Raw genomic sequence first — 128,656 nt, forward strand, 5'->3', positions numbered from 1 at the left:
AGTAGTTAACGATAAGGACATATATTATGTTTGTAATTATCTAGGAAGTCCTTTTCCTTATCTAGCTAGGATGTTCTCTTGTATATATACTCTCATCGTTTGTCAATAATAAACACACTTCATATTCATTACACAAACAATTTTTTTTATTGGACTCTATCCCCATCAGCTGAGATTTTAAAGAAAATCAATATCTTTTTTTACTTCAATTGCATCGTTTTGAGGAGAAATGAATAAACCACCGAAAAAATATACCAAAAAAATAATCTGGTTTGGAGTCTTGTTTTCCTGAGAGACCTTAAAAACTCTTTTTAAGTATTTAATATTCGAAAAATCGAAGTTTTAAATTCTGAATCTGAAAATTTACAAGATTCATATTTATCAGAACATTAACATGAATGATGCAAACATTTGTATTTTTTACTATATACTCTCTCTGTTTTATTTTATTTGGTGTTTAATATATTAATGCACATAGATTAAAAAATATAAACATTTATACTATTTATCTTGATTGCATAAAAATACTATTAAACTAAACTAATTATATCAATATGAAATAATGTAGTATTATGAAATTCATAAATATTAAACAACATTAATGAGAATTTCGCTTATTTGCAACAAAAAAATTATCAAATAAACTGAAACATAAAATTATTATAAAATAAGTCATTATGTACATATATTGCTCACTAGTGAGTTTTCAGATTATTTTTCATAGTTCATGGTCACTATACCTTTTTATGCTAATAAATTGTAATCAAGACATGTGTTACCAATAGTTAATGGTCGTTATATCTTTTGATGCTAATAAATTGTAAACAAGGCATTGGTTACCCTCTGCAGATCTAGCAGAAATGTTGGCGGTAGCCATGTAGCATCTGCCATACCAAGAGCAACATCATTCAAGGAAGCAACAGCCAAAGACAATCTTTTTTTAGCTCCAGAATCAAGGTCAGTATCCACATGTTGTTGTTTTGTTGAAACCTATTGTCTTTTAATGAATGATTGGTTTTCATCATTTATTGATTCGATGGTTAAAGCTCGTTTAGTCTTTGTTCCATGATATGTCAATTTGTTATTGTTAATCGTTATGTGTAAATTTATTGTGGTTAATCGTTATGATATGTGAATTTCAAGTTTAACATTTTAGGAAAGCTTCACTAGCTCCCCGAGCCACTTTGCATCGTCAAGGAAAGTTGTGCAACATGTTTCTTTTCCTAAAATCGTAGGATAATCTTTCAGCTAAGCAAAGACATGTATTGTCCGAGGATACAATTGGTCAAATCAGAGAAGCTAAAATACATTGCCAGTATGCATCAGATCTTGTCCCTAGAGCAGTCAAGTTGATGTAGCGGAAGCTATGATAACACAAGGATCTTATTTAGTCTAGGAATTCCTAAGATCAATGTCTTTTTAAATTCGTTGAGATCACCAATGATCTACCGAAAACAAAGGAAGAAAACTTTCAATTTTATTAATCAAATCATAAACTGAATACAACTTTAATTCTAGACGGTTATATATAAGAAATCATAAAAACCCTAAAACATTAAAGATAATTATCCAAATAATATATAAAACACTAAATACTGCATCACAAGCCAATGCAGGTTGCCATAGCTTCTGCTGAGGTTGCAAAGGCTGCAGCGGCTGCCTCCAAGGTCGCAGCTAATGTTGCACTGCAGGCAAAAATAGTGGCTGCAGAAGCATTTTCGAGCTCTAGTTTGGGACCTCCTCTGTCTACTAAAAACAGGTTTGATCTGTTATCATCTACGGATGAGCGAGATGTCTCAATGACCTACCATGTTCTTGAAGGCTTCTTGATTTGTGCTTTTGTTGTTCTAAACTCAAATCTTTCTCTACGGTTTGTAGTTATTTTATCTCTTCCATGTTCCTAAACAGTAGCGCCAAGGTAATATCGTGAGAGAGAGATCCGCAATCAAACAATAATCACGAAGCAAATGTGTGTCGAATGACACAAAAAAAGATGCATAACGTTACCTTTTTGAGTTGACATCATCAGTGTCGGCTCTTGACCATGGCAGTAGGGGCAATGACCATGGGTCTTTGGGCTCAGAATTTTATTTAGTGTGATTTTCGTAGTAATAAAAGGCCCACATTAATTTGTTAAAGAGAAAATAGCTAGTAACTTTATAACAAAAAACCCCAAGGTTCACATTTTTTTTTTTAGTGTGTATTGTCTTTCGTATTTAAAGGAACTCATACCTATTTTTTATTTGTTGTGGATTATTGAAATTCTTTAGTTGAACTTAAATACAGTGAAAAAATGTTTAAAATATGGCCTTTTTTTTTTTATGTTTGCCCAAGGCTATTAGATTGTTTAATACGGGTCTGGCCATCATCACCAAGCTGATCTGATTAAGCTATAGCTGCAGCAGTGATCAACTAAAGCGAGAACGAGACAATGATTGGGAATCGAGAGAGAGAGAGAGAGAGCTCAATGAGAGTGGCGTAACATTCAAGGAAGCTTTTAGGAAGTGAAACATTCAAAGAAGCATGTAATGAAAGTCATTGGATTACAAAAGTTAAAAACAAAAGTAAACTGAGTTATAAATCCGCTAGAGGCACACCTTTCTTAGGTGAAATTGTCAAATACAGAAAAGAAAAAAAGAATGTTCCGACTGGAAAATGAGTTAAACAAAGAAAAGTCTGTTTCTTTTTTTCTTCTTTTCTTCCGAGGTGTGGGGGGGGGGGGGGGGGGGGGGGGGGGGTGGTTATGTCCTCTTCATAATGTATCCCAAAATTAGACCAATTAGTCCGACCAGGAGAACGTACATCAAAGGGATACCACTTTGGCTTCTCTTGCTGTCACGCCTTAACTGGTCCTGCACATCAACCAAATCCTTTTCAGACGAAGGAAGCCTTTGGAACATGTTTTGGTTTGATACTCTTTAAGGTTAGATAGATCAACTATCTTCATTCAAAGGGTTCAAGAGAAAGTTGTTTACCAGTTCTCTTTGAAGTTTGTTGTTAAGTTGAATGGCAGACTGTTTTTCCTCGGTTAGCTTTGTGATGAGAGCCCTTGCCTGCAATCACACAAAACTCAGCTCTTACTAGATAACATTGTAGAACAACTTGACTTTCCTAGTACCTGGTGTCAAGTTAGAGCTAGTGGATTGAATGCAGATTAAAAATATGCAGAAAACATCAACAAAGTAATAAATAAGTAATGGGCAGCTTAATGATTTGGCTGGATTCTAAAAGTGAAATGAACCTTTTAAGTAATCAAGAAAAAAAAATTAAAGATTCTCAACCTAATACATCAACTGTTAAAGATAACTTTCCAAAAAAAGTAGTTCCCAAGTTCTAACTAATGGCCATTTTTAACAGAGCAAAGACAAGAACACTAACATTGATGGTTGAAAAGAGCTTATAAGAATTGTAAAAAAATACCTCAGGTGTGTTTTCTTGAGGTTCAACCTTGTCCGCGCTAGATCTCTGAAACTAAAACCAAACACACATGAGAATCCATCTACACTAAACTAAAAGAAGAAATGTTATATCTTAGCACTGAAAAAGATGTACTACTGACAGAAAATTCAGAAGCCTGTCCTCCGTTATCAGAAACAGAAGCCCTTGGTGAAGAACCCTCTTCAGAACCTTCGTGAACAGGTGATGGTGGTTGCGGTGGAGCAACATAAGTAACTCTCAGCTTAGTCTCCTCAACCAGATACCCAGCCTCTTTGCTAAACTGCAAATTTTCATTATAGATTAATCAATTATCCTTACAAAAAATAAATTAAAAAAAGGGAAATGAAGTAGTAGTACCATCTCAGGAGTAACATCCTTGGCCGTGACACCAGGACTAGCAGTTACACCCTGGAGCAGAAACTTGTCCTTGCACTGCATATCCGAAGGAGCTTCCTTTTGAGCTTGCATTGTCACTACACAAAACACCAAAACAAAAGAATAAATATATCGAAAGGAGCTTTATTCTTCTTCACGAGAGAGAGAACAACGAACCAAGAACTTCACAAGTGGACCGTGGAAGAACAACTCCAGTGTTAGGCCTAACGCAATACTTCTTCGGATTCGTTGTCTTAACCTTTAAAAAAAAAACGAGAAGCGAAACACGAGATCAAAAACAACACAAACCACAATCTGGAAATGTTAGTAATATAATATAATCACACCTTAAAGGCGACATGATTGTCGGTCTTGTTGGTCAAGTACAGAGAGCATGAGATCTGCTTCCTCAATTCAACTACATCATAGAAGAACAAGATCACGATTAATCATCATTAACACCGTAACTCAGAGAGGAAAGATCTAGATCTGGTCCCGACAAGAAGAGAGACATGTCCGAAAAGAAGCTTACATGGGAATTGAAGGTCGAGAGGCTCGACGGAGAGAAGCTCGCTGTTACTCATCCCGATCAAGATCGCCGGAGATTCTTCCCGTGACCGGTTCAGAGAGAGAGAGAGAGAGAGAGAGACCACCAGTCCGTCGATCAAGAGAGAGAGAGGGACATCGCTATTTGTCTTGTTCTGTCTCAAGGGTATTATTGTCTTTTCCATAGATGTTTTTTTTTTAAATAAGGAGCGTTTGTCACGTGGCTCTCACGTGTCAAAGCCAGTCGCATCTTCGGTACGTTTGCTGTTATGTTCGTTTTTCTTTTTTCTTTTTTCCTTCCCGCTTCTTCTCCTAAACACAAGGGATGGTCCAAAGAGCATATTAATAATTTAACTACGGCAATGAAATAACTATCTATCTTTACATAGAAGCAATAGATTCTGCTTGATGCATACAGATGAATATAAAAAATATGTTTTTGCTATTATCACCAACAATAAAAACTATATAATAAAATAGTTACATATCCTTTTGGAAGAAACATAACTATCTATCTTTACTTAGAAGTAACAGATGATTCTGGTTGCTGATTAGTTGCTGTTGTTCGAGATGTATACCCAGCAAACCAAGCAACTCTCATGAGCTGCATCCCCAATATCAACACCCACCAAGACACAAGCCCACGTATCATATGAACCACCCAAACCGGCGCGTTCACCTCCGCGCTTAGCTTCAACCCTCTCATCAGCTGCAAAACCCGGTACGCCTCGTAGACAACCGGCGTCACTAGCCACACCGGTGACTGCCAACTCCACGTGAGGATCTCCGTCAACGTCTGCACCGCGAGGAGGATGAAGTACGGCAAGAGGAGAACAGCTGAGGAGATAAAAGGAAGCTCCGGTTGAAGCGAACCGAGTAAACCGGTTTGGGATCCGAAGAGGAGTAGCGTTGGGACGAGAAACCCGGTTAAGAGCGCGAAAACATTCCAGAACTTGTAGCTAAACGGTGGTTTGCTCTTGCAGGACAGTGACGGATCCTTAGGACGGGCGCAAGAGTCAGCCATTAGCAAGAAAAGGGTTGCTCCGAGGTTGAAAATGCAGTCCAAACCGATCAATGAAAGCACGCTAACCACGTTGGAACCGACGAAAACCGATGATAATGGTAGCCACAGTGTAGGTGCCATGCCGCTTGTGAGTAGAACAGATGGACCTAAAAGCCATATCGGCCATTTAAAAACCTGAGCTTGCTGGTGAGAGTTAGTAGTAGTCTGCTCCTCCTCTGCAGATTCTGATACAATAGAATCGAACACATTTGAGGTTTTCTCTAATACTATGTTACCAGCTTCTTGTGCAGAGGAACGGATGAAAGGAGATGGTTCCCACTGAGACATCTTTGTGCATAAGACACGGAGATGATGAGAAGAGCCGGTCTTTAGGTTGTGTATCATCTTGGGGTTCTTGAGGCGGATTCTTGGAGTTGTAATGCATAGAGACTTGGTGAGAGACACCATTCCTTGGCTCACCATTGAAGTCTCAACTATCTGCTTAACATAAACCCACTGAACATTTCAAAATCACACAAAGCAAACAACTTTACGATAATTAAAGTCAACTCAATATAAGTAAGAATCACAACCTGTAAGTAAAATAGTTATATCACTTTAAGTATTCAATTAACGAGTAAGGATCTTGAATAAGTTTCATTGGATTAGATTAAAGACACGAATTTTAGGTTTCTTACTAGTGGCTTTCAGCATAAAGGAGAAGGATTGATCAAATTGAAACCGGTTATCAAATCTATACCGATCCTCAGGAAGAGCAAACCGGAAACATTTAAGGAAATCAAAGAAGAGGTCGGATAAATTAAAACTCACCGGCGAATCGAAGAACGGTAAAGATCCCTAGATTGTTTGGTAGCTATTTTTCTTTTTCGTCTCCGGGGAGAAGTTCTGGAAACAGACAGTAACAGAGGTGTCTGGATGCAAAATGTCGGAACAGAAACACAAAGTGTCGGCCCATCTTGTTATACTTGACGTGTGTAGACAGACAGCTTGCATAATGGGCCCATCTTGTTATAAAGCCCAATACATATCTATAGAGAGCCTAGTAACCCATTTCAATCTATTTTTTAGTATATGGTTTCCCTTTCTAATATAATGTTGTTAACTGGAACTTGTTATAGGTTATGGAGATAGATATGTGGTAAGTAAAAGTCACTTTTTGAAGTTCTTTTCTCTAGAATCTAAATAAAACAATTGAAGTTAGGAAAAGCACAAGAGGGAGCACTGAAAGCACATTAACTACAGAAGAAAATTAAATGCAGTAGACTTGAGCTCTCAAGCCTGGTGCATTGAGTCAGAAAGTCACTTTAATCACGCCCAACCACACATCTTTTCTTTGTGCTTCTCTGTTTTAAACCACACCCAATGTCAATGTGATTTGTCCTCTTTGTTTGCTTCTATTGTTATCAATTTTTTAAAAAATATTTATAACAAAAAAAGTATATATATATATATATATATATATATTTATATAAACTGAGTTATCAGATAAATAAAATAAGAAGAATAGGGTTTAGTCTTACCTGAGCATGAGTGCTTGTCCAATCAATAGCAACAAAATTGTGAAGTAAGCCATAAGTTGAGTAGACCAAGCTAGTTCTTCAACTTTATAATCGTGTTTACTTTACATATTTCTTGTTGAATGTTTGGGTTTGCTTTTGCTTTATTCTTTTCACAGGCGAATATTAGTGAAGGTTAGTGTCAGTCTCAGGATCTTTCTTACCAACGGCTGGCATCAAATGGGCTCACAGGTTTAGACATAGAAGATGCAGCTATTAAAAAAAGTGGTTTTTATTTACTACTACTATTTAACTCTACGGTTTTTTTCAAATCCATTCACTATATTTTTCAACTTCAAACACTTTAATGCCTCCAAATTTTGAAAAATGATCATATCAGATTGAATGGTTTCAGGAGACTAATTTAACCAAATCCCAAGTCATTAGTCTTACCAAAGAAAATTAGTGTGAGATTAGTCAAGCTTGCAATAACTTGGATACAACCACTCTTGATCACAATGTGTTGGATTCTATTGGGCGGTGAAAGTTAGTGGGGGGGGGGGGGGGGGGGGGGGGGGGGTTTCGCTTCAAGTCCTAAGTAAAGAATAAAGTATACTCAAGGAATAATTCTACATTTGTGGTAGACCAAACGCAACTCTACCCATGCAACCAAGTCTTTTATACCACTTTGAACTAAATAATTATAAAATGTACTAAAACTTTTCAAGAGCCTTGGCTAACTCTAATTCAAAGCTAAACGGTATAAGTCAAGTGGGCACAATTAGAAGTAGTAGCTTTCATTAACTGAGTAGAAGCAAGAAGTTATATAATTCAACATACATGTACATAAAAAGTCTATAAAGTAAACTACTAATTTGAATGTTCTTCGATTGATATGGTCAGGCGAACAAGACGTGAGGCCAATACGAAACAAGAACCGGCGTTAGAACATGTGAAACTAGCCTCCCTTGCAGTTAACTTAAAACAAACATTTTTATATAACAATAATAATAATAGTTTTTAAAATTTTTTTTTTAAAGATTCAAACTTTATGAAAATTTGGACGACCCGAATCACGCAAAGTCTGCTACCTTTTATCTTCCTCGGTTGGTGCAGGAAAATTAAGATCTAGCATCCTCTGTTTCACTGACTCTGTTCGACGTACTTGATGATGATTTACAGACAAGTTCCCTAGTCCGTGTGATCTCTTATGACCACCAAGTGCTTGTCCTGACGCGAAAACTCTTAAACAAATCGGACATTCATGGATCCTCTTCTCTTCAACAACAACTACACTATCGTACTCTATTTTGTTTGAAACTCTGTTCTTCTTGTGGCTTGCTCTATGCCCACCTAATGCTTGATAAGATTTAAACACTTTCCCACATGTCTCGCACGTGAATCTCCCTTTCGTCGTCGTTGCTCGATTCATCTTGCTCGAGTTGTTGTCGATCTCTTCCGCTACTTCTTTAGTACTACTACTAGTTTTGTTGTTCTTCTTCTTCTTCTTCCATTTGTCTCTTGAGAGCATCATGAGACAAAAGGCGAGATCTTCCTCCGTCGTTGTATCAGAAGCTGAGCTGTGACGAGGCTCGGGCTCGGTCTTGTAACCGAGTTGACTCGTTTTCATCTTCTTTGAAGCGAACGAGTCTAGCTTCCGAGTTCGCTTGGATCGTTTCCGTGTCAGGTTAGTAACATTCCTCTGGTCGTCATCCATGGTTGGATGCTTCTCCTCTCTCAACCCATTTCTCTTTCTCTCTACTTCGTGAGAGGAAGAAGAAGAAGAAGAAACATCGGACTCAGAATCATCACTGAGTTGACTCGGCCTTGCCTCTTCCTCAATGCAAAAGTTGTGAAGACTTAGCATGTGACCACCTAAAGCTCTTTCGTTGACGAAGCTCTTAAAGCAAAACTTGCACTTGTAGCTCTCCATCTTCAATAGCGAATACAGAGTTCAAGAAGTAGAAGGAGAACAAAAGGTGGAATCTACAAGCATTCCTCTCCACCAATAAGATTAATGTATTTGTAAGAATATTATAAATAAAAACTAAAAACAACTAAATTAAATTTTACTGTTTAACAAAACTTAATTAAATTTCGATCTGGAAAAACGGAAAGTGTAAGAAAATAAATCTAATTAAAGCTTATGCATGAAGTTGAAGAAGCGACAATGTAACATTGCGAGCCTTGCCCGTTTCTGCTAATATTTTTCTTGAATATTCCGGTCTAACTTTCTTTTCAAAATTTGTCATTATAAAATTTTCTGCTCACCAGAAATAGCTGCTTTTAACTATTTTTAAGTTCGTTAAAAAAAACTTTTATATTTTCGCTTAAAATAAATTAGTTTACGTCAAACTCTAGTAAGGATATATTCGGAGTTTAAAAAATTGCTGTTTGTACAAAAGTCTTGAGGAAGGTTTGGTTGTAACGACGAACCAGCAAAAACAAAAACGTTGTCGAGATAAATGACGAGAGAATGTTAACATCATTTGCCTGTGAGTTTGCAGTACGTGACATCCACGTAGTACTCTAACGACGATTGTTAAAATTACCCTCACCGATCAAAGGTTGAATAAAGCAAAACAACCTGGTTAAATTCAATGTGAGTTGACCTTCTTACAAGTTATTCATAACAGATTCAGTATACTTTTGTAACGGATGAATTAAGCTTAAATGCAAAGAATCATTATAGATAACCAAAGTAACATGCAACGTGTGATTAATATTTCCTTTTAGTTTGGATCTTTCTTGGTTAAAAGAAAATATAAGAAAGGTACGGTTGTGTTAGGAAGAAGAACAAGTCAAGATGCCATAAGTTGAGCAAATACATTACCAATTTAGAGTTTTTTTTTCTTTTCTTGTAACAAAATAAAACCGTTGTATATATTTTCCATTCATATTTGTATTTTTTTTTAACAAAAACGTTTTAAACATTTAACCTCAACGATCTTCATATAGTTAGGTGATTTACAACAAGACTTTGAGTAATCTTTATTTACCAAACTTGTGAAAAGGTAGTTTTGCGCCAATTGTGCTATGTGCATCAGCATCAGTCACCTTTTCTTTCACGTGAAAACCATTTAACGCCTCTCCTAAATCGGTCCGATCTGGTCTAAAGACTTTACGTTGCATATTCAAAGCAAAACTCTTAGCAAAAAAAAAAATTCAAAGCAAAACCCTAAGTTGTTACAAAAAAAAAGAAAAGCAAAGCCCTAAGCCAATAATAGCACATGTGTTCCATATTTATAACTAGGGATGAGCATTACTCGTTACTCGCCTTAAATTTGTTACTTGACTCGTAACCGCCCTGAAAATTCAAGTACTCGGCGTTGTCAAGACAAGTAACAAGTCGATAATTTATATTACTTGCATCATTATTATTTTTAGTACTTGACTCGTCACTTGACATGTTTCTTATCCATTACTTGCTATTTGTTAAATAATTTATTAAATACTTGTTCATATTTGTCTTTTCTTTTACTTGTATTTAGGATGGACACAAATACTTATTACTCTTCTTATACTTGTTACTTGTTTTGTGTTAGTCTTAATTTTTAAATATTCGACTAATATTAAATAGTAACAAATATTAAAAATTTGGCTATACGGCTTGTTATCACCTGTTATTTATTTAAAGAAGATATTTTCGTCATCATGAAAATTATACAATGCTTATATATCAAAATATTCATTTTTTTTTTGTCTTTTTTAAAATATGAACAAATATTTTGTTTAAAGTAATTCACATGTTAATTTTAGTAGAATAAACAAAACAAACTTTCATGTCTATTTTTATAGAGTATTATTTAGTAAGTAGTTTTTAAATATTCAGAAAAACTCGTAAATAATTCACAAGTACTCGTAAATAGTTCACAAGTACTCGTAAATAACAAGTAATAAAACATGACAAGTAACTTGCAAGTAATTCATTTTTGATCAAGTATTCGTTTTTAACAAGTCAAATACAACTCGAAAATTTTATTATTATACAAGGCAAGCTAAGTAGCAAGTAGCCCACCCCTTTTTATAATATCGTGGGCTTCTGAGGCCGAGCGACTACAACACTAAACCCACATGACCTTAACTAGTGTATACAATGTTGTAATTTTAAAATAATTACTATCATTTGCAAAATTTGCAACCCCATGTTTTTCTTCTTTCAAACATTACAATTTGTTTGAAGGGGAAAAATGTTATCATTTGTGTGTCTTGTGAGGGGGTTAGTGGTGGCAGGGTTTACGGTGGATTGGTTTACGGTGGATGGGTTTACGGTGAATGGGTTTACGGTGGTGGATGGGTTTACGGAGGATGGGTTTGCGGTGGATGGGTTTGCGGTGGATGGGTTTACGGTGGTGGATGGGTTTGCGGTGGATGGGTTTCCGGTGAATGGGTTTACGGTGGATGGGTTTGTGATGGATGGGTTTATGGTGGTGGATGGGTTTGTGGTGGTGGATGGGTTTGTGGTGAATGGGTTTACGGTGAATGGGTTTGTGGTGAACAGGTTTCTTGTGAACGGGTTTCTTATGAACGAACTTGGGCACGGCGAAGTTAACATGGGAATGGTAAATAGCACCGGGATTCCATTTTTCCGGGATAACACTTTTAGCCACTAGCACTGTTTTGGTTACAGCGGAGGTAAGCCGAACGTCGAAAGGACCTTTTAATGCACGACCGGCGTTAAGTTTCCAAACGGCGGATCTCATCGCCTCCATTTTTATGTATGTTTCGCCGGCCGGTTTGACCTCCACACATTCAAAGTTTCCGTCACCATTTACAAATTTAACAGCGAACGACATGTAGTATGGATTTGCTCCGGGGTCAATATGTATAGCTATTTTACTATTAGGGTGTTCGCAAAATACACTGCATAACATTACTATAATAAATTAATAAGATTATAATGTTTAACCATGAAACATCAATGAAAAATGAAGGGAAAAAAACATCAATGAAAAATTTGTTAATCCAATATAGTTTATTGTACTATCGCTAGTCTTATATATATATTCAGCTAAAAGAATGTTTAAGTATAACAAATTAAATAATGTCAGTTGGAGATGACAATTTTTTTTTTTGTTAATTATTTCCTATCCAAAGATCCAAATTAAATTGAACAAATTTTTGAAAAACGGAATTAACAATACGTACCGCTTGTATTTGACCTTTAATTCTCCAAGGTTACGTAATTGATCGCCTTGGCCAGGTTTGGCCAATGCACCAAAGGCCCTACCGCTAAGATCAAAATGGACCGCCGACTTCGTGCAGCCGGGACACTCATCCGATATCATCACCTTGACCGGCCTTTTCGTGCAAAACGGATGGTGGCATACGACCTACAACGTATATATATATATATAGGAAACATTGATGTTAGTAAAAAAAAACACTAATTTTAGTATAATTATACATTACACTATGAGACAATTTAAGTTATATATAAATACCTCATAACATGTCCCACAACCCTTGCCATCTTGGTAGATTGAAGGTCCTCCGGCTGAAATCATACAGTTGTATGGTGGTTTTGCAACTGCATCACCGTATCCACAAGCTCCTCCTATATATATATATATATTTAGAACCGGTTTTAAATATGTAGAATAAAAAAAAAAATTCAAAATTTTTAAGTGCTATAGAACAAGAAATGATCTAGTTAATTACCTGAACTACCAAAACCTTCTCGTTCACCATACCAAGTTATGCCGGCGTCGTTCCAGTGGGTTTTATTATGGCAATAACATAGTTTCAATGAGATTGCAAAGAGAGCCACGATAAAACAAAAATATTTGCATGTAAACAATGCCATCTCTTTTGAAACAATGAAGTTTTTTTGGTTGGCGGAAAACCAGAGTTAAATAGCTTTCAGATTTTCTACAAAAAAAGATGACAATTATAGTTATCCTAGATTTTAGGAAAACAACATCTTAAAAAGGTTATTTGAGCATATAATGAGGTTTTGTTCACAATAACAAAACCATTACCATTCAATCAAAGGTTTTTATTTATTTATTGGTGGAGGTAATTAACGTCAATTACATGCTCAAGGAGTAGATAAAATAGTCTATTTTGTTAATTTTAGTGTGCACACGAATACTATCAACTGCCATCATATTTACAATAGCGGTTTTATGTGAATTTTAAAAGTTTCTAAGTTTTCTATATTGAGGATCAAGTGGAGCCCTTGAATTGTATATTTGGTTAATGGTTTTCCTCAACATAATGCAATTTCTAACTCTAATTTTTAAACTTTATCCCTAGAAAAACCGTTACAACTCTGAATAAACTAGATTACAAAACACGAGAGAGTTTTGGAGGAGGAAGCAAAGCAACTCTAATAATCTTTGTTGTAGCAGCAGCTCTTTGTTAAGCTGTAAGTAGCACCAGCTGATGATGTGGAAGAACATAGAAGGAAGCTAAGACTCTGACTGAGAGAGACATAGAGGCTTTGACAGTTACAGTGACGCTGGAGTATAAATAAAGAGAAAGAGTGAAGGATAGACTTTATCGATCTATTAGCTTAAGAGTTCCAATTGATACATTGTATTGTGAGAGAGTGAGATCTTGAGGAGAGATTCACTAGAGATACATTGTATTGTGTGTGTTATGGATCAATAGAGAGTTGGTTCATAACACTCTTGAAAAAGCAAGACGCAGACAAATGAAGGATAACACTCTGGTTCACGCCCTTGTTCCAGACTTAATAGTAAGCTTGCGGTAATCGTAAAGGCCCACGACCATCGACTCTGAGTTCAGACTGCAAGGCAGTTTCCACAAACTTACTTTCGTTAACCGTCAACCTCCACATATTATTAGTTAATCTCCCCTCCATGTGTTATTACATATCTATGGAGCTCTGTAATTCTTTGTTTGAAACTGCCCCATAACGTAGCTCACGTAGTCATCTGGTAAAGGTTTGTATGATCTAATCAATCTTACAGAGATTTTACACACTAGCCTTGCTGCGTTTGAAATCATATGTGAAGATGACGACGTTAAAAAAAAAATATCATCTATATATGTTCGTATTTGTTTGTAATTTAATAGCTCATGTGGTAAAAGGTCGTATGATTTTAGTGTATCTTTGTTTTTATTTTGAGCATGCGCTACAGATAAACTATCTTAAAAGAGAGCTAGAAAAGACAGGAAGAGAAATTGTTTATCTGAATTTAGAAGGGGAAGTACGTAGCAAAGAGTTTTACATAATAAGAAAACAAAAAAGAAGGCAGTAAAGAGAGAGATGATTGAGAAGTACATAGTAAAGAGAGAGAGAGAGAGAGATAGAGATGCAACAGGATCTCTAAGATTTGTGCTGATTAATCTGAGTGACCATTGCCCAAGTCCGGATAAGTGTCATCACCAATAATAAGGTAATTACGATGGTGGCTGTCCCTGACAAGATGTTACCAAAAAAAGCACGCTTCAGGACGGCCTTTGACCTGTTCACCCGGTTTTCAGAGTACTTGTTGACTTCATTTGCTATATCAGAATAGTAAGAGCCAGTCTCAGGGATTCCCGACCTGAGCTTGTACACCATTTGCTTGACTGGATGGCGTTCCCCAGTCCGATTCTTTATAATTTCTTTCTCGACAAGCAAGTCAGCGGCTTTTGTGGTGTGAATGAGGTGCTCTATGAAGAAGATGTAGCTACATACGTGGGCGTTGAAAGGGTAATGGCATTGCTCAAGAGCCATTATGTTTCTCAGTCTCCTCTCAAGTCTATCATCAACCATAAGACGAGGCATCTTCAAACAACCATTCTCGAACCTCACATTCAATGAGAACTCTTCTCCTACGGCCTCAAATTGTACTCCCCCGCTTTCTAGCTTATCCGCATGTTGTATGTGTTGTTTGTGAATACAATCCGCATTATAAGCATGTTGTATGTGTTGTTTGTGAATACAAACATCATGGTTGGGAAGTGTCTCCACGCGAACACACCTCTGCAGGTCAGTGAAATGTCTAAATTTGGAATCATCTCCAATTTTACCTTGGAGGTTGAAGAAACTGATGATTAGGTCACGAAGCGTTTTTTGCGGCAAGATTCTTTGGACGATTGGATCGAAGAGTTTCTCAAGGATGAAGTAAGGAAGCTGGTTCTCGAGCAAGATGAGATCATCAAAGAGTGTGTATGTAAGACATCCCCAGTCCATGAGACGATCTCCTGTCTTCTTTCTTCCTTTTATGAGAAACCTCAGTATCGACTCTATTATGAAAACAGAGTCGTGCAGGACCATCTCCACAAACTCTGAAGATTTAATCCAGGCCGTTGATTCTGAATAGCTTTCCCTGATGTTCTCTTCCTCTTCTTCAATGATTCTTTTGAATCTATCGATGATGTTCTCTTCCTCTTCTTCAAAGATTCTGTTGAATCTATCGATGGTCTTTTTGCCTTCAAACCTTGCTGCGAATGCCGCCAAGTAAATCTTCTTATGTTCTTCCATGTATAAGTACTTCATTGACGTTGTGTATGTAATATCATCTCCACGATCAAGAGCCTTGAGATCTTGAAATTTCAGTGGACGATGAAGAGGTCCAATAAGGACTAGTTGAGGCGTGTATGCTTCTGGTTTTACTTCGCGTATACAGTCCGGGACTCTGTAGATACAGCAACTGTCGAGGTTTCTAGGATACCGCCACATCTCTCTGGGTTGGAAATAACTGAGGAAGCTATGAGAAGCTATGAGAATAGCAAACGATTGACTCACACTTTGTGATTTGTGAATACTTTTTTATTGAACAAGTTTGCACAATACACCTATATATATATACATGTTAACCTCCGTAAACCTTAAAAGAAAAAAAGGAAAATATCCTAAATAAATATGGACACATAACAACACTGGTAAGTTTCCTTTTTTTTTTGTGTACGAGATAATTGGTAATTATCCTATTCTCCTAGTATCACTCTTTGGAGAAAGACGAAGGAGGTTTAGGTAAGCTTGGAACGCAGCTTGTTCTCTTAAACTATTTTGGCAATACGATCATCCCCTTTCATATCTCTTGAAATTAATAGTTAATATATTCTCCCTTTTTTTGTGTTCATCCTCAGACTCTTCCTTGCTCATCACGCCAAGTTGATGAAGCCGTAAGGTTGCCGGAATCCTTTTTTCTATGATATCCACGGACCTGCTGAGCCCTTGTTCGCTCTTACTCGGCCGTTTTTTGAGCCGTCACCAGCAGCTAGAAGATGCAGACTTGTTTCAAAAGATGATGAAGAAGCTGATGTTTCCTCAGATGATTTTCCTTCTGACATGTTTGATCAAGTTGATGATCCAAGTAAGGAGTCCTTAGATTGTTCTCGTTCATGTTTCTATTAGATTTTTTTTCCACTTCCTGTGTGTGTTTAGGTCTAATGTGAAACAGACTCTAACTAGTTTTGTTTTCTTCTAACTACATTCTTATGTAATGACAGTTCTTGTTTCTCTGTTTAATATGAAAGTTGTTTTCTTTTTCTTGGCAGAAGTGCATAAGTCTTATTTGATTTGAATGGAAATTTTGAAACCGTGATTCATAACACACAGAAACATTTCAAATACAACCAAAAGTACAGAAACAGAGAGGCACTTCAGAGCATTGACTAAACCGGTGTTCGGCTTATGACAGGATCATCACTAAAATAATCATGACTAAACCTGATTCCAGCTTGACCATGACTCAAAACCACCTCATACTCCCCATTTACAACAGACCCATCTTTACTCGAGACCTCTCTTCTCAACTCAACATAAGCACAATAGTCGACTTCGTACACAGTTGTATCTTTATAGAAAGTCGAAAATGTAGTTCCTACTCCTTCCCCTAAAAACACCATCAAATAGGCTTCGAATTAGAATGTAACTTCACACAGTAAATTAGTAAAAAAGTTAGGGACTTTCTTACCGTGGGTGACTAGGAGCAAGTTCTCTGTAGGATACTTATCAGCAAGAGCCTTTACAATTTTAACATAACGTTCTCTGCAACCTTCCACAGACTCTTCCCATTTTGGCATCTGAACAAAAAAAAAAGAGTTTATATTAAATTACAAAACGAAAAATGGAAAAAAAGATAGAAACTTTTGAAAGGTTCTAAAAGAGATTCACCTCTTTATAAACCATATCCACATTATGATCAACCATTCCCTCAGGAAAGAAAGCTTCAAGATCTGATAACCTGAAGTCAAAGTTTCCATCTTTAGGAGCAAGCTCACGCCTTATAGCCACCGAGTTCAACATCTCACACAAACCATACTCAATAGCAACCTGTACAACACGACAAGTAGTAACTACAATCAACATCTGATCAGCACACTACTCTATTAGAAAGTCTTCTAAAAATCGGTGTAGGCGGAACTAAAGCTAAATCGGACCTAAACAAAACAACTTTTCTATAAAATAAATTAAAAAATCAGACTTCAACAAAACAATTTTTTTTAAACAAAAATTTAAAAATCGGTCTATACTATAAAGTGTCTAATTGACGTCCAGTGATTTTTTTGAAAATTGCTATTTAGGAACAGAACACTAGTCAGTTAGGAACAGAACATGCTTAAATGTTCAAATTCCGACAAAACAGGGGATGATCTGTTGACCTTGAGCTTAGATGTATCAATGGAAGGGACGTCTTTGGAAGACATGGCGTTAGGGTCAACATTGACCGCGGAAAGTGCTGAGACAACCTCGGAAGCTGTCTGAATACATCGGAGGAAAGGGGAGACGAAGACGCGGTGAATCGGGATCTGAGATCGGATCCTTTGACCGGTTCTGAAAGCTCGAATCATGCCGTCTTGAACTAGAGGCGGATCCCAGGGTCTCGCAGCTGTTGAGACCCAAAGTGGCTCGAAGTTGTCGATTCGATCGCCGTGGCGCATCACGAAGACGTGTTGGTAGGCATCGTTGTTGGGTTTTGGAGATGAGTCCATATTGTTTCTTTTGTCTCTCTCTTCGATGTCGCTTTTGCTGGTGTGTGTGTGTCGTTTCTTTGCGACTCGGTTTATATATATAAGAAACGTTTTTTTTTTTAACTTTTCTTAACGTCATTATCAGAGCACAGTGGAACTGTAAAAACAAATTTACTATTTAGAACTTGATAGGTTTTGTTATTACCAACTATAGAACATTGTGTTTCCAGGTGATAAGTTGTTAGCTTTTGATAACGATTACAATTTTTTTTAAAAAAAATTTCGTATTGATCTGAATTACTCGAAATTAAAATCTTGTTTTCTAGAACATTTACGGTTGAGAACACTACTTGTAAATAAATAATAAAATGTATTTTTAGAAATAAATTCATTTTAAAATATCTAATAAATTTTTAATTCAGATTTAGACACTATAATTATAAATAAATTTAATATATTTAATATTTATAGTTTGTATTCACTAATCCCTATTATAATTTATATTTATAAGAATTTTGTACTGAAATATATTTAAAATATAATATTAAATTTTATAAAAAAAAACTTCCAAAAAAATTTCATATAGACAAAATATCATATAAACATTATTAGTTGCATTAATTTAATTAATTACTATAATACTATAAAACTAAAAAAATTATTATTAATTATATATTTTTATTTTTTTTTCATAACTATATAATAATATTATTAATTTATTATTAAATAATTGTTGCACAACTATTCAACCAATTATAAATATTTCATAAATACATATTTCTAAATGTTACATTTATAAATCGCTTAATAATAGTTAAAAAATTTAATCATTTTAATCTGTAAATTTTAGTAATAGTGATTACTATATTTAAATTGGAAGCTATTTAATTTTTGAATAGTGACAGTTGATTACGTAGTTTGGGATGAGCATATTTGATATAACATACCGTTTAAATACAATTTGTTATAGAAAATGCATAATGCGGAAAAATACGGTTCATCTGAAATAAGAGGTTTAAAACTAAATTTGAATAATAACATGTATAATTAACAGTGTTACAAAATAAATATTATTTAAAAGATAGTTTTCATTTTTTTTGTAAAACTTACCATATATTTATATCATAGATTTGTATCGTAAAACCTATCCATAAATATTGTCTCTTTAAATTAGTATTAATAAAATTGAGTAAATATTTTATATTTACATAGAAAAGTAAAATTGAATAAGGTCAATATTTTATACTTATATCAATACATATCATATATAAATATAATGCATAAATAACATGTTATTTCATACATTAAAATTTAACGAAATACATGTCACTGCAATTTTAACGAAATACATGTTACTACTCTAAAATTATGTTACTGTGGTTTTGAAATCAATAAATACATTACAATTTCACAAAATACATCTCTCTTCCACTAATATACATATTTAAACTATATTACTATATACTTGCATAATACATATTTTATAGTTAAAACATGCATTATTAAATATAATAATTTAACTAAATATAAAAATTATATGATGAAAATAAAAAGAAAATAAATAGACAATGATAAATTTTGCATTGTTAAATTTGTAAGTAAAATATAATGAAAATATTATATTTATAAACACAGATAAATAAATTTTAAAATTAAATATTTGTAACAAAATTATTTATTGACCAACAAAAAAAAAGAAAAAATGAACAACATCAAATATATAGCGGATGAGATCTACATGCATATCTCCCGTTTTTTTTAGAAATATTTTTCTAGAAAAACAAAAAATATTAAACTGCGTACAAATCTTCTGCTAACTGCATTTTAGAAACAGAAAGTTGCAAATGATGATTTTAATGCGAAAGAACTGCATGTAGGGCATAACTAAACTTCTTCCACTACACCATTCAAAATTTTAGTTTAAATGTAATTACACCACATGTCGACGATCGACATCTATTTTAGCGAGTCATGACAACATTAACACTGTCTTTGAAAAGGATAACAATGTTTTGGCTTTTGTATTATAAAGAAGAGGTTGAGTGGAGAGAAAAAGGAGAGACACATGGAGATGGTGATGAATAAAGTGTCGTAAGAAAGCTATGGTCTTTCTATTAATCATATGGGATAATTCAATGGATTACTTAAATCCAATTTGGATGTTAACAAGTCCATATCTCATCATTTTACTTGTTTATTCTAAGAATTTAGATAAAGAACTATTCCTTAATGGAGTGGTTGAATGCAAACCCACCACGCCAACACTAATGAAATTTTCTACAAATAAGATTCCCATTTGACCAATATTTTACCTTGTTTAAACTTTTAATAGCCGTTGAGGTGACAAAGTCGGTCGATTAAACGATTCAGCAATCTTTTTATAAACATCTTTTCTAATAAAAATGAAAGAAATAAGAATTTGAGTTAAAAAAAAAGTAGAAGAAGTATAAAGAGTTAAGGTTAGAGTTGCACAATAACGTTTTGGATTTAGTGTTGCTCTAGCCAGCGTATATCAGCTTGTATATATGGTCAATTTATCTTTGATTACTCGTTCAGCGAAAGCTCTGAAGGCAGTTAATATATCTTTTATTAATTTTCTTGTACTGACTACAATATAGTTGTTGTTATATATTTCCTTTTGTAATGAAGTGCAAGGCAGGTTAACCGGAAAATTCTAGATATCCGGTATCCGGTTAAGTTTCCAAAGACATGATGATCTTCCGAATACATTTTACTAAACCGGAGTTTGTCTAAGGACATGATCATTGATGATACTTGATTCCAGATTGACCAAGACTTGTAATGACCTCAAAGTGTCCAGCTTTAGTAGACCCGTCTTGACTCGAGACCTGTCTTCTCAGTTCAGCACAGGCACAGTACTCAATATCGTACACATCTACTTCTTTATAGGTTGCAAATGTAGTCCTTACTCCTTCCCCTGCATTATTCACAACAGAAAACAATTTTACATTGACCGGGTGTGTGTGCAAGAGCCAAATGACCAAGAATGTGTTGCTTACCGTGAGTGACTAAGAGCAAGTTCTCTGAAGGATACTGATCAGCAAGAGTGGTCACCACACTAAGAAATCGATCAGTGCATCCTTGTACAGTCTCTCCCCATAGTGGCATCTGAACATAACCAAGAAAGAGATACTTTTTTTTTAGAAACAAGAATCAAGCTGATACTCAAACTGCTTCGAATAATCAAATCAATAGCTAGAGAGATTACCTCTTTATAAGCTGGAACCGCATTATGATCCACCATTCCCTCAGGAAACATAGATTCAAGATCTGAAATCGAGAACTCGAATTTTCTATCTTTGGGGACAATCTCAGGCTTGATAGATATTGTGTTCAGCATCTCGCTCAAACCAAACTCAATAGAAACCTGAACCAGACAAGAACAGAACACACAAGAGTTATGACCATATGTAATACTGATTCTGAACACATATATTATACGGTTAAATCCGTTAGATAGCACAAAAGAAATTATGATAAAATAACACACAAAAGAATCTTTTAAATAACATTAATTTCAGGTAAAATAACTAACTTACTCTAAACTCTAAATTTTTCTCATCTCTTGAATATAAATCTATCTTTTTAATTTTTTTTAAATTAATGCTATTTTAGAAAACAAAATATTCGTATTGTGTTTGAAAATAAATTGTTTTAAAGGTATGTGAGACCATTTCTCTGTTATATATCTAAGACCATTTGATACTGACCTTGAGCTTGGATTTGTCGATGGAGAGGACGTCTTTAGACGTTGTAGCGTTAGGGTCCAAATCAACGGCTGAGAGAGCGTTGACTACTTCTGAAGCAGTCTGGACGCAGCGGATGAAGGGAGAGACGAAGACCCTGTGGATAGGAAACCGTATCTGAGATCGAAGCCGTTGACCAGTTCGAAACGCTCGAACCATACCGTCGTGAACGAGCGGAGGGTCCCAAGGTCTAGCAGCTGTGTCGAGCCAGAGTGGGTGGACTTGGTCAATGCGGTCACCATGACGCATCATCAAGATGTTTTGGTAGCCATCCGTGGTATTGGACTTAGCAGACGACTCCATTGTTGCTCTGATGATTGTTGGTCGTGTGACCTTTGGGAGTATGTTGCAAGTAAGAGTAAACATGGAGTTCTGTGTTTTTTTTTTTCAGTTAGAAAAATGAATCTTTATTTCTTTATTTTTGTAGAATGGAAGCCGAAAGGAATATACTTATCTAATTATATATTTTAATAAATAAAATTTATTTTCAAGGACCACAAAAAGCGAATATGTCCAAATGATATTATGTAATAGACAAAACATGCTAAACCGGAAATTGAGTGATAACATGATTTATGGATTGGGATTTTGTGGTCGTTGGGAGATGTATCTTCTTTGTAATTTCCCAGAAATGAAACTACATCATATAATCATTATTATTTTTTGTTAGGCCAGTTTAAAAAAAAACATAATTTAATTATATACTTTGCTTTAGATACATTTATAGTAGAACTGGCAACATTTAAAACGTTTTCTTTCGGGAAGTACTTACCTTAGAATATATAACCCAACTATAAATAAAAATGATAATTAATTAAACTATTATTTCATAATATTAAGATACTCATCTAGAAATATCTAAAAATGTTTATTTAAATATTTTAAAATAGTTATTTTGACATTTTGAGATTTTCATATAATTAATTCTTATTTTATCCTTCTAGCTGAACTAGCAACACTTGGTTTCTTGAAAGATATTCCATGACTTTTTTTTTTGAGCAACAGATATTACATGACTAGTAAACCATTTAGCATCGATAAAAAGTGGGATAGAAACAAAAGTGGTAGGCCTTTTTGTTCTATTAATGAAAGAAAACAAAAACAAAAGTAGTGGTGAATGGATCCACGAACAAGATCAACTCGCCTAGTTTGTTACGTCAGCTCCAAAAGGTTAGTGCTTTCTTTAATTTATAGTTTTTTTTCTTAGTAAAATGTTAAGTTTATTATACCAAATTTTCATTTTTTACAGAAAAAAAAAATATCTATTACACTGAAAATGCACTTTCTATTACAAAGAAGAATAGCCTAAGAGATGAACAGGAGGTAATGTAGCATTGATGACCCAAAAAAACGTATGAGGGGACTAAGCTCTCAGTTGCCGCGAGCGGCTCAAACCTTGAAGCAACGGGTAAAGATCTACAGCTTCCAAAAGACTCAGTCATCAACACAACCACAAAGATATACATCACGATGCTGCAAAACCATTCAATATCGTCCCACCAGCAGCACGAGGAGGAATCCACAGATAGGCAGTACCATCGTTCGGGACGGTGAACTGGAGGTTGCTGTCTCCAACCTACAGCTTCCAAGAGACTCAAATATTTTATAGTTTATGGGCCAGGCCAAAATCCTATATACATTTATATACTTTTGTCAAAATGTCATGGTCTTTGTTAAGTATACATGGGTACTAAATATAAATAAAGTTGATAGGGAGTACTACTAATTTATATCTAGATACGTACGTGTCACAGCTATGCTCAAAGATCACGTTTCCGACAAAAAAAAAATCTCTTCAAAGAGTTACATAAACATGGAACGTGATTTGAAATGTGGAATTTTTTTAAAAGACTGAGATATCAGATATATGTATACCACTAAATCACAAGTTTCTTGTCTAATGACAATGCTCGTGCTTACATTACAAATACAACCCTTTCATGTGTTTACATTTTTACGTGTTTGTGTAATGTTATTTTATTGAATCAAACCTATGAAACCAAATATTCATATACAAAACCGGGTAAATAAGAGATTAGGTTATAACAGAACCATGAATTGGGGCTTTGTTGTCCTTGAAAGCTACACCATGACTAGTAACCACCTCAAATTCCTCAGATTCATCATTATTCGAAACCTGCCTTCTCAGTTCAACACAACCACAGTAATCTACTAAGTACTTAGTTGCGTCATTGAAGTATTTGTAAAGTATAGTACCTACTCCTCCCCCTGCAAGATTTCCAAAACCCCCAAAATAAAAAAAAGGTTTCAAGATTAGAGAAATGTTGTTTTTGAGTTAAAACTAAAAGCCCTATATAATTTATTGCTTACAATGAGTGACTAATAACAAATTTTCAGATGGATACTTGTCTGCAAGAACCTTCAGTGTACTAACATATCGTTCTTTAAAGCCTGCCGCAGATTCTTCCCATTGTGGCAACTAAACACAAGAATCGAGGAAAAAAATATAATATCAAGATTATACTCAAAGAAGATGACGAAGGATCTTCCAAAACATGTCGTAGAGAGAGCACCTCTTTACAAGCCATATCCACATTAATGTCAACTGTTCCCTCAGGAAACATAGCTTGTAGATCTGAAATCTTGAAATCAAACTTCCCATCTTTGGGAGCAACGTCACTCTTAATAGCCACTGTATTCAGTATCTCGCACAATCCAAATTCAATAGCTACCTGAAGCAGAGGAGACAAGGCATAAAGCAAATGCTTCAATAAAAATGATCATACTATACATTGGTTTTTGAATTATGTTAGTAAAAAATAAAAGTATATATTATGATACATCGCCAACATTAGTAAAAACTAAAAATTACCAGGTACGTTCGTTCCAAAAAAAAATTTGTTTTAGAAACAAAATTGTTTCATAAAAAAAAATATTATATGTTTTCATAACATTTATATTATATAATAATCTATACTATACTAAAAGGGAGATATAAGCCATGGAGAGGGTGTCCACATAGGATAGAAAAATCAACCAATCAGAGAACCCGAAATTGCCATGTCATCTCATTTATTTTTCGTAAAAAATAAAAAAACAATGCGAAGGTGAGAATCGAACCCGGGTTAGTATGATATATATATATATAAGACAGTTACCACTAAGCCATTGAAACTTTCTTGGACACATATACAAGAACCACTAAGTATATAATCACAAACTCTTATGTACATTTACAATAATAAGAATTCAACTTTCAAAACTCCGATACTTTATTTTGTAAAAAAAAAAAAGTGACTAAGCTAATATATTCTTAGAAAGTGTGAGAACGTTGACAAATATGAAAAATCATAGATTTTTGTTTTCGTGACAAAGTTAAGAATTTTGTAAAAGTAAGTTTAACATATAAATTTTTGTGACAAATATGAAAAAGCATAGATTTTTGTAAAATTTTGACAAAACAACTCAAAACATACTTCTCTAATGTTTTAATAAAATATTATTTAAAGGTGCAATAATTAAATATATTAATTCAATAAATTTTGTAATTTATAGACAAAACAATAACACAAGAAATTTTGAAACATTTGTTTAACCTATCGATTTTTTTTCATGAGAATCCAACTAAACAAGATAAAAAAATAATTAGATTTAAAATATTTAATTACCATTTTATTCAATTTTGATTAATTTCAAATTGTCATAATGTATCTTTTTGAAGTTACAAATATGAAAAAGCATAGATTTTTGTACAATTTGACAAAACAACTCAAAACATATTTTTATAATGTCTTAATAAAATATTATTTAAGGATGCAATAATTAAATATATTAATTCAATAAATTTTATAATTTATAGACAAAACAATACCACAACAAATTTTGAAACATTTGTTTAACTAATCGATTTTTTTTTCATGAGAATCCAACTAAACAATTAGATTTACAAATATTTAATTACCATTTTATTCAATTTTGATTCATTTCAAATTGTAATAATGTATCATTTTGAAGTTACAAAAAAATAATGTTCTTTCTTTATTACACTAGCATTATATATAGATTCCATATACACAAAATAAATATAATATAACAACATAAGCTTGCTTTCCCCGATTCATATGAAAACTTTTTAAGTTATCCACCAAAGCAAATTAATTAAATCAATGAAATTGTTAAAATACAGCAAATTAATATATAATTTTATTTTAAATTAAATTATTTAAAAAGTGTATTTTCGTTAAAACAAAATAATAAATAAGTAAAACTGATTTGGTGGTAATTTTTAAGATATATATATCAATTCTATGAAAGAAATAGAAGCTTAATATGGAAAAAAATCTTAAATACAAAAACCTCTAAAAATTAACAAAAAAACCAATAAATTAAACTATGATATCACTTAAAAGCTTCTTAGACCATATTAATAAAATATTTAAGCGATAATTAGACAAATTTGATTTTTTTTCAGCAAAAAGTTTATTATTAATTAGCATCAGTTATTTCAAGATGTTTAAGAAATGGTGGACAAAAAAATAGGATGGACATTAATGATATATGAACTATGAATAGTACTTTGTGAAGTAGACTTAGATAACATATCTGCACATCTATTTCCAGTCTTTTTTGATGTCTAAATTCAATTTCTTCAGAGTAGTTATTCCACAAATAGATCGTATGAGATATTGTTTTGATATGTAGATTTGTTTTTTCAATGTTAAGAAGATTGATAACTGTAAAAATGTCTCCTTCGAATATGATATGTCTATAACCGAGTCCCCAACATGAGACAAGTTAGTTTAAAAAGTAAATAATTTTATTTTTTTATATTATATAATCAATATATATTATTTACTGATAATAAAAATAGTTATTCATCTATCACAAATATCTATGCAAATATGTGAATCAAGTACAACAATCAAACAACATAATGATTTCCACAAAGAAAATTTTAAAAATATATTTATGTTATGTAGTCATATTTTATATTCTTTAAATAATGTAATACAATATTATACATTATTTTTTTAGAATTGAGAAATACATATATCAGTTAGACAAATTAAGCGATAATTAGACAAATTTGATTTTTATTTTGTGAGCAAAAAGTTTATTATTAATTAGCATTACTTATTTCATGATGTTTAAGAAATGATGGACAAAAAATAGGATGGACACAAATGATATATGAACTATATATAGTTTTTTGTAAAGCTGACTTAGATAATACATATGCACATCCATTTCCAGTCCTTTTTGATGCATAAATTCAATTTCTTCATAGCAGTTATTCCACAAAGAGATCGTATGAGATATTGCTTTGATATTCAGATTTGTTTCTTGATTGTTAAGAAGATTGATAAGTGTAAAAATGTTTCATTTGAATATTATATGTCTAAAACCGAGTCCCCAACATGAGACAAGTTTGTTAAAAAGTAAATAATTCAATTTTGCTTATATTATATAATAAATATATATTATTTACTGTTAATAAAAATATAGTTATTCATCTATCACAAATATCTATGCAAATATGTGAATTAAGTACAACAATCAAACAACATAATGATTTCCACAAAGAAAATATAAAAAATATATTTATGTTATGTAGTTTTATTTTATATTCTTTAAATAATATAATACAATATTATACATTATTTTTTAGAATTGAGAAATACATATAATATTAAAAAATCTAGTAAATTATAAATTTGAAAAAATAACTAAGCTCATTAAATTCTAATTAATTTTATTTTATTATAAATTAAATTAGTAATCATATAAAATGATGTATTTGTAATATAAATTTACTGTGTTTTTTTCTAATACGTGTGAACAAATGAATATAGAGTGTTATATATTGTCTAACCTTGAGCTTAGAGTTATCGATGGAAGGCACATCTTTAGAAGACATAGCGTTGTCATCGAGACTGACGGCTGAGAGAGCAGCGACGACTTCAGCAGCGGTCTGGATGCAGCGGAGGAAAGGAGAAACAATGACACGGTGAATCGGAAACCCAACCTGGGATCGGATTCTTTGACCGGTTTGAAAGGCTCGAACCTTACCGTCGTGAACGAGCGGAGGATCCCACGGTCTCACAGCGTTTGAAACCCAAAGTGGCTCGCAACGATCGGCTCGATCACCGTGACGCATCACAATGACATTTTGGTGGCCATTGATTTTTGCTTTAGCAAACTCCATTGCTCTTTTTCTTTGTGGTTTTTGGCAGTAGCAATTGGATGTATTTATACATGCAACGATCTTTTGTTTTTGTTTTTGATGTAATAAAGTTTATTCCACAACAGGAAATTGCATGGAAGAGCATCATTACACAATAAGTTATTGTTTTTGCATGACTAATTGAAATAACTACGAAGTTTACACTAATATAATCCAACACTATAAGAAAGTACCAAGCATGAACCGATTAAAACGGTATTCGAATTAACAGATTTCATTGTTGCTCTGGTTGTTAGCCGTGGTGTGACCTTTGGAGTACGTTAGACGTTGATCATTGCACAATAAGTCATTTAGTATATTTTTTTAGAAGAATCAGTGAAATTACAACGAAGTTTATATCTTATATAATCCAGCATTCATATACAGAAACCACCAAGAATGAACTGATTAAATAAATAAATCGTTAATTCATAATTGAACTGCATTCTCCATTTCTGGTCAACTAGTACATCTTTTAACTTTCTACAATATATAAAATTAAATAATTAATGCATAATAGCATACTGTAAAATCAGTTGCACAAAAAAGAAACATCTGTAAAATAATATTGTAGTAAGATGTGACCTGCTATTAAGTAGTCCAAGTAAACGCATAGACGAAAATGAAATGCATAGAGGTAATAAACATATAAACATTGTTATTAGTCCGCAGATATTTGGATCTACTGGCTGGATAACAGAGCAACCTCAGTAGAGAGATTCTCAAATTGAGTTTCCAAGCCACAAAATATTGTTATTTAATATGTTTTATTATTTTATTAATTATATTTTAAAATATCTAAAAGATGACATGGATGACTAAAGTTATTCATATGATAATTTGTATCTATGTCTCTCTGTTTTTATATTTTTAATGTACTTTTAGCTATCAAGTGAGAACTCACATTCGAATTGTTTTAAGAGACATTACGAAAAGTGGATGTGATGAACCGATGGTAATAGAGTTAAGAACACCACCACCACGCCATGCGCTTTGCTCTTGCGCTTCTCTCATGCTCTTATCCTCGAGCCCGGATCTCCCTCTTTAACACCGCCTCAACCCCCACAACAACAAGTACTCTGTACTCAGCTCATTCTCGACAAGACTCACCTGAATCACGACGACAGCTCCCACCGATGATGCCTCGTGCTCCGACGGCGTCTTGGGTGCGTTGATGTGCCAAAAGAAAATCCCAATCTTAGTGGGCCTTATGGGCTTGAGCCTTGCAACCGGTTCACTTAGACGACATCCCTCTCTTGTGTATCCTCCTTCCCATAACCCGAAGGTACTTTCTTGTGGTCTCGTACCACAATTCCTTCTGTCTGTGTCCATATCAAGCTTTGTAATGTCAAATTTATTGGAGAGAAGATCCCACATCGAATATATGAAAGGGACTTGAGTAATATATAAGTGACTTGGATCAATCCACTAATTGCCAATTGGTTTTAAGTTGGAAGCCCAAGAAACTTATCATGGTATCAGAGCGGGCCCAATACCCTGACCCATTAATCCGGCCCGGACAGTGGCCCGATCATCCCATTAGCTGATGGCCCATAGAAGGCTCAGTTCCGCCGAGATCGCTAGAAAATAAAAGCATGATTTCGGAGGGGGTATGATGGATTCTGCGAGATTAATGGTTATACGCACCATTATCTCGAGGGAGGGTATTGGAGAGAAGATCCCACATCGAATATATGAAAGGGACTTGAGTAATATATAAGTGACTTGGATCAATCCACTAATTGCCAATTGGTTTTAAGTTGGAAGCCCAAGAAACTTATCATGGTATCAGAGCGGGCCCAATACCCTGACCCATTAATCCGGCCCGGACAGTGGCCCGATCATCCCATTAGCTGATGGCCCATAGAAGGCTCAGTTCCGCCGAGATCGCTAGAAAATAAAAGCATGATTTCGGAGGGGGTATGATGGATTCTGCGAGATTAATGGTTATACGCACCATTATCTCGAGGGAGGGTATTGGAGAGAAGATCCCACATCGAATATATGAAAGGGACTTGAGTAATATATAAGTGACTTGGATCAATCCACTAATTCCCAATTGGTTTTAAGTTGGAAGCCCAAGAAACTTATCAAAATTCTATAATGGAATGGGATATGATGTTAGGTTCAGCCGGCTTATCCTACTTATCACTGAGTATTTTCTCTGATGTATATGAGATTCACATAGTCTTTTCAGACAATGTTGGAAATAGAGCTGTTTGTTTGCTGGACTATTTAGCTAGTTCTAGCTTTTCTTGGGGCTTTGCAGCCTCGTCTCAAACCCATTAGCTTGGGTGTATCAACGTCGTTTACGTGCTTGTTGGAGCTTTCGTTCCTTTAGGGATACAAGTGAAGATTATTCAAGGACCTCTTCACATTGAGCAAGTCTCTCCTGCCAACATTCCTATCTTATGTTTTAGTGTACTATCTTTGTTGTTCAGTTTACCGTTGAGATTAATTCTGATTTTTATCGTCTTACCGTCGAGCATGGCTCTGGTTGTAACCATTTAAACATTTGAGTTTTAATATATTCCATTGACAAAAAAAGAGCATCCCAATAGAAAGTTCTAGGTTATAGGTTCTAAAAGTACATATAATATATATATTACATTTACATCCATTAAAAATATCTTTTATATATAAGCCAAGTCTAATAAGTATTGACTGGAAACAATTAAGAAGTTAATATATTCTCCTTGATAAGTCATGTTTTTTCCACTACATCCAAAAACGTAAAGTTTGATGAAACCAAGTGCAAAGCCTTGAAAGAAATCGTATTTTAAATGGCCAGCAAACTGCCAGAAGATTGTGGAGGCAATGAATATATATTGCAAGTCTAAGAAAGAGCTTATGCGTTTGGTATCGATCCTTGATGAGAAGTGCAAGTGCCCCTCCTACGTGAAGGACGCACGTAAGGTTTATCATTGCTCCCAGATAATAGCAACGAGAAATGATAGCTATGCTTTTAATCTCCTTAAAATTTCATTTCATGTTATTGTCGTTGTTGTTGTTTCTACTCTGCTTATAGTATTCCCCTTCAATAATTAAAGTAGTACAACATTTCAATTTATATTTTAATATGATATCTCTTATTGATTAAAATGAAACATAGATTACATGAGTGGAAAAGGGGAAAATGAAAAAAAAAACCAAAAATAAAATAAAGAAAATGAACCATAAATATGTGTGTTATCGAAAATTTGTGGAAGAGAATGAAAAATTATTGAATCATGTTTCACTGAATCTAACCGTCACAAAAATATTCATATAAAAGCCATCTATATGGGAGATTGGATTATAAGAGGACCATGAATCGGGGCTTTGTTGTCCTTGAAAGCTACACCATGACTTGTAACCACCTCAAAGTCCACAGATTCACCAAATCCATCATTATCCATAAGCTGCCTTCTCAACTCAACACAACCACAGTAATCTACTAAGTACTTAGTTGCGTCTTTGAAGTATTTGTAAAGCATAGAACTTACACCTCCCCCTGAAAATTTCAAACAATAAACGGTCTCAAGATTAGACAAATGTCGGTTTTGAGATAAAACTAAAAAAAGCCATAATGTTTTTGCTTACAGTGGGTGACTAGCAACAAATTCTCTGAAGGATACTTCTCTGCAAGAATCTTCAATGTATTAACATATCTTTCTTTAAAGGCTTCCACAGATTCTCCCCACTGTGGAAACTAGACACAACCAGCATAGAATCGTGGAAAATATAGTCAAAGAAATGAAGAAGATCGATTAAGTAGGAATCTTCTATAAGAATGTTGTAGAGAGAGTACCTCTTTATAAGCCATTTCCACATTGTGATCAAATGTTCCCTCAGGAAACATAGCTTCAAGATCTGAAAACTTGAAATCAAACTTCCCATCTTTGGGAACAACGTCACTCTTAATAGCCATTGTGTTCAGTGTCTCGCACAATCCAAATTCGATAGCCACCTGAAGCACAATAGACAAGGCATAAAGCATCCCTAATGCTTCAATAAAAATGATCAACAGACTTTTTGAAGTTTCAGCTTACAAAATTAGTAAATTTATCATACAATTCAATATATATATATACGTACTTTGTGAATTAATACGATCTATCACAACTCAGATATACGTACTTTGTAGGTATATATTCACAGACACACACTATTAGGCTTTCACCAACATTAGTAAAAAAGTAATTATGATATTGATACATCACTAACATTAGTAAAAAGTAAAAAACTACTAAGTCTACTATATTACACTCTAAAGAATTAGTGTTATTGTCTAACCTTGAGCTTAGAGATATCGATGGAAGGCATAGCGTTGTCACCGAGATCGTCGGCTGAGAGAGCGGCGACGACTTCGGCAGCGGTCTGGATGCAGCGGAGGAAAGGAGAAACAAAGACACGGTGAATCGGAAACCCAATCTGAGATCGGATTCTTTGACCGGTTTGAAAGGCTCGAACCTTACCATCGTGTACGAGCGGAGGATCCCACGGTCTCTCAGCGGTTGAAACCCATATTGGCTCACAATGGTCGAGCCGGTCACCGTGGCGCATCACGATGGGCATTCATGTTTGATTTAGCAGACTCCATCAATGCTCTTTTTCTGTGTGGTCTTTGCTACTAGACATGGGAGAGGTATATTTATACACATGCAAGTGACCTTTTTTTTTGGTGTAATAAAGTTATAACGAAAGTGGTGTCTTTATGTGGAATAAAATTCTACATAAAGGAAATTGCGTGGAAGATCATTAGATTCTTGTTTTTACATGACTCACTGAAATTACTAAGAAACTTGCATCTACATGAATCCAAAATTAGTAGAAACCACCAAGAATTAACCAGTTAAAATAAAATAAATAAATCGTTAACTGAACTGCATTAAACGCTTATAGCATTAAACATGGAAGGAGTAGTACAATCTAAAGGACATTAATCTTTAACTACGTGCGAATGTAGTCTCTTTTATGTGAAAACTAGGGTCGGTGTCCGCGCTAGCGCGGATTACATGTTTAATAAAAGTCAGCTCAATTTAAATTTGGAGTTTTGAAGTTTCTGAAAGGGTAAGTTAAATTTTGTTTATTTTATAATGCAAAGATGTTGGAAGCGGTGATCATTTTAAAAAAAAAAAAACAGTAAGTTTGAATAATAAATTGTTTTGAGGAATTTAATATTCGTAAGAGAAAATAGTATTTGTGTGTGCCTATTTAATTGACGTAGGAAGTGGTAACGTAAGTGTTTTAAAAGTTGACTGGTGTCGTTTGCTATGAGGCTTAGGATAGCAGTTTATTCTTCTTTTCGAAGCATTGTATGATATCAATATCGTTGTCAAAGTAGAAGTGCGATCCAGGTGTGGTTGTGAGTGATAGTTTTCCTGAGAAAGTCAAATATTTGTAAGCATCTAGTTTGTCGTAAACTTTATGTTTAGTTTATTACCTTCATGTAATCGTGGAATGATACTTGTGATGATTACGATTTGGTTCTTCCTGGTAGATATGTGATTTAACTCTCTGAAATTAGATGCCTCCTTGTCCCATAAAGTTAGACGTACCAATTTCGAACTAAAAATAATTATAGTATTATATTTTGTTTAGTTGTAAAGTTAGTACCTGTCTAAACGCAATCCAATGATGATTTTTGAATCTGTGTAGTGATTATATAAATCACTTCCTTGGATGAGGCATATGCGGCCAACAACATCTGGTTTTTGGTTTTTTTTTACCTGGGAGGAAGTTGGTTGCACTTGCTAACCTGATCAACTGAGAGTAGCGTTGGGGCCGGAATATGTATGAAGGAATCAGTGAAATGTTTTCTTGAATCAGTGTAATAATTGTTGTCTCATTGATATTGATTATGTATGGTTGAACGGTAAGCCTGAACGTTGGTTATTGGGAAGAAGATTAAAATATCAAATGTGATAAATTTTCCCTTCCTCGAAGCGTTGGTACATTGTGTCAGACGTAGAAATAGGCACCCTCCCTTCTATTTTTTGTTCATGTTTAGTGGTTAATAGCCATCATTTAAAATGTAGTTGGAATAATTAAAAGTAAGTATTTTAAGACAAACCTGGATGTCAAAACAAATGAAAGTTGTTCCTAGGAAAGCATTTTTCTTTTTGTGACTTGTGATGGGTCAGATCCTAATGATCCTAACGATTATTGGATGAGGTCCGAGGGTATCGCCCCAATTGTTTTGATCTCCTGTTGCATGTTCTACACAGATAAGAATGAGAATTATTTTGTATTGCCCATTTTTATTAATTTCATATTTTTTTGGAAGTGAACATAGTTATGGTTTTGTTTGTTTTTAAAAATTATTGACATGTTTATTTAAAAATTAAAGTAGGCCGGGTCATAATTAGAACTGGTAGTAGTAAATTTGTTGGATGGGTTTGATAGTAGAATTTAGCTTTTTTTTAGAAATTTATAGTGGCTGTGTGTGAAATGAGAGGTTGTATTATCTTGGGCGGACTATTTTAAGATTAAAGGAAACTTAGCCGGTTCATATATTGTTAAAGAAAACAGTAGAAATAATAAATTGTCTGAAAAAATAGAAAATTCAAAAGAAAATAGTTTGACAGTTGAAATAAGTAATTGTCCAAAGTAAATAATATTTGGTAGGTAACGAAGAAGAATTACAATAAGATAAGACGTAGACGATGTCTACTAGGTTTATTGTGAGTGGTCTTGTAGAGCGGCCACTTTCTATTGCGGGATGAGGCTATTGACTGGGCCGTGAAGATTTCCTTTTTTTAATTGCAAGCCCACTTCGTGATGACCTGGCATATTGATTGGTCCTCATTATTTGTGCACATGTGGATAGGCTTAGGAAGCTATGATTTAGCTCCTTTTATATGAGGCATATGCGGCCAACAACATCTGGTTTTTGTTTTTTTTTACCTGGGAGGAAGTTGGTTGCACTTGCTAACCTGATCAACTGAGAGTAGCGTTGGGGCCGGAATATGTATGAAGGAATCGGTGAAATGTTTTCTTGAATCGGTGTAATAATTGTTGTCTCATTGATATTGATTATGTATGGTTGAACGGTAAGCCTGAACGTTGGTTATTGGGAAGAAGATTAAAATATCAAATGTGATAAATTTTCCCTTCCTCGAAGCGTTGGTACATTGTGTCAGACGTAGAAATAGGCACCCTCCCTTCTATTTTTTGTTCATGTTTAGTGGTTAATAGCCATCATTTAAAATGTAGTTGGAATAATTAAGAGTAAGTATTTTAAGACAAATCTGGATGTCAAAACAAATGAAAGTTGTTCTTAGGAAAGCATTTTTCTTTTTGTGATTTGTGATGGGTCAGATCCTAATGATCCTAACGATTATTGGATGAGGTCCGAGGGTATCGCCCCAATTGTTTTGATCTCCTGTTGCATGTTCTACACAGATAAGAATGAGAATTATTTTGTATTGCCCATTTTTATTAATTTCATATTTTTTGGAAGTGAACATAGTTATGGTTTTGTTTGTTTTTAAAAATTATTGACATGTTTATTTAAAAATTAAAGTAGGCCGGGTCATAATTAGAACTGGTAGTAGTAAATTTGTTGGATGGGTTTGATAGTAGAATTTAGTTTTTTTTTAGAAATTTATAGTGGCTGTATGTGAAATGAGAGGTTGTATTATCTTGGGCGGACTATTTTAAGATTAAAGGAAACTTAGCCGGTTCATATCCCACTATATAAAATGGACTATTTTTAAGCTTCCTAAAGCTAGCCACATGCTCAAAATAATCAGGACCAATCAAATTGCCACGTCACTGCCAGATTAGGCTTCAAATTAAAATCACGATCGGGCTTCCTGTGCGCTAACTCATTCTCTGACTCCGTATTTTTGTTTTGCGCCATCAGCCGAAGTGAAGCCAAACTCAGATAATTTACTTTCACCCAGCCCAGCCCATTAATCCCATCAATCTGATAATTCACTTTATCCCAACCCAGCCCATTAACCCTAATCTACGTATTGTTGAAACTCAAGCCAAAACGCACACAGCTTTCTCATCCTCTGAATAACCTAATCGCCGTCTCCCCCATTTACCTTTCTCTCATGACGACCCATCTCGAAGCCCATTCCCGAGCCACTCTCTCATAAGCATAATCCCGTGTTCTAAACATCCCGTGTTAAATTTTTTAAAACACTCATATCTTAGAAATAGTTTAGAAAATATCTTTATATAAATGTTTTTTTCTTGAATAATATTTAATTATAATTTTTTGTATCTTTTTAACTTTTATAATAAAATTATTGTTTTCAGATAGCTACAAAATATAAATAAGAATTATCTTATTTTAAATTTTTTTGATAATTTTATTATATTATTTTAAAATCATTTATTTAATATTAATATAACATATAAATTTTATATGATTAAAATAAAATTCGTTTTTAATTATATATAAAATTCATTAAGGGTATTCTTTTAATTAACACATTAGCGAATCAGTTAGAAATTAATAATAAATCAATAACCTATCTAAAAGTCTAAAACCTAACAAAATATGACAAATAAGAAAAACTAACTAAATTTTAATATAAAATAGAAATTTAATATTACTAATAAAAAATTCATTTTTAATATATATATAATATTAATTAAGGGTATTTTTAAATTAATAAATTAGTGACTTAGCTAAAAATAAATAATAAAACAGTAAGAAATAATAAATTGTCTGAAAAAATAGAAAATTCAAAAGAAAATAGTTTGACAGTTGAAATAAGTAATTGTCCAAAGTAAATAGTATTTGGTAGGTAACGAAGAAGAATTACAATAAGATAAGACGTAGACGATGTCTGCTAGGTTTATTGTGAGTGGTCTTGTAGAGCGGCCACTTTCTATTGCGGGATGAGGCTATTGACTGGGCCGTGAAGATTTCATTTTTTTAATTGCAAGCCCACTTCGTGATGACCTGGCATATTGATTGGTCCTGATTATTTGTGCACATGTGGATAGGCTTAGGAAGCTATGATTTAGCTCCTTTTATATAGTAGGATTCACAAACGAAATTGCGAGGAAGATCATTACATGAAAATGATTTTTTCTTTCACATGGCCCATTAAATTTTTTTAAAAAAAAAAATTTTAACGGCAATTACTGCGAAATTCAGATTTATATGATCCACCATTTTTCAAAAACCACCAAGAATCAACATCAAATAATCTATGCTTGGGCCTAGCTTGAAATAATCGGCCCAGTAGTTTTCCTAATCAAAATAAAACTGTATAGGCCCATGTACGTGACGTAACATAAACATTTGGACATTAACTGGGTCCACATAAGACGGAAGTCAGACCAATCTAGAATCTCTTGCAGGACACTGAACTGAAAGATACGATCTTCCCTTCTTTTGTTCTAATGTTAAAAAAATATCAACCGACGTCGAATGCTTCGCGTAGCAGATAACGCCAAGGGTCAATTCCGTAAATCCCGACAACAGACTTTCCGACAAGCAGCTTCTTTAATCTCTCTCTCTCTCTCTGTTGCAAGATAGTTTGCATTCTCACTCTTTGTCTGAACAAAACACAACTTTAATGTTAGATCTGTCTTTTACGTCGCTACGAAGTCTTCTTTCCTTCCTCCACATACCTTACCACAACCCCAATAAAGCCCTAAACAACACTCCTTCTTCCTTCTTCTCCCACTCGAGATCTCAAAATCAAATGGCGTCTCCGAGTTCATACACCAAGCATCCTTCTCCTCCGCGAAGCACCACCGCCGCCGCTACGCCGCCGTCTGCCTCCCCAACCGGTGGAGGATTCTTCTCTAAGCCTATCCTACTCGGTATGTTCCTCCTCGCCTTGCCATTGTTCCCTTCTCAGGCTCCCGACTTCGTCGGAGAGACGGTTCTCACCAAGCTCTGGGAGCTGATTCACCTCCTCTTTGTCGGCATTGCCGTCGCTTACGGTTTGTTCAGCCGCAGGAACGTCGGAGAATCAAACGTTGAGTCGAGGGTGAGTTGTGTAGATGAGTCTTCCTTGTCTTACGTGTCTGGAATCCTCCAGGCTTCCTCTGTTTTCGACGAGGAGGAGGAAGAGGAGACGAATAAGTCTGAGTACGCTGAGATCAATCAAGTGCAAGCCTGGAACTCGCGGTATTCGCAAGGGAGGTCTAAGGTTGTTGTGGTTGCGAGACCAGCTTATGGTCTTGATGGTCACGTTGTGCACCAGTCGCTAGGCTTGCCGGTTAGGAGTTTAAGGTCGGCTCTTGAGGAGGAGAAGGAGAAAGCTGAGGAGGAGTCATTGGCTGATGATGATGATGAGGTCGTGGCTGAGATGATGGCAATGGGAGACGATGAAACCCGGTTTACGACCCGGTCTAGTGTTTCTTCTTCTTCATCACGGACTAGCTTTGAGTCCAATGATCAGAAGAACAGATACTCGCCTTCTCGTTCTGTCTCTGGGGAGTCTTTAAACTCTAATGTGGAGGAGAAGAGTCTTCAAGGGTCATCACGGTGTAGTTCGCCATCATTGCCACCGTCTCCATCGCCAGAGATAGTGACCGATGAGACTCACAGGCGTGTGTTACACTCTCAGCATTATAGTGATGGTTCTTTGTTAGAGGAAGGTGTGAGAAGAGGGTTTGTAGATGAACTAGAGGGACCAGGATCTAAATCACTTAAACTGCTGAGTGATGAAAGTTCTTTGAAAGGGAAGAGCAAGTCTCGCAGATCTTATCCTCCTGATCTAACCTTATCACCACCCGTTGATGGTGCTGATCGTTCCACTACTAGAAGACGGTATCTTCAGCAGAAGAGTGATAGCCATTTGTTTGAGAAAGGGTTAGAGTCTGAGCATCACAAGATGAGTGTCAAGAAGGTACGGAGCCACGACTCTTTGGAGTTCAAACCAAGGAATGATAAAGCTTCAAGGCGTTCTTCACGAGGTGGCAGTGAAACTTTGGTGGTGAAAGACAACAAAAGAAACTCAGAGGATGATGATGACTCTGAGGATTATGATGATAACAAGGAAGTAATATCAAACCGTCCAAGATGTGAACCACAATCTTGGAGAGGTTCTAGTAAAGTTTCATCAATAGGAAAGTCTGTGAGGACTATAAGATCTGATTCATCTGATGATAGGGCAGGAAGAAGAAAACCAAGAAGACAATGGCAACAAGAACTAGCAATAGTACTACACCAGGAGAAGCATTCAGAAACTCTCACTACATCAGAGCCAGAAGATGATGATGATGATGATGTTATGGAAGAGAGTGAGGCAGAGCAACCTGATGTTACTTTGGAGGAGGAAGAGGAAGAAGTTGCTGCTGTTTGGGAAAGCCAGAGCAATGCAAGCAATGAGCATTACGAAGTTGATAAAAAGGCTGATGAGTTCATAGCAAAGTTCAGAGAACAGATTAGGTTGCAGAAACTTCATTCTGGTGAGCAACGAAGAGGAGGTGGCACTGGCGTTATCAGAAACATACACTTCAGATGATACTACACTACACTCACCATTGCTTCATTTTTACTTGTATTATTTTGATGTAATAATTTATTTGTCTGCATTTGTTGATGAGAATCTTGTTGAATCATCACTCTCTTTGTTTGAGGTTTATACTGTTGAGTAAAATGAAAATTTATTAATGAATAATTATGCTCTTTGACTGTATTTGACTTATGACTAGAGGTAGGGCTGGGATTTTGAACCGAAATTTCGGTTAGAAAATCCTCTTTGATTCAATAGTTTTTTTTTTTTTAGGATCAGTTTTCGGCTTGGTTTGCTTTGTTTTTTGTTTTTAATTTAAAATATTATACCAGCCATTTCAAAATTTTAAAGCGAACTAAGTGAATTAACTAAATTTCGAATTGAATTTACAAAATTTAACTGAAATTAACCGAATTCATCCAAAATTTAACAAAATTAAACTAAAATTAAACTGGAATCAAAAACTTTAGTAAGATTCTCACAATTCGAACTAATCGAGTACCTAACTGAACCAAACTTTATTTCAGATTAATTCGATAAAAAAATATGTTGAACCAAACCAACCGAACCTGCATAGTTAACTAGAGGATGGTTTTGTTTGAAAAGCCAAGTCAACTGTCTTTGACTAAAGGACTAGAGGAAAGGATTTGTCCGAAAAAAAAATCTGGGGACTAAATTGTAATAAACTGAAAGCAGAGGAGGTAAGGCGAAATTATCCATGAAATGAAATGCAGAAGAAGAAGTTAGGATAACATTGGATGTTGCAGAAAGCTATGGTGACGATTTTATCAAATCCTCTCTCTCCGAAGCTTACGTTTCTATGTGAGTTCTTGTCTCTATCATCAGACAGAGTAAGCTGGTTCTTGAGTAAAGTAAGCTTAAGCGTGTGAGTTTTTGTAGGTGAAAGCCTCGGGATCTTGAAATGTCGGAGCAAAAGCACGACGTGTTGTTCATTGAGTCAAGAACCAAAGTACCAAAGGTAAATTACTTTTGGTCTGTTCTTTGGTTGTGCCATTGTTGATGACGATAAGGTTTTTAAAAAACTGCAGCTTGAGTAGGAGGAATCTTGTTTACGTTTTGGTTACTTCACCGTGTTTGTTTGCAACGTTACCATCGTCTGCCAAGACTAAATCAAAGAGCCCTTATGACGAGAGAAGGTTACTAGAACAGAACAAGAGGATACAGAGAGAGAACAATGCTCCTGATGAGTTTCCCAACTTTGTTAGAGAAGGTTTAAACGCTTCTTATTATTGCATCTCTAAACAAAACTATTTTCTCATTTTGAGTTAATATTCTTACTGAATATAATACTTATTATTGTGTTTGCTGGTGATAGTGCAGGTTTTGAGGTTAAGGTAGTAGCTTCAGATAATTACGTAAAGGCAGATTCAGGACTTATATATCGAGATTTCGATGTTGGTCAAGGTGATTGCCCTAAAGATGGTCAGCAGGTACATTATCCCATCCTAGACTCAAATCACAAAAAGGGACTAGAGTTTTGGTTATGATACTATTATGGTGTTTGTTTGATAGGTGACTTTTCATTATATTGGATATAATGAGTCCGGAAGACGAATAGACAGTACTTACATTCAAGGCTCACCTGCTAAGATCCGCATGGGAACCAATGCACTTGTTCCAGGCAAGTTAAAAATATATGATGCAGTCTAATGTGTATGATTGTTAACGAAGAATCTAACATGTTGAAGATTGTTTTTTTTCTGCTAATGCAGGATTTGAAATGGGCATTCGCGACATGAAGCCTGGTGGACGAAGAAGGATCATCATCCCTCCAGAACTGGGACCTCCGGTTAGTTCCTACTTCTTATACTTTACACCGTTCTTCTTGACTGTCAATGCTAGACGGTGGTTAGACGCTATATAGAGGATTATTGTTTAGGCACATGCCTAAACCGATTTTTTTTAAAATGTGTGGAAAATCGTTTCGTTTAGATCCGAGTTGCCGTTTAGGCGGGTCCACTTGCCTAGACCGTTTATAGAACAGTGTTGGATGTTCATTATTCTAGACAACAAACTTGGTTACTAGTGAATACACATTCACCTGACATCAACACTATTTTTTTGTTAAATGGAACTTCTAGATTGAGTCTGCTCGTTTAGGACATAAGTAAACTAATGTAGATGAATCTTTTACCTGTCTTTATCTATAAGATTGATCATATTTTTGACTAATAATATGTTGCTGTCTACATCATTTGGATGTAACCAGGTGGGACCTTCGACCTTCTTCAGCTCGAAGCAATTTGAAGTTTTCGATGTGGAGCTGGTTAGTATCCAGAACTGTGAGAGGAGGACAATAGTAGGATTCTACTCGGATGTCACTTGCAGTTAACTTATTGAGTAATGTAGCTTCATTGAATCTCTGTACTCTTGGTTATTCTCTCAAACTCTAAAACTGCAAAAAGAAAGAAAGAAACAATATACATTTTTTTTCTGCTTAGGCTTTGATCATGTATAGTCTTGGCATTTTCATAAGCATAGTTATCGTTTATTGCTTGGTTGAATCACGTTTTAACCGTTTTGGGCTCGTCAAATCAAAGCCCATCGATCCCTCAGGCCCAGATTTATCCTATCTTCTTTTCATTTCCTTGTTTTATATCTTTTAACCCTAACTTTTGGCACTCTTTACGATTCACCCCCAAACAATTAATTAACTCTACAAAGATGCATTGTAATTTGAAACGGTAGATGTTCAATGCTCCTCACATTTTGATTTTTGAAAACTCCAATTTTGTGATTTCATATAAAGACCAGGTGAAAACTGTCATTATTTGTGTTGACAAAAAAAAAACTTTGTAAACAGACAGCAAAATAGTTTGAAAGGGTAAACTAGTAATTGTTGCAACGAGACTCAGACGACACTAAACCTTTAGTATAAGCCAGAAGGTTCGACATTCTTCTATTCCCATAAACCCTAAAGTCTTATCTCGCCGTCTTCTCCTCTCTTTTTTTGCAAAAAACAGAGTTGCGAGTCATCGGAAAATCGTCGTTAAAGCCATCTAAACATGTCGTCGCTACGTAATGCCGTTCCACGGCCAGCTCACAAGGAACGATCTCAACCGTAAGCTTTGCTCTTTTCTTTCTTCTTCTTTCGTTCGTTTCCTCTGTTTCTCTGCTTAAAGTATCGATTTTTAATTAACGTATCAGGCAAGCGAGGAAGAAGTTTGGTCTCCTCGAGAAGCACAAGGACTATGTCATCCGAGCTAAGGCTTACCACCAAAAGGAAGACATTAAAAAGGTACAATCTTTATGCTTATTATAGATATGTTTATTGAAAGCTCGTGCCTTTGACAGTATATGTTCATGAAGTGTTTCAATTTTTATTGTTGTTCTTGATTTTTTTTTGTGCAGAAACTTAAGCAGAAGGCGGCTTTCAAGAATCCAGATGAGTTCTATTACAAGATGATCAATAGTAAAACAGTTGATGGAGTTCATAGACCAAAGTAGTAACCTTATTTGAAGCCTCTCACATTTTTTTGCTAAGCTCATGGTTTCTCCTACTCTTTTGATTGGTTTCAGGGAAGAGGTAAACAAGTACAGTGCAGAAGAGCTTATGATAATGAAGACCCAAGATATTGGATATGTCTTCCAGAAATGGCAGAGTGAGAAGAACGTAAGTCTATCTTTCTCTCTTCAGTGCAATAGCTTTATGTTTAGACATCAGAAACTCAAGAGTCATATTTATCCTTTTTTTTTTCCTCTTTTGTAGAAAATTGATAAGCTTACTGCATCACTGCAATGTACGGAGGACCAGCCTAGCCGGAGACATGTCTACTTTGCAGAAGACAGGTTTCTTTTTTCTTCACTTTGTATGAAGTGTTCTGTTATGCTTAGTAGTAAGTTAGTACCATAGTGTATGCGTTACCTTGTGATCTGTAACTCTTGTTTTTTTTTTCTTTATCAGAGAGGAAGCTAGAGAGCTGGAGTTACAAGCTAGAAGCAAAAGTGATGTCACCACAATAGCCATTCCTAAAGATATTAAAAAGTATGCATCTGATCTGAAACATAGAGAGGTATCAAACTAGAAAGCAATACTCAGCATCTTCTTCCATCTCTTGAATCAGGAAAATGGACAGATCATACAGAGACCTCGAGGCAAGGAAGAGCAGGGCAAAAGACTTGGAGAAGCTATACATGGATATGTCAATGCAGAAGGAGCTACAGGTAAATATTATCTATGACTTTATCTTGCTAACATAATGGTGAACATCTCTGACTAAAACTTTTTTTATTGTTTAGAAAAAGGGTCGCAAACGTAAGCTGCGTGAGGACGAGATACTCAACCCAAATGGCAAACCGGTTTACAAATGGAAAGCAGATCGAAAACGCTGAAGTTAAAAAAAAAGCTTTCATGGTTGTGTAGTATCTTCTTCACAACATGTTTTTGATCTCAGTTTTACTATATAGTTTCTTCATCTCCAGAACTTGAAATGAGAATTTCTGATGGGACATTGTTGCTAAGCTAATTAGTTAATGTGATTGATACACACATGGGAGCTAAAGCAGTTGTGAAACATCCAAAGATTCAGACCATTAATGATGTATTCCTTTAAATAGAAAGTAGGGGGTTGGAAAAGAAGGTTGTTATTTATAGCAACCAGCAAGGGGGGTTTCTTTCTCTTGTGTTTTGTTTTTGCTTTAAATATGCAAATCTTACTCAAAAGGGAAAGTGCAATTTGATTTGTTATTTTTGGTTTCTTCTCGATTTGTGTTTCTTTTACTTACAAAGTAACGGAGAGATTACATGATTTCTTAAGTAAAGAAGATATTGTCCCTTTGGCATAAATCACATGTCTGGCGCACATGGTTTATGATTATTTGCCATTTTTACTAGAGAAAACGTTAAATATTCTTAAATTACTATTTAAGAAACATCATAAAAGCGATTAATTAACTATGAGAAAATCGTAACTATTAAAGGCGTAAGACCCATGTTATGATATGCGTTATTACGACTAAAACATCGAATCTATCTTAAAAATCACCTCTGACAAATAGGAAAATCTCTAATATCAGAAAACTATTAATTATTTACAAACCAAATTTTATACAAATGATGTATTCATTAAATAGATTATATACGTATAGAAATTTTGAAGTTAATACCAAGAAATGTAATTACTAATTTAAAAAGGAAGATATGACAAGCTATTTTATATATCATTCTGAATATGCCAGATACTCGATGGTTTAAATATTAAAAAAAAAATCTGTAAAAATAGTGTTAACTTAGTTATATTTTATAATTGAACACATACAAAATATACGTGCAAAAACTTTATTAATACTAATCAATATTAAAATTTTAATATAATTTGTAAATTGCGCAAAAATTTCATTGGTTATATTACATACATAATAAATCATTTTCTCAGATATGATTTGAAGTTTTTTTTTTTGGTCAATTGAAGCTACATATACTAATTTATCATAAAAATAAAACTTCAAAATATTCAAAGAACATTTGTAATATTATGGAAAAAAAATTATTTACTTTACAAAAATTGGGAAGAAAAGAGGAGTGGTAATTGGTAATATATAATGTACCGTGCAAAGGAGGTGATTGATGCTCTTTTACAATCTCAATTTTGCCTATATGAGCTTTCTCTCTTCTCGTTTCAACACCGTCTCTCTCTCTCTCTCTCTCTCTCTCTCTCTCTCTCTCTCTCTCCTTCATTCCCCAATTCCTCAGATTCTTCCTTCTCCGCCGCTGAGAATAAATTAACACAAAGTTCCTCTCTTTTGCCCCAAAGGTGATTACTTTAACGTGTTTTGATTATACCCTTTTGCGTATTTGATGTGTTGGGGAGTTTTTCTCTGCGCTCTTTGCTTGAATTCTCTCCGACCCTCATCACTCTTTCACCTTTTGAATCCATTGGAGTTTCTGTGTATTGAATTGGAACCGAAAGGCCAGAGCTTTTGCTTGTCTTAGTCCTTATCTCTTCGAGGGTTTTTGTCGAGCATTGGTTTGGTTTCTATTTGGGATCTAAATTTGAGTCCTTTTGATCTCTTCCTTGACAGGTCTTGTAGGATCTCTATGATGATGATGCTTTGATGCTTGTAGCTTCAATAGGATCCGGTCAAGACATGAGTCGCAGGGTGCGTCAGAGAGTGGAGGAGAACGGATTAGTTTCACCAAGTTGTTGTCCTGTGATTGGAGATGAGGATTTAGCACCAAAGGCTCAACACTATGTTGATTGGACTAGTCTGTCTTACGACACTGTGCTTCTTCTGTTCACTCGGTTGAACTACCGAGACCGAGCTAGCTTAGCATCCACCTGCAGGACATGGAGAAGCCTTGGCGCTTCCTCTTGTCTCTGGAGTTCATTAGATCTCCGTCCCCACAAGTTTGATCTCTCAATGGCCTCTTCTCTCGCAGCTAGGTGTGTTAACCTTCACAAGGTTCGCTTCAGGGGCCTTGACTCTGCTGACGCAATAGTCAACCTCAGAGCGAGGAACCTGAAGGAGATAAGCGGAGACTATTGCAGGAAGATAACTGATGCTACATTGTCTATGATCGCTGCGCGCCATGAGGCTCTTGAGAGCCTCCAGCTTGGACCAGACTTCTGCGAGAGGATCACTAGCGACGCTGTTAAAGTCATTGCCTTCTGCTGTCCGAAGCTTAGAAAGCTCAGGCTTTCTGGTATGAGAGATGTTAACTCCGAGGCTATTGAGTCTTTGGCTAAACACTGTCCTCAGCTCAGTGATGTTGGATTCTTGGATTGTCTGAACATTAATGAGGAAGCATTGGGGAAAGTGGTCTCTCTTCGCTACCTCTCTGTTGCAGGGACGATAAGCATGAACTGGAGAGTTGCAGCAGAGAGCTGGGAGAAGCTTCCGAGGCTAACAGCTCTGGATGCTTCTAGAACTAGCGTTGACCATGTAGCGGTTTCAAGGCTGTTTAAATCGTCTCAGAGCTTGAGAGTTGTGTGTGCTTTGAACTGCCCTTTGCTTGAACACGATGTGAACTTCAAAGGAAAGCTCCTGATTGCTAAATTCGACGATAACTCAAAGACGCCAAAGGATATGTTCTCTCACTGGAGAGATCTGATAAGCAATGAGGAAACAATGCGTTGGATTGAATGGATCATCTCTCATTCCCTTCTACGAATGGCAGAGAGCAACTCTCAAGCATTAAACAACTTCTGGCTTAACCATGGAGCTAAGCTGCTTCTCAGGCTAATGGAAAGCTCGCAAGAAGATGTACAAGAGAGAGCAGCCACAGGACTCGCCACTTTCATCGTTGTGGACGATGAGAACGCGAGCATAGACTGCGGAAGAGCAGAAGCGGTTATGAGAGACGGAGGCATCAAGCTTCTTCTGAAACTAGCCAAGTCTTGGCGAGAAGGTCTTCAGTCAGAAGCTGCGAAGGCTATTGCGAACTTGTCGGTGAACGCTAACGTTGCAAAGGCTGTTGCTGAGGAAGGAGGGATCGATGTGCTCGCTGGTTTGGCGAAGTCTATGAATAGACTTGTGGCTGAGGAAGCTGCTGGTGGACTGTGGAATCTCTCTGTTGGAGAAGAGCACAAGGTACTAATAAAGAGTTGTTTAAAACACACACATGAATGAACTTTTTGACTCTCTAACTAACATTGTTGTTTATTTATTTTTTTATAATTTAGAATCAAATTGCTAAAGCTGGAGGTGTGAATGCATTAGTGAAGCTTATATTTAGATGGCCAAATGGCTGTGATGGAGTTCTGGTACGCTCTTGCCACCTTAATGGCCTCACAACTTTTGGCTAAGTACTATCAAAACTAGTACTTGGTTGGTTACACACATATTTATATTCTACTCTTCTTTGTCTTGATTAGGAGCGTGCTGCTGGGGCATTAGCTAACTTAGCAGCAGATGATAAATGTAGCACGGAAGTTGCAAGAGCAGGAGGTGTGCATGCGTTAGTGATGTTGGCTCGAAACTGCAAGTATGAAGGAGCACAAGAACAGGTACTTCCTTGTTCTGAAATGCACATGTTATTGTCTGAGTAATGGATGCTAGTGATTGTCTGAATTGGGTTTGTGACAAATTGTCTTTTTGTTTCAGGCGGCTCGTGCTTTGGCTAACTTGGCTGCTCATGGTGATAGCAACAACAACAATGCTGCTGTGGGACAAGAGGCTGGTGCCTTAGAAGCTCTTGTTCAGCTGACGAAATCGCCTCATGAAGGTGTTCAACAAGAAGCTGCTGGTGCTCTGTGGAATTTGTCATTTGATGACAAGAATAGAGAATCCATTGCTGCATTTGGTGGTGTTGAAGCCTTGGTAACATGTTTCCTTTTATTTTCATTAATGTGTGTTCACCTAACATCTTCAGGAAACTTATCACTTTGTTTATTGATTATATATATTAGGTGGCACTCGCCAAGTCCTGTTCAGATGCATCCACAGGTCTGCAAGAGAGAGCAGCTGGCGCTCTTTGGGGTCTCTCAGTCTCAGAAGCAAACAGGTTCAACCATTTGAAATTTTTTATTAATTTAAAAGTGATTTACCTAACACCTTAATGATAACTCTTTCGTCTTTCTATCAGCATTGCAATTGGACAAGAAGGTGGTATACCACCTCTAATTGCTCTTGCAGGATCTGAAGCTGAGGTAAAAAAAAACATTTTTGTTTCCTCATAAGCTTGTCATGTCCTCTGGTCTTTTGTGTTATAATCTAATCCATCTTTTTACCTTTTTTTTCCAAGGATGTACATGAAACTGCTGCAGGAGCTCTCTGGAACCTTGCTTTCAACCCTGGTAATGCTCTCCGCATTGTGGCTGAAGGAGGAGTTACAGCGCTTGTTCACCTCTGTTCCTCTTCTGTTTCCAAAATGGCTCGTTTCATGGCAGCATTGGCATTAGCATACATGTTTGATGGAAGGTACTCAAAAGCTTCATATCCACATTCAAGATTACATTTCTCTCTTTTGGTGCCTAAGCCTTATCTTATCTACACAGGATGGATGAATATGCGATGATAGGGACTTCATCTGAAAGTGCATCTAAAAGTGTTAGCTTAGCTGGTGCCAGAATAAAGGCTCTTAAACACATTGAGAGCTTCGTTACAACTTTCATGGAACCTCAAGTCTTTGCAGCTGCTGCTTTATCATCAGCTCCGTCTATGTTAGCACAAGTCTCAGAGAAAGTTAGAATCCCGGAAGCTGGCCACTTGAGATGCAGCGGCTCCGAGATTGGAAGGTTTGTTACAATGCTGCGGAACCCTTCTCCTATACTCAAAGCATGTGCAGCTTTTGCGCTTGTCCAGGTACTTATATAAGTGTGTGGTTTTAAAACCAGTTGCAGTTTGGTACTAACTTGTGAAAGTGCAGTTTACTATACCTGGAGGTAGACATGCAATGCATCATGCCAGCTTGATGCAGAACGCTGGAGAAGCGAGGATCTTGCGTTCTGCAGCTGCGGCTGCGAACATGCCTCGTGAGGCTAAGATATTTGCGAAGATTGTGCTTAGGAATCTGGAGCATCATCACCAGGCAGAATGTTCAAAAGGAAAGAAAAGTGTCATCTTATAATAGGATTTGATGAGGCTTTTGTTTTATTAGCATATTTGTTTTAGTGAATAGAAGAATGTATCTCTCCAAAACATATACATGTCAAGAGAAAGGCTTATCGCTGCAAAACACAAAAAAACCATCAAAGACTTTTGGGTCTCAGAAGATGTGTTTGGACAAAGGAAGGTGTTGTGATACTATATAGTCTGTGGACTTATTATGTTTATTTATCTCCTTCTGAGGTATTTTTCTGTAATAAAAGACCTTAGGGATTGTTATGATTGGTGTTCTTTTTCCCATTTGTGTGGCTCTGTTCATTTCTTGTGACAAATTTTAGCTTTTTTATTCATAAAATACAAACTAATCATTTGTATTTCTTCTTATGTCAGATACTGTGAGATGATTAAGTAAAATCTCATCAATCTCCTTATATGATAGACTCAGCATGCCTTAGTATCCTTCTTGTTACTAGGAAGCTCTGCTTCTCTTTTGGTGTTGGTGGTGATAGGCTCTCCTCCACCTAATAGGCTAGTCCAACTGTCCAAGCCCATTCTTGGGTGATAAGATGGCTCAGTATGCACTTGTAAGGTCTCCTTGGTGCGACTTCAGGCTGTGCTACAAGAAGAATGTTGCAATCTCTGGCTTTCCAATCCTTGAGAAAAGATGCATAAGATACTCAACCAAAAACAGTGCAGCTTCATCCGCATACTTATCCCCTGAAACCTATTAATACGGACATATAATAATAAGATACAGTGAAAAGAACAGAGTGTTAAGGAGAGGGTTACTTGTAAGTCAAGGCACTTCCCACTTTGGGATGAGAGTCTGCCCTAACTATTTTGGCTAAACAGGCTCTTTATGTAATGGCAAATTAAGATCAAACAAAGTAAGACAGAGATATTGTAATGGCAAGAGCTACCATTTAATGTGTGTTCTTTTTATCAAGAGCCGAACAAACCCAATCACGTATGAATTTTTCATCAAATAAGAATAACAAGGTCACAAGCATCAAATGGAACACATAACAGCTACACTAGACATCTTGCACCAAGATATCAAAATACATGTTAATATCAAGAATAAATAGAAATAAAAAAATGAAGATATAAAATGTGTAATAATTAAGCAGAAAATAAAGACTCTTAGATTGTGTAATTGTTGTTATTAAAATCATCAAGATGCATATCCTTTCAGCTTTCAGCTTGCAGCATATTCAACTTTCCCCTTCAGTGTCTGCAGCTCTCTCATTCTGCAAAATTCATCAGAAAGGTCAAACATGAAAAGATCATCATCTCTGAAACATGTCAGAGACTAACACTCTCTAGTAATATTACAAAAACTTAACCACAAAAAAATATTCCAACCTTGCAAGTTCTGTACGCCTTTTAGCTTCATCAGCCAAACTCTGAAGTTCCGTTGCACCATTTCTCTCATACATTGGCTTTTGACTTGTCTCTAAACCATGCCGTGTACGCTTCTAGTGGCTCCCCACCATCCGACTAAAGACTGATTGTTCAGATTTAATGGATATAATTGAGAATCGAATCCGATGGACTGGTAGCATAGTTTGAGATAGTTAAGCATAGTTCATATTCATAATGTCTGCGCCGACTCCTAAGTAAACCAGAGGATGAAGTGTATTATTTTCCCATGTAAACAATAAAGAGTGTTAAAAGGAGAGGGTTGGTGTTACCTTCGGGTTTGATCTGGATTCCGGCGGATTCGTAGTAACCTGGGATCTGATCCGTCAATATGGTTAACAAAGTTTGATTAATACTTACCAGGCCCAGTTCAGTTACATACCCTTTTGCACTCTTGCATTGGTGACAAATGCGTATATGTTATGTTTCACATTAAAGACAGAAAACATGTTGTGATGTACAGATAGAAACTCAACTTCTGAAGTTGGAATAGAAGAAGATAGAGCTGAGTTGTTGTTCTGATAAACTGACTCAGGTTCTAGTTCTTCAGGGTTCGAACAAAAAACAATCAAATATGAATTTTTCATCAAATAAGAGTAACAAAGTTACAAGCATAAAGTGAAAGATAACAACAACCATTAGACATTTTGATCATCCACCAAGATATCATAATGAATGTCAATATCAAGAAGATTAATAATACAAAAATAGAAAGAAAAAGATGAAGATATACAAATGAATTAAGCAAAACAATTAAAAGACTATTAGATGAGCAGCTGTGACAGTTTCTGATGCAGTCTCTTATGATTATTATAATAAAATAAACTAATAAAAAAAAGAGACAAATAATTGATGAGAACCATTTGTTTCTCAATTTGTTGAGATACTCAACCACCATTTGCTTTATTTCCATTGGTTAATCTTTTTCTTTATTTTAAACTTCAACTACAAAACAAAACTCTACTAATATTATATTTGTGAGATGCTTTGAATGGGTATCTATCTACCAATACTGCTGCTATTAGATTGTATAGTTGTTGTTGTTAACATCATCAGGATCATATCCTTTCAACTTTGCAGCTGATTCAACTTTCCCTTTCAATGTCTGAAGCTCTCTCATTCTGAAAAGTTCATCAAGAAATCCAACATAAGAGATCATCATCTCTGAAACATAACATGTCAGAGACTAACACTCTCTAGTAACATATACATATTAGAGAATGTTATCACAAAAAATATTCCAACCTTGCAAGTTCTGCTCGCCTTTTAGCTTCAATCAGCCAAACTGCTAAGTTTCGTTGCACCATTTCTCTCATGCATTGGCTTTTGACCTGTCTCTAAACCATGCTGTGTACGCGTCTCGCTGGCCCAAGCAGCCATACGTTCGTCTTTCCCAAAATTATTCTTGCCATTGAGTGCAGTCTGACAACAAATCACAGTTCGTGTTAGACCATTGTCATTGTGAAGTAACAAGTTTCAAAGTGACTGCGAGATGTATACAAACCCTTTGCTCGACCATTCGGTTCCATGATTTGCCACTTAGTGCATAGCGGACTAAGAACTTGATAGGATCAAGTAACATGTATGTTACTATGTTGAACACCCATATAACTCCAGTCCAACCCCATCCAATGCTTCTTATTCCAGCAAAAGGCCATGTTGCCATTGCTGCTATCACCGATGCAACCTTGTAAAAGTAGTACACATATACTATTAACAGTTCTAAAGAAAAATACCATATGATATATCACTAAAACAATTTTTGTTCAAGAAATAGCACACAAGAGAAATTTTTTCTTCTTAAAATAGCATTAATTCAAAGTTTTTGTTTAGTTAGAGTTTAGTGATTAGGGTATAGGGTCTGGAATAGTTTAGTTATTTTACTTTAAAAGTAGTGCTATTTTGGCACAAAACTTTTTGTGTTATCTAAAGGGTTTGCTCTTACTATAAAAGAAGAAGGTATTTGTAATTAAGGGAATGAGATAGAAGAGTAAAATCTCCCTTACCAGCTGAGCAATGAGGAAAGCAATCACAAGAAGGAAACCAGGACGTTCAACAAATGACCAGCTTCTTGAACGTGTCACAAAGATCAACGCTTGACTGATGGTACTGACTTGAAGGTACACAGCAGAAGCCATCTGTTCATTCAAATTTGTAGCTACTGCCTTGTCTCTCATGTTGAAATTATGCTGGTTGAAGTTTCTCACATCGAAAATATTCTACCACAAAAAAGAAGCTACTATTGTGATGTACAGTTAAAGAGTCAAGATCAATAAAAGAGATAATGTATATAAGCTTACAGGGAAGAAGTTAGTTTCATATGCTGCCCAGAAAAACACAACGGTCATGATAGCCAAGTAAGCTCCAAGGACAACACCAGTTGCAAAAATCTCCTTCAGTTTCCAACAATCTGGAGTTGGAGATGGCTTGACTCTGTCCTTTGATATGGTCATTATAGTACCTTTTCAACAAGAGTGTAAACTTAGCAGAAAATAACCTTAATTAAGCTGAATCATAGTAAAGTTTAGCAGTCACTAACCATCATTAAGGATTGCAATAACAAGAACCATGAATGGAGGGAAATCAAACTCCCAGAACACACACAGAAGCATGAAACACATCTGTAACACAAAGACATTTTTAAAATGTGTTATCAGATGGTGAATAAGACTTTAGTATACGGTGTAGAAACTTACCACAATACGTATAGTGATAGAAACAGCATATATCTGTAGAATGAATCAAACAAAGGATTCATTTCAAACTTTATCACGTTACAAGTCAATGAAGCTGAAGCATTTTATGGTACCGTGTAATTTTTCATTCTCTGGAAGATGGCACGGCTAGTCAAGACAGCACTGACGATAACACTTAGACCAGGTTCTGTTAAGACAATATCAGAAGCACTACGAGCAGCATCAGTAGCATCATCTACAGCTATTCCAATATCAGCTTTCTTCAGTGCAGGTGCATCATTCACTCCATCACCAGTCATACCACATATGTGTTTTCTGGACTGTAATCTCTTCACAATCTCGTACTTGTGCTCTAAAAAACAGGACAAAAGAGTGTTTTGTCAGATATTTTTTGAAGATATAAGTACTAGCCCTGCTGATTTGAACCGAACCAGCCGAAATGAACCAAAATTTTGGTTTTTGGTTTAGTTCCTGATTGAGTTTGGAGGGCTTTTGAAAATGATTTTGGTTTTTGGTTAGTTCGTTTAAACAAAACAATGATCAAATTATCTGACTTAACCGAAATAACCAAACTGGTTTAACCGAACTAACCAAAAAATATCCGAGTTTTAAATAAATAAATCGCAATCTAATTCAAACCCAAAAATTTGGTTAGTTCTGGAATTTAACCGAAACACCGAAACAAACCAAACCAAATTTTTGGTTTAACTTTGGTGGAATTGTTGCCGGATAGAACTAACCGAAACCAAAAATACCCAACCCGGTTAGACCGAAGTATCCGAAACTGCAGGGCTAATATTACAAATGTTGTAAAGCGTACCAGGAAAGACTCCTGCAAAGCCATCTGCGTTCTCAATAAGTTCATCGATGGATATTGTTTCTGTGTGGTTATCAGAGAGTAAAGATGAAGATGGGTACATGTTTGTTCCCATTCCAAGCCTTCTTCCTGTTTCTTTGGCTATCGCAAGCTGGTCACCTGAAAGTATTATGATGTTTTGAATCCAAATTCATCGAGTATGAGTTAAAGACAAGACATGCTTTGTACCTGTGATCATTTTAACACTGACTCCAAGATGAAGTGCTCGCTCAATAGTTTGTGCACTGTCATGACGAGGAGGATCAAACAGAGGAAGAAGAGCTACAAAGTCCCAAGGACCACCTTCACCTTTAACATCACCATCTGGGACTTGCTATTATGGAATGTGAAGACATCCTATTAAAAGCAAGTTTACACATTACTTGTAAAACAAGTTAGGTATGTCTAACCTGATATGCCAATCCTAGGGATCTTAAGCCACGTTCTGCGAATTTGTCTATTTTAGCATGTACCTTCTCCTTGATCTCTAACTTGTTGTGTGCCATATCCAAAATCTTGAGAACAAGAAGAAGAAACAAAATCCTTGATTTCAGCAAACAATAAGTGAATCTAAGGTATCTATTTATGGAAAGTTTATAATTACCTCTTCAGGCGCTCCTTTGCTCACTCGATGCATTTTGCCTTCTCCATCAAGGTAGGTTAGTGCAGTTCTTCTATTAGCTGGACTAAAAGGAAGAAAATGGAGTTCTTTGATTCCAGCACGTGCCTAAATACAAACTATCAGATCAATGCATCATCACAGCTTAGTGGAAGTTGAGTCTTTAGTCCATACCTCTTTAGGATCTGACAACATGGAAACGATTGCAGTATCAATAGCATCTTGATTCTCTAAACGTGCAGCTCTTGCAGCCATAAGCACAGCCATATCTTTGTCAATCCCTTTCTTGAAAATCTGTAACACAAGAGATGAAAGTGCTATAGTGACATCAAGATAAGTAGAATGTGAGAAAAGATGCAAACCTCGATGAGATTCTTGTCCACGGTGAGCTTGTTAAGCGTGAGAGTACCGGTTTTGTCACTGCACAGAACATCCATTCCAGCCATTTCTTCAATGGCTGTCATTCTCTTTGTTATGGCACCCTGACGTGGATTACAAGTAAGGTCATTATCCAAAGACAACAAAAGTTAAGTGACTCTTGTCTTAAAGAGTTGTGTTTGACCTGTTGAGACAAGCGATGAGCACCAATAGCCATTGTGACAGAGAGAACAGTAGGCATTGCAATTGGGATTCCACCAATCAGTAAGACAAGAAGATTATCGATACCAACACGGTATGCTCTCTTTTGGAGACCGTATATAACAACGATTTCAATGGCCATTCCTACTGCAATGGTGCAGATACAGAAGTTTCCTATTGATGTCAAAACCTGGAGATCAAATACACAAAATTTTTACCAACGTTCTAAAAATCGGCTATAGCCGGGATAACTTTCTTAAAATTCTATTTATGAAACTCAAATCAGTTTAAATCGTTTTAAATTGGTGATCCAAATTGGTCTAAATCAATCTAAATTGTTATGAATCTGTTAACAATTTCTTGAACGTTATATTATAGTTCTTTAACTCTCAAAACCTTTGAAAAGTTTGAAGAAACAAACCTTCTGGAAGTGACCAACATGGGTAGTACTGTCAACAAGATGAGCAGCCTTTCCAAAGAAAGTGTGGACACCAGTGGCTATAACAACTGCTTCAATTTCACCTTGCTTGCAAGTTGAACCAGAGAATACTGAAGAACCAGGGTTTTTGGTTACTGGAAGAGATTCACCTGTAAGTGCTGACTGGAGAAAAGATAAACCTATTCCAAGATTAGTGGCAAGAAAGCTACTTAGCTATGACATTATCCAGAAGCAGAACTTGCCTGGTCAATCTTTAAAGGGTCTCCTTCAAGTAGACGAGCATCAGCAGGAATAATATCTCCAAGTTTGATACTAACTATATCTCCTGGAACCAACTCAGATGCATCTATCTCGTTCCATTTCTTGTCACGGATGGCCTAAAACAATTTGATTAATAAGATAAGCTACTACCATCACATTTCTATATGAAAGCAACCAAAAAAAGGAGAAAAATACCTTGGCTTTAGGGGCTAGTTGAGCCATGAGAGCAGCTGCTGCATTTCCTGCATTGTTTTCTTCTACAAAACTGATGGTTGAGTTTATCAAAAGTAAGACCACAATACCCACAAAGTCATGATAATCCGGTGGCTTCCCCTGAACATGTGAGACAAATTAGTTTCATCAGAATCTTGAAGAACATGAATGATGAGAGGGAAGAAAAGACGTACTCCTCCATGTGCAAGACCAATAGCCATGAGGGCTGCAACTTCCATGACCCATGAAAGTGGATTCCACATGAACCCCAAGAACTTGAGTATCTTACTCTCCTGCATAACCAAAGAAAATGAGCCATCAACATAACTGAAAGAAAGAGAGAGAGATTGTTGTAAACCTTTTTCTCCTCAAGTTTGTTGTAACCAAACAAGGTAAGACGCTCCTGCACTTCCTTGGAGGTCAAGCCTTCTTTAGTGCATTTGAGATGTTGAAAAACTTCTTCAACGGGTACATTTTCCTGCAAGGCATTGATCCATATAAAAAGCTATCAGAACCAAAAAAAAAATGGCGAGGAACAAAAAATACATACAAGATCAATGCTCTCTGTGGTAATAGACTTGAGAGCTTCTATATCCGTCATTTCTAACTTCCTTTTTGCTTGAACCGGAAAGTTACTAAAACTCAGTTAAGGAATCTGCAATGGCAAGTTTTTATATTCATCAGTAAGGGAATACCACACTTTCCTTGTTCCTCAAGACATTACATGGCAACCTTTTTTAAATCAATAAGCATCTCTTCTACATGTATATTCATGCAGACGTGAATCACGTACGAGAAATGTACAATAAACACATACCTAAAATCGAAAAACCTTTACCAAAACATCACCTTCAATAGATTTGACCTTCGCAAAAGGAAAGAGGACAAGCTTTGAAAACCAAGGGAAAACGTGTAATGCAAGCAACAACAAAAAAGAGAAGACAAGAGGGTTCTATATAATAACAAGTTCAAAGAATTGCCGGGCAGATTAACCAAATGCAGAATAAAGCTGAATAATTCAACTCGTTTATTCATCTTGACATCATATATTTACCAGAAATTAATAAAAATAATATTGAAAGAGATATGTGAGAATGAATATTCATTTTCCAATATAGAAAGGATATACAAAGAGTCGTAGCCTCTCTACCGGCGTTACGGTAGTAACAATTCTAAACTAAACCTATTATTTCTTCTATTTTATCAACATGTTACCTCCTTAAGAATCCTAGATGGTAACTCGTGCTCCTAGCAATCAGGAGAAGAATGTTTCTCAAAAGTCAATAGAATCTCATGACTAAGATGTTGATTTCACCGATGTTTAAGGTCATTGACACTGCTTTTGCCTATTGAAAATGTTAAGAGGGACACACAAAAACACACACACACGTCAAAAAATTCAATCAAAATTCCTTATTTTGCCCTCCTCAAGGTTGCCTTATTCGCAATTATTTAGCACACACAAAGGGTTCTATTCTTAGAACGTGTAAGAAAAAAAATCTCTATAATAAACAATGCAGGATAGTGGTAATCCATAATGTTGGGATTGTTTCTTGACGATAATCAGGATATTACGAGATCATTAAGAGCTTAAACACCGTCCATTACAGCAAAATCAATAATTAAAATAAATAAGAAGTTTTAACCATATATAAATCTTCAGGTAAGAACCATTTAGTGGACACCAACAATTTAGCCGGACGTCCTTTCGAAAAGTTTCTTATTGTCTACTTAGGTTTTTTAGATCAAGAATTCATGGCCTTCTTAACTAAGAAAGGTATTAGAGTTAGAGTGAAATTGTGTTGCACCAACCGGGGCTTCTAGCTCTAGTGGTAAAGAGCTTACAGCTGTGAGTACCGCCAGAGTTCGAATCCTGGCCACTGGAGAATTAACATTTCGGCATCGCCAGGGACAGAGAACCGACACGTGGCAACACATGACTAGTCTGGATCACTTCTGTGAGGCCAGGATACCTCTGTATAATTCAAAAAAAAAAAAAAAAACTGTGTTGCACCTTGTTGGAGTGACATCATGCAGATTAGCCAAGAAGTATCTACATGCATCAATAATCTCAAAATCTTTATAAAAACAAAGCCTTGCATGGTCTTGTAGTTTCTTTCCCACTGAAATCTTCAGCTTCTGATTTTGGAGCTATAGATTCTAGTCTCAACCCAAGTGTGATTGTTCGGTACCAGTCGTGAACTGGTCAGTGGAGCAAACTTCTTTAGCCCTTCAATGTAAATGATACATGCACGCATATCGTTAGAAATAAAGAAAAGGGTAATTAAGCCAATCATGAGGTTTATATTTTCAAGTAGACAAGTAGTACATCCGTACGCTCTGTAGAGAGACTTACTGTACGCTACTTGAAGAGGCTTTGTCTAAGAAATAAAAACCAAGTACAAGTTAGCCTAGATTGGTCTGAAGACTCTGAACTTAGAAAAAAAACATAAAAGAAGAATTCTACAATTCTGTGCATGAATTTTCTAACTAGAATCATTTCTCCCTTTTGTAAAAGAAGTTGTATTCGTATTTTGTTATGATTCAATTTCCTTAATTATAAGAAAAGTCACATATAGTGAATTGAAATGAGCGCGCATAAGTGTTATCTTCTATAATTTGGTAGTTCTGCCGACCAAGTAACTTTGCAAAACAAGAGTTTGGCAGATTCGAAGAAGCATTCAAAAATCCATTTAAAGAGCAGAAGAATTACTCTTTGGATTTTGTTGTGGGGTCAGTTGTACAGGCGATGATGATGGGACTTTTGGCCTTTAGGACAAAGTTTATCGGTAAAGAAAATAGAAAGCTAAAAAGAGAAACAAAAGGAAAAAAATGCATGTGGTTTGGTTCTGTTCGAAAAAGACTTGTTCAAAGAAAGGAAAGTAACACTTTTCACCGTTTTCAGCTTCAGTTTTTCACCATCCTGCCGTTTCAGTTTCCACTTTCGGTGATGCCTTCCTTTTCCTCCTGGTCTTTGACCTTAGCTCAGAAGCCTCAGATCCACGACCCTTTTGTTTCTTTGCTGCTTCCCAACAATTTTAAAAATAATTATCATTGAAATAGCTATCTCCTTATTAAATTATTTAATCACACGTTCAAAGTGTCTTTTAGTGTTAGCGAGTAGTATAATACAAGCTCATCAGTGAATTATCTTATAAACCGTAGTATTGTAATGTAGGTTCTTCTGGTAACGGTTAATATTTGTGTCAGAAAATGTCGAATTATTTTTTTAATCTAAGGTTTTAACAAATAAACCGAAAGGTAATGACAGTCACTAACTCGTTTTTATCAGTCGAGGAAAACAATATTTTAATATATTTTTGTCGGTTATGTTTTTTTAATTTTCCGATAAATATGAGAAAAATGAGTACAGTGTTTAGTGTCGAATGGAAAAATATACGCACACTCTCTCTCTCTTTCTCTTTTGAATAATGCAGTGCCGACTTGAGCTCCACGCGCCACCGTAACGAAGATAACTGAAGTGAGAGAAAAAAACATGGGATGCGCGGCGTCGAAACTCGACAGCGAGGACACTGTACGGCGGTGCAAAGATCGCCGCCGTCTGATGAAAGAAGCCGTCTACGCTCGCCACCACCTCGCCGCCGCTCACGCCGATTACTGCCGATCGCTTCGTCTAACCGGATCCGCTCTCTCCTCGTTCGCCGCCGGCGAGCCTCTCTCCGTATCCGATCAAACTCCCTCAGTATTCCTCAATCCTCCTCCTCAAGAACAGTCTCCGGCCAATCATACCCCTCCACGTGTCCCTCCTCTTCTAAAGCTGAAGCAGGCTCCTCCGATCACCTCCAACCGACGGAGGAAACAGCAACACAGGCCCAAGGTGCCTCATATACTCTCGGACTCGAGCCCTCCTTCGTCTTCTCCGATGAGTCAGAGATCCAATTTCTACCAGAACTCGACTTACTCCGCTACTCCCTCCCACGCCTCCTCCGTCTGGAACTGGGAGAACTTCTACCCTCCGTCTCCTCCTGACTCCGAGTTCTTCGATAAGAAGGCTCAAGAGAGGAGACAGAAACATAATAATCCGTTTAGCCATGATACCGAGTCGGAGAAGTCAGAGTATGACTTCTTCGACTCGAGTATGAAGAAGAATAAGAAGCAGTTTGAATCAGTGAACAGTACTGTAGATGAAGAGGAGGCTGAGGAGGAGGAGACGGAGACGGAAAGAGAGGAAGTGCATTGTAGTGAATGGGACGTTCACGATCACTACAGCACTACTAGCTCCTCTGAGGAGGAGGAGGACGAAGAGGGAGATGACAATATGGAGTCAGTTTCAGAGGTAGGGACACGTAATTTGATGAGTCATCGCCATTACCATCACCAAGAACCTTCACCAATGCCGCAAGAATACGGCATTGGTGTTGGAAAAGAAAGATATCATGATAAAGCTGATGATGCCACCTCCGGTGGAGGAGAGATGGAGATGGTGGTTAGGCATAGAGATTTGAAAGAGATTGCTGATTCCATCAAGGAGAATTTCGACAAGGCGGCGGCGGCTGGTGATCAAGTGTCTAAGATGCTTGAGTTAGGTAGAGCTCAGCTTGATCGGAGTTTCGGACAGTTGAAGAGTGAGTTTATTGTTCTGTTTCTTTGATAAATTATGAGTTAAAGTTTGATTTGGTTTTTGTTTTTCCATTTTAGAAACTGTGATTCATTCGAGTAGCTTACTAAGCAGCCTGAGCTCGACATGGACCTCGAAGCCGCCGTTGGCAGTTAAGTACAGGATAGACACGACGGCTTTGGATCAACCAAACAGTGTCAAGTCTCTTTGTTCCACCCTTGACCGTCTCTTGGCATGGGAGAAGAAGCTCTACGAAGAAATCAAGGTTCTAAATCAAAGCCTACTTGTGATGAATTTTTTTACCAATTGATAAGTGATTGGATTATTTCCTTTTCAGGCTAGAGAAGGTGTGAAGATTGAGCATGAGAAGAAGTTATCACAGCTTCAAAGCCAAGAGTATAAAGGAGAGGATGCAGCTAAGCTAGACAAGACAAAGGCCTCTATAACGAGGCTACAGTCACTCATCATCGTTACATCTCAAGCTGTTACAACCACGTCTACTGCTATAATCCGTCTTCGTGATACCGACCTTGTTCCTCAACTCGTTGAGCTATGTCATGGGTAAGCTTCCTCTGCTGCTTGATCAAAAAGGTTTTCTTGAATTTGACGTTTTTGGCAAGGAATCTTTATTTACCCCATTTGGTTTCTTAAAGTCAGTGTTGCATTCACTTCCACCTACTTTCCATATCTTTCAAAGAATCTTGTGGACTCAATAAGTAGGTGAACAGTTATGAAGCCATGCTTTTTAGAATTTTGTGGTCCTTGGTAATGATATATGCATATGGTAGGGTCCCTTACCTTTCTTATCTAGTGCTACAGTTTAGTTTTTGGATCCTTTTATAAAGTTTTATAGCTTATCCTGTCAAAGTAACTACTAAACTGCTCAAATTGGTAACTATGTCTCAAAGCTAAGTGGCAATGATCGTATAATATATAGTTTCATCAGATGTAAATATCTTTTGGTTACTAAAAGCTGAGAGGCATTATTAATCTGTGTGTTTTATTCACATGATGCAGCTTTATGTACATGTGGAAAGCCATGCACCAATACCACGAGACACAGAACAGCATCGTAGAGCAAGTTCGAGGGCTCATCAACAGATCAAGCAAAGGCGAGTCAACCTCTGAGCTACACCGACAAGCGACACGCGACTTAGAATCAGCCGTCTCTTCTTGGCACTCAAGTTTCACTCACGTGATCAAGTTCCAGCGTGACTTCATACACTCGGTTCACGCGTGGTTCAAACTAACACTTCTCCCCGTTTGCCACGAAGACGCTGCAGTTAAAGAGCCAACGGATGCTTACGCCTTCTGCGACGAGTGGAAACTCGCTCTCGACCGTGTTCCCGACACGGTCGCATCAGAAGCCATCAAAAGCTTCATCAACGTGGTCCACGTGATATCCGCGAAGCAAGCGGATGAACACAAGATTAAGAAGAGAACCGATTCAGCATCAAAGGAGCTGGAGAAGAAAGCTTCATCTCTCAGAAACCTAGAGAGGAAGTACTACCAGTCCTACTCAATGGTCGGTGTCGGTATACCAGATTCAGGACCTGAGCACATGTTAGACGCTAGAGACCCGCTAAGCGATAAGAAATCGGAGCTTGAGGTTTGCAGAAGAAGAGTGGAGGAAGAGATGGTGAAGCATTCGAAGGCAATAGAAGTGACGAGAGCGATGACTTTGAATAACTTGCAGACAGGGTTGCCTGGTGTGTTCCAAGCTTTAACAAGTTTCTCTGCTTTGTTCATGGAGTCTCTTCAAACGGTTTGCACTCGCTCATACTCTATCAAATAGGACATTATATTGTATAATGTATACATAGCAGCTTCTTCAATTCTTATAATTTTTTAAGTACTTTGTGAGGGAAGGGTAATAATAATCTATGTTGTAGTTGTCTCTACTTAATTTAAGCTCCCAAGTGGGTTGTTGTGGGGGTCCCTCTCCATCGGATTCTTACGAGTCTGACAACTCTTCACTTCTTGTCTGAAAGTGAAACATGATTTGGTGTTGTCAACCCGAATCTTCATGTGTGCCCCTTCCAAAACTCAATAGACAGGATCTCTCTCCCATGTCATTAATGATCTTTAATTCTTAATTCAATATTATCATTACAAAACATGTTATTGCCTGGTGTTATCCCAGTGGTTCTTTGTCCAAAACTGAAGGGTGAGTTGGTGACAGCTACACAGGTGAGAATATGAAGGCTAGTTTAGCAGCAATGGTATCAAGATCTTCCTTGAGCTGCGGATCTTCTGGTCCTTTCATCGACCATTGTTCCAGTCTGATGTTTATGTCGTTTAGTATCAGATCTCCATCTTCTTCGCAGTGAAGTTGAATCATGCGGTCGATGCATTTGACCAAGTACTTGCTGGACCTTAGCTTAAACTGGTTGATAAACTCATGTGCGTCCTCTTCAGCTTCAAAGCTCGATGCACACATACTCTCCAGAGTGTCGGTTAAGTTGAAAACAAGGCGTGTGCCTTCAACAGCCTCCTCCTTGGTTATTTCATTTGACTGCAACATGGATGTTTTAGAGCTTCCCTTTGCTTGTTTGAATCCGTTAAACCGCAACTTCTTGACGGCTAGATGCTTCCCAGTTGCAGCATAGTGCAGTACCAGCTCATACTCTTCGTCTGTTACTGTATATGGAGAGCATATCAGTACACCAACCACCACTCTTCTTACCAACAGATTGTTTTGCATGTTATCTAGTTCACAAGAAAATGAATTGGTGATCTTGTTGTGAAACTCTCTGACCAGGTCATCCACAATACTGGAAGCTGGTTTCTTTCTCTTGCCAGTTGTAGTCTCACTACGACGTAACATCTCTGAGACTCTGATGAGAGACTTAGTTAGTGATTCTTGAATGGTTCCACTCGCAGGGTTCAGGATCCAAGCAATGTATGTTGCCGCAGCAACGGAGAGGCCTTCCACACCACATGGCGGTATAATGTTACTCACTTGTGAATGTGAGGCGTATCTATGGTGAATGTTCTCTAACGAACTTCCTCCAGAGAAGAGCATAGCTGAAGCAAAGTAAAACCAATCTGGGAAGTTAATAGCCAAAGCCCTGCAAGAAGACACAACATAAAAATCACACACACATCAAACATGTGGGAATCAATTTGCATTGTCATGTTAAGTTACCATTCGGTTTTGTCATCTAATGCTTGGACTTTTATTGGAGTAGGCTTGCAACTATGAGCTAACGTTACTAGGGAGTTGGAGGTGAGAGGACCAGCCAAGATTCTCAGAAACTGACACTGGTGAGGAAAGTATGCGTCAGAGAATGGTAACATGGAAGCTAGTTCCATAGGTATACCCCACAACGTTGGTCTTGAAACTGTATCCACCACTGCAGAGACCAAAGCGGCGAGTAAGTCAAACACTGAAGCAAGTCCCCTGCCGTTAAGAACGAAAGCGCAATTAGTAAGAAATAAAGACAGAAAGCTAGAGATGTGACACGAATTTGATAGGAACACTCACGTAAGCAAAAACCACTTATGTAAGAGAGCTCTGGCGTTAATGAACATAGAAGGAGAAAGCGCTAAGCAGACGACGACATCGCGCCACTCTCCCCTCTCGAAGAGCTCCTTGTTTAGACAAAGGAAAGGCCTCTCCACCAAATCTTTCAAGATTCTTGAAACGTCTTCCTTCAACGACAATGGATCTTGATACCAGAACAGGATCCTGGTCATCAAAAAAGTGTCAGACCGGTCTACCATTTTTGTCTGAAACAAGAGAGCAACAACATGCTTCAGTTTCACAAATGCTAGGGACAAGAGGTTAAACCTCAGAGGTATCTTGTCATTCTCTATAGATGATTCTCTCGGTAAGTAAGCAAGAAGCTTAGACACACCCATGTTTCTTCCATCGGCTAACTTTCTAGCTCTGAATGATGTTGAAGCTGCTGATCTCACTACAGCTTGGAACAGCAAAGTAGCTAGTCTTCCTACAAACAGTTCCAAGTAAGTAAACAAAAATAATAAACTTAAAGATAAAAAGCTAAAATCAAACCCACCATTTACCCCCAACTTATCAATAATGTCCTTAGAGATTTCAATCAGTTCCTCAGAGCAACAAGGTAAACTCAAGCTCCCAAACTGTAAAGCTTCATCATTGTGATACCTTATCACCTTACAACTACTTGAAGATGATAAAACGGATACAATAGTCTTCACCAGAAACTCAACCACCGAATCAAAAACCTGAGAGACGACGCACAACGGCACAAGTAAAGAAACAACGAAACAAACAGTGTAAAGATCGAGACTTTAAGAGACAATGCACTAACCTGAGGTGCCTTGAAGCACATTAGAGACACCGTCGCGTCCAAAACGCTAAACCCAGAATCCTCGCCGTTGGTGTCGAGAGTTAGCGATCGGTTAAGCTCCGAGATAGCTCGTCCTATAGATGAAGAAGACTCGTTTAGTTCTTCTTCGAGGACTCGGTTTCCGTTCTCGAGGCGGTAAGAAAGCGCGGCTAAGAGGTCGCCGACGGCAGACGGAGAGGACATCGGAGAAGTGAGAAGAGTCGCCGGCGGTTACACGATCACTACAAGATCGGTAATAGTAATGTCTCTACTCCAGATAATATAACCGGTTAAGCAATTTGCTATGGCCCATTAATAGGCAATAAGCCCAAGCCCAATTAACATTGCTTAATCTTGTGACAATAAGTAGGTCTCTCCATTTCATAGTAACTAGAGCTTGACCCGGGTATTCATTTTTGGCTGCAAAAAAAAAAAATTTTATCTTATATAAATAGTAATATATTTTTTTTAAATGAGAAAAAAACTAGAATAGCACCAAACCAAGTTTTTGTTCCCAAAGTAGCACTTAAGGCTCAAAGTCACAAAAATAGGTTTCATTAAAGAGATAAATATACACTTATACCCCTTGAATTAATTAATCCAAATCTTAGGGTTTAGAGTTAAGGGGTGGAACTTTGGAATTAGGGTTTAAAATTTTATAAAAAATAAATACTAAAATAAAAAATAAAAATTTTAAAAACAGTTTCAAAAAGTATTTTTAAATTATAAAAAGAAAATTTCAAAAAAAAATAAAAAAAAAATTTCAAAAAAAAAATTATAAAAATTTCGAATCTGAAAACATATAATCTGAATCTATAAAAAAATTCATTTTTTTTATTTTTTTATTTATTTTTGTTTATTTAATTTTAAACCAAGGGTATTAGAGATATTTTACCCTTTAATGAATGTCATTTTTGTGACTTTCTCCTTCTAGTGCTATTTTTGAGACATAAATTTCAAAATGTGCTATTATTAACAATTGCCCTTTTAAAATATATATATATATATATATCTATATTAAATAATTATTTAATATATTTTTAAATATAATTATTTTAAAATTTATAATGAATAATTTTATTTTATTTTTTGATCCGTCAACTGTTACAACCCTATTTTTAAAATATAACTCGTGTGTTCGTGCAAATGTATTTTTTATGGATCAAAATTTTAATGTAAAATAAAATGGTTATCTATTTTTATCTTTGATTTATACGATTAAATAATTCAATATATTATTTAAAATTTTGTGGTTTATATTATGTATTTTTATAACACTTTTATGTTTTTTAGACGTAGTTAATATACCAAAATAAAAAATAATCACCCTGTAATAATAAAATCTTGTTACATTTTTGACATTGATTAAGTATAATTTATTGTTTACCCAGATTATAGGAAACATTTTTTAAATAAATAAACATAATTTATTATACTTTATTTTAGAAAAATGCATTAATTAAACTATAAAAGACAAGAATACTAAAATGTAGGTAAATTTATTACTTCAGTGGCATTCAAATATAAATAACTTTGAAAACTAAGGGTCAATTTATATTGGTACTTCTCTTTTAATAATAGAGATGAATTTTCTCCTCTTTCTTGCTGATTCATAAATAATTTTTAAATATTTTATTAACTAATAAATACATATTGTAGATATCAAAAATATAAAAAGAAATTTACCCACACATTTTGTTGACAGTAATTACACTTTTGGATTGTTTTGTTTAAGGCTTATTTGTGAAATAACCATTAAAAAAAGAAAAATTAGTTTTGTAGAAAGAAGGTAGAGAGAGATAGAAAGAAAAAATAGGAAAAAGGGTGTGAATTTGATTACTTAGTGAATTATGGTATTTTTCCTAGCTATCTCACCTAATTTCCCTTTGTTTTTATTGTGTGAAAATTTTTTTTAAAAAATTATCCTTGTAAGAATTCTTGTAAAAATTATCCTTGGAAAACATAGGATTTTATTTTTGTATTTGTAGTCAGTTTTTGAGTCTGAGTTTGATCCGTCTCTCTCTCTCTCGATATATATAAATAATACATAAGTTTTGTCAACTCCTCTGCACCCACTGCTTCGTAGGTTTTCTTGGATCTTGAGGATTCTGCTTCCTCCTGTTGACGTTACTATGTCCCCGACCTCCTCGGCCTCTGCCTCTCCCTCTCCTGTTGTTGGAGCTGCTGGAGTTTGTCTCTGATTCAGCTTCTTTGTGTTGTTCCATTTGTTGTCCTTGTTCTTGAGCTTCTTCTTGGTTTGATGAAGATGATGCAGGAGCTGGTGGAGGAGGAAGATACATACCGGGCACAACCGATATGTTTTTCTTTGGTTGAACCAGACCACCCTTCTCTTCCTGCGTCTTTAGAATAGCCTCAAACCGCTCTCTTCTCATGTTCTCTGACTCTGACTGGAGCACTGGGTCTTGGACCTCACCAGAATCCTGTTTGGTCATAAAGCATGATAGCTAGAATCAATACAAAAAAAATTATCAGAAGTTAATGGCTGACTCACCTGTTGAGATGACTGAGTTGCACCGACTAAGCCGAGAACATGTTCAATATCACTCGCATGAACAACTTTCCGGCACACTGGACAGTTCCCCAAGCTTTTATCTGAAGATCCAGAATCAGCTTCTTTCTCTGTGTGAAGCCAATTCCACCACCTAATGATGCACTCACTGATCACTTGAAACCAATAAAGAACCATTAGACACCTTAAAACATTGGTAAATAATCATGTAACAAAGGTCAATGATTCTTTTACCAGTGGAAACAATGAAAGCAAGACATGAGCTTCATAAAGGGCATTTGATTACTCTCACCATCCTCAGGGAATAACGGATACAAACACAGTGGACAGTCACCATCCGGATGATTCATTATCGTCAGCCTCTCTACTGCTTCCTACAAACATACATATGTTTGTTATCCTAACATGAGAGCCTAATCTTACATATACTATTAGTGATTTAAACAAGAAAATGAATTTTAAAAATTCTTCTTACCTCACAAAGTGCAACTAGCATTAGAGAAGATGATAGTTCCAAAGATTTCTCTTGCACAAAACCCATCAAAAGCTTTTGCCTTTCCTCATCAAGACCCTTTGACTCAATCAAACTAATCTCCGGCGGCTCGTCTGGATACTGTAACAACAAAAAGGAAGATCCTTTTTAGCTAAACAAGGCATCCAATGATTCTCACTAGAACACTGAAACCAAACAGTACCTTAGGACCAGCTTGTATTCTCACAACAGCTTCCACAAACTGCAGGTAAGCATTACCACAATGTCATCAAATAACATAAAAATCAAAACTTTTGCATCCACTTCAGCTTTAAAGCTTTTTTACGACCGACCCAACACACCGAAAAAGCCAAAGACACTAATCTGAGAATCTCCAATGCGTAAAGTTTCGATTTTTAAAAGAAGCAAAACCTGCTGAGAAGAGATCTCGGCGGTGCGGGGCTTGATGTGGAGGTGAAGATGAGGAGGATACGAATCCACTATGACGGCTTCATCGCCGTAAACTGCTTCCACAGCTTCCATCTCCATCGCCACCTCTTCCTCTGTCATTTTTTGGTCAGCCGACAGCGAAGAGACGGCGAAGCGGAGGGAGGGATGTCCGAAGCAGAGCAGAAGACCTTTTTCCGTAATTATTATTCCTTTTTTCGCCACGTATTCATTTATTTATAGACAAACCCCCGTATTATATCAATACTTCTGAATTCGACAAATTTTGATCATTCCTGCTCAAATTCACCCTCTCGCAATTCAAATTATTTTGACTAATCATACAATTATTCTGTATTACACAACTTAAGTACATCTACATTCAAATTAGGACATATCATCGTCATTATTAGAAATTTTTGCAGGTATATATTCATTTCTACCGACTTTTTTTAGGATTAGCCATATTATATACACATAGATGACTCTCTAACCATAATCTCTAACCATTTTTTTATGGTAAAATGATATTTCGCATTACTTTTACTAATCATAAAATTATACTGAATTATACAACTAAACTATATTTGCATTCAAATCAGGACACATCATCATCAAGAGAAACTTTTGTCGGTATATATAGATCCATTTTATTGATTTTTAGCATTAACTGTATAATATACACAGAAATGATTACTCCAATATCATAATCTACAACGCTTGTTTTTTTTGAAAATGATATTTTTGTATATAATCCAGGTACCGTTGACAAATGGGGCGTTGTTGTTCAATTTAAAAGTATACGAAGACCAAGTAAATGAACAATATTTATCGGCTAAAAACGTAAATAAAAAAGGATTCACGATATAAATTTAAAAAAAAAAACAAAACGATAACGGAGTGAAGTTTAACGGCGAATCAACCGACCGAACCGAGAAGATAAGGCGGAGCCGTATTAACAGAGCTTGCGGGAGAAAACTATTATCACCGCTGATTTACCGTAGACTGTAAGTAGTTCGATACGGTGCTGCAAATTCACCTTCTTTGTTGTGAATTATCACCATCTTCACACACTGTTCTTCTTCTTGACTGTATCAATGAATTTTATAGATTTTTGTACGATTTATCTCGTCTTTATCAAGAGAAACAAGAAACATCATTTGCAATTATGACAAGTAATTATGCTTATTATGTAACATATAGACAGAGTACATTTCACTTGCATACAATCTCTTCTGTAATAATTCTAGTGGTTTCATAACAATACATATACTAATTAATACATTTTTGGCAACTTACTTAGGTTCCACGTAATCCAACACAACACCTATCTTCAGAACTTGTTCTTCTTGACTGTATCAATGAATCTCTGCTTTGTGAGATCGTTTCTTGAGATATACTCAAGAAAATCGTTAAAGCTGAAATCTCCATAAGCAGCTGGTTTATCTTCATTCACGAGCTGAGGTGCTGGACTTATCTTCTTGTTCATTGGCAAGCTGTGAAGGCTCGCGAAAGAGAGGCGGTTGACATCTTTGTTCACTGTTACTCGATGAACCACGCTCTTGTATACGCCATTGCTCATCACTTCTACTTGATCTCCAAGCTGCACTATCAGAGCTCCTTCTATGTACGGCACGCAGACCCAGTTGTTGTTTTTGTCTTTTATCTGAAGCCCCTGGCTGCTTTGGAGTAAGATGGTCAGTGAGCTAAAGTCAGAGTGTGGTGGCATTCCCAAGGCTATCTCGGGTTCTGGACACGCTGGGTAGCAGTTCACGGCCATGACTTGTGACCCTTCTTCGATCTCTTCCTGTAAGTAACTTTTCTCGAGGCCTAGACTTTCTGAGATAGCTTCCATTAGTTGCTTGTGTAGCACATGCGTTGCTTCTGCGTATCTCCCCACTTTTTCCCTGATAGTAAGAGGATAGATCACATCAGTTTTGAGTCCTAGATAGTACTACAAGTTGTGAAATATCTACGGAGCAATAGGATATTTCTACTGTTGTGACGGACCAGACTCTCCACTACAGCCAAATGTCCGTCACTTTGAGGAGAAGCCTTCCCCAAAAAAAATATTTGTGGGGCTTATTCCCAAAACGGACAATGTCATACTAAGCGAGGGGCTGGACATCTGGTAATGAATCTAGTAGAGCATTTGGTCCAAAGAAGGGCATCTGGTCCGCCAGATCTACCCATAAAATGTGAACAAGTTTTGTTTGATATTCATATAGTGAAGTTGGCCTAGATAGGTTTTACTTACTTGTAGCATGGAGGGTTGGATGGCCAGAGATCAATCCACTTTGAGAGAGGATGGGAGTAATGTTTGATGAAGTCTCTCCAGTAATGAACACTGTCTGTTGAATGGTTTATGCTGGTGCCATATCTTACTGGCGTGTGAACATCATCGGAAACCAGAAGCATCTTCTCATCGGCTGGTAAGTCAAAGAACCTTGTAGCTGCATGAAGTGCATCTTTCACCACTGGAGATGATATTCCATGGTTTGTAACCTGTTGAGTTAGCAAGTTTTGGATCAGAGTTATGTACTTGAATAAGAGGGATGGAAATGATATTAGTGTAGTGTGTTTTAATGAAACAGAGCAGCATACATGACATTAGAATAAAGAAAAAGATAAGCATGTCCACATGGCTACTTACTTTTATCCTCAATAAAAACAGAAACTAAGGACTGTCTTTTTCATTTAAATCTTTTTGATAAGGACTTAGTTGATTGGTGGAAATACAAACCAAAAAAACTGAACTCATAAGTCTCTCTATACAACACATGGCCTAAATCTAATGAATATAACACTTTTGGATTGTAATTGTTCATGAATCTAAGTTACATAACTTGTCACGTGTCTTACCTAACCATACATGTGTAGTTTATATAGCTGAAAACAAGAATATTACCTGAAAGAAACCAAACTCCTTGCAAGCCATTTCAATCTCATGGATGACACTGGGTCGAAGCAGAGGATCATGTAAGAAGGAGAGATCAATGACAGGAAGATTGATGCTACCAGTGCCAATGCTTGGACTGAGAACTGGTCGTTGTGAAGGCGGAAGAATGTAACGGGTAGGCACGTGAGGGACACCTGACTCAGTGAGTGCCATAGCACTAGTAAAGCAATCACCAAGCACATTTTTATTTGTTTCCTCCATTGCTTTTTGCTAGAATCTGTTTTGGTACTTTAGGATCTCACCTTGTCTTCCTACTTATAGTAAGCAAGCATGCAAAGCGTGTTTTTATATACACATGAAGATAACCTGGTCTTTATTTTAAAAGGTCATTGTTTCTTCTCTTCTATTTGAAAACGGTTTTGGAAACTACCGGCTTGTGTTCATATACATAAACATTAAATGAATGGTTAGATACTTCATTCAAATAAAGAATTCTCATTTGCTTTTTTGAGTTGCCACATCAGAGCTTGAAAGGTATTTGTGAAAGGTGTATGACTAGTTGCATTTTTTGCTTTTTAGATTAAACTATTATTATATGAAAAGAGTCATCATGTTAACAGATTCTTATTTTTTTTCATTTTTAATAGGAAACCATAAACATCTCCTTTTTTGTGCATATACGTCATCAGGAAGGTCGAGAATTGGTACAAGTTCATGGAGATCATTACACTACTATATGTGTAATGTTGTCTTTTCTAGTGAGTAATGGGTTTTGGATTTATATGAAGGTGAACTTGGGCTTATCTGTATTTGGCTCAATCAATTAGGTAGGGTGATTTCTTTTGGATGAATGATAAAAGTGATGATTTGTTTTCTTGTGCATCAGGGAACAAAGAAGATAAAGAGAGAGAGAGTGGTGAGATTCAATGGAAGGAGAAATATGGAAATGCAAAAAAAAATAAAGAAAAAAATAATAAGTGGTGACAAGTTGAGAGACAAATACAACTTGGTGGCTCCAATTATATGTCTTCACTCCTTGTTACATAATGAACCTTGAGGGTCTCTCTTCTAAAACGTGTTGACTTTGGCTTATGTCGGCACTGGACCCGCAAATGAACTTTTAAGATAATGGGCTTAGGCTAAACAAGGGCTGGACAAATAAACCGAACCCAAAAACCCAAACCGAATCCGATCCGATAAAAATGAATCCGAACTGATCCAAACCCGACGTAAATATCGAATGGATCTTGTTTTGTGGTATTTCGGGTTATGGGTATTATCCAAACCGAACCCGAATCTAAATGGATATCCGATAGAATCCGAAACATTCAAAACCTCGAAAAGATCTTGTACCAAACATGATCTCAATTCCTAATATGTATCCAAAATACATTAAGAAATATTGAACATCTAAAATACTTATCTATTACATGAAGGTTGGTGGTTCTATTACATGAAGGTTGATGGTTAAAGATGGCCGTTGAATCTTGAAGTATTTATATTTTGATTTTGTTTTCGTTAAACAATGTTTCTCGTTTCATGAGAACTTGGTTTTCGTTTTATGCTTTTATTTATTTGGTTTTCTTTTTATCAGTAAATATGTTTACTTTTCGTTTGATTTTGAATGATCACGGTTGATGTTCCTTATTTTTGAATCGATTTTACTTAAGTTTTGGTTACAAAATAGGTACAAATCAGGTATTTTAAAACTGAAGAACCGATTTTACTCATGTTTTGGTTATAAAATAAGTAAAAATCAGGTACTTTTAAACCGAAAAACCGATTGGGACCCGAACCCAAAAGTATATTGGGTTGTACCGGTTCTTTGAAGATTCACTAACCCCGACCCGAACCCGATAGAACCCGAACCAGTCCCAAACCAAACTTTCATATAAACCGAATGGGGCTGTTTTTGATGAACCCGAAAAACCGAAATCCGATTGGATAAAACTGAAACCCGATTGGGACCCCGAATGCCCAGGCCTAGGCTAAACCATAAGAGATTGGCGATACATTTCGTTAAACGCAGAGACAGAAGAAACTTGTTGCTACTTGGTAAAAACAACAATTGTTTACCTTTTCTGTAATACCAGCAATTTTTTTTATTTTATAAATGTAATACCAGCATTTCTTGAATCATTGAATAACTAATACATGTGTGGAATATGTCAATATTTTACATTTTTCTGACAATTTGTGTGAGAAATGGTTGATTGTTTCTTATAAATAAACTATTTTATGAAAGTCAAATTAATATTAATTATTTTATTTTACTAGATTCTGGTTGTATCATCGACTGTTTCTGTAATTAAAAAAAAAAAATCTCTTGCATCTTGTAGTCACTCTCCGGCAATCTTGTAGGCAATCTCTTCCATTCTTGGAATGGAGATAAGAGAATGTGGGTAGCCCTCTCCTTGCTATTATGTCATTCATATCATTTTTTAAAAAATTTGTAAGGTTTCATTCCGATCATAAAGTACAAGACATTTGATCTATAGATGTTATAACATACATATAATTTTATATATACTTTTTTTTGGTCAAAGGAGATTTTATAAATGACTACTCTCCATTAAAGGAGGAATTGTTTACAAAAGATGATAACAAAGCCAGAGCCGTGCTTAGAGGCTTTTGAAAAAGGCATTTGTCTAGGGCCCCCAAATTTTGTAGAAATTTTAGGACCCCAAATTACCAAAAAAATACTTTTACATGGTAATTAACATATTCTCTTAATTAGATTTTTATTTTTATTTGAATTTAAATTGAACTTCTGTTTAAAATAATTAGGTTTATGATCATTTTTGATATATTTTAAATAAAACTATAAAGATTCTACTTCTAAAAAACTGTAAATATTTGATCACATTAGTCTTTTCTTTTATATGCTATGAGTTAGATTTATTTTATATATTTATGAGAATTTGATAAAGAAAATATAATTTTCAATATATAGTTTATTGTAGTTAATTTAAATGTTAAGATTTACATTTTTGACAACTACCAACATTTCAATCAAAAATTTATATATTTTATTTATATTACAAATTCATATTTTTTTGTTCATGGTTTAAAAATTTTATTTGATAAAATTTTGGTGAAGAAAATTTAAAAAATGTTTATGTAATAATTCAAAATTTTGAGTATTATATATATATATATATATATATATATATATATATATTATTAAAAATATATCATGTAAAATATATTTTTGAACTCGCCTCGGGCCTCTGAAAACCTTCGCACGGCACTGAACAAAGCCATCACGGCTAGCAAATTCGCTGCTACAAAAGTCAAGCGAAAAACATAAAAACAGAAGATAAAAGCAGTGATTATACATAAGCAACAAGCATTGCTGAGATGTCCTCGTATCTCAACAACATTAAGCCTAAGCAGTGGAATGACGCCAAAGAGCATACTGAACACAATCAGTGATCTAATGCCTGTGATTGATACCACAACTAGTGTGGGATAAACACTCTTAATAAGGGCTACAATAGCAGTGGTAATTTGGTACCATACATAATTTTATATATACAAGTATCAGTTTTATACCAACAAATGGATCTCTCTCTCTTCACCACACTGAGGTTGCAATAACGGAGAAACTGTTTTTTCAACTTGATCGTTGCAATGCTCATACTAACGTAGACATTATGTATCTTGTTTCATTAGTCTTTGTCTTCTAGACACCGAATATTTCATAACAATTGGTAATTTGATTTAGGTCAGCGGTCAAACATACTGACTGTATCTAGAAAAGCACAAAACATCATTGATACAATAGCTAAATGCGTAAACAAGACCTATGAATATTGAATTATTGATAGAAAATAGAAATATAGCAAGCGACATAGATAACATTTCTCGAGTAAAGTTTTCCAAATACATTTCTCTGAAATGAAACTATTAAACAATGACAACAACAAAAACGAAAGACTGAGCTCTTTCTTTTTGGTGCACATGTATAGTTCGTCATTTTACGACGACAAAGTTTGAAGAAAAGAAAGAATTGGTAAATATATAAAATCAAAGAATATAAACAAGTTGGTAATAGATCATCTAAGCACGACTTTTTCAAATGTTCCCTTTTGTAACTATATATCTCTAAGTACTCGGCGTCTTCCTCCTCATAGCCTCTCTCGATATAACTCTATTCCTCAACTCTCTCTTTCCCTTTTCATCAATATTTGCATTATTTGTCTCAATGGGATCAACCAGCGTTCTCCTCCTTCTCCTCCTAACCGTAGTCCCAGCCGTCTTCGCAGTGACTTACCGGGTCGGTGATGTTTCTGGCTGGACCAGTGGTATTGATTACACGACTTGGGTCACTGGAAAGACTTTCCGGGTCGGTGACACTCTAGGTATATAATTAAATTCTCATTCCTCACTCAAATTAAGTTACTTGAATCACAAGAAACCTGCTTTAACCTATTAAGCAAATTTCTTACTTTCTTTTAACCTAATTAACCTTTCTTAGAAATTAAATTAATTCTTCAAAGATTGTTTATTATTAATCATAAGAAACTATTATATAAAGATATACAATTTAATAAAAAAAACAAACGCTTAAATTTTGAATGAAAGGAAAACTTTAAAATAAATGATTAAATGGAAAATCAACAAAAAAATTAATGTAAAATGCTCAACTAATGAAGCCGAAATGTTTAACTATTGTCATGTATCATTGTATAGAGTTCAAGTACGGTCCTTCACACTCAGTGTCCGTGGTGAATAAAGCTGGCTTCGATGCCTGCGACAGTAGCGGAGCAACACAAAGCTTCTCCGGCGGAGACACTAAGATCGATCTTACAAGAGTTGGAACTATACACTTCATTTGCCCTACTCCTGGTCACTGCCTCGGTGGCATGAAACTCGCCGTTCCCGTCCTTGCCGCCGCTCCATCTCCGGCCACTCCTTCACCAACTTCTTCCCCAAAATCTCCACCGCTTGCCCCTCGCTCTCCGCGTAAACCTAAAACTCCATCTCCACCGGCTTCTCCGCCGGCCAATGGCTCACCGTCAGAGTCGCCCGCCCCTTCGCCGTCCTCGCTGTCTTCAACGACCCCATCTCCGTCAAACGCAGCGTTTAAGGGAGTCATGGTGAGCTATGGAATGATGGCGTTCACCATGTTATTGATGTTTGTTGCCATGAGCTAAATTACATAGTGGAGTACATAACTTTGTTTGCTCAATATTATTTATTTTGGTCTGGATCTTTGTAACTAAACTATCACCTGCTTTTGTTTGTAATGATTTTTCCTTAATTGCCATTTTCTTTTGGAATTGGTAATGGTGCATGTTATGTATAATCATGTTCTACATGATTATGGAGCAAATTACAAAACCATATTCGATTTTGATTTAATAAGATGTCATGTGTTGATTAAGGAAAACACAAGTTGACATATATCTACGCCAAATTAGCGCGTAAAAAAAAGATGGGTTCGAGTTTATTTAAAAACCAAGTTGTATAAAACACAAAGACGTAGTCTAAAAATACCCTTTGTAAACTATAATCTAATCACCATAACCCAACTTGTTATTGGTAAATAGACTGAAATCTATTTCATACAGCAACATAACATTTGACTATTGTTAACTACACGTCTATTCCACTGTTTGAGGGGGCCAGCCAGACCGATTCTAGTACATATTATGATGGGTAAAATCAGACATGATCTCGTCAGTCATTGTAAGAGACCTTATACTATTTTCTCTTCTCGAGATCGTTTATTTGTAAGATGGCAATTGAAGATTTGATGTTCAGCAGAGAGCCCTTGAGATTATTAGCCAAAAAAAAAACGAACTAACAACGTTTTTACAAAGCACACAAAGTTAGAAACAATCACAGACCTGTCCATCACTAACTATGATAAATGAAATACCAGAAGTGAAGATAGAGACTTGCCTTTTTTTATGCTTGTTTGTTCCGTTTGTTGTTTTAGGCTTTATATAGAGTTTCTTGAGGTCTAACTGTTAGATCTTTCTACTTACATCTCTCATAAGCTGTTTGGTACTATTTATTGACTGAGAAGGAGGCTGTATGATGGCATATCTTCAATATATGTTATGTCTTCAACCATTATCTCTCTCTCCAGTTGCCTCCTTGTCGATTTCATTACCGTCTGCGTGTTTATCCACATTTACAAATAGTCATTAGTAAATATGCGACAGAGTAATGCCCCATGTTTCTTCGATTCTAAAACTTCTAGTGACGTTTAGAAAAAAGGTTCCAGAAAGTGCTTACGTTAAATTCCATGTAGGAAGCACGCATGGAGAGCCATTGCTGATCCATTAGCTTGAAGGCAATGCAATAAAGAATGTCAAACGCAGATTCATTCACTGCAAGCAACAACACAAGTCCAAGGATAGACACTCCTTAGTAACCTAACTTGTGTGAAAGACAATAAAATAATTTAATCAACATTGTCTGGTGATTAATGATTACCCGAAAGAAATCTCAAAAATGTTTCGCCAACAATACTTCGTGGTTTCACTGTAAAATTGAAGGGTTATGTATTGTTATTATGCACAGCTAGGATACTGTTACTGAACAGTACTTGACATAAGCATCAAAAGACATGACCAATTAGTAGTTCGAAAGTAATCTGCTTATACTATGTTAGCTAGTTGGCACAAGACTTCTACCAAATGCAAGTAAGAGCATGATCAAAACGGAATATCTATGCAATAAGTAATGTTCATGTACCTGCTTCAAGGCCAAGCATCTGGATAAGCATGAACGTAATATTGATGCCAGCAACGGCAAACGGGTATTCCCACACCGAACGATCCCCAACCTGCTTCCGCAGAAGGTCCTGGAAGGATTTCTACACGAAACAAACAAGTGGCATTTGAGTGACAGAACCGAAATGTCATTGCCTGATATACATGTCATGTGATGGTAACAAAGAAAAACATGTATAGTTTCTTATAAAGGCGTACCGGGAATCTCTTAGCGAAGTACAACAAGTTTTCAAGAGATATGAAACCACCACCCCTGCCAGATGCTCAACAGTCAGTCAAGTGAATATGGATTAATCTAATGATATTAACAATGAGAAGAGAAGGGAGAGCACACCTAAAATCTGTAGATGGATCTTTCCCCTGCCAACCCATTTCCTTCCACTGCTCAGATACAATTCCGTGTAGCTCTTCTTCAGGAAAAACAAGTTTCCAAAGACCCTTCAGAGCTTCCTACAACGCATATGAAGTAGCAACCAATTATTTATATAACACATTTACGAAGCAAGCAAGCATGCAAAAAAGAAAAACACTTTTGAATTTTGAACAGTCCTTTACAAACACAATACCTGATGCTGAGTAATTGAGGTGTCATAAGCTACATCAATGCGGCTCTGCAACCTCTGCAAACACTCCTCCTACAAAAATCAATTAGCAAGGGTATGTTGTGAGCTATTTGAATACACTAAAAGCCCTGTTAGAAAACGTGGCCGTCTAGACACTGTTCGGAGGTTGACCGTGACTATTATGTCCAAATCGGTGTAGCTAGGCGTTGATCCGCGTAAGACCGCCTAATTTTCGCTTTGACCGCTTAGGTTTTTTTCGTCGGTATAAGTTAAAACACGGTTGATTATTTTTTACTCATTGTTGACATATTTTGTGTAATTATTCATTACTAAATAATTACAATTAGCTATCAAACTCTCCATTTACGAATCATAAAAACTGTTTAAAATTATATATAAAAAATATATAAGTATGTCTAAGAGCTTGTATCATCATGTTTAAAATTAGCTAGATATATTATAAATATATTAAATTGTATTTAAAACTAGATCCCACGTAATCTCCATGTACTCTTCCATTTTTCGGTAACTCGTTAGGTTCGAGGTTACACCCCGCCTAGCGTAATTCCAAACAGGGACTAAATGTATCATTTAGTAAACAGTAAACAAGAAAACAGAAGAAAGTGAATACCTGAGCTGGCGTAAGATCTAACGAAGGACGAGAGGCGCCATCTCTTCCCTGAACACAAACACAAGAGAGGCCACGGCCTAACCACGCCGCCGATCCAGCCACAGCCTCAGCTACATACAAAATACAAATGATAATCGTCGAGAAAGTGAGCTCTGGATTAATAAAGCACCGTAGATGGAAAGTCACCAGATGAAGAAGACGAATGGTAAACGTTTCCTCGTTCCAGACCTTGAGAAATCCTCCTCACGGCCACGAACGAGCCTCCTCCTCTATCATCCATCGAATCGAATACAACTCTCGTATTCGTAATCTGATCAACACAGACGCAATGCGAGCGAACAATGTAGAGAGAGAGAGAGAGAGGAAATGAGATTATGATTACCGCCGGGAACGAGCAAACCGGCGTCCGATCGGAGTTTTGTAGATCTCTCGGGGCGTCGCCGGCCCGAGTTTCGGCGGCGATTGAGCGTATCGGACGGCGTAATCGATAGAGATTCGGCCGTTTCATTTGAATATTGCGCGTGTGGTTCAGTCGCTAACGAAACTTCATAACGGAAAATAAATGAACGACGGTCATTTGCTTCTTTCCTGCGTGTATTTAAAAGTAGGAGGACTGGACTCGTCAACGACAATCTTCAACTAATTGATTATTTATTTATTTTAAATATCTAATTTAAAGCATTTATTTATGTTTAAGCAAATATCTGATATGATTAGCAAAATATTGGTCATCTAACACTTTCAATTTGAACTGTTAGACAATATTTTAAAATGATTAAATAAGACAAAAAAAAAATATGTAATCAAATATCGATTTCAATCTAGCTACTTTTTCCTCTTTAACAAAGGCAACTAAGTTTTATTTCTTTAAATAGCCCAAAATTATCGAATCTAAACCGAATTCTTTTATTTTACTCTTTTTGAGATTCCACTCGTAGAAATAATAATAAAGTTGTCTTACTTTTTTTTGTAACACTAATAATGTTGTCTTACGAAAAGCTTAATTGACATGCAAGTGCGATCTAGGTCTCGTGGGAAGACAATTTCATGAGGCGTGGGCCAATACTATGGCCGGTATGGTTGAGCTACAGCCGACCCGCGTGTACATTCCCCTTTTCCCTTTTGTTCGTGTGATTAGACTTTCAATTATTAACGTCTTAATGCAAAAAGACTTATTAAATTAAACTAAACTGAACTTTACTCAAATAGTACTTATAAAGCTCGGGAATTGGTCAAAGTCGGTGTAACGAGGCATGACTACTTTTTTCCGACAAAGACTCCGTTTTGCAAAAGCAGTTCCTAGATCCTAAAATTATGTTTCGGTGGTCAAGATATCGTGTATATACATTGAAAATACACCAGGTTTATTTTTCATCAGTTAGATAGATTTAGTACTAGTATAACGCAAACGTGAATCCCAAAAAACTCGAGATCATTAAAGAAAAAAAGCGAAGCTCTGGTTATCAAGATTCAAGAGTTTGTAAAATAACGATTTGCTTAGACATTATAGGTTTCGCGTTTCCAAATTCAGTAAAAAAATATAAGTTTCGGTATTTTGAAATACATTTTAGTAATGCATACTTTAGTTATATTAACGTAGATAATACTTATAATTGTATGCAAAGTCGTGCTGGTGCACCACCAGCTCAAGTATCTTCAGATTCAGGAACTTGATTTAAACACTGTATAAAGTATTTTACCAAAAAAAAAACACTATAAAGTTCATATCGTGCTCTTCATGTCCGATTCCATAATTCATTTTCTTGATGCTACAATTTTTATAATTTCTTAACCACTTTACTTGATGTTTACGCTATATATTTATTATCAGCGAGTCCATGACCTTTGTCTGGTCTAGCTCCATTGCCCTATGCCTCTTCCAACATATTAATTACTCCAAAAAGTCATATTACACTCTAGTAGTCTGTGTCACACACACAAAAAACACACACTCGAACTCTATCATTTTGGGTAGCTTCGTTGATTTGTTGTCACAACCTATGGATTCCACATCCGTGCCCATCATTTTGTCGTCGACTCGAATGAAACTTGGACTCCACATCCTAGGCCTACATTGTCGTAACGTAAACCCAATAATAGAAGCCCATTGTAAAATAATTAAAGGAAAAAAATAGACAGACAACCGAGAAAAGACGGAAACCGACAGTATGTCCCAAGAATCTTTGGCTTTAAGGTACACAAACTATAATGAGAGTAGTGCTCTGCATTCTCAGTGGTGATAGTGGCTCCTGGATGTGAGCACATGAAACAATGCCTTTGGTTTGAAAGGATGCGAGTTAAAATGAAGTTGGAGACTGGAATCTTGAAGGAACGGCTCATGAAGTCCCAAGAAATCTTACCGCAACAGCTTGGATCGTTGGGTGGAAGACAGGTAATCTGAACTCGGAAATAGTTACTGTCGTTTGTCTAGAAATTGCAAGGTCTCAGCTTATTAATTATTTATCTAATTCCATGTAAACCTCCAAAAATTGTAATGCTTGATGACATCAGATAACATTTGTTTTATGGTTTTAATTGTTATTGTATAAATTAAATTTACAACTTTATAACATGTATTCGTTAGGCCAATCCGGTTAAGCTTTTTGTACTAGTTCCCATGATTAAACTTACAAATTCATCTACAAAGTAGATTTCAACTTGAGTAATCGAAAGCAAAACAAAGACCGAGAAAAGTTGAATCAGAATGATTAACGTTATTCGAAGTGATAAGTAAATGATAAAAACAAACAAAAAACTCGAAGAGATTTGATTCAAAGCTAAATGTAACATCGTCTTGAATAGAAACATAGTATTGCAAAACATGATATTGTCAAAACAAAGAAGCCAAATGAATGACAAAAGCATAGGATGATGATATTAACCCTCGATCTGCTCCCTCAACCTCCTGATTGTGCTTCTGACGGTGACAGCACTGGCGGTGTTCATGGTGTAAGCACCACCAGCCTTGACCTTGCCACAATCCTTGCACCCCCAGATACCAACTGCCTTTCGCTTCACTCCGTACTGCACCAAAACCAAACATCACAATTAAACCAACATTTTCAATCTAATTTTAATCAAACCGGATTGAGATTAAGCATAACCAAAAAATAAAAAAAGGTGGATAATGAATTGGTACCTTGCCGCAGAACTCACAGAAGTACTTGCTGTGCTGGCTGACCTCCATCTTCTTAATCTGCTTCCTGATACTCGCTCCATATCGAGTTCCTTAATAAATACAAAAAGTTTCAAATAAATCGAGCTGTAAAGACTAAATCTAACATTACATTTCAGCATGTAAAGAAACGCATCTAAACTATTCCATGATTAATTCATTTCAACATCAAATTAGATAATAAACGTTATACGGCTTTAATCATCTTAAACGAAACCAATGACGAGTTGATATAGATGAGAAAGAAACTACAGGCAGAGAAGAATCCTTACCGTACTTGCCGACGATTCCAACCTTCTTCGTTCTCTTCGCCTGTTCAAGCCCAGAAACACAAGAAATAGAGTCAGATCTCCGTAAGAATATGCTAATGACATCATAAACAACGCGTTAAGAGGAGAGATGTTTTCACCATTTCGAAACCGAGGAAGACGAGAGCACCACCGCCGGATATGTGAAAAACCTTAGAGAGGGCTGCTACACACAGCTAAAACCGTTTTATATATACCAATGATACTAGGGCATCTACTGTAATATGGGCCTCGTAAAGTAGGCCCATTAAATATGGGCTTTTCATATCTCTTTAAATTCTAAAAGGATGGGCCAGTAAATTTCTTCTTTTCTTAACTCTCCTCCTTTAACAAACAAGCAATACAGTAAAACATATTTTTACCGTCATGTAAAAAAAGAAAAAAATATAAAGAGATGAGGAAAGGGTGGTGACGTGGCACAATACCACTGAGCATGTGTATCTAACAACCCTAGACCTAAACGCACCGAACTCTCTCTCTCTCTCTCTCCCAAAACCTCCAAGTCCAAAGTATCCGAATCGGTGTTCTTTCTTTCTTTCCATCTCTTCCACTTCACATATGGTAAGTCATTTCTCTCTTTAAGAATCATGATCCGTTAATTCATTTATCGTTATCACTAGATAATGCCACGTGGTAAATTTCTGAGCTTTACTAACTTCACAAGTACTCGACAGCTACTTTCTCTCTTCTGTAATTGAATTCCTGAACCCTTTGAGTTTCAACTCTAGTTTCACTAGCTATGTTCTATAATAAGCTTAGATTCGAACTTATTTATTACATGTTTTGTTCTGTGTCAGGAGTTGATTAGAAAGATAATGGTCGTGGAGATTATGTAAAGACAGCTGTCTTTTTTTATTTGTGATAGCTGCAGTAGACAAAAGACTCGTTTCTCTAGCTAAGTAACTCTCAAATGGATGATGGTCGACACAAAGCACCTCAGGGCCAGGTATCTTTATTAATACTTCAGATTTAAGATTGTTTTTTTGTTTTTTTTTAATGGTAATGTATCATTGAAGCAGTGGATGATGCAGCATCAGCAGCAGCATCAGCCGTCGATGAAACAAGTGATGTCGATAATAGCAGAGCGCGACGCAGCGATCCAGGAGAGGAACCTAGCTGTATCTGAGAGAAAATCAGCTGTAGCTGAGCGAGACATGGCGTTTCTCCAGCGAGACACTGCCATCGCTGAGCGCAACAACGCCATCATGGAGAGAGACAGTGCTCTCACAGCGTTACAGTACCGTGACAACTCAATGGCTACTTCACGCCAGCACCAACCGCACATTCATCATCAACATCACATGCTTCAGTTAACTGAAAATAATGCATATGAGACCAGAGAAATTGGGACATCACCACCACCTACTACTGGATCCGCCTTGGCATCTGCAAAGCCAAAACGCGGTAGAAAAGTGAAAGAACCAAAGGCAGCTGCTAATAAGAGAGGGCCAAAGACTCAGAGGAAGGTTAAGAAAGAGAACGAGGACGACTTAAGCAAGATAATGTCCCTTGACTACAGCGAAGAAGAAGAAGAAGCAGCAGGTTCTAAATCGGATTGGAAAAGCCAAGAGATGATGGTGGGGCTTAACCAGGTTGTTTACGACGAGACAACAATGCCTCCACCTGTCTGCTCATGCACAGGAGTTCTCAGACAATGCTACAAATGGGGAAACGGAGGTTGGCAGTCATCGTGTTGCACAACCACACTGTCAATGCATCCGTTACCAGCTCTGCCCAACAAAAAGCATGCCAGAGTTGGTGGAAGGAAGATGAGTGGGAGCGCCTTCAATAAGCTTCTAAGCCGGCTTGCTGCGGAAGGGCACCATGATCTCTCAAGCCCTGTTGATCTGAAGGACCGTTGGGCAAAGCACGGTACCAACCGTTATATTACGATCAAATGATGTGTTGTATTTAGGTGTCAGTTGTTTTATGACACCACCTCTGATCTTTAAATTATATGTACTAAACAAACTCAAGAGGAAAAGATTGTAATGTGGATTGTATTTATATATTAGGAAAAGTAACCTTAGTAATGATGTTAAAATGCTCAAATCTACTATCTACTTAACTTTTAACCAATGTCATTACGGTGTTGTGTAATATGGTAGATGAGGTAACCAAACAGCTTTGCTAGAGTGATGATGGTACATCACCTGAAGCTCAACAAACAAGCAGAACACATATCTAGTTATTATAACGATTTATGACATGAACATTTTTGGAAGGTTTTGCTATTATAATAAATAAAATAGAGAAACTCCTTTTTAACAGATTAGTTTGTTGAGCACTTGAAAAAAAAAAAAGAGAGAGACGAAGAGACAGAACCGTCCAAAAGATGGTTCCATACATTTTTTTGATGCCTAAGTAAATTTATCTAAAATCTTAGACCGGTTAGGTGCAGGAGGTTTGAAATCTTCAATCCTCAGACCTGAGCTCTTGTGAATCTCAACAAAAGCTTCTTCTCCTGCTTCTGACTTTATTGTCTCCAAAACACTCCCAAGAACATCACCTCCTAACCCAAACTCCATCAGACTTCCTGGTTCTTCTCCTCCTTCACGTATTAACCGACCAATCTCTGCCAATGTCACTACTTTCTCTGTCACACTTTTACCAAAGATTTTTCCTAGAAACTCTGCTGCTTTTGGAGCATCATTCACAGCATCCTCCAGGGTCGTCAACACAGTTTCAAACCTGTCATCATCAAAAGAGCCAACAGATTTTTTTTAAGGAAGAAAAAGACGTGTGATCATCAAAGTGAGATTTCTTTTACTTACCCTTTCACTAGTTGGGCTTCGGTTAAGACGTTGTCAGCAGATTTCACAAGGTTAACAAGGAGCTTTGCCAAGAGATCTCTTTCTTTGTCTTTTCTCTCGAAAGAATCAGTAACCCACAGAGAAATCATTGTTGGGTGGAAAGCTGGTGAATTTATGTCTTTCATGCATAAACCAATCTCCTTCTCATCTCGGGCACTGCACAAGAACACACAGTAATTGAAGCTCACCAAAGTACCTTTTCTGAAAATAGGTGACTACAATAGGCACAGAGAACAGACAGGAACTAACAACAACACTATAATCAGTAAAAGGAGACATACTTAAAACTCACATGTGGTAGAAAACTAAATAGCACGCACTTACCAGTCAGTTTATTAACATATTCATCAGATATAATCTATTAAAATCAAGGAACAAATGATCATCTTTCGTATTTTTTTCAACAATTCTAGTTTACCTACTTCAAGAATCAATTGTAATCTTAACTGTAAATAAATAAACCTTAATTGATGCAAATTGTCTCTGCGGAGGTTTTTCACAAGAGTGATATGCTCAATGTAGCAGTATGCAATGACTAACAGATGAACAAAACAAATGACCAGATAGGAAGGATAAATATAGTACCTGTAATATTCCTTAATGGCAGACAAGGACATATCTTGTAACCGTTCCTCGGACAACAAATTTTCTCGAGGGCTGTTTACTGCTGACGATGGTCCTTGCGGTACTTGCCTAGCAGATGACACTTCTGATGACGGCTCAGAAGCACGAGAAAACTCCCTGTGAACATAAGTTGATCCCCGCTCTTGAGGACTTGACCGTCCGTGAGTAACAGGACTTGCAGGTCTTTGTGAGCCAACACCATTCAAACCTCCAGCTGGTCGCCTAGGATCAGACTGCAGAGTATTTGACAATACTGCAGGCTTTCTAAACGACATTCCTTGACCAAGACCACCTTGAGGGCCCAAGGTAATAGGCTCCTCACCTACTGACCTTTGAGACATTGGAACCAACCTAGGCTCATATGCGGGAGATGACCTTTCATCAAATCTAATGTCCTGGTTATTATTATAGCCACGACCTTGGGATGGTCCATGATAACCACCCATTTGGGCACTCGGAGGTGACAGCATTCCTCCTCCTCCTCCCCTAGGACTATACTCCATATGCCCTCTTCTTCCTGACACATTCATTGAAGGTCCACGTGAAAGCCTCTTAGCTTGAGTTTGGCGTTCTTGTGCAGCATCTCTGTGCACTTCCTCAATTTTCTTTGGCCCTTCAACCTTCATTCTCTCCTGCCATTTGTTCTTTCTCAGATCGATGGCATTAATTAACATGAACTTCACCCTAGAAGACAATTCTTCTTTGCCTGATAGCATCTTCATTCTGTCAAAATATGCATCTATATGGACCTTAGCTTTGCTATGATCGATCATAACTCCTATCGTACTCATTAGTTTACACAGAGCTTCAATGTTCTCTTCATGTGGATCCTGATCATACCCGAGCAATTTTTGGATGCATGCGTGCATGATCTTCTCAGTCAACATCCTTTTCTTGTATAACTCACCAATAAGTCTAATATTACCGAGCATTCTCCTCCGCACTTTGAGTCTCTTCTCTTCCCTCTCCTCCTCAGTTTGTTCTACTTGTCCTTCTTCGGCAACTCTACTGGCTTCTTCCTCTTCTTTCTCTCCTCTTTCAAATTCCTCCTGACACTTATTGAGTAGCAATCTTTTGAAGGTAACCTTCTCACCGTCCTCATTTAATTCAGGTAACGCCCCAGACAGATGTACACAGAAATCTGCATACATCTCACAGAAGGTAGGCTCCATCAAAGCTTTGTCAAATATCTGTGAGATAACACCAGTAAGCGTAACAACGTTGTCAATATTGACATTTTTAACTTGCTCAAACAGCTTCTCAAAGTTTTGTGGAGTCAGCTTGTTCAAGATGCCCTTTAACTGCCTTTGCTTTGCCTGTTCTTCATCTGTAACAGTACCAACTTGGTATTTTCTCTCAGCTCTGTGCATCACCTGCATAGGAGTATGCGGAGAAGGAAAAAGTCCTTTCTGTTGGAAATTTGAACCTCGTTGCCACCTATCTAAGTCGTTGTTTCTGCCCATTCCTCCCATCTGACCCACAGGTTGCATCGGTCTAGACATAATCGGTCCCTGCTGCATACGAGGGTTTCTTAGAACTCCTGAGTTTCCTCCTTGGCCAGTTCGGAAACCTGCGTTACCTCCATGTCCTGAGGGAAGAGAACCCTGATTCTTCGCCCACCTATCATCAACCATATTGCTGGGACGTCGACCACTACTACCTTGCCGATCCATAACCTTTCCATGTTCATGATGAGGCGCACCCGTATTAACAAAGATCAAGGCGTTAGCAATATCAGGCGAAACGTCAAAGCCCTCAGGAAGAGCAGTAAACATGTCTGCAAACTTAAGGAGGAAATCGCGGGAGTATTTCTTTTCCGTATTACTGCAGCCGTCTCTGACCTCATCTGCGGAACCTGGCTTTCCCTGCACACTTTCCAGCTTTGGTGTGGAAACATCAGCTGCATCTTCCCAGTTTTCCGGTTCATTTTTCACCGGTTCAGCATCCATGGTGGCCTCAACAACATCCTGAGGTATGGCAGGTGCCAGCTTCTCGTTTGAAACGTCAGAGCTCTCCGAAGGCATTGCAATCTCTTTCTTCTCCTCAGGCCCTTTATAAGCCATATAGAGATCAGCAGTTGTCCCCGCAGCATCTGCTTTCTGAAGAATTTCTTTTATTTTCTTCCTTCCTTTGGTAGACGTAGTTCTTCTTATGTTCGATTCAAAAGCAGGTTTATCCTTGGAAAGAGAAGCTGGGGCAGATGTCAAACTATTACTAGAATGTCCAACAGGAACCGTAGATGACTGAGTATGAGTAGAATGTGGAAGCTCGGAGCTTGTATCATCTGCAACTTTAGCTACTTTCTCAGAGTCGGAACTTATGTCTGTGGCACCATCCACCTCATTATGCGCCTTCTCAAGCACGCCTGATACTGTTTCGAGTTTCTCATCAGAAATTACAGACTCTTCAACTTGCTTTCCTGAAATAGTCCGCTCATCACAGTTTAGGTCTTCCGCAGTTTTGTCAATTTTTGTATCTGGTGCGTCAGAAGCTGGAACGTTTTGCTTCTCAAGCCCATTGGTAGCTGGAAGTCGTGAATTTTCCTTAGCAGCAATGGCTTTTGTTTCGAGATCAGATACAGGAGTCTGTCCATGAACCTGGGTGAAGCAGCGCCAATAAAAACAAAGTAATGTTACCAGGTGACAGAAAAAAAAAATTAATGAAGAATTCCTAAAACCAACTGTCCATACCTCAGTTGCATTATGAGAGGGTTCCACCTTACACGTCTGTGTTTGATCTTCAACTGAACTCGACTCATTCACAATTTGCACACTTCCGATCGTAGTTGTTGCAACTGTGACAGTCTCCACAGGTGCCTTTGCTGGTGGAGCAGACGAGTTTGATAATGCGGAGACAGAGCCAGGTTTCGGCTGCTGTAAAGAGTCCAATAAACCTGTCTCGGCCTTCTTTTGTGACAGAGCAACGTTAGTTTCTTCATGTGACCTGGCTTTAGGTGATTCAAGCTTTTCAGAAGTAGCAGCTTGCTTCACTGTTACCCTCCCAGGTGCAGGGAAAGCAGATGATGTCACATGTGCTTTCACAGATGAAGAATCAGATGAAACATGTGGAGCAGTGTGAGCAGATTGGTTGGTAAACTGTACCCTCTGAGACCCATCAACAACTGGAAATTGAAATCTTGGTGCCTGAGCGGATGACATTGGACCACTGTTGAAGGGTACAGAAGCTGGAGGGTATATCATGGGACTGGTGTTAAAAGAGGTTTGAATTACATTAAGTGGTCGTGGAGCAAATGCTGACACTGGATGTGATCTGGGAGGTGTGTTAGGATGCGATTTAGGACCTTGTGGTTGCACATCTTGATGCGGGTCACCGCGTCCACCAAGCCTAAGCTCTTCATGCGTGTCGGGATGTGTAATCTTGACGGGTGTTGTCTTACGTCCCCCACCATATTTCCCTCCTTGCTGCTGGGGATATTGCGGGCTCATACCCACACCCACGTGGCCCATCTGAGGATGAATCTGAGCACCCATTGGAGCCGCAAAACCATGTCCCTGCGCCTGATGCATCATACCCTGATGGTGCATGGGGTGCGATGGGAGACCTTGAAAAAACACTTGTTGCTGGATCTGAGGTGTGTTTCCCATAGGTAACCCCATAGGCATCGGCATCTGAAATGAGGTTGGAGCCACATTGGGAGGCTGCATGTGCATATTCGGCGGGGCACCGAAATGCACAGGGTGAGGAACCTGCGGATGCTGCTGATAAGGTGTCTGGACGGAAGGCATCCGGATATGCGTAATTGGAGACTTCTGCGTTTGGCTTAGAGGGGACATATGATGGACTTGCACATCTGCTTTATCGCTTGACGGATTGCGCCCCTCTTTCCGCATCACTTGATTATCTGCAGCCTTATTTGGAGAGTTATTTTTCGGTACAGAAACTGGCACGTTCGGTGCTGCTTTTAAAGAAGCTTGCTGCATCTGCAAACAAAGTGTCACAAACGAAAAGACAAAATTCAATAAAAGTCATCAAACTAATGTTCAGACTCTAAATAAAAATCATGTGGTCTAGAAACAGCCCCCATTAATAGCAAATGCAAAACACTACCTGTGCACGTTTCTGCTCATCCATATTAGGAGGCGCTGAGCTAGTTCGAGCAGGAATCTAGAAAAACCAAACATCGCAGATGTTTCAGGTATTGATCAAACAAATCAAACAAACAAACAAAAAGGAAGGAACAACAGAAGCATATACCTTCATCAAATCAGGACCAAGTGACCCAAACTGAAAAGCAAACGCTTTAGAAGGGTCTCCAGAGACTGCTGCCACACAAAAAATAAAATCATACATTTATAAGATGTACAAGAGAATGAATCTATTACAGAGAGAATAAAAACAGTCATCATACCTTTAGCTGTGTTCTGAGCCTCATTGCTCTTGGAATTCACAGCAGGAGACTGCGAAGTTGGAGCCTTTGGAATAGCTCCACTAATTGAATTGCCCGGTCCACCAATAACCGGTTCACCAGACGCTCCTGTAACTCCAACAAAGGGTGAGCTAAACCAAAACTAAGCAACACAAACACACACACACACACACACACAGAGATCATACATACCTTGAGAGCGAGATTGTACATTGGGAGGACCGTTGTGATTGTTAGAATGATGATTCACAGGAGGCAGATTCACCCTAGGCTGATGCTGCTGCCCTCCTCCTTGAGCCTTCTTAAAACTAACAACACACAAAAAAAAAGGTTAAAACTTTTCATCTCGAGAAATTGAAAATCTAATCGAAATCGATTCGAATACCTGCGATTAGAGGGATCGACAGTAGCGGAAGAGGCGGGAGCAGGTCCGGCGCCGGCTCCGGCTCCCCTTCCGTAACCGGCGGCGGAAGATCGGTGCGGCTGTTGCTGCTGCTGCTGCTGTTGGTAGCCGGCGGATCGCCCAGTTCGCCGATATTGTTGATTATCGGAGGGGCGTGGTTGGTTGTAGGACATCTCGAATCAAACCCTAATCGTCGTCGCAGTTTTGGGTCGAAGCTAATCCTAAAGCTATGTGAAGGAGTGAAACGATGGTGAGGGAGATAAAATTAGGGTTTTATTGGACGGACTTGATTTTAGGAACAAGAAAATAGAAAGAGATGAAGGAGAATAAAAGTGAGCGATTTGTTTTAGTGAAACTAAGTCTCGGGCTTGATTGAAAATAATGTGAGACTTTAGGGGTATATTTGTTAATTTGTAAAGTTTACTTGTAGCCTTCGGTCAATGCAAAGAACATATCAAAGTAGAGAGGTTTCAGGAGATCGCGATAATAACTGTTCGTTACAAATATTTCGAGAGAGAGAGAGAGAGAAAGAAAACAAATTCTAAAATCAAATCTTTGATAGAAATATTAAAATTATTATTTTTACCTTCATTGATTTAGAGAAAGAAAAAAACAGTGGAGATTTTGTTTAATATGTCGGTTGTATTTGTATATATAAAGTGTGCGTTGACAAATGCTGGATTTTCCACGTAAAAACAAATAAATCCCTTATATATTAATTGAGGAACATTTGAAAAGATGTAACCTCAATTTGTATTAATTAAAAGAGGTCTCAATGCATAGGTGGCATTCAATTAGTTAGTCAATTACATTCAATTAAAAAATAAGTATGTCCACATTCGATTTTTATATGTTGTTAGATATATAAGTTGGTCAAACTATATGATATAATGATATGATATGATATTTTCTTTCCTTAAATAAAACCTACGGAATTACCATAAATGACAATATATATATGACAATTAATGAGTTTAATAATAAAGATTTGATAACAATGTATATCTCCTCCATCATTTTTTGTTTAATTTTATATTATTAAAATAAATTAAACAATCAAATTAGCTATAAAAATAAAATTTAGATTTTTTCGTATATGTTATATTTTGAATTTTTAAAAACGACAATAAATGACTAAAACTATTAAAATTATTATGTTAAAAATTAATGATCAATGGTTTAACATTTTTATTATAAGAAGATACACATGATTTTAAAACCATATGAGTAAAAAATATCATTTAATAATAAAATATATATATATATATATATTAAACACTATATACCATAAGATTACATAAATATTTTAATATTAAAACTTTCAATGAATTTTCAAGAACATTTATAAATTATAAACTTATTAAAGATTTCAGATTAAAAATTTTGTTATCGATGATTTAAATATTTTGTTATAAAACGATATTAACGATCATAGAACCATATGATTATAAATTCTTATTTAATAAATAACTATACAAAATATACTATTCCTAGAAAAATAGGTTGGTCCATCTTAACTTATATTACACTTTTTATTAAACTAACTATCGAATTGATAAATAACGTACCAAAAAATGTTTTGCACTTTCCTTAAATAAAAGCTACGAAATTACCTAATATGATTAACGTATATGTGAAAATTAATTATAATGAATAATAAATATTTGATAGCAATTTTTGTATCTTAGTTCTTTTTTAATTTTATATTATTAAAATATATTTAAAAATCACATTAAATATATAATAAAAACATTTATAATTTTTGTTATATGTTATATTTTGAATTTTTCAAAACGTCTATAAATTATTAGAAATTTGAAGATCCCCACTCTGAAAATTTTGTGATCAATAGATTATTTTTTTGTCATAATAAGTTACAAATGATCATAAAATTGTATTAATATGAACTTGTATTTAATATTATCTACACATTATTTTAAAACCATATGAGTAAAAAATATCATTTAATAATAAAACATATATATTTATATATATATATATAGATTATACTATATACCATAAGATTACATAAATATTTTAATATTAAAACTTTCAATGAATTTTCAAAAACATTTATAAATTATAAACTTATTAAAGATTTCACATTGAAAATTTTGTTATCGATGATTTAAATATTCAGTTATAAAATGATATGAATGATCATAGAACTGTATGATTATAAATTCTCATTTAATAAATGACTATATAAAATATACTATTCTTAGAAAAATAGGTTGGTCCATCTCGACTTACATTATATTTTTTTTAAACTAACTATCGAATTGATAAATAATCTACCAAAATTTTTTTTGCACTTTCCTTAATTAGAAGCTACGAAATTACCTAATATGATTAACGTATATATGAAAATTAATTATTATGAATAATAAATATTTGATAACAATTTTGGTATCTTAGTTCTTTTTTTAATTTTATATTATTGAAAGATATTAAAAAATCACATTAAATATATAATAAAAACATTTATATTTTTTCTTATATGTTATATTTGAATTTTTGAAAACGTCTATATATTATTAGAAATTTGAATATTCCCACTCTGAAAATTTTGTGATCAATAGATTATTTTTTTTTGTTATAATAAGTTACAAATGATCATAAAATATAACGCATATGAATTTTTATTTAATAAATATTCAAACTAAATAATATATATATATATATATAAACACTAATGATTTAAAGCAATAAGATTGGCTGATCAATTTAGTCGTCCAGTTGAAATCTTTCAAAAGTATGTGAAAGACTAAAGTCAAAGTAAATATGGATTTAGAATAGTAGTTATATTTTACTAACCAAATACCGAAAAAAACCGAACCGAACCGAAACCAACCCGATATTCGGATTGAACACCCGTAATCCAAATGAAACCAAACTATTGTTTCATTCTCCAAAATATAATAAAAATAATAACTTAATCCCGCGCAAGGCGCGGGTCTTATCCTAGTGCTTTGATAAAAGAAAACAAATAAATGGATACTGAAAATAACTTTTTATTAAATTTGAGATGACATATGATAAACTATTATTATTATTCGTAAATACTTAATAATGACACGTATGGAAAGAAAGAACGTCTATATTTTCACACTTGTAATAATCTAAAATTACAAAATTGTTTTTTAGAAGATATAGCCAGTGTTTTTATAGAATAAATAAAACAATGAAAGAACTCTTCTCCGATGTACACCGCAAAACAAGGCATATTGGAAAAGAAAAAAATTACGTACATGTTCAAATTACAATGAACCAAAAAACATTCATCTGTATGTGATATGCTCCATATGCAGGCTTTATGATTTTAAGTTTTTTTTTTTTTTTGACAACATGATTTTAAGTTTAACTAGTGATTTATACGGGGTTTCTTAAGAAAATAGTGTGCTATATAACGATTTTTTTTTTTCAATTTCAAGTTGAGACGTCAAATCATACATTTGAAACTGAATATATACGCATTCTTTGTCCATATGGTTAGGTGGTCTCGGCTTTTAGCTATGAGTTACTATATTCATTGCGTACATAGCATAAGCTTACTCTTAGTAGAAAGTTAGGTAATCTCTTTCTATGACCAATTGGGTGGTTTAATTTATTTTGTTTTGTGTACATAAGAATTTACTTTTAAGAGTACTTACAGATATATCCAATTGTTTTTATTTTGTTTTGGCTGTTAAAAATGATTACAAAACACTACATTTCCATGTATGTATATGTATTGCAAGTAGAAAAAATCTTTGATCTCTTGTAGACGTATTTTTTCTATGACCAGAAGTTTATCTTTGATACAAGAACGGAAACCCATTATGATACCAGTGGGTCTTAGTGGGCTACATGTTCTTACGGGAGAAGCCCATCTAAACTGAAAACGTTACTATTTTACGGCGGTGTACGTATTTAAAAATATCCCAATGCACATTATCATTTGTGCTTAGTGCATGCAATGAAAAATGATGATCTTGTTATCTTGATTCCATTTGTATTATTCACAACTTGTCTTTAGTTTAGAGAGAATTTTTTGATAGCAGAACCACATTGTAAAGTTAGTATCTGTCCACAAAATATCCCGAAGCTTTCCTGGATCACATTTCTTTACCCTTTCCTGGCCAGATTTTTCGGAACTAAGGACATCTCCATCTCTACTCCATTTTTTCTTCTAAAATGGAGTAAAATTGAATATGGAGTAAGGAATGCTCCAACCCAACTTTATATCTCACTCCATAATGAAATTTACTCCATAAATGGAGTAAACTATTTTTTGTTTGTTCATCACTCCATTATAGAGTGGGAAATGGAGTAGGGTTGGAGCAATTTTACTTCATTTTCACTTTTACTCCATTTTGGAGAAAAAAATGGAGTTTTACATTGGAGATGCTCTAAGGACAAGATGTTGCAGAGAACATCTTCAAGGAGCAAGCTAATATGCAGCTCTGAAACAAGTTTCCAACTTGTAGGCATCCACAAACAAACCCAATCGGTTATACAAAGTGCCTAAAACTAGCAAGGTAGCAAATTTTGTAAACTAGTTTTTAAAGAAAGCAAGTGAAACACAGACAGAGAAAATACTTAAATTTAATGTAACTCAAAACTATTATTGTTTAATATCAGCATGAAGAAAGATCGATGTGGAGAACAAAGTTTAAACAAAACACGATTATAAGTCGACATTGTGAAATCCCCGAGTCAACATCTAAGAGCATCTCCAATGTATATCTCTATATTTTTCTCTAAAATAGAGATTTATATTATAGAAGTGGATTTGCTCCAATGTATGCCTCTATAATAGAGTTTCTCTATTTTAGAGGAAAATATAGAAGAATCCTACTTTTTACCTCTATATTTAGAGATGAAAATAACAAATCTCTATATTTTCCCCTATAAATAGAAGAACTCTATTATAGAGGCATACATTGAAGCAAATCCACCTCTATAATAGAGTTTTTCTATTTTAGAAGAAAATATAGAGATAAAAATAGAGGTGGGTTGGAGATGGTCTAAGATAAAGCTCCCCTTATTTTGATATACATATGTTAAGTTAATAGACGACTGTGAGTTCTCACGTGATCTACCTTCTTTTATAAGAAAGAGCAATACAAGACGTGAGCTCGTTTATGTACTAAGATTGTATGTCCTTGTATTTGTCAATGTGAGTTAACATCTAAGATTTTATATTGGCACTGATTTGCCTTGGGTAGCAAGTTCGAAGCCCTATCTTTCAACAAAGCAAAAAGACAACCAGGTCTATTCAAATGTCCTGGAGGAGCTAATTTACCTCGATTGCAACAGTAACCTGAATAATTTTGTATTTAATAACCATGTTAAATAAAGTTCTTACAATTTATTTGTCTAAACCCAAACCAGCATTTGATGCTAATTTTGCTTCGGAGAGTTCAGAAGATTCACGGGCCCTACGAATGTAAATCTCATGGACCCTCTCTTACATTTAAACGCTTGGGTTATTAGCAACATTTAATAAAGTTGTACTTGGGTTTTAAAGTCGAGATAAGATATTGATACTTGTGCCATAAGTGATTCTAATTTCAACAGCTTTGTGGGTCTATGCGTTGAAGTGGACTAGAGAGTAGCAAAATGTAAAAACCAAGATAATCTTTTCTAAGGTGAAGACAAAAACAAAGTCAAAACATGTCGAACTCTTCTTTACTCAACCATAATTCAAGTGTCAAGATTCAGTTAATTTCAAAAATTGACTGCCGCATTAATAATTACAGTATTGAATGATTAGTTTAATGACCTTTGACCATATCAATATAGCATAGTACTAGTAAATATCGACTAGCTACCGTGGCTCCGTTCTGTATGTTTATTAGGTCCAACCTGATCCCGGTTTGGTCGAAACTATTTTGAATTTAGCTTTGCTTTGATCTTGTTGTATGAGTTCAAATGCAGTTTACAATTAAAAGACATAACAAACTTGGACTTGGTCAGCTTTGACCAGTCCTAACAAGATTAGGCATATATGATAATAATTGATTGATATAATTGATTATAGTCAGTCAACCCTAAAAATGATTGATCGGAATCGGATCAGGATTGCAACACTATCACTTGTGAGTTGTGACATTGATAAAGAATCAAAGATGTCATTCATATGTAGTACGATCATAATCTTTTAATTTGTACGCCGAAGAAAAGCATTTTCATAAGAAAAATATAATGACACTACTAGGCCTGCGACTTTGACCCGGTACCGAATACCCGAACCGGATCCGACCCGAAATAAACCGGTTCGGTTCGGTTCGGTTTTGGACATAGGCTAATTATCCAATGGGTATTGGAGTTGATTATCCACGGGTATCGGTTTGATTTCGGTTTTTACCCGGAACCGACCGGATACCCATTTAAACCGAATTCTATACTTAAAAAATATAGAATTGCATCCGCTGAAGGTCGAACCCAGGTCATATGTGTGATACTTTAGAGATATTACCACTAGACTAGCTCAACTTCGCTGTACATAAACATATTTTACTAATATATATATGATTTCAATTTATATTTCACTAAAAATAAAAATAAAATAAATCAAATAAAAATATTTCAGATATCGAGTATGGTTTCGGGTAAAATTTAACCGAACTGAATGTTACCGAATTGTTTCAGGTTATATATGGTTACTTTCATCAAAAATCCGAACCGACCTGGAACCGGAAGAAACCGATCCGTAAGTCCACCAAGTACTATTTGGATACAACTTTCAAATAACCGAACTATCCGGAACCAAATGGATCTTATCCGAAACCAAACCGAATACCTGAAATCCCAGTCCTAGACACTACATTGCTTCTCCTAATATTATTCTACGGACAAGACTTTGCTCCATCAAACAAAATACAACCATGAAAGAAAAATATATTACAAAATAAAAGAAAACTAAAAGTACTTGTAACTACTCTCTTTGATTATTCACCACAAGCCAAATAAACAGCTTGAATTTAGAAAAATCCATGAATCTTTAGGAATCACGAGGATACATACGTAATTTACTACTGGCACCAGTCAAACATTGACCAGACTGCCCCACCAGAAACTCAACGGCGGTGATGAACTCTACCTAAATCCACGAGCTTCTTCGATCTATTCCCACAAAACGACGCCGCTTCCGCGATATGCGGCTTTTCCAACACCGTTACCTCGCCGGCACTTCCGACAACCTCCGATGGAAATCTAGTTTTCCGTTTAAACGGACAGTGAGGCTTAGCTCTCACCAACGGACTCAAGCAGAACCCGATCCCCGCCGCAATCTTCCTCCTCCCCGGAGTTTTCACCGCCGGTGTTCTCCTCGAACTCCCCGGCGTTTCCTCGATTGTTTCCGACGGTGGCTCGTTTTCGTCTCTAGCGGGAGACATTCCACGACAGAACACTCTTTGTGGTCGACGATGGCCGGAGATAGCGTCTTCAATGTAGCACGCGGTGGCCGGTTGCTTCTTGGAACGTACGGTGGAGAGAAAGGAAGAAAACCACGAAGACTCCGAACCGTCGCATGAGAATCTAGAAACCGGTTTACGATCCGAACCGTAATTTATCGAAACCGGTTTACGATTGCAACCGTAATCTTCAGATCTTGCTCTGAATAGATTAGAGATTCTCGAAGCTTTACCTCCTTTCGACTTAGACGATCGATGCGACTCGAAGTCTTTGCATGAGAATCCGAGATCCACCTGAGGCGCGGCGAGGAACCGGCGATCTCCCCCTCCGGCGTCGGATTTTCTACCGGTTACGTAAGGAGAGACAGAGCGAGGGAAGATCAGAAGCGGAGGTGGTTTATTAGATTTCCGCGACTGGCGGTTGTTGTTATCTTCGGCGGCGGCGTAAGCGGCGAGGGAGAGGAGACGTTCACGGAGACAAGAAGCGCAGACGCCACCGAGGTTGCTGGTGAAATCGACGGTGTGTCGTTTACACCTCATCGGAGGGAAAGGGAAAATGGAGTTTCGGGGAGAGAAGTGATGTTTTGTTTGCGGAAAGCTTTTTTTTTCAGTCGCCGAAAGTTTCGGTGAGTTATAGTGATGTGACAGCCTGTTAGATGAGGAGGATCTGGTGGTAAAGATTTTGTCTTCTTCTAATAAGATCTATCTGTTTTTAGATAGAGAGAGAGAAATGACTTGGAGGAGATAGATAAAGCATTCTTTGTTCTGTCGGGATAAAGACAGTACCTACGAGAACGCTCAGAACAGCCCTATGCCCCTAATACTTCCTCTTTTCATAGTACTATTAGTTTTTATAAATATTTTTATTTTATCTTTTTTTTTTTTGTCATCGACTTTTGCAGATTCATACTGACTCTGTAAACCACAATATTTTTATTTTATCATTAATTAAAAATATTTAAACATTGATTATTTAATTTGATCACACGTATTAAAAAAATCTTAAGTTATGTTATTCAGAGAGTATCATTTTCCATTAGATCTATTTTTTTCTGTTTCCTAATAAATATCACACCGTATGTATATTTTATATTATGTTCAAATTATAAAATAAAATGCAGAATCCGAAATTAAATATATGAATTTTTAAATAAAAATAAAAATTATAAAACAACATTTAAAAAAAGGCGGAAAGAGTACATTATTTGTATAATTTATTAATAAATAAAAATTAAATTTAGCAAACATATACATCAAAAACTTAACAAACACTTTCTAGTTAAAAAAATAACTGTCATTTCAAATCCATACATATTATTTTAATATTTATGGTAAATTTCATAACCAATAAATTATAATCTTTTATTAAGTAATTAAATATACTCCTTTTGTTTTTATATATAAATAAGTAGTTTTGGCTAAAAGCACAAGTATTTAGAAAAACACATTTATTGCCTTAGCATTTAATTAAAGAGAAAAAATCAAAAACAAATTACACTTTCAACTTGGCTTCTATTTTTTCCATTTAAATACTATTTTATCATTCTTATTTTTGCATTGGATTTTGAAAACAATATATATTGTGAAACAAACAAAAACCTTCAAAACTACTTATATATAAAAATAGAGAGAGAGAGTATTAAAAAATCAGAAATTTTGAAAAGTACGTAATACTATAAGTTAATGTATCTAGTATTTCATTCAACAGTTTACCATTACAAAATATTTATCCATTTGCATTTAGTCAATTACCATCAAACTTTGTCATCATTATTTTAAACAAACGTGATTATACTTGTTAGTTTCTGCTTCTTGCAGAAGGATAATCTACTCATAGTTGACTATTGCTTTATATCTTACCGAACCAATCCCATTGGATTTGAATGGAAAGCGCAGTGATTACCTCAGCCACTGACTTCAAAAACAACAGTTGAACGAGCTATATCCAATGAACATGCATAAATATAATAAATAAATAAAAGCCTAAAAGGGAAGCATGTGAACGTGGCTGGTAAAAGCCGACAAGTATTAGGTGAATAAACGAGCCATCGTCGTTTTCCACATCCCACACGAATGTTCGTCCGTTTCTTCAACTACTTGCCACGCGTCCCCCCCCCCCCCCCCCCCCCCCCAACCCTTCATGCTGGGCCTAACTTCAGTATTGGGCTTTAAAGCCTTTTGACAGAGTCTTCCTTGTTCACTGGGCCTTCTAAACCTTTTCCTGGACCTTACTTCAATATTGGGCTTTATAGCCTTTTTCCAAAGTCTTCCGTGTTCATTTCTGTAGTGAGGCCACTGAAATTGTGTTGCGTAGGGTCCACGTGAAACTTCAAAATTCGAAAATTCAAAGCGTCTCAAATAAAATAAAGGCAAAAAGAGTAAAAGATTATGCACGCTATCTTATCTTCGTTGTTCTTAGATTGGACTGTTTGGTAAAGTAAGAACCAGTCCGTACCGAACCAGAGAAGCACATAGACAAACCTTTGCTCGTTAACGGCGTATGTAAGTGAAATATTAGCTTAAGATTCTAATTTTTTAAAAAGTAATTGCATAAACACACAGTCACGAATTTTTAAAAGGAAATTTTACTAATATTATTAATAAATTAATTACCTATAGTCTTAGAACCGGTTCGGTTGTAACCGACCAAACCACACGAAGACCAACCTTCCAGAACACATAAGAGAGACATTTATATTCTCTTCTTTTTCCCATTTTACCCCTAACATTCTTCTTCGTCGTCTCTAAGCTCTTGAAGTCTTGGTCCGTTGTTGAATTTTCAAGCTTCTTTCTTCTATTTCTGAACTGAATTTTCCTCTTCGGAAACTTTAAATTTGAAACGAAAGGAGAAGGAAGATGACGACTATGGAGAGCCTAGTTGGATTGGTTAACAGGATACAGAGAGCATGCACCGTGCTCGGTGACTACGGTGGTGGAACAGGTGACAACGCATTCAATTCTCTCTGGGAAGCTCTTCCCACCGTCGCCGTCGTCGGTGGTCAGGTGAAATATCTCCGTTCCAACTAGCTTTGACTCCTTCTTCCTCTGTTTTTACTCTGTTTTTCCTCTGTTTTGACTCTTTCAACTTTGTGCAGAGTTCTGGAAAATCGTCGGTTCTTGAGAGCATAGTTGGGAGAGACTTTCTTCCTCGAGGATCCGGTTTGTTAAATTCAAAACCTTTTGCACTTTTCTCTTAGTGTGTTTGTTTGTAATAAAGGCAAAGAGCTCTGTTTTTTTTGTGCAGGTATCGTTACGAGGCGTCCTTTGGTGTTGCAGCTGCATAAGACGGAGGAAGGAACAGAGGAGTATGCAGAGTTCCTCCATCTTCCCAAGAGGCAGTTCACAGACTTCGGTGTGTGCCTTTTAACATTCATGTCTGGATAAGTTATGTATGTGTGTGTCTTAGATTGAAACTGGTTGATGGTTGGCAGCTTTGGTTCGGAAGGAGATTCAAGATGAGACTGATAGAATCACAGGGAAGAGCAAACAGATTTCTCCAGTTCCTATTCACCTCAGTATCTTCTCTCCTAATGGTCTGCTTCAGTCACAATCTGGTGTTTTTTTACTTCATGTAATAGACTATTTGTTTATGGAACTGACATCAATGCTTGCTCCTTTGCCTTGCAGTTGTGAATCTGACACTCGTTGATCTACCCGGTTTAACTAAAGTGGCTGTTGGTATGAACTTCTTTACCTCTTTTTATTTAATGGATTTTATGAAGGTTATTTATACTATCTTTTATTTTCCAGAGGGACAACCAGAAACCATTGTGGAGGATATTGAATCTATGGTTCGGACATACGTTGATAAGGTGAGAAATTGCCATTTTTTTCATTTGTATACAGATGTTGTGTATTTTTGTAAATAAAATTGTGTTGTTTTTTTTTGTTGCAGCCAAATTGTATCATATTAGCTATATCTCCTGCTAACCAGGACATAGCTACTTCTGATGCAATCAAACTTGCAAAAGAAGTTGATCCAACAGGTTTGTTTTGTTGTTTCTGTTGCAAGTAAAATAAAATAATATTTGGGAGCACCTGTTGTCTTGTGGTGATGGATTAAAGTTTTTGATTTTTTCCAGGGGAGAGAACATTTGGTGTTCTTACCAAGTTAGACCTTATGGACAAAGGAACTAATGCATTAGATGTAAGCACTTCTTCATCTTTTTTTTTTATGTTTCACATAAGTGTTAGAAAAATTTATATATATATATATATATTTTTGTTATTAAAGTGTAGAATTTTACTTTTTTCATGTTGTCAAAGAGTTGAACAATGTTTTTTTTTGCTTGCTTTTAATAAGGTACTTGAGGGAAGATCATACAGGCTGCAACATCCTTGGGTTGGGATAGTGAACCGTTCACAAGCAGACATTAATAGAAACGCTGACATGATGCTTGCAAGAAGAAAAGAGCGTGATTATTTTGACACCAGTCCTGACTATGGTCACTTAGCCAGCAAAATGGGTTCTGAATATCTAGCAAAGCTGCTCTCTAAGGTGTTCAACCAAAGACTTTTCTCGTATTGTTATAACTTTATTTCTAAATTTCTATATGTTCATTGTTTTTTTTTAATTCTGCAGCACTTGGAGTCTGTTATCAGGTCACGTATACCAAGTATCTTAACCTTAATAAACAAAAGCATCGACGAACTTGAAAGAGAGTTAGACAAAATGGGTAGGCCTGTTGCTGTTGATGCTGGGGTGAGTACTTTCACTTTCACTACATGAAACCATTCCTCTTCTTCTTTACTGTGTGCTTAAATCGTTTGGTCTCACTCTCAGGCTCAACTCTACACTATACTGGAGATGTGCCGTGCATTCGATAAAGTATTCAAGGAACATCTTGATGGAGGGTAAACATCATTACTGATCTTTTTTGTGGAAACCTTATTGATCCTTTAAAATTTAATGTTATATATGTAGGCGTCCTGGAGGTGACCGTATCTATGGAGTCTTTGACAACCAACTACCAGCTGCTCTTAAGAAGCTTCCTTTCGATCGCCATCTTTCTCTACAAAGTGTGAAGAGAATAGTCTCTGAAGCAGATGGTTATCAGCCTCACTTGATTGCGCCAGAACAGGGCTATCGCCGTCTTATTGAAGGGGCGCTTGGTTACTTTAGAGGTCCAGCTGAAGCTTCTGTTGATGCTGTAAGTTCTTCAGACACCTTTCACTTACAGTTTCTTGTATATACAGGACCATAACAAGTTTGATGCTTTAGGTACACTTTGTCTTGAAAGAGCTTGTGAGGAAGTCAATTGCAGAAACTCAGGTGACACTAATAATCCTATTGATTAGTTCGTTACATGTATACTCCATCTGTTTCAAAAATAATACTCCTTTTGTTTTAGATTATAAGTAGTTTTAGATTAAAAATTTTGTTCCAAAATATAAATTGTTTTCATATTTCAATACACTTTTTGTATTTATTGAATATTGTGTAATCAATAAAATAATATATATTTTTTATAATTGGTTGAATTTATACAGTAAATGATATTTTATAAAAACTAACAAATTTCTTAACATTTATACTTTTAACTAAAACTACTTAACATTTAAAATCAGAGGGAGTACATGCTTTAGAATTTTCGCACATATTAATAAAATATATTAAATCTTAGTTGTAAGTGGATAATTTTTTTATGATTATTTATTTCTTATGATTTTAAACCAATAAAAAATCAAAAATACAATCAACGTTTTTGAATTTTACAATTAATCATTGTTAGCCTATAAAAATGCATTGAAAATACAGAGAAAAATGTATCTTTTTGAAACATTTATCTTCTAAAATATGCATAAACGGAGGGAGTAGTGAACAAGGAAGGGTTTGACTGAATGAATCTCTTTGCAGGAGCTAAAGCGTTTCCCTTCACTGCAAGTGGAGCTAGCTGCAGCAGCCAACTCCTCCTTGGAGAAGTTCAGGGAAGAAAGCAAGAAGTCAGTTATTCGACTTGTTGAGATGGAGTCTGCGTATCTAACAGCCGAGTTCTTCCGGAAACTTCCTCAAGAGATGGAAAGACCAGCGATCACCAACAGCAAGAACCAAACCGCTGCTTCTCCTTCTCCCGCAACACAAGACCAGTACGGAGAGGGACATTTCAGAAGGATAGCATCGAATGTATCCGCTTATGTCAGCATGGTTTCGGACACACTTCGCAACACCATTCCAAAGGCTTGTGTTTACTGCCAGGTTAGACAAGCCAAGCTCGCGTTGCTTAATTACTTCTACAGTCAGATCAGCAAGAGAGAGGTAAAAATACTATATACTAAAAAAATTAAATGTCTCTAACTCTTTTGGATTCTTCTATACGTGTCAGAACTTATATATATATGGTCACAGGGGAAACAGTTGGGAGAGTTACTAGATGAAGATCCGGCATTGATGGGTAGGAGACTAGAGTGTGCGCAGAGGCTTGAGTTATATAAGAAAGCGAGAGATGAGATTGATGCAGTTGCTTGGGTTCGATGAATAAATCCCAAAGTGTGTGTCTCTGGTGGTGGTTTTTGTGATTAGAAACCTATGACTTCGTGTGTTGGTTGGACCTTTAATATGTTCGTTGGCTGTGTATTATTCATCAATTAGACCATGTTGGGACGATGTTTGTAATAAAAAAAAAAAATTCATTCCTATTTGAAAACGCCGTGGCGTTCCACTTCGGGATAGTAGACTGCGCATCGTTGACATTTTATGAACTGGGCCTGGGCATCTGGGTGTTGTCGGATCCGGATCTTTTGGATTTTAAAAATTTGGACCTATATAGATACCTATAATTTTTCCGGATCAAATCGGATTTATAATTTCAATATCCATAAAATACTTGTAATTTTCGAGTATATTTCGGGTTCAAGTTGTTTCAGGTATTTAAGATTCGAAAATTCAAAAATTACCCGGAAACTTCATAAATACCCAAAGAACCATGAAAATATCCAAAATTTTATCCGAATATCCGAATTATATTTTTTGAAAATCTAAAATTTTACCCAAAATCTAAAATTATACCTGAAAACCAAACCCAAAAAAAAATATCTAAAATCACAAATATACCTAGTTATCCAAATATATCTAATATATTATATATACAATAAGTTTCGGGTACCCGATCGGGTCTCGGATAGGGGACCAAGACTCGAATCGAGACCCGCAGATCTAAAATAAAGATCCAACATGTACTTTAACATGAACCCAAACCTGTATTTTTGAATCGATTTCAGTTTGGGTCTTCGGGTCCGGTAAAATGTCCAGGTAACTTTTGAATGCACTGAAAAATGCCAGGTAGTTTCTCTTTAGAAAGGATACTTGCGCGCCGTCCCATTTCTCATTTACCAAGTTGTTTCTTGGTTATGAGAAGAGACTTTTTAAATTGTTTATAGAATCTACCCATCATATTGTTAGCTACCACGAATCTAAAGGGAAACTTCGAAAGGTCAGCAGGATGTGGTTCTCCTCCATGATCATTACCATCACAGTCTGTTCCTGATTCTCTGTTTGGTGTGGACCGTGTGGTGTGTATTACTTATTATCACTGTTTTGGTGTCTTTGTCAGCATCAAAGACTAGGTGTCGCCGATAAAAAAACAAAACAAAAGCGACTTTCCAAGTCTACTTGCATTGTCGTATACGTAACTAGGTCTTGTTGTAATGTCGCCGCATTTTCGTCGTAATAATCACCTTTTAGTCAAGAACATATTATATTAGGCATGACGTATTAATCAATATTCCCTAATCCACAAATCGACCTAAGTAGAAAGTCAATTGATACTCACCAAAATGAATGGTCACGCATCCACTTGAAAAAAAAACCTATTGTTTAAAATGAAATTATTAGGCAATTACGTGCTTAGAGGCCAACATTTTCACAAACTTGTCGTTGTTGCTACCGTCAAAAACTTATAATATCACAACCGTCCATTTTATTCAAGATTACTACTGCATACATGCATTAACTTATATATACACTTTAATCGTTACAAGATACTAAGTAAACACTGTTTTTTTTTTGTAATAATGCATGCTCAAACTGTGTTTAGATTCTGCGAGTGCATCACCGTTTCCATTTTGGTCGTCTTATCTCTTCGTCTCTTCTCAAAACTAGCCATTTTCATCGTCACCCGTCCATGGCGTCGCTACCGCACGTTCACGTTCCGCAGCAGCCAGTGGATAAAGGCGGTGAAAGAACATTCGTCTCCGTTGTATTGCGCCGTGTGTTTGCAAGAGGCAGAGGAAGGAGATAAGATGAGGAGGTTGACGATTTGTCGCCACTGTTTCCACGCGGATTGTATCGATCCATGGCTTGGTGAAATGTCTTCGACGTGTCCATTGTGTAGAGCTGAGGTTCCACCTTTACCACCGGTGAATCCTCTACTCTTACTGTTTGTTTCCGCCAACAAAGAACTCTGACGAAAGAAAACTATTATTAGACCTCAGATTAAGTTCTTTTTCTCTTTGATACTATTTTGCCTCGACTCCAACACGTGTAGTGAAAAAGTAAACTTTATAACAAAGGTTTATACCAAAAAGACGCCAAAATGGTTTACTATTATCGAGCCAGTCTCGGCAAAGCCACACAGGAGGAGAGGTGAGATAATTAACTACATGCGTGTCAATGTTCAAACAAGTCATCAAAGCGTTCTGGATTTGGAAATGGCAATCATACCAGGTTGGTGTGCTTGGGATTATTCCTCAAGATCCTGCACTGTTTGATGGAACAGGCAGAGTGAATCTAGACCCTCTAACTCAGTATACTGATCTTGAAACATGGGAGCTAAAAATACTTCAAAAATCTTTTCTGATTTAACTTTAACAAAACACTCTTTATACTATGTTGATTCTGCTGAGAGATGGTGTGATACAAAAGAATCTAAACATCAAAAAAAAAAAAAGCAAAAAATGTTGACTATTGCTCACAGAATCCATTCATTGATCAGGAGTGATCTTGTTCTGGTTCTAAGTGATTGTAAGAACAATATACATGTGCTTTCAAGCTACATACACATTTAGTTATGAGGTCTAAACCACTTTTTCCATGTTTGACTCACCTACAAAACTACTAGAGAGGGAAGAATCTCTTTCTCCGAAACTCGTAAAGGAGTATTCAATGAGATCAGGAAACTACTGTCTGTTTTCCAGATAAAGCTCAGTTTTATTGAAGCTGTAAGAGACAATAAAAGTTTCAATGTTGCAATAGTACTGTTACTTACCCTCTAAAACATAACTATTGAAAAGTTGATTCGTTTACAAAAGTTTCGGAAAACAACTGAATGTGAAACATTTCATTTACAAACCATGCTGGTGTTTCATCAGAAAAGATAATCTCTGAGGTTAGGAGTTAGGATGTAACTCCATAAGGAAGCAACGCAGCCGCCACGATCCTGCCTTCCTCATTCAGTATGTTGTAAGTCGATGCAGCATTTCTCTGGATAGAAACAGAGAGTTCAATCAATAACCACATACAAATAACTCCAAACCCAACATAACCAAAGCATGATGATAAGGGAATCTTGAGAGGGATAGACATACAGAGTCAAGAGTTTCTAGCTTCATGCCAATTGACTTTACAAACTGTCTAACTTGTGGATTCACTGGATGATTGTATCTTCCACAGCCGATGATTAAGAGCTCTAGAAAGTGTTAGAGAGACAATGAGAGTCATAAATCACTGAGATGATACACTTCAATATGTGCAAAAGGTTAAGATTGTACCTGGAATTGGCCGAACAGTCTGGAAGATTGACAAGCTGCATCCATTAGAATAGAGACATGTCAAGTGTTTTACCAAAACTTACAACACTTCATAAGAGAGAGAGAGAGAGAGAGAGAGACGGTACCTATCGGTTGTGATCTCAGAGAAGCTACGAGGGCTCCATGACATCAGCAAGTTCCCAACAGAGAGCAAGCTCCCATCGTACTTAACCCCATTCACCGTGAAACTCGTCTCATCAAATCTGCATAACCAAAGACAAACCCACCACTAATCTAACCACTACATATCCAAAATCCAAACTTCAATTGACAAACCCAACAAAATGTTCCAAAGGTTCCAACTTTACGACGAAACACAACGAAATTTCAAATCAAGAGCCCAACAAAAGGTTCCAACTTTGTGATGAAACACAACAAATTTTCAAATCAGGAGAACGAATCAGAGAGAATGGGAGGTGGGTTTGGTATGATTACTCCTGAAACCGAAGTTGATCCTCGGGGACGTTGTCGATGAGGTTGATCTGATCGTAGAGAGAGAAAGCTCTTCTCAGAGATGGCAAGACGAGGTTGTGATGCTTCGGAGATTCATTTCTCATGGCTCGGATCAGCTTCGGCAACGTCGCCATAGCTTTCTGTCTCACCGCCATCTCCCCCCGTCTCCAAACGATTTATCATTCGAAACGACTAGACTTTAACGAACCCGGTTTATTGGTTTACAACATCTACCATCATTGGTTGGTTTGATTATCATGGGTAAACCACTGGTCTATATCGGTTTACGCTGATTTACTGCAGTAATTCTGGTACATTTAAGGAGTCCGGTTTCAGTCAAACCGAGAGTTTTCTAGATCGGGTTGATCAGTTTTGGAATTTAAAACCATTTAACTAAGTCAAATCAGTTTCGTATTTGTAAAAATCGAGTTTTAAATCACATTGGTTAATTTAGTTACCATGGATGAACGGTTTACATCGGTTTATGCTGATTAACTGCAGTGATTCTGGTACATTCACTAAAATTGGAAGTTAAGGAGATGTGAATTGGAATCTAGTTCCGGTGTCAGGTTTGATGATTGTTTACTTAGATTTTAGATTTTGGTTTTTGGTTTCTAGCTTTTAGTTTCTAGTTTTTGGATTTTAGTTTTTAGTTTTTGATTTTGCAGTAGCTTTTAGTTTTTTAAAAAACTTGAATGGTGATTCTGGTTTTTGGTTTTTGGTTTTTGATTTTTGAGTTTTTTTTTAAAAAACAATTTTCTGTATTTTTTTGTTTTCTCTAAATTTTTGATTAGTAATTTATTTAATTTTAAATTGTGTCTATTATTTTTAAGAACTTGACTTAATTTTACAAAAATAATTTTTAAATAATTAATTTTATTTATTAACAAGTTTTTTTTTTAAAATGTTCTTATATAAAAGTATTATATTGGTAATAAAGTCTTATAGTTTATAGACATGAAATAGTAAAATGGTGAAACCTAATTTTCCTAAATAATACAAAAATTTATCAACAGTAATATTTACATATTATTTTAATAGTTAACTTTGAATTATTAAATTTATTTATTCATAAGTTTACAATTGTATGAGTTAGCTATCAAGATTGTAAAAAAAAAATGATGTACTATTAGATAAAATATCATTCACACACTGTAATAATTCTATACATTTTAATTAGCATTGATATAAAATTGATGCTTATGTATATACTCTGTTGACCAAAAACGTATCACTTATTTATTTCAAATAATCAAATTTAAAATTTACTTTATCTTGACAGCCTACGAATATAATAGTAGACGCACTGTCTCATAATAAACACAAAGATTACCAATCCTTATTTTTACAATAATTAGTACTTTTCTTTATTTTCCCTATATTAATGGATAAATATAGAAAAAAAAAGAAAATTGAAAAACCAACGAAAATGAGTAGTGAAAACTGATGAAAACTTGTTTTTGGTTTTTATGTTAAGAAAACAGTTATTTGAAAAAACTAGTTTCTCTACATTTTAGGGAATCCATTCTTTGAAAATCTTGATTGGATGAAAATTGGATTTTGGAAAAACAAAAACCAAAAACTAATCAAAAAACTACAAACAATCATCATTCAAGTGTTTTTTTTCTAGATTGGTTTAATACAGTTTTGGAATTTAAAATCGTTTTAACGGAATCAAACCAGATTCATATTCTTAAAAATCGGTCTTAAACAGTATATTATGTATTTTGTTTAGCAACAAAAAAAAAAGATTTCGTATTTCAACATAAATACAAACTGTGAAGCAAAATGCATTTTTTCCTGTATTTACACGTCTATAGTGCATCTGCATGAATGCATTTTGTTTAAAACGTGAGACAATAGGTTTTTGCCAGTTGTTAAGAAAAAAAAGAGGTTTTGCCAAGTAGTAGAGAGAGATAGACCCACTTGGTCACGGTCCAGGACCATTTTGCTTGCCTCCAAAACTGGAGTGACAGTGAGTTTGGTGGAGGAAAACAAAATCCATATTTAGTCAAAAAAAGTACTTTGTTCTTTTCTGCTGTAATTATTGTAGTTTTACCTTGGATTGCTTGTTGTCATTTTTTACTTTGGTTCAGTGTTTGAGTAAAAGTGATAAGTTTTGTTGACAAAAGTGGAAAAGAGGAAAGGTACACCGTGTTCAAGTCTTTATCTCTGACTGCTTGTGTCGTCTTTCAATTTGATCTGGCGATTAAGAAAGCCACAACTAGACACTTGTCAGAAAGGATCCAGCGTTTTTGTATAGAATCAAGTTGAAGTTGTGATAAATAAAAAAGAAATCATGGTGCGATGATAGACAACTTGTTAGCAATAAGAAATAAAAAACAAAAAGTCAAACGTAATGACTTTATGGTGTTGATTATTAGGATTCGGAGATCATAACTTGTGTCTTTTTATTAGATGAGAAGCAGAAGTGTGATTTGTTCGATTAGTTGTATAAATAAGCAGTCATTTTTATCTAACATTCACAATTACATGCAGTTTGGGTTTTGTTAAATTCATGATTCATAGAGAAGAAAATTTAGAACATAGTATAAAATAACGTCAGAGAAGTAAATAGAAGACCTCACAGTCGTCTGGAGATCAAGTCCTGTCCCTCTGCACCTTATTGTTTAGATCAAGCTCAATTTCTTTAAATTTTAGCTTTAGATCTGTAATTGTGTTTTGAGTCCTTTTTACCTTTTTAACACTCTTTGCCTTTGGCAGACTAGGATCAAGGTAATCTTGTCTCCATCTCATCATTCAAGTAATGACATTAACATTCTTATAAAAAAAAAGTAAATGGAATAATTATCACACAATAAAGTTCCAAAGCTGCAAGCAGCCTCATATTTTCCAGATAAAAATTATAGCCATATATTTCCTCAAGATAATATTAAAATATTATTACAGTCGGATAAAATTTTCATACATAACCTGAAGTTCTAACTTCTAAGCAAATATACATATTTAACCATAAAGATTTTAAAATCAATAAAATGATGATGAATCCTCTATCTTCTTCAAAACATCAAAACGGCCATAAAATAAATCAGACGAGCAACGATTCTCCTCCTCTCTCTTCGATTGGTTCGTCGCCATGAAAGATACAAAAAATCTTGACGATTCACCAAAACTCACTTGCTCATGCAGAGTCTTATTCCAATCCACACGTAACATCTCCTTCACTTCCTCTTCTTTAGCCTGACCGATCGATCTCTTGAGGAACCGCTTAAACCACTTCACCGAGTCTTTTGGGTAACGTTTTAGACCGTTGACAAAGTCAACATAGTAAAGACCAAATCTAGCAGTGTACCCATGTTCCCATTCAAAGTTGTCCATCATTGACCATGCATAATATCCTCTTACGTCACAACCATCTTCACTATAACCATATTATAAGTTTTAATCAATAAAAGAATTAACGATTTTAATGGAAACGTATATATAGATTGTGAGAAAGATCGAGAACTAACACTATAGCTTTGTGAAGTTGTTGGATATGCGTGTCATGGTACTCAATCCTAAAGGTGTCCTTAAGAATCTCTTCTCTTGGTTTTGTACCATCGTCATTATCGTTGATTCCTGCAGTTCATAATCAACATAGGTTATAAGAAGTTACATCTAAAAATTGGGAAAAATTAAAAAACTCAGACACAATACTACAAACAATTTATTTATTGTTTATACAATCCAGAATTTTCTAGTTAACAGATATAACTTATAAGTTTGGGAATCTCTAGTTGAGAGAATAAAAAAAGTTCTCTAACCATTTTCTTTGATGTAGACTGGAATGTTATTGTATCTATCTTTGATATAGTTTAGAACTTTTCTCAAGCCTTCTGGATGAGACAATATTAAACCCCTCTCATCCTGTAGAAAATAATACAAATATTAAAATTATAGGATGATATTTTATGTTGCACTTTAGAAAATAATAGTCAAAAATGAAATAAAATAATAGTCATGTAAAAGAAGTAAGCGTGGCACGTACCCCGGGTCCGATAATGTGGCCACTGTGGTTAGTCACTGTTTCAAATAAATTCATAAACATTGTTTAGTTTACAATCTTATCTACATGTATAATATATATTAAATTGGCATGGATCAATATTTTATAAGTAATTAATTAGCATCATGCCTACGTACGTTTCCATTCGACGTGATGATCAGTCTTGAACCGAGGCTTTGCTGGGTCGATCTCAGGAATATGAGTAGCGAAGCGTGCTGTATAGTAGTTTATTCCGACAAAATCTGATGAATTTTTTAACATGTTTGATTCTTCCTCAGTAAATGAAGGTAACTTATCTCCCGCGTATTTTTTCACAATCTCTGGATAGTCTCCGTGAATCACTGGATCAAGATGCCTAGTTACACATAGAACCCAAATAAAAATGAGATGATGAGTATAAGCAGACTTATTCAAGATTGTTTTGTTTAGATTATTAAGTTACCATTCAATTTCATAAGCAAGAGCTCGTTCAGCTGCTTCTTTATCATCAGTAGAGTCGGAATGAAAAGGCTCGAACCATCTTGGTGATAAAACTATCCCAATTTGGCTATCATGCGATATTTGTTTAGACTTTCTGAACTCGTCTACCGCAGCCGCATGAGCAAGAAGAACGTTATGTGAAACAATGTAAGGCTCGGTACTCGAATCGCCCGCATGACACTTTTCGTTTACCCATGATGAGCATCGACCAGCCGCCTTGTTACCTTGGTCATAACCCGCAATAGTCATGATGTACGGTTCATTGATCGTTGTCCACATCTTAACTTTATCTCCAAACTCTTCGAAACAAATTCTTGCAAAATCTCGAAAGTCTTCTCTGTTTTGATAAGAAGTCATAAAAATAACAAGATTAATCTTATTTGCAATATAAATAAATATATGTTTTAAAATATTAGATATATTCTAATTAGGCTTACACAATTTTAGTGCTCAAAAAGCCACCATATTCGTCCTCCAAAGATTGTGGATGGTCCCAATGATATAGTGTCATTGATGGTTGTATGTCTGCATGTTCATTAACATACAATTAATTTTATTACTTTAAGCTATACGCACAGTTTTAATTTAATTAGAGGATTTCAATTAACTAATAATTAGTAAATTAGTGATCTTACCATTAGCAAGAAGTTCGTCGATAAGATCCTTGTAGAATTGTATACCTTCTTTGTTTACTCCATCCTTTAGCTTTCCACCTGTAGATAATTGAAAATTTTACCACATAAATTAACTCGTATAACTGACCAAAATTTATAATTATTTTCTGTAAGAAGAAAATATAATCATCAAACATAAAAAGCTTACTTGGAATTAGTCTGGCCCACGAGATTGAAAATCTGAAAGCGTCCATGTTTAGCTCCTTCATCAATTTTATGTCATCCTGTTTTTGTTTGTTTATGTCATATAAAAAACAATATTTTTAACCAAAGCAAAAACGATAACTATATACGGGTCTAGGTACAACGTACGAACTTTTGAGAAAGTAAATTGACTTATCTTGAACTTTAATTTCATTTTGGCTACTGATTACAAACTTTAGAAAAACATTAAGTTAAAAATCTAAGCTATTATTATTCAATCAACCAAGCATGTCCTTGTATACAAGTTTAGGAGATGTGAATCCTAAATACAAGAAGCTAGATCTATCTAAACAACTAGATATGCCTTATCACAATATACAATATATCGATCTTATCTTTAGTTAAAGATGTAAAATATTTGATTTGATTCACATTATTTGATAGTTTGATTTAGTTTTAGTATTAGATGACAAGATTGACTATTATAGTCTAAAGAAAAAGAGGAGATTGATTAGAGATAGTACCTTATAACGGTGATAAAAATCAATCGCTACATCTGCATTATGCATCTTCGTCCGTTCTGCAGCAAAAGATTTTAGTTTTAAGTAACAAATAATTAATTAGAGATATGGTCTTGTTCGTATATGAGTGTGTGTTAATCAAGTTCGGTCCGTAAGCTATTGTTTTTGGACAAACCTGGGTAAGTGCGGCTGAAGTGGTCCCATATAGCTGGAGACTTGCCACCTTCATCTGTTGCTCCTTCGTACTGCATGAATATAAACAAAAATAAATATTATTTTCATCGAAAAGCTATTTTAGGATGACATATATAACCTAGTAATTTGTTATAACCAAAAGAAATCTAACTACATAATTAAGAGCAAGAAGATGAGCGATTATATACGTAGGGTTTTAATTTTATGAGCATCAAAAACTTTTAGAGTGCCCCACTTAATAGGTAAGCCTACACATATCATCAATCTTTTTTTTTTTTTTTACATATCATCAATCTTTCTTCACATTACGTTACTATAACATACAGATTATCTATACTATACTAAAAGGGGGATATAAGCCATGGAGAGGATGTCCACATAGGATAAAAAAATCAACCAATTAGAGAACCCAAAATTGCCATGTCATCTCATTTATTTTTCGTAAAAAATAAAAAAAAACAATACGAATGTGAGAATCGAACCCGGGTTAGTATGATATATATATAGGATAGTTACCACTAAGCCATTGAAACTTTCTTGGACAAATATACAAGAACCACTAAGTATATAATCACAAACTCTTATGTACATTTACAATAATATGAATTCAACTTTCAAGACTCCGATACTTTGTTTTGTAAAAAAAAAATAAGTAAGTGACTAAGCTAATATATTCTTAGAAAGTGTGAGAACGTTGACAAATATGAAAAAACATAGTTTTTTGTTTTCGTGACAAAGTTAAGAATTTTGTAAAAGTAAGTTTAACATATAAATTTTCGTGTCAAATATGAAAAAGCATAGATTTTTGTAAAATTTTGACAAAACAACTCAAAACATACTTCTCTAATGTCTTAATAAAATATTATTTAAGGGTGCAATAATTAAATATATTAATTCAATAAATTTTGTAATTTATAGACAAAACAATAACACAACAAATTTTGAAACATTTGTTTAACCTATCGATTTTTTTTCATGAGAATCCAACTAAACAAGATAAAAAAAAATTAGATTTACAAATATTTAATTACCATTTTATTCAATTTTGATTAATTTCAAATTGTCATAATGTATCTTTTTGAAGTTACAAATATGAAAAAACATAGATTTTTGTACAATTTGACAAAACAACTCAAAACATATTTTTCTAATGTCTTAATAAAATATTATTTAAGGATGCAATAATTAAATATATTAATTCAATAAATTTTATAATTTATAGACAAAACAATACCACAACAAATTTTGAAACATTTGTTTAACCAATCGATTTTTTTTCATGAGAATCCAACTAAACAAGATAAAAAAAAATTAGATTTACAAATATTTAATTACCATTTTATTCAATTTTGATTAATTTCAAATTGTCATAATGTATCTTTTTGAAGTTACAAATATGAAAAAGCATAGATTTTTGTACAATTTGACAAAACAACTCAAAACATATTTTTCTAATGTCTTAATAAAATATTATTTAAGGATGCAATAATTAAATATATTAATTCAATAAATTTTTTAATTTATAGACAAAAAAATACCACAACAAATTTTGAAACATTTGTTTAACCAATCGATTTTTTTCATGAGAATCCAAGATAAAAAAAATTAGATTTACAAATATTTAATTACCATTTTATTCAATTTTGATTCATTTCAAATTGTAATAATGTATCTTTTTGAAGTTACAAATATGAAAAAGCATAGATTTTTGTACAATTTGACAAAACAACTCAAAACATATTTTTCTAATGTCTTAATAAAATATTATTTAAGGATGCAATAATTAAATATATTAATTCAATAAATTTTATAATTTATAGACAAAACAATACCACAACAAATTTTGAAACATTTGTTTAACCAATCGATTTTTTTTCATGAGAATCCAACTAAACAATTAGATTTACAAATATTTAATTACCATTTTATTCAATTTTGATTCATTTCAAATTGTAATAATGTATCTTTTTGAAGTTACAAAAAAATAATGTTCTTTCTTTATTACACTAGCATTATATATAGATTCTATATACACAAAATAAATATAATATAACAACATAAGCTTACTTTCCCCGATTCATATGAAAACTTTTTTAGCTATCCACCAAAGCAAATTAATTAAATCAATGAGATTGTTAAAATACAGCAAATTAATATATAATTTTATTTTAAATTAAATTATTTAAAAAGTGTATTTTCGTTAAAACAAAATAATAAATAAGTAAAACTGATTTAATGGTAATTTTTATGATATATATATATATCAATTCTGTGAAAGAAATAGAAGCTTAATAAGGAAAAAAATCTTAAATACAAAAACCTCTAAAAATTAACAAAAAAACTAATAAATTAAACTATGATATCACTTAAAAGCTTCTTAGACAATATTAATAAAATATTTAAACGATAATTAGACAAATTTGATTTTTTTATGGTGGACAAAAAAATAGGATGGACATTAATGATATATGAACTATGAATAGTACTTTGTGAATCAGACTTAGATAACATATCTGCACATCCATTTCAGTCCTTTTTGATGTCTAAATTCAATTTCTTCAGAGTAATTATTCCACAAATAAATCGTATGAGATATTGTTTTGATATGTAGATTTGTTTTTTCAATGTTAAGAAGATTGTTAACTCTAAAAATGTCTCCTTCGAATATGATATGTCTATAACCGAGTCCCCAACATGAGACAAGTTTGTTTAAAAAGTAAATAATTTTATTTTTCTTATATTATATAATCAATATATATTATTTAGTGATAATAAAAATATAGTTATTCATCTATCACAAATATCTATGCAAATATGTGAATCAAGTACAACAATCAAACAACATAATGATTTCCACAAAGAAAATTTAAAAAATATATTTATGTTATGTAGTCATATTTTATATTCTTTAAATAATGTAATACAATATTATACATTATTTTTTTAGAATTGAGAAATACATATATCAGTTAGACAAATTAAGCGATAATTAGACAAATTTGATTTTTATTTTGTGAGCAAAAAGTTTATTATTAATTAGCATTACTTATTTCAAGATGTTTAAGAAATGATGGACAAAAAAAATAGGATGGACATAAATGATATATGAACTATACATAGTTTTTTGTAAAGTTGACTTAGATAACACATATGCACATCCATTTCCAGTCATTTTTTATGCATAAATTCAATTTCTTCAGAGCAGTTATTCCACAAAGAGATCGTATGAGATATTGTTTTGATATTCAGATTTGTTTCTTGATTGTTAAGAAGATTGATAAGTGTAAAAATGTTTCATTCGAATATGATATGTCTATAACCGAGTTCTCAACATGAGACAAGTTTGTTAAAAAGTAAATAATTCTATTTTTCTTATATTATATAATAAATATATATTATTTACTGATAATAAAAATATAGTTATTCATCTATCACAAATATCTATGCAAATATGTGAATTAAGTACAGCAATCAAACAACATAATGATTTCCACAAAGAAAATATAAAAAATATATTTATGTTATGTAGTCTTATTTTATATTTTTTAAATAATATAATACAATATTATACATTATTTTTTAGAATTGAGAAATACTTATAATATCTTATCCGCGCGTAGCGCGGTTAAAAAATCTAGTGATCGATAATACCGCAAAAACAAATGTAGAACGAAATATGAAATCATTATAGCGACAAAAGTTAGCTACGAACATACAAAATATCAGAATAATTCTATCATTAATGTATTGATAACATAATGATTAGATTTTATATGATAATATGATTGGTCATCACATAACTATTCCGCCATTGAAAGATCAAAATCATTAAAGTCACCTGATACGCAGACGCAGCCGTTCCAAAAACGAATCCATCAGGGAAACTATGTCGATCTAATGTTCTAGAATCGATTGTGTTTGCAAACAATGAGATTATCGAAAGGATGATGAAAAAACGAGATCCCCTAGCCATTTTTCTCTCTATATCTCTATATCTCTATTTTTTTGTTTGGTGTTTTTTTTTTAAGATTTCAAAGTGATATATTGAAGAGAGAATTACTCTTTCTTATATAGAGGTTTTTCCTCGTCCGGTAATAGACGTCATCTACGTGGAAATATTTGGACATAAATATCATATTTAGATGGAGAGATAACTTAATAGTATTTTTCTAATATATATATTCGGATATTTCTTTCCAGTTTAAGACTATTATGATAGGTAACCAAATCCATTTTGGGTTGTTAGTTTTTACTATCATTGGTAGTACCAACTAAACGTCAGGAACTTTTTGTCCAACGTCATCTCTGAATGCGCCCGTGATCAGTGCTCACGTTCACCATTGTTTGTCCGAAGAATTTCATGATTACTGTCATGATATACGTACCATATCTATAATATAGTGTTGGTGTTGAATGTGTTCAAAATCGTGGCTACGTTCACTGTTAATATATCCGGCGAAGACTGCATGTAACGTTTACCATATCACGTGTAATGTTTGGACAGAAATTTTTGTCATATTAAAATGCAGGGACGAAAAAAAATTACAAGCCATTGGCATTTCATGTGTGTATGTTCCACACACCTTCATGCGCTTGCAAGTTTTTTTGACCAATATTTTGGATTTGTTAATCTTTCCGTTTGTGATAGTTATGTCATGGTGTTCTTATCTTGTACGAGTAATGTTTTTTCAAATATCATTTAATTTATTATACCAACTAGATTTTGATCTGTATAGATGCACAGATTAGTTTTCATATAGATAAGAATATTAATTTTATATTCTACAAATTTACGATTAAATTATAAATATTTTGGTGTTATTCTCTAATTTTATGATAAATGTTGTTCCATGTCATTTGACAAAATAAATGTTATTCCATATCATTTGACAAAAAATATTAAGATAAATGTGTTGAAAGGTGCGAATGTGAGAATATAGTATAGTGTAGCTTTAGGCTTTTAGGAATATATGGTGGTATATAGATAAATTTTAATTTATTAGATTTTCTTTTATGATTTCGTCTAAAGGATGCTCTAAATAAAAAATCCACACATGAAATAAATTATGATTTCTGTTTTAAAAGATACAAATATTTTATTTTAAAAAGAAATTAATATTTTATTCTAAGAGAATATATTTCAAATTATGTAAAAAATATTTTCTAAAATTAATCAATTAAATTATTATTTTTCATCAAAATATAATTAAAATTATTTAATATATTTTTCAATTTATCAAAAATTAAAATAATTTAATTTTAATTTCTAATAATGTTTTATTTTAATCAGAAATTAAATCAAATAGTTTTGGAAATAAATTTTAAGAAGATGCCAAAAAAGATTTTCTTATTAAAAATATTCATTTGTATTTCAAATAAATAGATAAAGATTTGGAACATGTTATAATTATATCATGCAAAATTCTATAAAATTTATAAATCATGAAATAAGTCATAACTTCTGTTTTAGTAGTATATAAATATTTTATTTTTATATTTGAAATAGAAATGAATATTTGTTTCTAAGAGAATCTATTTAAAATCTTTGTAAAATGTATTTTTGATACTTAATCAATTTGAATTTTTATTATCATTAAAATATAATTAAAATATTTTAAAGAATTTATAATTTCTTTTTAAATAAAAATGAATTTTAATTTATAATTATATTTTATGATAATTAGAATTTAAATGAAATAATTTTTGGAAATAAACTTTCAAAGATGCCAAAAATATTTCGTTAGATTTTATTTTTTTTAATATTAACTTTTATTTCAAATAAAGAAGGTAAGAAATTGGAAGATGTTATAGTTATATTATGCAAAATTTGATACTTTATAAGAAATGGTCCAAATGAAAAAATTACACATAAAATAAATCATAGTTTTTCTTTTAATTGTATACATTTTAATCTCTTATATATTAAAAGAGAAGCATTGTAATAAATGCATTCACATTATAATAGACACGTGACAACCTCACAATGATTTGATAATAAATATGCTAACGCGTTCACACTATAATCATAAACGTGTTCACACTATGTACTTTGTGTTTTTTTTTAATATAAAACTCACATACATAGTTCCAATAAAACTCTGGATTTTCCGGTTTAAATAAAAATAGATAACGAATCAAAAGCCAAACTATATATATATATTATTTTTATTGTTTACGGATAAAGTTGAGCAAAATATTCATAAATTTTGATTCAATTCGTTATCCGTTTTGATTTGAACAAAAAATCTGGATATTTGAAACTCTACGAAACAAATCAAATACTAAAATACAATATCCAAAAAAGAAGCAAATCACATATACCAATATTTTTAGGAACATATATCTAATTCGATATGTTATATGCATATATATACATATATGTAAAGACTTATATATACATATATATATATATATGTTATATATATTATACTTTATATCAATTTTACAATATTTTTATGAATTAAATTTATTATATTAGGTACTAGAATTTAAAATGTTATATAATGTTTTATTTTTGTAATAAAATATTATTATTAAATTGTTTTTAAAATTTTATTTTACTTACGAATAAAATCGGATATTCTTTAAAATTCTAAAACATTTCGGATATCCGAGTCATCGAATATCTAGGTGGCTAAAGATCGAATCGACAAGAATGCTTCCAAATACCCAAATATGATATGTGCCCACCCCTATTTACGAATATAATTTTCTTTTCTTTGTATGAAAAAATGACTAATGTCAAGGTCTTTTTTATTTTAAATTAATTTTAATTTTATCTTTTATGTATTATTTTGAACAAAAATGTCATTTAATATTAATTAACAATATCTTTATATATTTTTCAACTATTTTTATATACTTTTTACATAAACATCATGTGCACCTTGATATGAGCACATTCTAACTAAGTATTAAACATACATGTGCACCTTGATGTGAGCACCTTATAACTAAGTATTCACCACAACTGAAGTATCTAATTTTTTTGAAAGTTGAAATATTTTTTCTTAATGTTTCTTTCACTACCGACCAAATTGTAGTGAAATAATTTGTATTAATAATTTTCTTTTCTTTTTCTTAAACTATTATCTGTTTAAAAACTATAATATGAAACTATTGGTTCGATATGACGACTATCTAAAATTCATAATATGAATTTAAACAAATAATATTAATTTTTGGTTTTTACCGGAAAAAAATAAAAAAATCAAACATTTTAACCGAATAAACTAAAATGAATATTAATTTAAAATAGTAGTTATATTTTAGAAGATTAAAAACCAAAAACGTAAAACCTAACCAATATCCAGATTAAACAGATTTAATGTCTTTTTTTTATTAAAAAGAACGAAACTAATAATCACATTCCGCGCAAGGCGCGGGTTATTACCTAGTGGTGATGTATTTAGGAAGCATGGGGTCCCTGAAATATTGGAAGCTATAATAAACACTTTAGTTAGGATTTAATAAATTTTATTTTATTATGAATTTGGGGACTTTTTATGTAAACTTTTAAAAAAATTGAGATCCTCAATCAATGTTTCACTTTACTATACTTAAGACCGCCCCTATCAAGCAGACATAATTTCATGAAACCTTTACTGGTGATTCATCTAGAATATATATCAAAATTAAATTATATATTAGGAACAAAATATTAGCCGAAATATTATTTTTCTGTGCATGATTTCTAAATTTGGTAAACAATACGTGTCATCTTTATCCAAAAGCCATGCATGTAATATCATTTTAAATTCACTGGTTTTTTTTTTGTCAACAAATTCACACTACAAGAAAACACAAGTTTTACGAGGGCAGTTTTCCTCGTTACTTCGTCGTAAAAGCAGTGTTACGACGAATTAGCGAGGAAACGCGTTTCGTCGTTATACGTTTGTCGTAACGCATATATCCTCGCTAATTCGTCGTAAGTTAGCGAGGAAATAATTTCGTCGTAAAAGCGAAGGAGGATATTTCGTCGTAAAGACCACGTAAAGATTCCACGTAAGGACGTCGCTAAGTTTCCTCGTAAATACCACGAAAAGCTTTCCTCGTAAAACCCACGTAAATAAATACTCGTAAAATTAACGTAAATACCTTGAGAGCTTTCCACGTAAAGAAAACGTAAAAACCTTGATAGATTTCCACGTTATTTCCATGTAAATGTTTCCTCGTAAAAACCACGTTAAGCTTCCACGTAAAGAAGCCGCAAAATTAGCTACGAATTTACTTCGTTTCATTATTTTATAGAAATATAAAAAATTATAATTATAAATATAATTATAAATATAATTTAAATTATTAATAAAATTAAAATTCTAAAAAAATCAAAACCAAAATATTTTATATAGAAATAAGTTTTGAATTCATAATACAATAACCGAAATTAAAAAGAACTAAGGGTGGTCGTTAATTAATCGCCTCGTAGAATTCATCACTCCTCGCCTGAACATCCGCCTCGGCATGTGAGTCGTCGGTCGGTGACTGGCCTGGGATAGGATTTTGTTGTCGCATGGTCCTCAACAAAGTCGCCCATTCCGGATTTGTGGCCGCTACAACGTCCAAGAAGCCCTCGAGTCCACCCATACGAGATCGGAGCTGAGTAGACTCTATACGCAGCTGAGTAGACTCTCTACGCAGCTCTTCGGACTCCCTACGCAGCTGAGAGACTTCCTCATCCCGTCGCTGAACATAAGACGATGTCGCTCTCGGAACATCGTTGACGGAACCAATCCCCAACGTCCGTCCCTTTTTTTTAGGGACAACCTTAAAAACAAAAAATAAATTTTGTTAGTAAAAATTTAAAGTTAAATTAAATGAATATTTAAAAAAATTAAAATTTTAGAAAATTTACCTCCTCGTAAAGCTTATCCACTTCAGGTGTGGATAAGGTGACGGGTAATCCATCGGTGGACTGTTGGGTCAGCTGGGTCTGGCGTTCTTCAACCCGAGCAGCCAAATCGTTGTAGATTTGCTCGGACTTGCCATCTATAAATCGGCCCGCCTTGTTCTTGTGGGTCCTCTCGTAAAGTTGCATAAGAGACGGGAATTCTCCCGTCTCTTTGGCCTAAAAAAACATTTAAGAAAGTTGTTAATTAGAATATATATAAAAATATACTAAAAATTTAATATAATTAAATTTTTAATTACCATTTCCAAACGGACACCGGCGTGGGGTTTTTGGCCCGTAGTGTGAAGCATCGGCCCGTTCCCGTGCTCATCGACTGTGTTACGGGAGTTAGAGCAAGACTGGGCGATTCTAATGGAATCAGGAAGACGCCAATATCGGATGAGGCCATCCCAGACATCCGTGGTGAGCTCAGCGGGTTTGCCACGCTCATACCCCTTCACGATCCAGTCACCCTTCCAGTTGGAGACCGTGTCCAACAAGCGAACTTTCGCCTTCGCTTCAAACTTCTTTCTCACCCTCTCAGTGATCCCCAAGGCCCAATTATATTTTTGCTGTTGGAAAAAATAATTTATAATTAGTTTTTTAGAAAAAAATATATATATAAATAATAAAAAAATTTAAAGATATATATTTAATTAATAGAACTTACAGCGTAAATTTTGAACCACGTCTTTCTGACGTAGTGGGGCGTCATTTTCCAGTTCGGATGTGCCATGGAGAAGTAACCTTTTATCGTATCGGTTACGTCCGATGCAAGACATCCGTCAATCCCCCACCTGAAAAATACAAATTTAAAATATAAATTATTTTTTAAAGTTATAAAAGAATTTAAAAAGAATAAAAAAATAATGAAACATACCATAAAGTTCCGTCCGGTCGGTCGGGGTCGATGACTGGTAAACCTTCTCTGCCTGGCAGACGGAGAATGTCCTCTACGGTGTACTGCGAGTAAGGAGCACTCGGAGGCACCATCAAATCGGGATGAATCTCGCCCGCGGGCATCGGAGGTGCCGGCATCGTAGGAGGCACAGGAGGAGGAGGAGGCATCTGGGGAGGCACGTGAAGAACCGATGGTGCACTAGAAGAAGGAGATCCAATGACTCTCTGAGTGTACTGAGTCTCGGGGACAGTCTCCTGACCCGAAGAACCGGGAGCTGAAGAAGACGACGGGTCTAAACGACTACCCGGCTCACCAAACATCTCTCTGTAATGGGCAGTAAGTCTACCTTTTCGAACCTGAGAAAAAAATTTAATTTTTTAAATTTTCGTGAACATATACTTCCCAACATTATCCACCTAATCAACACTAAATAACATAAGATCCGTAAACCTATCTAAATTCCCTATACTAACCACCTAATCTATCCTAAACTAATCAAACTAGAGAGGAATTAGAGAGACTTACCATTGCTACGAATTAGGGAGGAAGTGGAGAGGAAGTAGAGAGGAAAGACGGAGCGAGCTCGCTCGGGATATATATAAGATTACTTGTCCTCGTAAATTCCTCGTAAACTTACGAGGAATTACAGAGGCCCGCGTTTTCAGTTACGACGAAATAGCGACGAAATACAAAGGCCCGCGTTTTCGTTAACGACGTTTTTACGACGAAAAGGGTTACGTGGAATTAACGAGTTAACCAGTTACGAGGAATTAGCGAGCCTTTATTTTCTATAAATACCCACAACTTTCCTTCTCAAACCACACACACAAACTCACAAAACACACCCTATCTCAAATCACACTCCTCACCAAAATACTTTTCAAATTAGAAATATTTGAAAAAAAAAAGAAGAAAAGAAGATATTAGAATTTATGTGGGTGAGACTTAAGTCTCGCCACATATAATTCCAGTATCTTTCTTTTTTTCTTTTTTTCTAGTTTTTATACTATGAGGAAGTAGCAAGTCCCGCTTTTCACCAATTTAGAAAATTTGGAAAAAAAAAGAAGAGAAGAAGATATTTGGAACTCATGTGGTCGAGACTTACGTAAGTCTCGCCAAATGTGATTCAAGCATCTTTCTTCTCTTCTTTTTTTAGTATTTTTAATATTTTCGTCGTAATATCGTCGTTAGTTTACGACTCTTTTACGACGATTTTGGCTTACGTGGAATTAGCGTGCCCCGCTTTTTTAATTTCGTCGTAAAGTCCTCGTGGCCTTACGAGGTGTTTACGACGAAATCATCCTACGTGGAATTAAAGAGTGCCTTCTTCGTCATTTACTTTACGTGGTATTTACGTCAATTTACCTTACGAGGTGTTTACGACGATTCTTTCCTACGTGGAATAAACGAGTTCCTCCTTCGTCATTTACTTTACGTGGCATTTACGTCAATTTACATTACGAGGTCTTTACGACGATTCTGTCCTACGTGGAATAAACGAGGATTACGTCGTACATTCGACGTCAGGTTACGAGGAATTAACGAGCAGTACCTTTAATTCCCTAAAATCCGAAACCCCAAACCCCAAAACCCATATTCCTTATCTTCTACTTCATATATTCCAAACCCCATCTTTATTTTCATTCCAAACCACAATTCCCACATTTACTTATTTATAAAACAAACTCCCACAATTTCTTATTCATAAAACAAACTCCCACATTACCTTATTCATAAAACAAACTCTCACATTACCTTATTCATAAAACAAACTACACAAAATCAAATACATCAATCGGATACATCGACATTCTCGTCATCACTAGAAATATCATCATTTTCATTAAACTCGTCTTCTACAGCTTCGTCTGTGGCATCATCGGTAAGATCTTCGTATTCGTGATTATGCGGATCAATGAGAAGGATGTCATCAACTTCTTGTTCAGGTTCCTCGACTTCATTTATCTGTTCTTCTTGCAATGGTGGTTCTTCTCCACTGATGATTCGTCCTCGAGGTGTAACTTTGATCACTGCTAACCAATTTATACCCGAATCTCTCATCCGAGGGTATGGAAGGAAGCTAACTTGGTCTGCTTGTGAAGCTAAGATGAAAGGCTCGAATTTGTTGTACCGACGTCCACCGTTGACATCAACTACACCAAATTTGTTAGACCGAACACCTCTGTTGACGACGGGGTCGAACCATTCACATTTGAAGATGACGCATTTCAGCTTCAGTATCCCTGGAAATTCGACTTCAATAATCTCCGTCAAGATCCCGTAGAAATCTGTTTCCCCTTTCACACATATTCCATAGTTACTGGTCGCCCGCTGTCTACCATACTCATATGTGTGAAAAGTGTAGCCTCGTGTGAAATACATCTGTGATGTGGTGACCTTTACAAGTGGAGATTGAATTACTTCGTGTAACCACTTAGGATAATCTGCATCGTCGTCATAATCAACCTGCAAAAATAAAGAGAACATTAAAATACAAATCATGTATGAAAAAATAGTTTGAGTTATAATACCTGATTCCGCAACCACTTAATGAAGTGCTGATCTTTCCTTTTGTCTACGTCACTTGTGGATATACCAGGAAATGTTTCTTCGACTTGAGAAACAAATAGGCTGTAAAATTAATCACATTTCATAGGAATGAATCTCTTGCAATTATATAATTAATTATATGTGTTTTGAAGTGTCCATATATGTTACCTTTCAAAATAACGCATCAATGGATCCTCGCAATTGAGTAGAATATAGGTGTGTGCACTATGAGCGTCTTGTTCACTCGACCACCAAACCTCTTTAGACTTCCCACCGAGTCCGTCCAATCTGGCTAAAGATGTCTGGAACACCAGCAACTGCATATGTTGGCGCAACTCCACCATCATCATATCTTCTTGGAGCTCTTCTACGGGTACGTACTTTTGACGCAAAGTAGTACGATGTGAAGTGAGAAACTTCTTCCGTCAAACTTCCAGCAATTATAGAACCTTCAACTTTGGCGAGGTTCTTTGCTTTTCCCTTCAAATATTTCATGGCTCGCTCATACTGATACATCCATCCGTAATGTACAGGTCCACGAAGCAATGCTTCATATGGGAGGTGGACAGCTAGATGCTCCATGACGTCAAAAAATCCAGGAGGAAATATCTTCTCCAAGTTGCACAATAAGATGGGAATGTTCTCCTGAAGCTGTTCTACAACTTCTTCTTTAAGAGTGCGTGTGCTCAGATCCCTGAAAAATGCTCCAATGCCTTTTATATTCCAAAAACAATTAAACACATTGTTAGTCGTATATTATTTTGCAAACTAGACCGTTATAAAATTATTGTGATATAAAACACTACGAACCTGCAAGTGCTTCATGTACGTTTGTTGGAAGTAGCTCCGCAAATGCAAAGGGCAGTAGTCGTTGCATAAAGACATGACAATCATGACTCTTCATCCCAGAGAACTTTTGACCCTTTTCAACACATCTAGAGAGATTTGAAACATACCCATCGGGGAACTTCACTTCTGATGCCACCCAGTTGAACAACACCGACTTTTTTTCTGAAGACAGTCTGAATATCGGAACAGGAACTTGTCCATTGCTTTTAATATGTAACTCGCTTCTTGAGCAAATATCCGGCAAGTCCAACCTCGATTTTATGTTGTCTTTTGTCTTCCCTGGGACATTCAATATTGTATTCATGATGTTCTCAAAGAAATTCTTCTCTATATGCATCACATCGAGGTTGTGGCGCAGAAGAAGATCCTTCCAATATGGCAACTCCCAAAATATACTCTTCTTGTGCCAGTTGTGATGAACACCGTAAGAATCAGGCATATTACGAGGGACATGCCAATTACCACCCCAACGAACTGTTTCGTTAGCTCCGTAGTAGTCGATTTGTGCTTCAATTTGTTCTCCAGTTAGATATGGTGGAGAAGTGTCTCTCACAACCCTTTTGTGCCTAAACAAATTCTTGTTTCTTCGGTAAGGATGGCCAATGGGAAGAAATCGACGATGACAATCAAACCAACTTGTCTTCCTACCATTCTTCAGTTGAAACGCATCTGTCGTTCCATTACAATATGGACAAGCTAATCTCCCATGTGTAGTCCATCCAGACAACATCCCATATGCAGGAAAGTCACTTATGGTCCACAAAAGCATAGCTCGCATCGTAAAATTCGTCTTCGTTGAACAGTCATACGTCCTCACCCCTGTTGACCACAAATCCTTCAACTCTTTTATCAGTGGTTGTAGGAAAACATCCAGGGACCTTTTTGGATGGTTCGGACCAGGTATCAATATCGTCAAGAATAGCAACTCCCGTTGCATGCACATCTCCGGTGGCAGGTTGTATGGCGTAAGAAAGACTGGCCACAATGAATATTGTCTCCCTGACATTCCGAACGGACTAAATCCATCTGTGCATAATCCGAGATACACATTCCGGCTATTGCTAGCAAAATCCGGATGTACTTTGTTGAAATGTTTCCAGGCTCTTGCATCTGATGGATGAGTCATCTCACCATCCGTCTGAGTATGCTCGGCATGCCATCTCATCTTTGCAGCAGTCTGCTCTGATTGATACAATCTTTTCAATCTGTCTGTAATTGGTAGGTACCACATCCTTT

The 128,656-nt window shown here is 35.5% G+C and overlaps 25 protein-coding genes, 1 long non-coding RNA gene and 2 pseudogenes across 39 annotated transcripts; 9 read left to right on the top strand and 19 right to left on the bottom strand.

The window, feature by feature from the left end:
- Nucleotides 1-2,495: 2,495 nt before the first annotated feature.
- Nucleotides 2,496-4,561, bottom strand: LOC106408035 (vesicle-associated protein 1-1-like). 2 transcript variants are annotated; one of them, XM_013848868.3, is made up of 8 exons: nt 4,346-4,561; nt 4,161-4,231; nt 3,991-4,072; nt 3,796-3,911; nt 3,560-3,718; nt 3,421-3,465; nt 2,976-3,053; nt 2,496-2,852 (listed from the first exon to the last, which is right to left on the bottom strand). In XM_013848868.3, the coding sequence occupies exons 1-8, from the start codon at nt 4,542-4,544 to the stop codon at nt 2,742-2,744; spliced, it is 861 nt and encodes a 286-aa protein (XP_013704322.3). In that variant the 5' UTR covers nt 4,545-4,561; the 3' UTR covers nt 2,496-2,741. The 2 variants fall into 2 exon arrangements, with proteins under 2 accessions (XP_013704322.3, XP_048634263.1); XM_048778306.1 differs by having other exon boundaries at nt 3,421-3,471.
- Nucleotides 4,562-4,722: 161 nt separating this feature from the next.
- LOC106406944 lies at nt 4,723-6,411 on the bottom strand. Of its 3 annotated transcripts, none has more exons than XM_013847698.3 (2): nt 6,194-6,411; nt 4,723-5,860 (listed from the first exon to the last, which is right to left on the bottom strand). In XM_013847698.3, exon 2 carries the CDS (start codon nt 5,843-5,845, stop codon nt 4,877-4,879), a length of 969 nt encoding a protein of 322 aa, XP_013703152.1. In that variant the 5' UTR covers nt 5,846-5,860; nt 6,194-6,411; the 3' UTR covers nt 4,723-4,876. The 3 variants fall into 3 exon arrangements, with proteins under 3 accessions (XP_013703152.1, XP_013703153.1, XP_048634262.1); XM_013847699.3 differs by having other exon boundaries at nt 4,723-5,863; nt 6,194-6,331; XM_048778305.1 differs by having other exon boundaries at nt 4,723-5,878; nt 6,194-6,324.
- Nucleotides 6,412-7,506: 1,095 nt separating this feature from the next.
- Nucleotides 7,507-9,682, bottom strand: LOC106409782 (zinc finger protein ZAT9-like). Its single transcript, XM_048778307.1, has one exon. It carries the CDS (start codon nt 8,810-8,812, stop codon nt 7,967-7,969), a length of 846 nt encoding a protein of 281 aa, XP_048634264.1. The 5' UTR covers nt 8,813-9,682; the 3' UTR covers nt 7,507-7,966.
- A 1,118-nt stretch (nt 9,683-10,800) lies between these two features.
- LOC106410059 (expansin-B5-like) lies at nt 10,801-12,710 on the bottom strand. The gene is made up of 4 exons (XM_013850562.3): nt 12,541-12,710; nt 12,324-12,436; nt 12,028-12,212; nt 10,801-11,742 (listed from the first exon to the last, which is right to left on the bottom strand). The coding sequence occupies exons 1-4, from the start codon at nt 12,683-12,685 to the stop codon at nt 11,100-11,102; spliced, it is 1,086 nt and encodes a 361-aa protein (XP_013706016.2). The 5' UTR covers nt 12,686-12,710; the 3' UTR covers nt 10,801-11,099.
- A 1,311-nt stretch (nt 12,711-14,021) lies between these two features.
- LOC106409302 (UPF0481 protein At3g47200-like) lies at nt 14,022-16,160 on the bottom strand. Its single transcript, XM_013849955.3, has one exon. The coding sequence runs from the start codon at nt 15,515-15,517 to the stop codon at nt 14,177-14,179; it is 1,341 nt and encodes a 446-aa protein (XP_013705409.2). The 5' UTR covers nt 15,518-16,160; the 3' UTR covers nt 14,022-14,176.
- Nucleotides 16,161-16,341: 181 nt separating this feature from the next.
- LOC106445094 lies at nt 16,342-17,835 on the bottom strand. Its single transcript, XM_048778308.1, has 4 exons — nt 17,446-17,835; nt 16,958-17,116; nt 16,758-16,866; nt 16,342-16,676 (listed from the first exon to the last, which is right to left on the bottom strand). Exons 1-4 carry the CDS (start codon nt 17,773-17,775, stop codon nt 16,456-16,458), a joined length of 819 nt encoding a protein of 272 aa, XP_048634265.1. The 5' UTR covers nt 17,776-17,835; the 3' UTR covers nt 16,342-16,455.
- A 2,488-nt stretch (nt 17,836-20,323) lies between these two features.
- LOC106445095 lies at nt 20,324-21,951 on the bottom strand. The gene is made up of 4 exons (XM_048778311.1): nt 21,486-21,951; nt 20,984-21,142; nt 20,775-20,883; nt 20,324-20,692 (listed from the first exon to the last, which is right to left on the bottom strand). Exons 1-4 carry the CDS (start codon nt 21,885-21,887, stop codon nt 20,517-20,519), a joined length of 846 nt encoding a protein of 281 aa, XP_048634268.1. The 5' UTR covers nt 21,888-21,951; the 3' UTR covers nt 20,324-20,516.
- A 1,427-nt stretch (nt 21,952-23,378) lies between these two features.
- LOC106445096 lies at nt 23,379-27,720 on the bottom strand. Its single transcript, XM_013886594.3, has 4 exons — nt 27,355-27,720; nt 24,056-24,214; nt 23,853-23,961; nt 23,379-23,750 (listed from the first exon to the last, which is right to left on the bottom strand). The coding sequence occupies exons 1-4, from the start codon at nt 27,685-27,687 to the stop codon at nt 23,557-23,559; spliced, it is 795 nt and encodes a 264-aa protein (XP_013742048.2). The 5' UTR covers nt 27,688-27,720; the 3' UTR covers nt 23,379-23,556.
- A 3,051-nt stretch (nt 27,721-30,771) lies between these two features.
- Nucleotides 30,772-32,302, bottom strand: LOC106449097 (annotated as a pseudogene).
- A 4,682-nt stretch (nt 32,303-36,984) lies between these two features.
- On the top strand, nt 36,985-41,586 carry LOC106445097 (peptidyl-prolyl cis-trans isomerase FKBP20-2, chloroplastic). 2 transcript variants are annotated; one of them, XM_013886595.3, is made up of 7 exons: nt 39,785-39,947; nt 40,026-40,104; nt 40,175-40,356; nt 40,467-40,576; nt 40,659-40,767; nt 40,859-40,935; nt 41,356-41,586. In XM_013886595.3, exons 1-7 carry the CDS (start codon nt 39,884-39,886, stop codon nt 41,476-41,478), a joined length of 744 nt encoding a protein of 247 aa, XP_013742049.1. In that variant the 5' UTR covers nt 39,785-39,883; the 3' UTR covers nt 41,479-41,586. The 2 variants fall into 2 exon arrangements, with proteins under 2 accessions (XP_048634266.1, XP_013742049.1); XM_048778309.1 differs by lacking the exons at nt 40,467-40,576; nt 40,659-40,767; nt 40,859-40,935; nt 41,356-41,586 and having other exon boundaries at nt 36,985-39,947; nt 40,175-40,294.
- A 448-nt stretch (nt 41,587-42,034) lies between these two features.
- On the top strand, nt 42,035-43,635 carry LOC106449098 (probable U3 small nucleolar RNA-associated protein 11). Its single transcript, XM_013890906.3, has 8 exons — nt 42,035-42,207; nt 42,294-42,384; nt 42,498-42,589; nt 42,666-42,759; nt 42,856-42,935; nt 43,051-43,131; nt 43,211-43,310; nt 43,386-43,635. Exons 1-8 carry the CDS (start codon nt 42,152-42,154, stop codon nt 43,476-43,478), a joined length of 687 nt encoding a protein of 228 aa, XP_013746360.2. The 5' UTR covers nt 42,035-42,151; the 3' UTR covers nt 43,479-43,635.
- A 1,074-nt stretch (nt 43,636-44,709) lies between these two features.
- Nucleotides 44,710-48,932, top strand: LOC106445099 (protein ARABIDILLO 2-like). The gene is made up of 10 exons (XM_013886596.3): nt 44,710-44,899; nt 45,168-46,676; nt 46,769-46,849; nt 46,961-47,092; nt 47,190-47,405; nt 47,495-47,589; nt 47,671-47,734; nt 47,830-48,005; nt 48,083-48,389; nt 48,454-48,932. Exons 2-10 carry the CDS (start codon nt 45,201-45,203, stop codon nt 48,652-48,654), a joined length of 2,748 nt encoding a protein of 915 aa, XP_013742050.2. The 5' UTR covers nt 44,710-44,899; nt 45,168-45,200; the 3' UTR covers nt 48,655-48,932.
- A 1,390-nt stretch (nt 48,933-50,322) lies between these two features.
- Nucleotides 50,323-58,880, bottom strand: LOC106449099 (annotated as a pseudogene).
- Nucleotides 58,881-59,086: 206 nt separating this feature from the next.
- Nucleotides 59,087-62,228, top strand: LOC106445101 (nitrate regulatory gene2 protein-like). The gene is made up of 4 exons (XM_013886598.3): nt 59,087-60,303; nt 60,377-60,561; nt 60,634-60,857; nt 61,314-62,228. Exons 1-4 carry the CDS (start codon nt 59,214-59,216, stop codon nt 62,089-62,091), a joined length of 2,277 nt encoding a protein of 758 aa, XP_013742052.1. The 5' UTR covers nt 59,087-59,213; the 3' UTR covers nt 62,092-62,228.
- Nucleotides 62,229-62,333: 105 nt separating this feature from the next.
- Nucleotides 62,334-64,977, bottom strand: LOC106445102. Its single transcript, XM_013886600.3, has 6 exons — nt 64,592-64,977; nt 64,319-64,505; nt 64,090-64,249; nt 63,784-63,987; nt 63,445-63,699; nt 62,334-63,367 (listed from the first exon to the last, which is right to left on the bottom strand). Exons 1-6 carry the CDS (start codon nt 64,811-64,813, stop codon nt 62,479-62,481), a joined length of 1,917 nt encoding a protein of 638 aa, XP_013742054.1. The 5' UTR covers nt 64,814-64,977; the 3' UTR covers nt 62,334-62,478.
- A 1,579-nt stretch (nt 64,978-66,556) lies between these two features.
- LOC106445103 (E3 ubiquitin-protein ligase RNF25) lies at nt 66,557-68,292 on the bottom strand. Its single transcript, XM_013886601.3, has 6 exons — nt 68,044-68,292; nt 67,835-67,873; nt 67,615-67,752; nt 67,374-67,513; nt 67,122-67,287; nt 66,557-67,050 (listed from the first exon to the last, which is right to left on the bottom strand). The coding sequence occupies exons 1-6, from the start codon at nt 68,179-68,181 to the stop codon at nt 66,667-66,669; spliced, it is 1,005 nt and encodes a 334-aa protein (XP_013742055.1). The 5' UTR covers nt 68,182-68,292; the 3' UTR covers nt 66,557-66,666.
- A 198-nt stretch (nt 68,293-68,490) lies between these two features.
- LOC125608254 lies at nt 68,491-70,649 on the top strand. Its single transcript, XR_007339229.1, has 2 exons — nt 68,491-69,065; nt 69,362-70,649. It is a non-coding gene; the product is annotated as an uncharacterized LOC125608254 (long non-coding RNA).
- Nucleotides 69,225-72,339, bottom strand: LOC106445104 (flavanone 3-dioxygenase 3). The gene is made up of 3 exons (XM_013886602.3): nt 70,967-72,339; nt 70,316-70,563; nt 69,225-69,965 (listed from the first exon to the last, which is right to left on the bottom strand). Exons 1-3 carry the CDS (start codon nt 71,216-71,218, stop codon nt 69,392-69,394), a joined length of 1,074 nt encoding a protein of 357 aa, XP_013742056.1. The 5' UTR covers nt 71,219-72,339; the 3' UTR covers nt 69,225-69,391.
- A 2,565-nt stretch (nt 72,340-74,904) lies between these two features.
- LOC106449100 (uclacyanin-3) lies at nt 74,905-76,229 on the top strand. Its single transcript, XM_013890907.3, has 2 exons — nt 74,905-75,321; nt 75,653-76,229. Exons 1-2 carry the CDS (start codon nt 75,165-75,167, stop codon nt 76,114-76,116), a joined length of 621 nt encoding a protein of 206 aa, XP_013746361.1. The 5' UTR covers nt 74,905-75,164; the 3' UTR covers nt 76,117-76,229.
- A 485-nt stretch (nt 76,230-76,714) lies between these two features.
- LOC106449101 (ELMO domain-containing protein A) lies at nt 76,715-79,803 on the bottom strand. Of its 2 annotated transcripts, none has more exons than XM_022717857.2 (9): nt 79,087-79,803; nt 78,901-79,010; nt 78,273-78,338; nt 78,041-78,156; nt 77,905-77,959; nt 77,669-77,789; nt 77,408-77,455; nt 77,207-77,301; nt 76,715-77,084 (listed from the first exon to the last, which is right to left on the bottom strand). In XM_022717857.2, exons 1-9 carry the CDS (start codon nt 79,406-79,408, stop codon nt 76,980-76,982), a joined length of 1,038 nt encoding a protein of 345 aa, XP_022573578.1. In that variant the 5' UTR covers nt 79,409-79,803; the 3' UTR covers nt 76,715-76,979. The 2 variants fall into 2 exon arrangements, with proteins under 2 accessions (XP_022573578.1, XP_013746363.1); XM_013890909.3 differs by having other exon boundaries at nt 78,273-78,341; nt 79,087-79,781.
- Nucleotides 79,804-81,652: 1,849 nt separating this feature from the next.
- Nucleotides 81,653-82,603, bottom strand: LOC106445105 (60S ribosomal protein L37a-2). The gene is made up of 4 exons (XM_013886603.3): nt 82,485-82,603; nt 82,348-82,387; nt 82,040-82,128; nt 81,653-81,924 (listed from the first exon to the last, which is right to left on the bottom strand). The coding sequence occupies exons 1-4, from the start codon at nt 82,485-82,487 to the stop codon at nt 81,778-81,780; spliced, it is 279 nt and encodes a 92-aa protein (XP_013742057.1). The 5' UTR covers nt 82,488-82,603; the 3' UTR covers nt 81,653-81,777.
- A 203-nt stretch (nt 82,604-82,806) lies between these two features.
- Nucleotides 82,807-84,419, top strand: LOC106445106 (protein BASIC PENTACYSTEINE6). 6 transcript variants are annotated; one of them, XM_013886604.3, is made up of 3 exons: nt 82,807-82,944; nt 83,181-83,329; nt 83,400-84,419. In XM_013886604.3, exons 2-3 carry the CDS (start codon nt 83,294-83,296, stop codon nt 84,282-84,284), a joined length of 921 nt encoding a protein of 306 aa, XP_013742058.1. In that variant the 5' UTR covers nt 82,807-82,944; nt 83,181-83,293; the 3' UTR covers nt 84,285-84,419. The 6 variants fall into 6 exon arrangements, with proteins under 6 accessions (XP_013742058.1, XP_013742061.1, XP_022573582.1 ...); XM_013886607.3 differs by having other exon boundaries at nt 83,403-84,419; XM_022717861.2 differs by having other exon boundaries at nt 83,415-84,419.
- Nucleotides 84,420-84,553: 134 nt separating this feature from the next.
- LOC106445108 (eukaryotic translation initiation factor 4G) lies at nt 84,554-90,929 on the bottom strand. 2 transcript variants are annotated; one of them, XM_013886609.3, is made up of 9 exons: nt 90,593-90,929; nt 90,400-90,515; nt 90,190-90,315; nt 90,036-90,100; nt 89,889-89,945; nt 88,511-89,761; nt 85,782-88,417; nt 85,158-85,352; nt 84,554-85,074 (listed from the first exon to the last, which is right to left on the bottom strand). In XM_013886609.3, exons 1-9 carry the CDS (start codon nt 90,781-90,783, stop codon nt 84,744-84,746), a joined length of 4,968 nt encoding a protein of 1,655 aa, XP_013742063.1. In that variant the 5' UTR covers nt 90,784-90,929; the 3' UTR covers nt 84,554-84,743. The 2 variants fall into 2 exon arrangements, with proteins under 2 accessions (XP_013742063.1, XP_013742062.1); XM_013886608.3 differs by having other exon boundaries at nt 90,036-90,103.
- A 6,546-nt stretch (nt 90,930-97,475) lies between these two features.
- LOC106445109 lies at nt 97,476-98,804 on the bottom strand. Its single transcript, XM_013886610.3, has one exon. It carries the CDS (start codon nt 98,548-98,550, stop codon nt 97,675-97,677), a length of 876 nt encoding a protein of 291 aa, XP_013742064.1. The 5' UTR covers nt 98,551-98,804; the 3' UTR covers nt 97,476-97,674.
- Nucleotides 98,805-100,726: 1,922 nt separating this feature from the next.
- LOC106445110 (phragmoplastin DRP1E) lies at nt 100,727-104,646 on the top strand. 3 transcript variants are annotated; one of them, XM_013886611.3, is made up of 15 exons: nt 100,728-101,013; nt 101,106-101,169; nt 101,255-101,362; nt 101,442-101,543; nt 101,638-101,688; nt 101,761-101,822; nt 101,906-101,996; nt 102,093-102,157; nt 102,314-102,508; nt 102,593-102,712; nt 102,794-102,864; nt 102,935-103,160; nt 103,232-103,282; nt 103,868-104,266; nt 104,351-104,646. In XM_013886611.3, the coding sequence occupies exons 1-15, from the start codon at nt 100,867-100,869 to the stop codon at nt 104,483-104,485; spliced, it is 1,887 nt and encodes a 628-aa protein (XP_013742065.1). In that variant the 5' UTR covers nt 100,728-100,866; the 3' UTR covers nt 104,486-104,646. The 3 variants fall into 3 exon arrangements, with proteins under 3 accessions (XP_048634270.1, XP_013742065.1, XP_013742067.1); XM_013886613.3 differs by having other exon boundaries at nt 100,729-101,013; nt 104,357-104,646; XM_048778313.1 differs by having other exon boundaries at nt 100,727-101,013; nt 101,638-101,822.
- A 1,374-nt stretch (nt 104,647-106,020) lies between these two features.
- LOC125608410 (RING-H2 finger protein ATL5-like) lies at nt 106,021-106,413 on the top strand. The gene has a single exon (XM_048778883.1). The coding sequence runs from the start codon at nt 106,021-106,023 to the stop codon at nt 106,411-106,413; it is 393 nt and encodes a 130-aa protein (XP_048634840.1).
- Nucleotides 106,414-107,134: 721 nt separating this feature from the next.
- Nucleotides 107,135-108,434, bottom strand: LOC106445111. Its single transcript, XM_013886614.3, has 5 exons — nt 108,190-108,434; nt 107,841-107,957; nt 107,716-107,750; nt 107,533-107,633; nt 107,135-107,428 (listed from the first exon to the last, which is right to left on the bottom strand). The coding sequence occupies exons 1-5, from the start codon at nt 108,360-108,362 to the stop codon at nt 107,342-107,344; spliced, it is 513 nt and encodes a 170-aa protein (XP_013742068.1). The 5' UTR covers nt 108,363-108,434; the 3' UTR covers nt 107,135-107,341.
- Nucleotides 108,435-111,082: 2,648 nt separating this feature from the next.
- On the bottom strand, nt 111,083-118,275 carry LOC106445112 (beta-glucosidase 30). Its single transcript, XM_013886615.3, has 12 exons — nt 118,069-118,275; nt 114,211-114,280; nt 114,039-114,094; nt 113,519-113,594; nt 113,332-113,409; nt 113,134-113,221; nt 112,659-113,033; nt 112,354-112,571; nt 112,199-112,233; nt 111,975-112,077; nt 111,681-111,789; nt 111,083-111,589 (listed from the first exon to the last, which is right to left on the bottom strand). The coding sequence occupies exons 1-12, from the start codon at nt 118,201-118,203 to the stop codon at nt 111,196-111,198; spliced, it is 1,737 nt and encodes a 578-aa protein (XP_013742069.1). The 5' UTR covers nt 118,204-118,275; the 3' UTR covers nt 111,083-111,195.
- Nucleotides 118,276-128,656: the final 10,381 nt, after the last annotated feature.

Source organism: Brassica napus, chromosome A4 (assembly GCF_020379485.1).
Source record: "Brassica napus cultivar Da-Ae chromosome A4, Da-Ae, whole genome shotgun sequence".
Taxonomy (NCBI): Eukaryota; Viridiplantae; Streptophyta; class Magnoliopsida; order Brassicales; family Brassicaceae; genus Brassica; species Brassica napus.

Coding starts and splice junctions, on each gene's coding strand:
- LOC106408035 (XM_048778306.1), bottom strand. CDS start 4,544: ATGGAAAAGACAATAATACCCTTGAGACAGAACAAGACAAATAGCGAT. Junction 3,054..3,420: donor CTCAAGAAAACACACCTGAG/GTATTTTTTTAC, acceptor GTGTGATTGCAG/GCAAGGGCTCTCATCACAAA. Junction 2,853..2,975: donor ACAAACTTCAAAGAGAACTG/GTAAACAACTTT, acceptor GTTGATGTGCAG/GACCAGTTAAGGCGTGACAG.
- LOC106406944 (XM_013847698.3), bottom strand. CDS start 5,845: ATGGTGAGCCAAGGAATGGTGTCTCTCACCAAGTCTCTATGCATTACA.
- LOC106409782 (XM_048778307.1), bottom strand. CDS start 8,812: ATGGAGAGCTACAAGTGCAAGTTTTGCTTTAAGAGCTTCGTCAACGAA.
- LOC106410059 (XM_013850562.3), bottom strand. CDS start 12,685: ATGGCATTGTTTACATGCAAATATTTTTGTTTTATCGTGGCTCTCTTT. Junction 12,213..12,323: donor GTTGTGGGACATGTTATGAG/GTATTTATATAT, acceptor TATACGTTGTAG/GTCGTATGCCACCATCCGTT. Junction 11,743..12,027: donor TTAAAGGTCAAATACAAGCG/GTACGTATTGTT, acceptor AATGTTATGCAG/TGTATTTTGCGAACACCCTA.
- LOC106409302 (XM_013849955.3), bottom strand. CDS start 15,517: ATGTGGCGGTATCCTAGAAACCTCGACAGTTGCTGTATCTACAGAGTC.
- LOC106445094 (XM_048778308.1), bottom strand. CDS start 17,775: ATGGACTCATCTCCAAAACCCAACAACGATGCCTACCAACACGTCTTC. Junction 17,117..17,445: donor TTGATACATCTAAGCTCAAG/GTCAACAGATCA, acceptor CGTGTTGTACAG/GTTGCTATTGAGTATGGTTT. Junction 16,677..16,757: donor CTTGCTCCTAGTCACCCACG/GTAAGAAAGTCC, acceptor TGGTGTTTTTAG/GGGAAGGAGTAGGAACTACA.
- LOC106445095 (XM_048778311.1), bottom strand. CDS start 21,887: ATGTTTACTCTTACTTGCAACATACTCCCAAAGGTCACACGACCAACA. Junction 21,143..21,485: donor TCGACAAATCCAAGCTCAAG/GTCAGTATCAAA, acceptor TGTCTGGTTCAG/GTTTCTATTGAGTTTGGTTT. Junction 20,693..20,774: donor CTTGCTCTTAGTCACTCACG/GTAAGCAACACA, acceptor TGAATAATGCAG/GGGAAGGAGTAAGGACTACA.
- LOC106445096 (XM_013886594.3), bottom strand. CDS start 27,687: ATGGAGTTTGCTAAAGCAAAAATCAATGGCCACCAAAATGTCATTGTG. Junction 24,215..27,354: donor TCGATAACTCTAAGCTCAAG/GTTAGACAATAT, acceptor CCTCTGCTTCAG/GTAGCTATTGAATTTGGATT. Junction 23,962..24,055: donor TGGATATGGCTTGTAAAGAG/GTGCTCTCTCTA, acceptor TCTTGTGTTTAG/TTGCCACAATGGGAAGAATC.
- LOC106445097 (XM_048778309.1), top strand. CDS start 37,233: ATGTTAGATCTGTCTTTTACGTCGCTACGAAGTCTTCTTTCCTTCCTC.
- LOC106449098 (XM_013890906.3), top strand. CDS start 42,152: ATGTCGTCGCTACGTAATGCCGTTCCACGGCCAGCTCACAAGGAACGA. Junction 42,590..42,665: donor GATGGAGTTCATAGACCAAA/GTAGTAACCTTA, acceptor GATTGGTTTCAG/GGAAGAGGTAAACAAGTACA. Junction 42,936..43,050: donor GTCTACTTTGCAGAAGACAG/GTTTCTTTTTTC, acceptor TTTCTTTATCAG/AGAGGAAGCTAGAGAGCTGG.
- LOC106445099 (XM_013886596.3), top strand. CDS start 45,201: ATGCTTGTAGCTTCAATAGGATCCGGTCAAGACATGAGTCGCAGGGTG. Junction 47,590..47,670: donor TCAGTCTCAGAAGCAAACAG/GTTCAACCATTT, acceptor TCTTTCTATCAG/CATTGCAATTGGACAAGAAG. Junction 48,006..48,082: donor GCATACATGTTTGATGGAAG/GTACTCAAAAGC, acceptor TTATCTACACAG/GATGGATGAATATGCGATGA.
- LOC106445101 (XM_013886598.3), top strand. CDS start 59,214: ATGGGATGCGCGGCGTCGAAACTCGACAGCGAGGACACTGTACGGCGG. Junction 60,562..60,633: donor AGCTCTACGAAGAAATCAAG/GTTCTAAATCAA, acceptor TTTCCTTTTCAG/GCTAGAGAAGGTGTGAAGAT. Junction 60,858..61,313: donor CTCGTTGAGCTATGTCATGG/GTAAGCTTCCTC, acceptor CACATGATGCAG/CTTTATGTACATGTGGAAAG.
- LOC106445102 (XM_013886600.3), bottom strand. CDS start 64,813: ATGTCCTCTCCGTCTGCCGTCGGCGACCTCTTAGCCGCGCTTTCTTAC. Junction 64,250..64,318: donor TGATAAGTTGGGGGTAAATG/GTGGGTTTGATT, acceptor AACTGTTTGTAG/GAAGACTAGCTACTTTGCTG. Junction 63,700..63,783: donor CATAAGTGGTTTTTGCTTAC/GTGAGTGTTCCT, acceptor TCTTAACGGCAG/GGGACTTGCTTCAGTGTTTG.
- LOC106445103 (XM_013886601.3), bottom strand. CDS start 68,181: ATGACAGAGGAAGAGGTGGCGATGGAGATGGAAGCTGTGGAAGCAGTT. Junction 67,514..67,614: donor TGCTAGTTGCACTTTGTGAG/GTAAGAAGAATT, acceptor GTATGTTTGTAG/GAAGCAGTAGAGAGGCTGAC. Junction 67,288..67,373: donor TGCTTTCATTGTTTCCACTG/GTAAAAGAATCA, acceptor TCAAGTGATCAG/TGAGTGCATCATTAGGTGGT.
- LOC106445104 (XM_013886602.3), bottom strand. CDS start 71,218: ATGGAGGAAACAAATAAAAATGTGCTTGGTGATTGCTTTACTAGTGCT. Junction 70,564..70,966: donor AGGAGTTTGGTTTCTTTCAG/GTAATATTCTTG, acceptor CTAACTCAACAG/GTTACAAACCATGGAATATC. Junction 69,966..70,315: donor TCCAACCCTCCATGCTACAA/GTAAGTAAAACC, acceptor TCTTACTATCAG/GGAAAAAGTGGGGAGATACG.
- LOC106449100 (XM_013890907.3), top strand. CDS start 75,165: ATGGGATCAACCAGCGTTCTCCTCCTTCTCCTCCTAACCGTAGTCCCA. Junction 75,322..75,652: donor CCGGGTCGGTGACACTCTAG/GTATATAATTAA, acceptor ATCATTGTATAG/AGTTCAAGTACGGTCCTTCA.
- LOC106449101 (XM_013890909.3), bottom strand. CDS start 79,408: ATGAAACGGCCGAATCTCTATCGATTACGCCGTCCGATACGCTCAATC. Junction 78,342..78,900: donor TAGATCTTACGCCAGCTCAG/GTATTCACTTTC, acceptor TGATTTTTGTAG/GAGGAGTGTTTGCAGAGGTT. Junction 77,960..78,040: donor GATCCATCTACAGATTTTAG/GTGTGCTCTCCC, acceptor AGCATCTGGCAG/GGGTGGTGGTTTCATATCTC.
- LOC106445105 (XM_013886603.3), bottom strand. Junction 82,129..82,347: donor TGGAATCGTCGGCAAGTACG/GTAAGGATTCTT, acceptor GTATTTATTAAG/GAACTCGATATGGAGCGAGT. Junction 81,925..82,039: donor TCTGTGAGTTCTGCGGCAAG/GTACCAATTCAT, acceptor GTTTTGGTGCAG/TACGGAGTGAAGCGAAAGGC.
- LOC106445106 (XM_013886604.3), top strand. CDS start 83,294: ATGGATGATGGTCGACACAAAGCACCTCAGGGCCAG. Junction 83,330..83,399: donor ACAAAGCACCTCAGGGCCAG/GTATCTTTATTA, acceptor GTATCATTGAAG/CAGTGGATGATGCAGCATCA.
- LOC106445108 (XM_013886608.3), bottom strand. CDS start 90,783: ATGTCCTACAACCAACCACGCCCCTCCGATAATCAACAATATCGGCGA. Junction 90,516..90,592: donor GTCGATCCCTCTAATCGCAG/GTATTCGAATCG, acceptor GTGTGTTGTTAG/TTTTAAGAAGGCTCAAGGAG. Junction 85,353..85,781: donor GCCATTAAGGAATATTACAG/GTACTATATTTA, acceptor GTTCTTGTGCAG/TGCCCGAGATGAGAAGGAGA.
- LOC106445109 (XM_013886610.3), bottom strand. CDS start 98,550: ATGAGGTGTAAACGACACACCGTCGATTTCACCAGCAACCTCGGTGGC.
- LOC106445110 (XM_048778313.1), top strand. CDS start 100,867: ATGACGACTATGGAGAGCCTAGTTGGATTGGTTAACAGGATACAGAGA. Junction 101,823..101,905: donor TTCGGACATACGTTGATAAG/GTGAGAAATTGC, acceptor TTTTTGTTGCAG/CCAAATTGTATCATATTAGC. Junction 101,997..102,092: donor AAAAGAAGTTGATCCAACAG/GTTTGTTTTGTT, acceptor GATTTTTTCCAG/GGGAGAGAACATTTGGTGTT.
- LOC125608410 (XM_048778883.1), top strand. CDS start 106,021: ATGCATGCTCAAACTGTGTTTAGATTCTGCGAGTGCATCACCGTTTCC.
- LOC106445111 (XM_013886614.3), bottom strand. CDS start 108,362: ATGGCGGTGAGACAGAAAGCTATGGCGACGTTGCCGAAGCTGATCCGA. Junction 107,751..107,840: donor TCTGAGATCACAACCGATAG/GTACCGTCTCTC, acceptor TAATGGATGCAG/CTTGTCAATCTTCCAGACTG. Junction 107,429..107,532: donor AGCTAGAAACTCTTGACTCT/GTATGTCTATCC, acceptor GTTTCTATCCAG/AGAAATGCTGCATCGACTTA.
- LOC106445112 (XM_013886615.3), bottom strand. CDS start 118,203: ATGGCTAGGGGATCTCGTTTTTTCATCATCCTTTCGATAATCTCATTG. Junction 113,410..113,518: donor GTGGGCCAGACTAATTCCAA/GTAAGCTTTTTA, acceptor AATTATCTACAG/GTGGAAAGCTAAAGGATGGA. Junction 111,590..111,680: donor CAACTTCACAAAGCTATAGT/GTTAGTTCTCGA, acceptor ATATGGTTATAG/TGAAGATGGTTGTGACGTAA.